The 134752-nt window shown below is 33.2% G+C and overlaps 12 protein-coding genes and 3 pseudogenes across 14 annotated transcripts; 6 read left to right on the forward strand and 9 right to left on the reverse strand.

Moving 5' to 3' along the window:
• Positions 1-7455: 7455 nt before the first annotated feature.
• On the reverse strand, positions 7456-8428 carry LOC118035166 (subtilisin-like protease SBT2.5). The gene is made up of 3 exons (XM_035040683.2): positions 8265-8428; positions 8001-8148; positions 7456-7903 (listed from the first exon to the last, which is right to left on the reverse strand). Exons 1-3 carry the CDS (start codon positions 8339-8341, stop codon positions 7838-7840), a joined length of 291 nt encoding a protein of 96 aa, XP_034896574.1. The 5' UTR covers positions 8342-8428; the 3' UTR covers positions 7456-7837.
• Positions 8429-17378: 8950 nt separating this feature from the next.
• On the forward strand, positions 17379-18932 carry LOC118034034 (uncharacterized). The gene has a single exon (XM_035039193.2). The coding sequence runs from the start codon at positions 17642-17644 to the stop codon at positions 18698-18700; it is 1059 nt and encodes a 352-aa protein (XP_034895084.1). The 5' UTR covers positions 17379-17641; the 3' UTR covers positions 18701-18932.
• A 271-nt stretch (positions 18933-19203) lies between these two features.
• On the reverse strand, positions 19204-23932 carry LOC118034024 (probable polygalacturonase). The gene is made up of 5 exons (XM_035039182.2): positions 23033-23932; positions 21530-21650; positions 20906-21080; positions 20243-20313; positions 19204-19942 (listed from the first exon to the last, which is right to left on the reverse strand). The coding sequence occupies exons 1-5, from the start codon at positions 23366-23368 to the stop codon at positions 19302-19304; spliced, it is 1344 nt and encodes a 447-aa protein (XP_034895073.1). The 5' UTR covers positions 23369-23932; the 3' UTR covers positions 19204-19301.
• Positions 23933-25416: 1484 nt separating this feature from the next.
• Positions 25417-27867, reverse strand: LOC118034045 (abscisic acid receptor PYL8-like). Its single transcript, XM_035039203.2, has 3 exons — positions 27519-27867; positions 26698-26913; positions 25417-25953 (listed from the first exon to the last, which is right to left on the reverse strand). The coding sequence occupies exons 1-3, from the start codon at positions 27654-27656 to the stop codon at positions 25735-25737; spliced, it is 573 nt and encodes a 190-aa protein (XP_034895094.1). The 5' UTR covers positions 27657-27867; the 3' UTR covers positions 25417-25734.
• Positions 27868-32361: 4494 nt separating this feature from the next.
• Positions 32362-34298, reverse strand: LOC118034055 (ethylene-responsive transcription factor ERF061). Its single transcript, XM_035039211.2, has 2 exons — positions 32821-34298; positions 32362-32710 (listed from the first exon to the last, which is right to left on the reverse strand). The coding sequence occupies exon 1, from the start codon at positions 33935-33937 to the stop codon at positions 33002-33004; it is 936 nt and encodes a 311-aa protein (XP_034895102.1). The 5' UTR covers positions 33938-34298; the 3' UTR covers positions 32362-32710; positions 32821-33001.
• A 9697-nt stretch (positions 34299-43995) lies between these two features.
• LOC118034064 (uncharacterized) lies at positions 43996-47292 on the forward strand. Of its 2 annotated transcripts, none has more exons than XM_035039226.2 (5): positions 43996-44155; positions 44276-44396; positions 44481-44925; positions 45498-45637; positions 46620-47292. In XM_035039226.2, exons 2-5 carry the CDS (start codon positions 44316-44318, stop codon positions 47085-47087), a joined length of 1134 nt encoding a protein of 377 aa, XP_034895117.1. In that variant the 5' UTR covers positions 43996-44155; positions 44276-44315; the 3' UTR covers positions 47088-47292. The 2 variants fall into 2 exon arrangements, with proteins under 2 accessions (XP_034895117.1, XP_034895128.1); XM_035039237.2 differs by having other exon boundaries at positions 45510-45637.
• Positions 47293-68838: 21546 nt separating this feature from the next.
• On the forward strand, positions 68839-73750 carry LOC118034077 (endoglucanase 6). Of its 2 annotated transcripts, none has more exons than XM_035039270.2 (9): positions 68839-69284; positions 69400-69612; positions 70113-70313; positions 71417-71506; positions 71670-71834; positions 71924-72208; positions 72324-72672; positions 72768-72827; positions 72985-73750. In XM_035039270.2, exons 1-9 carry the CDS (start codon positions 69081-69083, stop codon positions 73284-73286), a joined length of 1869 nt encoding a protein of 622 aa, XP_034895161.1. In that variant the 5' UTR covers positions 68839-69080; the 3' UTR covers positions 73287-73750. The 2 variants fall into 2 exon arrangements, with proteins under 2 accessions (XP_034895161.1, XP_034895153.1); XM_035039262.2 differs by having other exon boundaries at positions 68840-69284; positions 72768-72836; positions 72988-73750.
• A 527-nt stretch (positions 73751-74277) lies between these two features.
• On the reverse strand, positions 74278-76068 carry LOC118035191 (probable protein phosphatase 2C 8; annotated as a pseudogene).
• Positions 76069-76626: 558 nt separating this feature from the next.
• Positions 76627-83070, reverse strand: LOC118034070 (long chain acyl-CoA synthetase 4). The gene is made up of 19 exons (XM_035039249.2): positions 82602-83070; positions 82282-82345; positions 82106-82195; positions 81944-82000; positions 81254-81302; positions 81056-81132; positions 80847-80886; positions 80670-80764; positions 80005-80172; positions 79759-79869; positions 79495-79582; positions 79052-79118; positions 78768-78843; positions 78550-78667; positions 78171-78416; positions 77945-78084; positions 77422-77604; positions 77186-77305; positions 76627-76867 (listed from the first exon to the last, which is right to left on the reverse strand). The coding sequence occupies exons 1-19, from the start codon at positions 82751-82753 to the stop codon at positions 76820-76822; spliced, it is 1989 nt and encodes a 662-aa protein (XP_034895140.1). The 5' UTR covers positions 82754-83070; the 3' UTR covers positions 76627-76819.
• A 10221-nt stretch (positions 83071-93291) lies between these two features.
• Positions 93292-95517, reverse strand: LOC118034088 (RING-H2 finger protein ATL20). Its single transcript, XM_035039280.2, has 2 exons — positions 94744-95517; positions 93292-94062 (listed from the first exon to the last, which is right to left on the reverse strand). The coding sequence occupies exons 1-2, from the start codon at positions 95414-95416 to the stop codon at positions 93587-93589; spliced, it is 1149 nt and encodes a 382-aa protein (XP_034895171.1). The 5' UTR covers positions 95417-95517; the 3' UTR covers positions 93292-93586.
• Positions 95518-100241: 4724 nt separating this feature from the next.
• LOC118034099 (uncharacterized) lies at positions 100242-104295 on the forward strand. The gene is made up of 6 exons (XM_035039300.2): positions 100242-100401; positions 100534-100657; positions 101301-101459; positions 102217-102477; positions 103223-103879; positions 103973-104295. The coding sequence occupies exons 2-6, from the start codon at positions 100577-100579 to the stop codon at positions 104060-104062; spliced, it is 1248 nt and encodes a 415-aa protein (XP_034895191.1). The 5' UTR covers positions 100242-100401; positions 100534-100576; the 3' UTR covers positions 104063-104295.
• A 16358-nt stretch (positions 104296-120653) lies between these two features.
• LOC118034123 (uncharacterized) lies at positions 120654-122065 on the forward strand. The gene is made up of 3 exons (XM_035039323.2): positions 120654-120841; positions 121168-121319; positions 121886-122065. The coding sequence occupies exons 1-3, from the start codon at positions 120769-120771 to the stop codon at positions 121901-121903; spliced, it is 243 nt and encodes an 80-aa protein (XP_034895214.1). The 5' UTR covers positions 120654-120768; the 3' UTR covers positions 121904-122065.
• A 101-nt stretch (positions 122066-122166) lies between these two features.
• LOC118034114 (NAD(P)H-quinone oxidoreductase subunit S, chloroplastic-like) lies at positions 122167-123061 on the reverse strand. The gene has a single exon (XM_035039311.2). It carries the CDS (start codon positions 122963-122965, stop codon positions 122261-122263), a length of 705 nt encoding a protein of 234 aa, XP_034895202.1. The 5' UTR covers positions 122966-123061; the 3' UTR covers positions 122167-122260.
• Positions 123062-123195: 134 nt separating this feature from the next.
• On the reverse strand, positions 123196-124349 carry LOC118035218 (cyclin-dependent kinase F-4-like; annotated as a pseudogene).
• Positions 124350-126880: 2531 nt separating this feature from the next.
• LOC118034131 (uncharacterized) lies at positions 126881-130259 on the forward strand (annotated as a pseudogene).
• The last annotated feature ends 4493 nt before the right edge of the window (positions 130260-134752 follow it).

Genomic DNA, 134752 nt, shown 5'->3' on the forward strand with positions numbered 1-134752 from the left:
ACACTCACACGTGTTTTTGAACAACAAACCAATAGAATGGTAAGTCAACCTAATGAAAAAAAAATAAAATAAAAGTTAATAGTAAATTAGTACCATATATTTTTTTAAAATGAATTATTTAGTCCCTTTATTATGAAAAATAATTAAATATCTTTTTGTTGATTCGTCAATAATACAGTCCCTTGTCAATTCTTTGTTAACAAAATGAGAATCACGGGAGGCTTGTCCCAGACAGGCTTTTTTTCGAATGGGTGATGGCAGAACGATAGATATGACTTATGAGTAGCTCTCCCTTTTTTCTTTTTTTTTAAGCACCAGTCTTTATATATATTTACTGGAGTGGTGATTAATGTTTTGTCGTGGACTGAGTTATTTAAAAAAAAAATTGAATAAAAACGTTTAGATGATGAGAAAGTTAATTCAAGTTAATTGATTAACACTTAATTCAGAATATATAATTGAAATAATTATATAAAAAAAAATCATAAAATTTAAGGTTTAATAATTAAATGTTAAAAGATAAAAGTAAAAATAATCAATTTCAAAAAAAATATATTAAAAAAAAAAACTTCAAAATCAACCCAAGTTAATTTTACTAACCAACCAAACAGATATGAGATTGGAATTAACAAAATAAATTTTAAGAAAAATCGAAAAAAAAAACAAAGTTAAATTAATAAAAACAATGAAATGACCTTGAGCCAACATGTATTAACTTCAATAATGAACACAAGATAACCTCACATAAAAAAAGTGAAAAAAATCACAAAGTTTAAAAATTAATAATTTAATGTTAAAGGATAAAATTATAAAAAAAACCAAGTAAATCCCAAATTAACTCAATTAACTCGTGATCAAAGATATGAGATATGGACAACTCCACAAAAAAAAAAAAAAAAAATGAAGCTCATGGATCACAATAACTCAATATTAAATAATAAAAATAATAAAAATAATAATTTTTAAAAAAGTACTTTAAAAAATACTGAACTTAAACTAAGTAAATCTTTAAAATCGTGAACTAGGTTATGAAACTGAAATTATTTTATAAAAGATAAATATGAAAAAACTAAGTAAATAAAAAAATTTAAAATCAAAAACAAATAAAAATAAAAATAAAAAGAACTAAAACTTATAAAAAATTAATTAAAAATTAAATTGAAAAAAAAATAAATCAAAATAAAAAAAAAATCAAAATAAAAAACAAAATCTTTTAGGATGTGCGTGCAGAGTTAACTAGGAGGGAGAGAGTACAGGGGGGGAAAAGAGATTTTGTTTTCCCAAGATAGAACAATTCTTTTACCTCTAAATTCTAATAACTCATCAGATGATTTGGTTGTTCATGGCATCGAAACTAGCTGTGTGATGACAATGCAGCGGTTGGTCCACGTCGACTGGATATTTCTTGAACTTTTTACGGTTTCAAATTCTGCGCTAATTTTAATGGATTTTTTACTTTTAATTTTAATTATATAATAAAAAAAAATAATACTAACTCAAAATCAATTTAATATTAAAAAATAAATAATAAAAAATTGATCAAAAACCTAATGTTATTTAAAAAAAAATAAAAGCTAGACAAGTTAGAGCCCATTTGGAGCTGTGTTTTGGTAAATTTTGAATTTTTTTTTTTGCTAAAATTTAAGTGTGGTTTGTACTTTTTGGATCTTTTTGATGTGTTGATATCAAAAAATAATTTTTAAAAAAATAAAAAAATATTATTTGCATGTATTTCAAAATGAAAAATTATTTAAAAAACATCTATTACCACACTATCAAACACGCTCGAATGAATCAGCGTGTCAAGGATTTAAAGAAATCATTCAGACATATGGATTTAGGTTAGGCTTGTGCTCCTAAGTTATTTTTTATATACAAAAGATAGACAACATGCTGTTAATTATTTTTAAAAAAAATTGTTGACTTGTCACGTGCTATTACCTAACTTAGAATCTAACCACTTCAATAGTGTTTGAAAAATTACTAGGTAGTGTTTATGAGGTTGAAAATTTATTTTTTTAATATATTTTCATCAAAAAAATATAATAAACACAGTAAAAAACCTTTCTTAATAACCCCCCCTCCCCAAATCACTCAACAAATCAAAATTCAACTAAACCTAAAATTTAAAACGAAACTTGATCTTATTTTTTATGTATGTTGACAAAAAAAGCCTATTATTATCAAACTTTTTTTATTGAATGAAGTCTATTAACATCAAACTAGATTATTTTTGTTGTTGGTATCACGATAATCAACTAATTTTTTTTTTCCCAACAACTTTTTTTTTAGCTCATGGAACAAAAAAATAAAATAAATAAATTTTTGAATCAAAATAAAAAACTTTTTGTAAATTGGGGTGAGCCATGTATTTTTTCCGCTATTTACACCTCAATCCTCTATAATTAATTTTATATTTCTACTATAATTTAGAATCTAATTTCATATAATTAGATTATAAAAAGATAGAATTAAAGGGAAATTAAAAAAAAAAAACAAAAAAACTATGCAAGAAGTTCACTTTTCATATAAACAGCGACACCTCTCCAAATTTTTTTTTTAGTTTTTGTTAATAATCATAAGCCGGTTATGAAAAACCTCTGCTTCAACTTAGGATCAAAACGAAACACAATGACATGTGCGTTTTGGAGAGGATGTTTTTCATGGCTTGATTTTATTTTATTTTAACTCCAATGATTCAAAAGTCGAATAAAATCGTGATAGGTAATATCTAAATTGAAAAAAAAAATTCAACTAAAATAATTGGTATATTTATATTAGATCAAGGCTACAATAGATTTTAATTTTACAATTAATTGGTATGATGACAGCTCCACTGAGCAAATCGAGTAATAAAAAAGCCTAGACTAGTCTAGAGTTTCTCAAATGGGATGCCAACAGGGCTTCATGCTAAGTATGTTATATCTCTGAAAAGATTATTATTATTATTTATAAATATTAATATTTGAATCAGCTTACATATATATTTTGAAATTTTTTAAAAAAATTATATAAGTTTCAGTAATTCTAAAATTTATAATTTCTAAAAAAATAAATTTAAAATCTAGATAAGCTGCGATCGGATTACTTCCTTTTCTTCTGATGTGACTATACAATTAGTGGACATTCAAGGGCAGAGCTTTCTAGCTATGGTTGAGCTTAGATTCCAAATATCCGTCCTCGATGCAATACATTTGTCTGATTGGGAACAATACTGTCATATGGACGTGACATTAACCAAAAAATAGATATGGAATTTATTCATCAAGAAATGGGCTAAAAAGAGGCAATGCTCTGCATTTTTTTCCCACAGAAAGAATATGTGCTGTCTATACTCCATAATGCAAAAGCAGATTCAAAGCAGCATAAAGTGAAAGAATCCCACTCACTCCATGACTATATATACGTGCTTCAGAATTGCCTTCTACCACCAAGCAAACAGAAAGAGAGCCTCAAGAGAAGTCTTACACTACTCTAACCAGCAAGCCCTCTTTTTGCCCAACTTGCAATGGCCTCGTGTCAGTGCTCCAAACCCGTTGAGCCTCCATGCAACCAAGACCAGAAAAACCACTCATCGGGCCAAAAGGTAGAGAAACAGGCTAAAGGTGGAGTCGTCAAGACCGGGACTCACAGCTCAAGCCAAACCCTTTCCCCTGGAAGCACTAATGTCATGACCCCTGCCCCTGCCTGCAATGCAAGGACTAACAAGAGAGGTGAGCGCAAGAGGAGTCTGCTCCAGAGGATCAAGGATGGCATCTCAGGCCATAGTGATGGAGGCGGCGGCGGCGGCGGCAGCAGCAGCGACAGCGAGAGCGACGATGAGAAATGTGGTCAACGAAAGGCCAGTACTGTTCCTTTTCTTTGTTAACGAATATATATATTGGCACTCACCCATGAGACCGCACGGGGATGCATACTAACATGTACAAGTTTCTTTGATACTCTGCAGAATTGATGGGCAGCTACGGGAGATCAAATCAGATATTGATGGTTTCCCCATATCTACAAGGAAATAAAGAGATGCCATATGGGATATGGTGATTACTTTAGAAAAGAATAGAGTGGCTTCACGTACGATAATCATGATGTAATCTTATACTATTATTATTGTATGAATAAAAGGACAAGAGTCACGATTAAATACGTGGGCTTGCTTCTAATAATCAATCTGAGCACAGTATTGCTTGATCTATGACCAGAAGAATAATCTGTCCGTACCAAGATAGCATAATCATAGAATAAAATGAAGCGTTGAGTTTTTTTAAAATGGTCGCAAACAAGAGATTTTGCAACAAATGCACCACAACACTTAGCTAGCTAGCTAGCTAGAAGTTCTAATGACCGAACAACGTGGTTCTTACAACAATTTATGTGTATTCAGCGACCCCTCTGAGCAAGCCCATGTTTTCTCATCCAACGGCAGAGAAACAAGCATTGGCACCATTTTGGCCTTCATTAATGTTAATAAAATCTAGACCAGCCCTGTTTCCACCAATCCTAAGCCCAAGTCTGTATGAGAAATAGCCGACGCCATGACCAAGCCCATGGAATGGTCTAAATCGGTAGAAAGGCATCTAACCATTTTTGTTCTTTGATTGGGAGCTAGAGAGGAATAAATATTGCTCCAGAAGGTCGAGTATATTAGTGTTCCTAGCTATGGCAGCAGCAATTGAGAGAGAGATTTATTATAATAATAAAAATAAATAAAAAATCACTTCTTTTCATCCCAGTTGAATTTCAAGCGGTCTTGTTGAGGCGGTAATGATTACTTAGTTTCAAGTTAGAAATAGGTCCAAAAGTATGTTGAAGTGGGTGAGAGTTATAAGTACAGATTACAAATCTATAATTTGGCAGCAATTATTTTGTTTCTTAAATTAGTTATATCTGGGATTTACATTTAGGTCAAATCTTGAATGAAAAATGCTTTTTACATGATAGATGCGATAAATGATCACTGGTTGAACATAAAAATAATAATTGCTGTATGCTTGTATGATTTATTTGTAAATATAGCATTGCTATTTTTGAATTTATCTTGGTATTTATGTTCGATTGCAACGGCCCTTTGCCAAGAAATTAGAAGATTTGATGAAAACTCATTAATGATACAAACTGGATCTTAACTATTACCATGTCCGATCCAACAATCAAATACCCAGGGTTAAAACCTAAAGCAACGAGGATGAAGACACCACACCATTGCCAGTGAGAGAGAATTCAGGAGCTTTTCTTCATCCTATCAGCCCGTCACAGAATACTGGGCCAGACCTAGAAATTGTAGACATGCAGCTCAAGTCACAATCTGTTCTCAACTTCATTATATTTAACCAAACAAGGCATCAACAGCTTCTGTAAAGGAAGACGCCCTAGCTAGGTTAGAAGTGAATTTAGACAACTAACCATACAAGACAAAACCAAACAACTGCATCGAATTTAAACTATCTTTATATCATTTAGGTTATGTTCGGATTCTCTAAAGGACACAGAAATATTAGTTTGCACGGCACACAATTTGGTTCCCGTCAACATTTTCTGTGCAACTTGGATATGGGAGCATCTATTCCCTTCTCAGGTCCAATAAAAGGCTGAAACTGTATTCTCTCTCTGTAATGGAGATGTTAATTATCGATTCATCGTGCAAAAAGCATACTCGAAGGGTGATAAATAATCACAAGGAATCCCACTTGCCCCATGCCTATTTATTTATACGTTTCTGCAATATATATATATATATATATATATATATATATATATATATATATATATATATATATATACACCTTGGTGACAAAACTCTCAACAATATTATAATCTGGGTCCGAGGCATGTGTGCCTCTAATGTCTTCGTTTCCCCCCTTCTTATTTCTTTCTTTTTTACTTGGAAAAGCTATTAAATATATATAATTACCAATGAATAACGATGAAGTTGTGAAAAAACTTCACATAAAAAATATCGGGCTTTCCATAGTCTACTATGAAATTGGATCTATGAGCTGGAAGTTTCTAAAAAATTAAGTCCCTCACAGAACGAAAGACTATTCGATGCTAAAGTTAGTACTTGTAGAGAAAAAGATGATGCATGGAAAAAGAAAAGATGGCACAATACTGCCATATGGACGTGAAATTAACCAAAACATAGAAATGGAATTTATTCATCAAGAAATGAGCTAAAGAAAAGATGGCACTATCCTCATAATTTAATATTAGATTGATTGAGAATTAGACTTCATGAGTAGTTTTAATTTTCTTTTTATTAGATTATCTTAGCCTCATGCCCTGAGAATAGTATTTAACGGGTTAATTCAAGTTGACTCATATTATTTTTTGTGTTTTTTTTAATTGATTTTTTTTAATTCAACATTAAATTGATTGGAAATTGAGTTTTATAATTTATTTTGATTTATTTTTCATGAATTTATCTTGGTTTCATGGAATAAGCAACAAAATAATCCATAAAAAATTAAGGTGCATTTCCTATAAAATAGGTGATGGAATATTCTGTCGGCAATCCGACGAAGTTTTTGATGGAAAATGGATAGTAAAATCTAATTTGTTCTGTGCAAATATACTGATGGAAATACCATAAAAAAAAATAAATAAAGTTCCGAAGGAATCAACGACGAAAAAAAATTCTCGACAAGCATCTTGATGACGACATGTTTCTATCAGCAATTCTATTGGTATCGTAATTGCCGACAAAAGTTTTTTATGGAAAATTCAATCTTTTTTCAATTTTCTGGTGGTATATATGATACGGTGAATATATAGTAGGAGTTCAAAAAAGCACATCAATTAAACTCCACGTTTCTACTGTTATCCTTGTAATTCTACATTAAACGAATCAATTTTTAAAGGCTAGTTGGGTAGGTGCCGGGGAGGAAAGATTCCACCCTTGGAGAGCTAAAATAGGTCAACGGAAAACACACATTTGCTACCGGCAGGGTGATTCAAGAACAAGATAGAATTTGAAGCGTAAATGACTGGACGGCACTGGCCATTAACAAGTACTGGAGTAGAAAATTGAATCCGAGTGGAGAGACTCGTGCTGAAGCCAATTACCAAACATGTGATAGCAGTACCATATATATGACTGTTGTGTCAGCTTGCTTTTCATTAAACTTAGTTGAAAGTTGGAGCCATTTTCAAGTATGTTTGCCTTTTCCTTTACAGACAAAGGGAGAGGGAGAGGAGAGAGGAGAGGGAGAGGGAGACCCAACCTCCCCTAGCTACTCTACATATGAATATATATTGAATTGTATAACCTGTCCTATCCCATCCAACGTGCATTATAGGAGCCTGTCTACCTTTTTGTCACTCACATTTGTTTGTATGTTGCAGGGAGGCAAAGATAATTTTGAGGGGCTTGCGGTAGGGCAACTTCAAGTCTTCAATGCAAATACATGAATCCCCAGTATCAGTAAAATCAAGATTAAATTGAAGCAGTTTTGAAGCACATAAAATGAAGTTTTTCCAGCATTCATTTTTATATCACTGATCTTCCAAAACTTAACACATTATATATGGATCCCAATACTTGCAGTACCACTGCTTGGTCATCATTAATGAAGATGTCCCATCTAGCTAACGAGAAAACAGGATTCCTGAGATAACATCCAGCTGCTATCACTTAACACATATCTCTCTGGTATTCACCAGTATTATTATTATATATATATGATTATAATCATTTTTTTTTAGTTTTTTGAGATCATAAGTAATCCCAGAGAAAATATCTCAACCTCCATGTACACGAATGAGTTCATAAACTCATGTGACACCAAATCTACCACAGCTCTTTCCTGGGTAGCGGATACCCTAGCTTCTAGCTTCTTAATAATCAATTAGGAAATTCTTGATTCTTCTCCACAACTCTCACCCCATTAGTAGATCTAAGCGCATTTGCCTGTTTTGAGTAGAGAAAAACAAACAAGAGCGAAAATGAGAAGCGAGTGTTTTGGACAAATACTCGTTAAACAAAGTACATGTTGCATAAAAGTCACCTGGTCTTCAGTGATTTCTACTGCAAAACCATCAACAATGATCAAAGATATTGTCTTCTTGTAGCTGCCATGCTCGAGGGTGTTTGCCAATAACTCATCATGCTTCCTGCTCAGATACATGTCGAGCTCATATGCTCCTCTCTTTGTCCTGTGATACACCAACAAGAAAAAGTTTAATGTTAGATAGCTAGCTAGAGATCGAAAGAATGATACAATGCATCTTATAATTAACATTCTCTAACTAATAATGTAACGATGACTGACCGATCATTTCGAATGCGCTCATATTCAGGATCATAGTCCATGAAAACAAAATATCTCTCCCTTTCTTTACTCCCCATTTCCTCTGCTTTCTTTGATCATATGATGCCTTTCAGCGATCCATACCTGGTAGCTATTTATAAAGAGTTTCCGGCTTGCTTTGGAGTCAAAAGAGAGGTTCACCTTTTTTTCTTATTGTTAAGAAAAAATATTCACCAGAGGATAAAATAACAGTAGTGAGTTCTTAGTCCTTGTAGCCTTAAATATTTTTTTATCTAGCAGTAACTTTCATCTTTTTTGTTTTAAACTCGAATGATTCAACAGGATTTGAAGATCTGAATTTATAACGTGACCCTACCTGCTCTAGTGCTAGATAATGCTTAATTAACATCTTGACTAAGGAAGCACCGTCATTTGATTCGCATTTGAAGTTTCCATCTAGGGTTGGTGGCAGCAGTCAAAAAAAAAAAAAAAACTTGTGGAAGACAAGTGACCAATTCATGCTACTTTAATTAACTACTCTACTAATTTAATCAATTATATATACTCTAATGAGCAACTCTAGAGGGGCTCAAACATAAATTATATGCTCTCCGCCTCGTCAAATGGGATTTAACTCCAAAAGCCAGGTCATGAGGACGTCTTTTCTCATGAGTTTTTTTGACTTGTTTTACTATATAAAGGGCTTGTCTTCATCAAATTGAGAAGGTTGAATTCAATCTTGATAAACACAGTCGCGTCTGTGAACTGATATCTCTTGGTATACATGGGAGAGATATATAATATATGGTGAACGCAGGAAAAGAGAAAGGGCGTGGCACATTGTGTTCCATCCGAGCTCTTGTTTCATGGAAATAGTAGCAATTTGGCTGATACTCACGACAAGTGTGACCTTTTAATTAATTATTTGGTTGACAGACAAGAGCTACTGTTTGACAAGAGGCACTAAGGATACATGCATGCACCAAAAATTCAAAAGAACAGGTGATATGAGACTGATACCTATAAAGAGAAGCATACGGCCATTTAATCTTCTCCTTCATTTACCAATCATTTTTTACAAGGGAGCGGAGATCGATCCAGCAGTCAAGACCCAATCATCGAGTCAAATAAATATTTTCCACCACATGGTGCCCATTATCTCCAGATACATCATGCCACTGCTCAAGCCTCAAGCCTAGATGGATCATGTTTTACTAATCAATCCTACTTTTGTTATAAATGACACTAGGATGCCCTATTTCGAAGCTACAATGATGGCCCCCACTTTGAATATTGATTTTTTTTGGTTTGTGAATAGTTTTTGAGGGGAATTATCACACACGTATATACGTACCGTATAAGAGTTTAAGAGAAAAGACGAGGAAAAATAAGAAAGAAAGAAGGGTAGAGAAGATGAGGTTTCTTTTAGTTTCAGATACTATTTGATGATCATGGATGATGGATGCATCGGGACTTCTGAGAAATTTAGGGTTAGAGTTGAAGGGAAACATTTCTACATTTAGAGGGATTAAACTAATTTATAGGATCCTCAGCCCTCTTCAAACCCATCTTATTTGGAAAAAAAAAAAAAAAACAACAACAGGAAAAGAAAAAAACAAAAACCAAAGGGTCGTGTTCCCTTTGGAGAAAATATTTACAAGGATGTGGTACGTACATCAACTTCAGTTTGTAATTGTATGCTACATACTCTTGGGATTAAAAGAAAATCCATCCTTAATACCTGACTATATATGAATTGAGTTTGCTTAAACACCTCCATTTTCAAGAAGTCAAAAAAAAAAAAAAACACCCAACCTAGACCATGTAATAAGCTAGCTAAGAAGTAAAAAAAACGGAAAGGATATTTTAGAATTACCGAAACTCTTTTTACAGTTTTAATTTTGTAGTTTCAATTGTATTCAATTGTATCTTGTAAAAAAGAAAAAAAATTACTCATCATGATAAATATTAATTTAGATAAAAACTAAACTCGCACTTTGCTAAGGTTGAATAATTTTTTTAGCCTAAAAATTAATAAATAAGCTTTTTCAATGCATTTTCTTACACAAGAAATTCAAATCAAAAATAAAAAATTTATACATGTATTTAATTAAATAAATCAAGAACTATTCATACTAATAAATGCAAAAAAAAAAATATTAACGAGTATATTTGGCTCGCCTTGTTGAGGGTCAAGTAATTTTTTTCTATCACAAAATAATAAATATTATCAACATGTTTTTTTTCATCAATTAAAAAAATATAAACGTAAATCAAAGAATCGATGTTTATATATAATAAAATAAAATAAATATTGTATACATTAATAAAAATATATTAAATCTCAATTTAATTTTTAACATGATAGAAAAAATTAAAAAATATTTGCAATTGCTAAAATGAAATATCATTAATTTTTAGTTTTTATATAATAAATTTTCTTAAAAAAAGTTTAAAGAAAAAATACAAAAAAAAAATTATAAAAAAAATAAAGATGATAATATAAAGAGTGGTATAAATAGGTTAAGTGTATAGTGATAAATATTTTAAAAAAAAGTAATAATTTTTAAAATATATATATATATATATATATATATATATAAAAGTTATTTATAAAAAAAACCATTTTTTCTATGTATAATATAATAATAATTTCATTTAACAATCGTTTGCATTGATGGCGTTGTGTATACTTTGAAATATAACTCTCTGTATATCATTTTGTTTTTCTTTCCCTCAAGGAAAGCCACTGTGATCCCTACGAGTAGGTACAGATTCCATGTTAAGTCTGCAAAGATATGTGGTGGGCCACCACCATCCGAGCCTCCATGTGTCAAAGAGAGATGGTTGGAAGGTAGGGGACGACCGCTGGAGACACAGAGGATGCTGGCTATGAAAAACTGTGGGAGTACGTGTGCAGTTTTGGTTGGTAAATAAAATAAAGGCGCTGAGACAAGAGGAGACAGTTTTGTACGCTCGGGTGTTTCGTATTTGACAGCTGTCAGTCACATGGGGTCCGCTGACTTTAAAGAGGCTCTGGTCAGTGGAAGAATCCACACGAGAAAAGCTGCAGCGCAGAGACCTAGCAACACTGAACCAATGGGAGTGTGATTCTCTGCCTGCTACTCCTGCTATTCTGCTTGCAACTTGCCACCTCTCAGGGCCCACAATGCTGTCAATGTCATTGCCCCCCCGACCTCATTTCATCACTAAATATTGTTTTTGGTAAGCTATCTTTAGGTTTTTTTTTATATATATATATTGAAAGGTTAAGAATGTTAAAAAACTATTAAAAGATGAAATATTAAGGATTTTTGAAGGGTCACAATAAAAATCAAATCAAGTCTAAATTAAATTAAATATAATTATAAGAAATTAAATAATTTATATTTGTGGTCTAAAACAAAATGGAAGAGGATGAAAAAAAAAGAATATAATAGTGTTAAATTGTAAAAAAAGGAGGTAAGGCAACAAAACTAAAAGAAAATCCCCCCACCCTCCCTCCCCAAAGTTGAAACTTAACTCAAAAATTAAAATTTAACCTCCATTAAAAATTCTCCCAAACATAAGTAAAGGTGAGAAAAATTACAAGGGTGAGTTTTCACCCCTTCACTCTCCTACCAAGCATGTCCTTAAAAGAATTAAAATAGCAATGCTCCACTCCAAACTTTATACACCCGATATAGTTTTTTAAAAATTTCAATATGAGTCTTAGTCGTTGAAGGAAAATGATAAATAGCAAGAACAAATTGAAAAGATTGAGTCGACATTGGATAACATAATCTTAACATGGGATTCAATGATAGATTTCACAGATAGATTATGTAAATCTTAATTAATGCTCAAGATCACTCATAGTTGAATCATTTTTCATCTTTTAAAGAGCTTTGTGAGATGCCATCTCGTACATGGAAATTTGGAAAAAGAAATAGGAGAAAAACAAGAAAAAATGAAAGAAAAAGAAAAAAGGGAATTCCTTTAATTCAGTATCTATATATTTAATGACTACGGATGACATGGCAATTTTTTTCAATATTTGAACATTTTAGACTAAGTTTAGACGAATGAGAATTCCAACTAGTAGAGAGACAAAATTATGTCTAAGCAAACTATGCAGATTTTGTCGTCTTTAACAGTTGATGATCGATCTGATTTAGAATATAGAACTATTGAATGTACCGACCAGAGAGCAAGTTGATTAACTTTTATCAAGGATTCTGTCTTCTCGAGCTAATTAGCTTTTCAATACATGTGTGTGTATATATATTGATTGTATTATGTTGTATTGTATTCTCGTATTTGATGTATTCCTTTATCTTTGGTTTTTTTTTTTATTATTATTATTAACATGAATATCCGGATCAATTTGATATATTTTTTTATTTTTATTTTTTATTTTGTTTTAGCGCTAACTTGCAAAATCTCTTTTTATTATATTATGTGTCTTATCTTCTATCCAACAAAATATGTTTGTTATTTTAGCTTAGACAGTGATTTTTTTTTATTATTTTTTTTGTAATTTTATTATGAGCATGTATACATGTAAAATGCAATTTTATTTTATTTTATTTTCTTACATATTCATCAAACATATTTAGAAGTAAAGTAGACATATATAAAGATTACAAATATACTTCAGAAATTAGAATTACAAGTAAACTACATTAATAACATAAACTTGTCACTTGTTGCAGTAAGAACAATGCCTAAAAAAAGGAAACAAATATGTGAGTAATTAAAATCTACAAATAATATTTAGTCAATCTTTTTCTTATATATATAATATCGATTTTAGGAACAATAGAGAGTATCTTTAATCATAATAGCCGGCAGAGTCGTAGCAATAACAGACAGTGATGCATGAAAAAAACATAAAGTTAGGGTTTTTATTTCGGCTTCTCGCAAATGAAACCTTTATTTTTTATTTTTTAAGGTTACAAGCCTCTTCTTTTTTTTTCTCCTTTTCCTTTGTGAATTGCATGTATAACGTGTAGTCTTCTTGTTCTAGGCATTGAACAAGAGACAAGGTGGTCAGTTTCCTAAATCCATAAGCAAAGAAATTAAAATGTGAGCGCATTTGCAAGAGATTTGATTTGAATAAAATACAGTAAATATCTATTTCAATTTAATAATTTAAATTATTATATTAAATTTTAAAATATAATTTATATTATTTTCTAAACTATTTTTTTAAGTAAAAATTCTTTAAATTTGAAATTTATAAAAGTTTATATTATCTTTATTTATTATTAAATAAATAAGAATAATAAAATTTAAATTTGATTGTTTAATAATTATATTAAAAATTATTACAACTTAATAATTTAAATTATTAAATAAAATTTTAAATATAATTTATATTATTTTTTAAATGGATGAAACATCCTCGGCCACCGTATGTCATAATAATCAACAAGTCTGCTTGCATTAATCCAACCTCATAGACACGCATGTAAATTTATTTGTTCTATTTTTATAATAATAATAATAATAAAAACATTTGTTTCCTTTAAAACATTACACGTATAGCAAGTAATTATTCGATCTATTTAATCAAAAGTACATCTCCAAGACGCCTCAAGGTCTGTTCTATTGGAGGCCTAGCTTCCGGCACCTTGTATGCACATTGCAATGCAATATCCAAAACAAGCAAAGCTTGCTTCCTTTCTTTGCCCTCCACAATATATAAATTCCAAAAACTCGATGTCACCTTAATTTCTTTATCTCTTCCATTAATTCTTTCCATTACGCAATTGCTGAAATCTCTAACTCTTGGACCTGCTAGCATGTCCAGCAATAATATACCAAAGTTCACAGATAAAAACATTTCCTTCCACCTCAATTAATCAACAAATAGGGCATAAAAACAGATTCAGTTCACAGATATTTCTCTCTTCAAAGCATCAAGTCCAATATTTTCAGAAGGAATTTTATCCTAAGCAATTCAAAAATAGCCCGAGTCTTTTGAAGTTTGAACCGAAGTAATTATCTCTTTCGAATTAATAAACAAAATTTTATATAAAATCTCAGTATTATACAAGAACTAATGTGGCAAGTGCTGTATACATGATCGTAAGTCTTCGTATGAGTGGGACAATATCATTTTGCATCAAATTAAATGCTATCTTCTAGCAGTAAAATTTTTCTTCATGATTTTTTTTTTCCTTTTGTATAGTCTTAATTATCGTGTTTCATAATGTTCTGTTGATGTTGTATAAAAAAAAATCCCATTTCTATCAAATTAAGATAAATGAAGATTATTCTAAAAAAAAAAAAAAAGGAATAAATATATGTATAAAGTATTGCGCTATATATTGTAAAGGTGTTTGTAAACTCACCAGCGAGCAAGTCAGCAAGGCTTCCCATGGGGAAATAATCAGAGACAACAAACTTGATCCTCTTTGTGTATAGGTAAGCAATGACAGGGACAAGATATTCACACCTCTTGCTCACCTGAGCTTACCTCTCGATTCTCTTACCAAACTCACGCCTCCTAACACGCAATGCCCTAAACCTCCTCAGTGCATAAACTTTGCCTCGTAACAAAACCACCTTTTCAGTCATCCCTAAAGGGCTCTCTCCCATGACACCAACAGAAGCCCTTAAGGTCTCCCTTAAGCTCAGGCGGGACACACTCTCTCCACAAAAAAACAAAGGCCGATCACCCATGAACCCTCCTAGGCAATCTTCAGAATCTAGCATCGACGTCCCTGATTTGCTTTCATTATCTCCGTGTTTCGGGTTCTTTTGAGACTTCGAGGGGTTTGTGAAGAAAATGTGTGGTTTTCTTTGGTTTAAGCTGGTTTCTCTTCCGACTAGCTTGACAATATTGGTTATTTTTATAGAAAATATCGAGTCTAGGGTGCTGGCACTTTGTTTTCTTTTCATGTTCCAAAAATTGAATCTTCAGGAAAATTCTTCAATAAGTTTTGATTCGTGAAACCGGCTTTGGGGAGAACATTATATAATCTTGACACAAATATATATTTTGACTGGCTATGATGGCTTTGGGGACATCTTTATAATTTGTTTGGTGTGGACTTGTATCGAGTGCAGCTAGATCCATGGAGTCTTTTCCTATCACTGAGTTCATCACGGGCTGGAAATTAAAAAAATATTGGCACGACCTTCCGATCTGAGAGTGGAAGGGCCAAGGAGCAGCTAGGATTCGAGGAGGATTGGATCAACTGAAAAGCTAGACATGTAAATGAACCACGGGCAAAACAGGACATGCAGATCCCAGTAATTGGGCTTCCCAAAACTTTTTTAGAAGGCCCAAGCCTGGTCATACACTTTTTTTAATTGGAAAATAAACCAACTTTCCTTCTTTTTTTTTTTTCGCCAGTTAATTCATTAGGATTTACGGCCCAGCTAAATCTTGGGATTTAAAATAAAATGATGTTGATTATAATGATTCTAACTCTTAAAAATTTGTTTGAAAATGAAATTATATTGTTTTTTAAAATATTTTTTATGTTAAAATATATTAAAATAATATTTTTTTTTATTTTTTAAAAAATTATTTTTAAAATTAGTATATTAAAACGATTCAAAATATATAAAAAAATTGATTTTTATTAAAAAATATACTTTTTTTAAAATACGGTTTACTCAATTTTTAAACATTCTCATCTAGTAATTAGAGATGCCTACTCCACTTCTAAAATTATATAATTTAAATTCTAGGGTCAATAAGTGAATGAATCTTTTAAAATTATTTTTAAACGCGTAGGTTAACAAGGAAGCATCCTCTTAAGATCGTTTGAGAAAGGAAATTGATTTTAATTGATATATAAATTGATCTGAAAATAAGGGGGACATGTTATATATTTTAACGAAACTACGATCTTGACCACGAAGTATGAACAATATAATTTAATGAAAGATAGTTGCCAACTTTACACGCAACCCATTATGCCAGGTGGACTTTATTGAAAACAGGACTCCCCTAACGCGTTGAATGACGTCAGTTGGCACGCCTTTATAAGCCCCACGTTCTGCTTGGACTCTTGTGGGATGATTATCCTATTTCTCCTTTTCAGGTACAGTGCTAGTTTGATTTTATGCATTTTAAAAGTATTTTTTTAATTATTTTTAATTTTTAATTTTTTAATATGCTAATATTAAAATAATTTTTTTAAAAATAAAAAATATATCATTTTAATTTATTTAAAAAATAATACACTATAAAAAATATTCAATACCACAATATCAAACTAGCTCAAAATGTTACACATTCAAGAATTATTGAAAATTGAATTTGCTAATCATAATCATGATTTAAAAAAAAAAAATTGTTTAGTATAAAAAGTTTAGAAAAATAATTTATGTTAAAAAATGTTTGGGAGATAGATATAGCTTGAACACAACCGTGTTTTTTAGTATTATTTTTAAACAAGATCGTTATTCACAATAAAGGTTATTTAGTTATATTTTAAAATGTATTAAGATTTAAAATCCGATGATTGAGAAAAAAAAAAGATAAAATTATATGACATCAAAGAAAAATTAGAAAAGAAGATAAAGAACGAGTCATCATGAACACACCAAGACCTTGTTTGTACAGATACAATATTGTTAAAAAGTTCTTGATAAAATAAGTCTAAATACACATTGAAATATCACCAAATGAGATCATAAATAACCATAAATTAACTTTGAACAAAACTCCTAACTAATTATAACCTCGTTTAGTGGTTTTTCAAAGTTTAGCTAGAATTGTTTCGTTAAGATATTTGTAATGGTAATAAGAGTGTTAAAAATAAAGCATTGATTTTTTTCTAGTGACGCATTTTTTATTATTATTATTTTAAATTCTTTATCTTTATAAGTTTATCTTATTTTTCTTTTTGGTCTGAATTTTGAGTTTCATTTTTTAACCATTAAAATTTTAATTTGATTTTTTTCATTTTAATTAATTTGAATAAAGCATGAATTTTAAAACAACCAATACTATGATATTTTGCTAATACTTTTTTAGAACTACATAGAATGGTAAAAATACGCTGCCCATTGGTTGTAAGGTAACGGTAGATATACGGGACAGCGCCTCTCACAATCAATGGCATGAATGTAATTAACAGACCAAACCCACCCTGGATGAGAGCACACCCTGGTCAACGCACGACAAATTTCTCGTACACGCAAACTGTATCCGAATCATTCAACTCTCACCATTCTCTACAAAATAAAGAAGTAATACTCTTCTACCCTTAGCACCAGGCCACCAGCCCCTTGAGATTAATCAAATCCGATCGACAAGCGAATCCTTTCTTTCTCCACCCCACTGGTCGACATACCGTCCTGCCCGCTGCCCGCCTTTTTCCATCCTTTCCCACTAGCCCCCCCCCCTCTCTATATAAACCTCCACACATTGACCATAACCTTTTAATCTCAAAATGTTCGTCAAACTCACCGTCACCGTTCTTTTTTTTCTATGCGCCGTCGCTTATTCTCGTACGCCGTCAGATCTACTAGATGGGGACTTCACTCTACCCGAATTACCAAGATCCGATCCGAAAGCCACGCCTGTTCTCTTCCTCCCAAGCCAGAAACCCGAGACTAGCGATCCCGCAACTGAAATAAAGTATCCAGCTGATGTAGAAATCGAGGAGCAAAAGGAACTAGGATCGTCATCAACGGACGAGAAGGAATCGATTGAGACAGCGGTGCCGCTAACAGTCGTGACTTTCCGTCCAACAAACCTTCACTTCTTGCCTCTACGCCCGTTACTCCCGGTACGCCATCGTCACGGATGCCGTCACGGGCACAATATGATGAAGCCGCGTTTCTACGGTAATGATATGGTTGTATCCGGTGAGAAGGATGGTGGTTTGGAACTTGGTGATCATCAGGTGAAAAGTGGCGATGTTAGGGCGATTCCTGCTAGGTGGACCAGGTTTCACCATGGGGGTCAGAGGTTTTCTTTCTATGATGACGTGGCAAGTGGAGAGGTGAGGGAGTGGGGCCACAGGAAGCACCACCATGTCGAAGGAGAAGAGGAACATGATCACGAGGAGAATGAGCTTGTGATCGAGCACGGGCTTGTGCACGAGCACGAGGAGCACGAGCACGAGGAGCATGGGCACGAGCACGAAGAGCATGGGCATGGGCATGGGCACGAGCACGAGGAGCATGAGCACGAGCATGGGCACGAGGAGCATGAGCATGGATCACATGGGCATGGGCATGGGCACGGGCACGAGGAGCATGAGCATGGGCATGGGCACGCGCATGAGGAGCAGGGGCATGGGCATGATCATGGGGATGAGCATGAGCATGAGCATGAGCATGAGCATGAGCATGGGCACGAGCACGAGGAGCACGGGCACGGGCACGATGAGGAGCATGAGCATGAGCATGGGCATGAGGGGCATAGGCATGGACATGAGCACGGGCACGGGCATGAATGGGGATTGTTTAAGGGGATTCGTAAGTTTTTGAATCATAATTTTTGAGGAGATTTGGAAGGTATTAATGTTATTATAAATATATTACGGGGGTGTTTAAGTACGTGTTGTGCTTTGTTTTGTGTTGTGGTTAAGTAATGTAAATAACATCGGCATCCTATGAGATGTATTGTGGAATACATGTTTTAGTTTTAGTAGAAACTTTTAAATAATGCTGCTGCTGCTACGGCGGCGATGTTGCAGCAAGTGATATATGAATTTTACTATATTTTGTGCTCTACCCACCGCATATTTTTTTAGCCAATTAGACTCTACCCTTCTAATTGATCATAGCGCAAACGTTGAGAGAGATGTTCTTGTGCTGAAAATATGTGTGCCCGTAAATTTTCTGATAGCTTTCTGGATTTTATGGGTTTCGTGTGCTGGAACTGATAAATACCGAAACTTGATAGAAGATGATGTATGTATAGCACGATGAGAATATCTTAGCCATTGATGAAGCCTAAGGACCCATTAAGATAAAGAGATAGTGGTGTTTTAGAAATACCCTGTAAGAGCAATATCAACGTAGAAATAAAGGCATTTTGAATAACAACTTGTGAGTTTTATGGCATCACATTAAGAAAAACGAAAGAAATACGCGAGGATCTCAAAAATGATCGGAACAGGAACCAGTTTGATGAGGGCTGGTCAGTTCAGAACAAGGCCATGGGCTCACCAGGAGGGCAGATCCGCTTACATCGGAGCATTTCCAAGGAGAGGATCGGGGCCCTGGAACACCATGAAGGTTGATGTTAGAGAGACAAATCCCCGTGAAAGGGGAGTTCTTCAAGCCCTGTATTGAACCCGGCTGCTGAACCTTCTCACCCCATATGCTTTTAAGGGTGATGCCATAAACAACTGGCAGAGCATTTGGGTTGAAACTTTCATCTGGGTGGTCACCAACATCTCCTGCTATCTTTATACCCTTTCGAACATTTTCCATGTACACATCAGTGACTGTGATGTTTTTAATGAATCCTCCCCTTCCAATGTTTGTTTTGATATGAATGCCAACTCCCATATTGCAGAGGTTTATGTTTTCAACCAGGACATTCTTCACTCCGCCTGAGGTTTCACTTCCCACTGCTATTCCAGCGAATGGGGATGATCCTGTTATCCTCCGGATAGTGATGTCGGAGCTTGGGCGACCATAAGCGATTCCGTATTCATCCCATCCGCTTTTTACAGCTACAAGATCATCTCCAGTGGAAATGTATGAATCTTCTATGCAGACGTTAGAGCTTGAATCTGCGTTGAATTATTTATGAATTGTAAGAATAAAGTTCAAGAGATACGTTCATCATTCCATTCCTTAGGCTCCACAGTTTTCCCTCCAAAATTCCTTAGGCTCCGTAGTTTTCCCTCCAAACCAAGGCATGCTACACTAACCAATTTGTGTAACTTGTAGCTCAATTTTAAAACAGGTACATGTACATATCTCCCCGAAGCAAAAGTGATGGTAAACTTGGATGCTACGTGCGTCAAACATCAACCAACAGCATGACAAATTACAAAGTAGTAATAATAATTATAGATCGTAGTATGTACCTGGATCAATTCCATCGGTATTGGGAGAATCCAGGGGAGCCAAGATGGTAACATATCGAATAACAACGTTACTGCAAAGAACAAAGAAATATCATATAAATTAACTTGTGAACCCCAAAAAATCAGCTGCATCAGGTTAACAGCAGTCAGTACTAAAATTATCTATTCAATTCATCATTCAAGTTTATTGACAAAATGGCATGTATGAGAGTGCTCCCACCAATTACTTCTCTACAGCCACATGCTAATTTCCAACCACCAAAACAGTTGCTCGTCTAGAGAAACTTGGATACCACAGAAAAGAAGAAAATCTGCTTCGGTAATGATCAAATTGAATGTGGACTTAGAAGCCAAAAACCAAAAGTTTTACATCAAATACATGGATAGAGCTTCAGCTACTGAAGATGATTAGTGGGACCATCTGGATATGTACTTGTAAAAGTAATTATTAAATGTCCTGGATGATCAAAGATCCAGAATGTCATGCGCATCAGTTGTACATGGTTGTATCTTTTGTCTTTAAAATTCTAAGATATACTTTGGAACTGATTAAAGAGTTAAAAGCGGATGTCAATCTACAATGAGGGCATTGCCAGCACAGTCAACTCCTTCAACATTAAAGAGAGAGAACTATAAATGTAAAAAGCTATCTTCGATTATTACCGGGAATAAACAGGGTGAATGTTCCAAAAGGGAGAATTGCGGAAAATCACGTTGGAAATGATTATGCCTCTTGAATTTACAAATTCAACGAGATTAGGTCTTGTAAAAAGAAGAGTTCTCTGCCTCCACATGTTCCACCAGACATCTCCTTGGCCATCAATTGTCCCATTCTCACCTAAAATACAGCAGCTTTTTGAGCATCACACATAATACAAAACACAATGTCATCGGTAATTAAGACATGAAAATCTAAGTAAGCCCCGTGCATTATTCTCATCTCAAAACCAAGCGATTTGAGGTCATCATGCCGATTACATACATAGAAGTTTAGAATTGTAAAGAAGAGAGCAGCACCAAAAACAATTGAAGCTGATATGCCAACCAAATCCCTCAAAGTGTAATACATCTTCTACTTAAGCTTTTCAACTTCAAACTTAAACAAGATTGCAAAATATCCATGAATTTGAAACAACAATAGAATACCTAGATTATTTAAACCTCACTGGAGCAATTTAAACTAAAACTGAACCCAAATATCTCACCGAAAATCCATGAATCAAAATGCAATCTACGATGCTTAAATTACAAAGGAGGCATCTACTAGACGCTACGGTTGAAACCAACCTGTGATGATGACATCTTGAAGTCCATCTCCATGAATAAAGCTCATATACCTTCCGCCGGGGCGCTCTCTCCCTCTTCCATAAGATGGCAGAGGAGCAATTAAGGGCCAGTTCCAAGTATCCTGAAGCAACAGGCAAGACCAAAAAAAAAGACCAGATTCTCATCCCAAATCCCATAAGCACAAGCTATCGAATAACATAATCATTTTTATTTTTAATCAAAACCACTGGTTACAAACCGAAAGGAAAAGACTAGCAGCGGTAAAGTTTTCTCCCATAAGTTCATAAGGAATGCATTCAAGTTCTACAGTTCATTATAACTTTCTAGTATAAGAATTGAGTTCCATTTATATGATTAGTTCCCGTGCATCAAACAAATACACTACTAAAAAGCCATTACTAAATATTTGGGATCGGACAGCATAGAGTCACCATTGCTGTCGGCAGGAAAAAATGTGATGCAGTCATAGTTTATGGCGGTTAATGACCTTCGAACACCTATCAATTCTTTGCAATCCTTTATCTTAAAAGAAGAAGAAGAAGGAAAAACGTCACCTTGTTGTTAACTATAAATTACTGGACATCACTTTGGATTAGTCGTGACATTATTTACCAAGATGAGGACTCGAGGGTGACTTTATTGTTTGCTACAAACAGCGTCACTATCATTTTTAACAATTAACTCCATCCACAACCATTCTATGGTTATGGAGCTAACAACATCTAAGCATAGAAAAAGCCATGACATGACTTGCCAGCTATTTGGCTGCCCCAACGATTCCATCCATCGTAGTTGTTTAACACATGTAAAGGTAAGCACATGCAACCCATACACAAAACTAGACCCACCATTTTCTTTTCTCTATCCACAGCTGGACGCGCAACAGCTTATGTTAATCCCTTCACTTAGCTCTTTAAAATATAATGGCTCATTCAGAATCAACCCCGCCCCCGCACTCAAGTAATAACGACGATCATGATGATAATAATAGTAATAAAGCCATCATTAACCGACAGCTTAATCATGTAGTAATTAGTTCATGAGAAATAATTGTGGCACGAATTTCGTGCAACGAATTCATGACTACCCTTTGATCTGGATGGTCTCGCTAGATCAATGGTGGCCATGAATTCGTGTCACAATCATGGCATGCACGATTCTTACTCCCATATCTAATTGACCAATACTAATTAATAATCACATCCCTTCAATAATCACTCATTGTATGTTAACGACATTCATATATTGTGAGTGGTCACACAAAGTAAGACACATATTAACCTGATCCATGTGAATTAAACTAATGACATTAAACCAGAGTCAAATTGAAAATGATGGTATTTTTTTTTTAATTTGGAAAAAAACATGATAACTACCATCAAATATCAACTGCATGAAAGACAAGACTCCTAGAGTAACTATGCCTAATTACCATCAATTATGAGAAACAGGTAAAGACCAATTAAACAAGAATTAAACGCGATCTAATCAAAGATTAATTACCTGGGTTGCTTTAATAACAGCATCTCTAGCCAAGTAAAGAGTCATATGGCTAGTAAGATTAAAGCTTTCTGTTAAATACACCCCGGGAGGAATATAAAGCAAGGTGCCGCCTCTTCTTCTCAAATGCTGAATCCTATAAACTGCCTCTCTAAATGCCTTTGTATTGAGTGTCTTGCCATCACCGACACCACCAAAATCAGCTATGGATATCTTATCATTCCGGAGCCTCATCGGTACTATTCCCGAGCAGGTTACCACTTCCCCAACTGCAATAAAACTTAAAAAAGATACCGAAATGGTAAAAACAAGAAGAAAAGAAACCAAGAAGCGTGGCATTTTCGTGAAGTTCAGTGAGAACGCAAAGAGAGAGTACAAAGGGAAAGATACAAAGATGGATTTTTTGGGATTTTTGTTTACTGGGTTTGGTTGACAGATCTGGAAATGAAACAAAGAGAAAGGAACAGAGAAGGGATGTTAATGGAGATTAAAGAAATAAAGGGGGGGCACTATCAAGTAAAGTACTTAGTAGAGCACGAGAGAGAGGGTGTTATTTAATGAGGAAAAAGTGGCATGAAAGGAGGAGTTTGTCTAGGAGTGATTGTCTTCTTCTTCAACAGGAAAACGGAGAGAGAGTCCGGGTGGAGGAGAGGCAGCAGGTGGGTTAATAAAGGAGACGCAGGTGGGTTCATAAAGGAGACGCATCACTGGACATGGCGAGCCGTTTAGGAAGAGACAGGAATCGTAACATTTATTATTCTATTTACCGTTATTTATGGAATATCTAAGACTTTGGACATTATTTTGTGTTCTTGTCTATTGTTATACACTCTTATTTTCTGAATTTAATTCGCCCTTCCAGCGAGTCTCTCTGGAAATCAGCTAGACTAGCAAAAAAAAAAAAAAAGATATTGGATAGTTCATCTTACTTAGCCTTGTCCTAACCCAGGCATGCCTCACTTGGTTCCAGTGGTTCGAGGCCTGGGCCTAGTTCTTTTCCTTCTTTATTTTTCTACCTTTTCCAATGTAAATATAGTTTTCCTTTCTTATATATTTTTATTATAAAATGTTATTCATCATTCAATCAGATTAGAATTGAATAAAAATTAAATAATTAAAAATTTGTTTATTATTGTGGTAGCGATTGCTTTTTAAAATACTTTTAATTTGAAAATAAATCAAAATATTTTTTTAAAAAAAATATATATATTTTACATCAACACATTAAAATAATCTAAAATCACAAAAAATAATAATTTAAAACAAGAAAAAAAATAATTTTTTTTTCAAAAATATTTTTGAAACGCAAAAACAAATCAACTCTAAAAGTAAATTATAAACTTTTCCTAATATATGCAATAAAAAATGAGTTAATCTAGGTAGAATAAATAGTATTTTATATAAGTTACATTAAAAATAAAAATAACTAATAAATAAACAACCTACTGAATGAATAATGTTTTTTCAAAATTCAAATAATAAAATTAAAATAATTAGGAAAATAGTAATTTCTTCTCAATGAAGAATGAATATCACTACTCGAAATTATTAAATAAGTAAAATACACATAATAATGAAATGAGAAAAAAAAAAATCTAGCGTGCTGTATAATGACAAAATAATACAGATAAAAGAAACTTCTTAATATTTTATATTCGTGATACTCTAATTTTATTTTATTTGAATTAAAAACTACCATAAAAATGTTATATTGTTAACTTGAAGGATAAAAAAGAAATCTTCACATTAAGTTTATGATAAAATTGTAATTTATAACACCAAAAAAAAAACCTTTAATATTGCTAAATAATACTTGTAATAAACATAAAAGGGGGCTTCACATCACCTTGGCTTGATAGTTACAGTCGTCAAGCTTCACTTCCTGTGCTTTTGTAGTTTTGCGGTCACCTAACTTTTCTTTTACTGACTTTTTTCCGTTTCCTAAATTTCTTTATCCAGTTTTGCACCTTTATAGCTTTATATAAAGCTCGGGTGAGTGGGGAGCCAAGGTTTATGCTCTGAGAAAAGACCAGAGGCCCGTAGGCTCACCAGTCACACAGATTTCTATCCTTGTTGAGCCTTGCTCAGCAACGCTCGTGCCATATGGCTCTGGACTCTGGTCCTACAAGCCAATATCCTAAAGCTTAAACCTTATCAACTTATCTCATTTGACACTAGAAGCAACTTGTGTAAAAAGCAGACCAGAACCTGCAACTCCTGCGAGCCTAGTCTTAAAATCATGCACTTGCACTAAGGACTAGAACAGGATATGAACTTTATCACTCTGGGAATTGTGGGCTGTCCATGGTCAGTAACTGCAACAGGTTGAGTGGAGATCCACATTTGAGTGTGAGACAAAGATGCATTAAGCAATCAAGCCAGAAACGGGGCTAAAAGGAAGTTATATCAAAAGCAAAACAAATATTCTAATGTTCAATTGTCATAATGCATGCATATTTACAATCAGATATGAATACGTACCACATTATTAAAGCATTGAACAACAAAGGACGACAATCTATCGTGTTGGTTCGTTTACGAATCCTATAAAGGCAGTAGATGAGCAATGGGATTGAACATAAGCGTGAAGAAAAGAACAGTGACTTTGCCTCTTGGATGCCAAGCTCTCCATTCTTCAGACAATGAAAACCTTCATTTCCACCCACGTTATCAGAACCTCTACACTCGGAACCTGCACTGCATACTTACATTCTGTCAATGGGTTCTGTCCGGTCTTGCACCGCCAAACGCTCTGACACATCAGCCAGTGACTTCAGGTTGCACTTGATCAGGGCCTCAACAAAGTAACATGTTTCATCCTTGGTATTTCCATCAGGCACATCCACAACAAATGACTCGATCACCAATGTACCAGGTCTCCCATCAATGACCTCTGGATGAACAGTAACAGTGGACGAATAGTTCTGTAAAATAGCATATTATATAGTTAGTTATTAAGCAAAACTCAACATAGCAGTTGTGCTCCATTGTTGCCTCCTAAGAATAAAATCTTCTGTGATGAGAAGCCAGCATACAAACTATGTATCATACAAATTGAACAAACTAGTATCTAACAAAAATCAATGACTGTCAATCAATCGAATTGTATATAAATCTTGTTTACAATGACATCAGATTTTAGAAGCTTTTGAATTCTCATATAGTAACATCTTAACCTCAAAAATTCGAGCAGAGAGCTCCAATGGCACAATAAAATCAGATTCTAACATAAAGTCAATTAACCCAAATTACTCGAAGAAATATATCCAGCCAGATTGTGATGCAAGTTTTAAATTTTAATTTGTCATTTGGCAAACTACGCTATAGAAAATAGCTCTACATTTCAGAGCAAAAACTGCATCAGCATATACAAAGACCGTATTAGGACATTTTAGGCAAAATTGCATTAACATCAAGGTAGACCAATCACATCAGCATAAAAAATGTTTCTGTCATGCTACCCAAATTCTAACATTGCAGACAAGCTTAGATGCCCAAAGTTCACATCCTAACAACCAGTCTAATCTCATCAGATTCATCTGGGATTTAGACAGCCACCAAAACACATGTGATTACCTCAATAACCAAACCTTTCATGACTAAAAATTTCTTAAAACAATCCAACTCATGATTATGCAAAACAGTTAAATGAACATAGAAAAATGTACCTTAAGTCTATGATCTCCACCAACAATCTTCATACTAAAAATGTGCTCCTCATCATCTAATAGCTCCAATCGTTCAGTACTAGTCGTAGCTGGAAGTCCGGACTTAACATTCACCTCTCTAACACTTCCAATCTGAAGGTCTCCCTGCACAACACACCTGCTTACAAATGGCTTATACTTCTGTGGTTGATCAAATCTCCTCACCAGAGACCACACCTGATCATGCAAACACCACTAATCATTGACACAAGCATAAAAGAGCATCAAAATCAAATCATTTCCATATTCTTCACAACAATCAAAAATTTGAAACTATATATAAAAGGCAGTAATGCCGTTTCTACCCACCATTACACACGATTTAACTTTTTAAACAATCACAGCAAAAAGTGTAAATATTCTTTCTAGCTTCGGAAGAAATACATTAAACGCCCAATTCTGCATATTTTAGCACAAATCTTGAGCCTTTAAAGTAAATAAAAATGCAGACAAGTAATGACCCCATTCTTATGGATCCATAAACTCAACCAATTTCAATCGTAGCTGCAAATTTTGACAATATATCACTTCAAAATACTTGCTACAGTTTTTTTGTTTTTTGTTTTTTAAGAAAAAACAAAACCATTTATCTTCAACCAAAAATTCTTCGAAATATGCCCAAAAACTAAAACCACAGATAAACCCAACGAACAATAAAATCAACCTTAAATGCTCTCGGATCTAAAAAAAATATGCATCTCTCTTGTAACTAAACATTAACTTTAATCTAAGAGAAAAAAAACAAAGAGAGAGAGAGAAACGAGAGAGGAATTGGTGTTTACAAGAGGAACAGGAGCCTTGATGTGCTTGACAAGAGAAGAACTACACTGATGTTCTTTAACATCATGTTTATGGTGTCGTTTTATGAACTCATCTTCCATCTTTCCACTCGCAATCGTCACATAATCATTTGTCACCATCTTTAAAGGTCAAGAGATCGCTACAGCCGCAACCGGTGGTGGGGGTGGGGGTGGGGGTTTCAGTAGACGTAAGGGAGGACTAAACGCACCGCCATTGGCAGCTCCACCAATAGCGAAAGGTTCCGAGCTTCTTCTCATCTCATCGTTTGCTACTACTTGATTATTATTATTATTAATTATTTTTGAAGAAATTAAATAAATAATAAATAGGCAAGTTGCCTATTTTTTTTGTGTTGTTTTGTTCTTTATTCATACTTTCCATGGTATTGGTCGTGATGGAGACAAATAACGGGTGAATACGTTTTACTCTCTTCGTTTTGAATATGTTACAATTTAGTCCTTATAAAGCCTACTGCTCTGCAATCAAGTGATTTTCCCAATCAATTTCATACATTCAGAATGACTGTGTTGGCCATTCATGTCGAGAGCTTAAGAATTAAAAAAATTGATAAAATATTATTTATTCACGGTTACAATAATTTATTCCTTTCTTCAATATCCCATCCACTTCCTATATTTATTGAAATATGGATCCTTTTTATTCATATTTTCGAGACCAGGAAAGGATTAAAACAAATATCATTATTCTAAGAGGATCTAAGAGTCTGGAGAGTCAAGAATAGAGGACTGGATAAAATCAAGAGTTTCAGATCTCAGATGTCGCAACTTGCAGCCTTTTATCCTCGAAGAATATTCCTTCGGTGGCTTTGCTAAAGAGCAAATAATTTTAATTTGTTTCTCAACATGCTCTTAAGCGCTCAAATAGTTGTTGGGGAAGGAAAGAGCTTTCTCGCATGCGGAAACAAAGAGGGGAAAAGAAGCAAAAATCCGTGTCAATCAGTTCTTACAGCTTGGTAGAGTAGAGATCGTCGTCGTCGTCGTCGTCGTCTTCTTTGGCTAGAAAACACTGTCTTATTTGACTTTATTCTTTCCATTAAAAGACATGCAAAGAATATGATCTCTGCTACTAGTATTATGCTAGTTACATGATATGTGCTTCTCTTTAGGCTGGATGGTTTTCTTCGTTACAAAAACTCTATTTAATTGAATAAATTGATAGTCATTTGCTATAATAAATATATATAAAAAGTTATTAACTATAGTTAAATATTTAATTGAAAAACTGAAGAGATAAATATGCGCAATGAATCTGAATGTGTTTAATAATTGAGACAACAAGATATTTAATCGATTTAGATAAACCCGAGTTAATCATCTAAATTTATAACTCAGAGTTATAAAATCATAATAACTCTATAAAAATAAATAAAAATAAATTATGATATTCAATTCTCAATCAACTTAATATTGAAGGATGAAATTGAAAATAATAATATTCAATTAAAAAAATAAAAAAAATTCAAGTGAACGAGATTAACATGTCAAACCCTTCGATCCAAGTTATGCATCTCTGATGGATTTAACAACTTTTTATTTTCAAAATTACTTTCCATTTAATTATATGCCAAACCAATTGCATGGGACTTTTTTTTATATCAAACAATATTTTTTCAAATAAAAAGAATAAAATAAGGGTGGCACATGGGAATGAAATGAAAAAAAAAGCCCTAGTTTTTTTAAGCTTGATAAAAAAAATAAAAAAAAAGAGGCTTTATATATATATACACACACGCATTAAATAGATGAATAAATAAAAATACGCCAAGTGCTCGGCCAGTTGGCCCTATATATACATCCAGCTCATAAAAAAAGCCTGGCTTGTGCTGCAACCCTTGAAAACAAACATGGCTTGCATGCCAGATCTTTTTTTTTTTCTTTTTTTTTTTTTTCAGTATTAGAGAGCAGGCCTTCTTTTTTTTTTTTCAATATTTGATATCTTTTATTAAAAAAATATATGTATACACACATCATTTGTTAGCCTAATTTTTAATGATCAAATGTCACCAAAAAATCAAGCCTTCTTGTAATTTTGATTTTCAACCTATTTATTTTTATTCAAAATACAAAAAAAACATATAAAGAACCTTGTTAAACTATTTATAGTCTCAAATAACCTGAAAAAATAAACCAAAAATTCAAAATCAACTTGAATCTAAAAATCTTTCTGAGCTCAAATCTATCATCTCAGACAAATAGAAGGACAAACAAGACATATACAAAACTTTCATCATCATATAAAACCTATTAACACCGAAATTGATCTTTTTCATAGCCTGGATAGTTATTAACCGAGACTTTTTCTCTCTTTCATCGGAATTCAAAAACTATTTTTCTCCTCTCTCAAACTAAGGATCTAAAAAAATAAAGTTTTGGATCAAAATTTGATTTGAGAAAATCTAAGGGAAAGAACATCTATCATTTGAAAAGTAAGCGGATCAAAGTGAATTTTTTAGTTTAAATTTTGAAACTGCCACCTATTTTCTCTACTCTTCTCACTTTGGTCCCCTAAAAATGACTGTTAAAGTCTACAATGAATCACACTTTTTTGCACTCTGTAAAAAGCTGATCTCCTTCAGTTTTTTTTACGTAATAGTATTACCAAGAGAAAAACAAGATAATAGTGTCAAAGCTCAAGCTTATCTGCTGAGAGCTTTCCTTTTTGGTCAAGACTATTGTGTAGGCATCAAGTTTTTCAAATGGGCTATAAAACAACGACTTAAAGTTGAAGCCAGGATTGGTTGTGGGCATGCAAGAGCTTTTTATGAATTAGGAGAAGAAAACAATGAAGAAGTAAGCATTACTTGAATAGAGGGGTTGAAGGAAGATTTTCTCCTTATAATATTAAAGGAGGATAAATATTTCTTATATAATATTAATGAAAGATAAATATTCCTTACATAACATTAATATTAATAAAAATATGATAATCTATCCAGAAATTTTTATCTGCCTGTAAATATAGAAAGATAATTATTCTTTGACTTTTAACATTTTATATTAAAAGATATGAGAATAAATAAACAAATCAACGTGATCCAATATAGGTCTAATATACACCTAAGTCTAGACAAATTCTAAATCCAATGGTGATGGATCAGCACCTTACTAGACCTACACACACTTGGGTTCAGCTCGTAGTTATACTTTTAGATTTTTTATTTTCAATAATAATTTGTTTTTGATCCTTAAAATAAAATCATAATTTTTAAGCTTCAATAATTAATTTTCTCTAATGGTTCTTTTTTAATATTATCAACTGTTGTAACAGCTACTTGCTACAAAACAACTCTTTAGCTTCCTCATTCTTTTTTTTACTAGCTGTTATATGGTATTAGTCTATACATACTAACCACTCTTGCAAACATACAGCACCGAGCCAAGAAAATATATATCCTCGTAGACCCTGGTGGGTTTTGTTTTGTTTTGTTTTATTGTTTTGCTTCTTGTTTCTACGTACATTCCTTGTTTTGAGCAAGAACATGTTGAATTCTGGAAATATCCTTAAGAAAAATGTCTGTACATGCCTTTCAATTCATTGTTAGCAATTTATCTAGTTCATTTTCCAGCCAGCTCAATCCAATTTAATTAATACCCTGCAGCATATGGAACACCACCGATGATGATCCATGAACAACGACTGGACTAACATAAATATAATTCATGTCTCTCCATACCTGTCAACTAGGCAGAGGGGATAAAGTCGCTACTTCACAAACGACTCTGGGAGATGAACGACAAGATGTGGCCATGCCCATTGTCGGCCCAACAACACAGGCCGGGGACCGGTGTTATTTATAACCTCACATCATTGCAGAGGACACGTCGTCGCCCTATCCTTCTTCGTCGTGCAATTTTATTATTTAAAATTTTAAATCTCTTGCGCCTCAGTGATGCAACCAGGTGTTCCCATGTGGAATCAAACTTGCCTCTTCTTCGAGGCTATCAGTTCACAACATTAATGCATCCTGCTGATGATCATTGCGATTTTTAGCTCTTGAACTTTTTGTGCCTGTAAGATGCAGCCAGGTGTGCCCATCTGAATCAAACCTGGGTGCCTGATTTATTTGTTTATTGATTTCTTATTGTTGCTGTCCCACAACCAGTTCACTGCATTATTGAAGCATGAAGGGTCTTATTGGCCCAGACTGGATCATGGGAATCAAGAACGAAGCACCGTAAGGTAATTAATTGCCATTGGGCAGTTCCTTTTAGGTGCATAAAGATAGCACAATTGAAGTGTAATTTTAAGAGGCTGGCCTATGTTTAAACTTTAAGGAGGTTTTTTTATTTATCTGTTTGTTTATATCTTGTGTTAATTAACACTCGAAAAATCTTATAAAATTCGTTTGAATATAGTAAAATATGTTATCAAATAAAAGTTTATAAAATAAGTGATTATCCACACTATTGGAAAAATGATGATATGCGGATTAGCATAGTAGTCATACTTTGATATGTAGATTTGTATTGAAACAAATTAATTTATTATTTTAAAAAAAATTATTGAAATTGTTTTGATGAGGTTTAAACTTGATTTGATTTTTTCAATTGTCAATTGGGTTAAACTGATTAAATTAACTAGATTTTTTTCAATTCAAGTTAAAATACAGTTTGATTTACATTATTGACTCGTAATTTTATGGATGAATCTATTAAATTAAAACAGGTTTAACCTCTAAAGCTACTAGAATGTGAATTTTAGTAATAAAATGACGTACTTTAATTAAGATAATATATATATATATATATTCTCGAGTATTTCATTACTCAAAGGTTCTTGTAATTAGAAAGCATGCAAATTAACTGTAGCAACCGGCGGCTGGACCATAATTAATTATTATTTGAAAATCATACCTAGCAGGCTAGCACCCATACAAGTCTCAAGGGAAAGCTGTAAAAAACCTAAAAGCTGTAAAAAAAACCCTAAAAATACAACCTGTACAGCATGTAGGTTGTTGCTAGGAACTAATGGTAACCAAACTCTCCAATGCCGCATGACCACTTGTGGAGAACGGGAATCTGCCACAAGAAATCTTTGATTGCCCATTAAAAACAAAGGCCAGACAATAACCACAAGAAGCATCTTTCACCGTGTTTTACTCTGTTTATGGATAGGTTGCCGCCGATCACAATAATTCAGTAAGAAGATGTAGCTGCAAAATCCATTCAAAAATCAAAATATAATTATAAGATAGCCTTAAAATTGCCTTCATACGGAAAACAAAAGCCAAATCACTACAAGCGTGATAAGAACTCCTTTTACCTAAGCTACAACAAGCTCTAAAAATCCTTCCAAGACATACAGTAAATGAAGATGGCATACTTGGAAAGCAGCCACTATTTACATCTTGCACTGAAAGATACATGTAGAGAAACAAGAACAAATGTTTCTCCAAATTAATAATCACCAGTCCCCCACTTCAGATTGGTCGGAGAAACGGTACTTAATTAGCAAGAACCTCCCAGATTAACTCGGGATCATAAGATGGCATTCTTGCAAGGGAACAGTCTTCAAATTCCATAGCTTGTGGCACCATTACTGGACAATCTGTAGACACAGAAGGAGAAGGAGAACTCTGACACTTCCTAAACCCATCTTCAGAAACAGCTGGTGACACCAATTCACTACCACCCCAATTATCACCAGAAAACAAAGGTGAAAATGATGATGATGATGCTGGAGATGGTGTTGATGCATTCGAATCCACTTTCACTGGCTTTTTACTTCCTGTGCTTTTACCATCAACATTACTCTTCTTTGCTGCTTTCTTTTTGGCCCTCTCCTTTCTAACCTTCTGACAAATTGCTTGAATCTTGGCATCCACAGTATTCTTCAAAGCATTCAGTTTACTACAATCTGTGAATCCCAACCTAGCAGGATCCTTTAGATTTGGAAAATTCAACCTAGCATATTCGCTTCTAAGTTTATAAGCAGCACGATCATAAGCATAAGCTGCAGCTTCTGCTGTGTCATAAGTACCTAACCAGACTCTCATTCTGTTTTGAGGAAGTCTAATTTCAGCAACCCATTTGCCCCAATGCCTCTGCCTGACTCCCCTGTATAGTTTCTTATTGGTTGGAGCCAAATAGTTGCTGGAGTGCACAGGCTTTTGAAGAGGGTCTGTTGGCAAATTGTGAGATAAGGATGTGTTTATTCTGTTCTCTTCACTGAATTTTTGCAAGAGATCTCTCTGGCGGAGATAGACTGAAGAGCCTAAAGGCTCAAAAGCAGGACTGGTAAGAGAACGCGCTGGTTGGCAATGAGAGAAAATAGAATCCAAAGTGTTGGTCCCTCCTGCCAATATAAGTTGTGACAGAGAGGAACCAATATCAGCTGTGTTGGATGCAAACGAAGAGTTGTTTTCTTGCATTCTTTCCATGATTTCTTGAACTTCTTGGGGAAGAGGAAACAGATGATAATGAGAAATCTAAAAGGAAATTAGAGTGAAGGAAAACGGGCACTAAAAATTGTCCCTTTTCCGATGATTTTGAAACTGAGAAGAGAGTCAAAAGGAAATGATCTTACTAGAAAACGATGGAGGGATTTTGAGAGTTCAAAAGAAAGCTTAAGCTTGAGCTTAATGGGCGAAAAGATTCATCAAGTGTTCGCGGGAGACCAGAGTGACGAAGGTGAAACAAAAGCAGTTTGGGCCGTGGTTTTAGAGAGAGGAAGAGAGGGTCAGATTTTCTTGGGGAAGGATTTCAAAGAAGGTTTTTGGGTTACTGTGGTTTATGGTTGGGTCCTAGTTGGTATATTTATAGCCGCAGAGTAAAACAGGGGACTTTCCATGGATCCCTAGCTTCACTGTATTTGACAGCTATGAAATTCCATGTGGTTTGAATTTTAGTCCAGTTTGTCCCTGGATATGTAATGACCGTAATGTCCTCATGGAATAAGAGCCTTGGATATAGATTTTTTTTTGGGAAAATGTTAAATCGGTATGGGGTATTCTAGCGTGTAATAGAAGTTGTTTTTTAAATTGTTTATTGTTTAAAAATATATTTATATAATATATATTTTTAATTTTTAATATTATTTTAGATATTAACATATAAAAATAATTCAAAAGCATTTAAAAAATTAATTTTAAATAAAAAAAAATAAAATTCTTAAAAATACAATTTAAAACACAATTCTAAACATCCCTTGACCCAATTTTTATCGGTGTATTCCCAGTACAGGGAGCTGTATTTAGGCTTTACGGGAGCTTAACTATTACATGTTACTGAAGGCTAATTAATAACATGATGATGATAATAAAAATGATGATAATGGGACGGGGGTGGTGGTTGTGGTTATGGGTTTTTGTTGTCACAGTGAAAAAAAAAAAAAAATCAATAGAGCTATTAAAAAAATAAAAAAAAATAGTAATTTAAAATGGATTTACTAAAAGTGTGTTTATTGAAAAAGATAGTTACAAACTTCAAACGAAATTAATTTTATTTTTTAAAATAATGTGATGATACTCAGGTAAAAATAATTTTTTCAACGTTTTCTCTCAAAGAAGGCCAAAAAGAATTTAATTATACCTTTATTTCAAAAAATATTTTAAGAAAATACAATTATAGATAGCAAATGCAGCATTTAGCATACACATGTTTGACGGTTCACGATTTTCATTTTTGTTGTTTTACCATTTATATAAACAATGGAAGTACAATTTCTTCTAGAAAGAAAAAAACAGGGTTGCTCAGGATAAAAAGAAAAAGGGAATTAACTCATGGGATAAAAACAAAAACAGTAACTAAATGGGGAGTTAATTCTGTGTCAGAGCACATAAATTTTGCAAATACAGATTATATTACATCAAGTATTTTTTTGTTTAAATATATTAAAATAATATTTTTTTAATTTTTTAAGATTTATTCTTACCATCAATATATTAAAATAATTTAAAAAATTAAAAAATAAAACATAACAAATTAATTTTTATATATATAAAAACACCTTCTAAAGGAGAAAACAACCGGGTACCCAGTCATACCTCTCAATAATAATATCTGACGCGTTCATTTAAAGCCTCCTTCGCCACGCGTCTTGGCTTGTTGCGGGTAAGGGCGTTTTGCTTTTCTGTTCGTGCTGGATATTAATTTCCCTTTTCTTTTCCATCACCACCCCTGTCTCAAGCAGCTGCCATTCAAGCTCTGGCTCAATCCCGCTATCTAGCCGGCTAATCTCATAATGCATTTTTTTATTTTATTTTTTTTATACAAAAAACCTCTAGAAGTAAATAAATAAGATGAATACCACGTCGTTTCAAGAAGCATAGTCGTTACCACTGGTTTAACATATTTACTCGTAGATTTAATTAATCGAAACGTAACTAGTCAAGATATCATTTTTTTATGATCTGGTCGTAGAAAGAAGTTAAAAACCAGCTATAAGATATCAAACCACAAAATGAAAGAAAAGGCAGACAGTCGTCTAGTTCTATACATCATTCTCAGTTTAAACATGAAGGATCGAAAACTTATTTCAAACTGCTCGGCGTAATGTCAGATGACTTTACTAATTAAAAAGGACTGGCATAAGTTTGCTTGATCTTGTTATTCTTTTTTGAAAGTGCTTTGAAATGTTGTAGCGGTTATTTTTTAAAGTTTTTTTTTTTAATATATTAAAAATAATATTTTTTTATTTATTTTAAAAAAATATTATTGATATCAACACATTAAAATGATCTGAAAATATTAAAAATATATTAATTTAAAAAAAAATGAACTTGTGTAACAAAATTTATTTTAAAAAATTTAAAGTTTCCTAAGTTTAGTACACATTACGTTATTTTTAAATATCGACGACCTAAGTATATTTTTCATACAATCTTTGGCACATCATTTATATTTAGATTCTTTTTATTTTTAGTTCATTTTCTTTTAATTTCACCACTAACTAAGAATTTATGCAAAAATAGCTTTTAATTAGAATCAAATTACACAAAATAAAAATTTAAGAATCAAAATGAGTTGTTAAAATAAAAATACACAATGTGTCCATAGTGTTTTATAAATACAGGAACAATGTCGGCTCAACAATAAACATCAGAAGACATTTTAGTTTTTGATCTAACCGGAAATTTGCCGAAATTTGACCATGAAAACCTTTTGAACCACATCCTTACCTTGGTGGTTTCACATCTATATGATGCATTTTCCCACCTATCACATGTCTTGAGCACATGAAAGTTTTCGAGGACGATTTGACTGTTTTGTTGTAGAAAAGAAATGATGCATGTGTAATGTTTGTTTTGATGACAAGATTTTTTGGACACCTTACATGAGATGATCCGATCTAAGTATCTAATGGGTTTGACTCCTCGGACAATATGCAAGAGGGGATCGCACCAACTGTTTAATTCAACCTTAACTATATATTCTTATATGTGAAATATGAAACTAATGGTTATATTTAATATAATTTTTGTAAATTGATTTAAGTTTTTTATTTAAGTTTTAACTCATAAAAAAATTATATATATGTTTGATAAAAAAACTTTTGCTTCGAATCAAAAGTTTATTATAAAATCAAGGCAAGTATTTTATTTAGTATTTTTTTTTTTACTTTTAACCTATGAATTTTGTTTATACTACATCTATTCTTGAAATAAAATATTTTAAGTCATTTTTATCATACTTTTAACTTATAGTTATTTTATCTTATTTTAATTATAAGTTATTTCTAAAAAAATAATTTTTAACTCATGACACGAAGTCAAAAGTCATTTTTATAAATAATGCCAAACTTACTCTAAATCTCTATTTAATCTCTCTTAAAGTTTGAACCAAATCTTTTGATGAAAATCTAAAATCTTTATCGTTGGATATTTTTTAAAATGTTTTTTTTTACGTGCTATTTATTATTTAATTACAGTACATCCGAGGAGACCGCAAAAAGCAAGATTTCGAAGCCTTCAATGAAACCCAGGAATTGAAATTTGAATGCACATCTGAGAACACAGTGAATCAAATTTCTCATAAACAAGCCCAAATTAACCAAGATAGCGTTTTTTTCTCGTATATATGTGCTATTTGTTATTCTATTACAATACATCCGAAGAAACCACAGGAAGCAACATTTTGAGGCTTTTAGCGAAAAATCGAGAGTTTAAATTCTAATGCACAGCCGAAATTACAGAAAACAATGAATCGAGATTTCTCGTAAACAAGCCAAGATCGAGACATCAGCCATTTTAGTCTTGGTGGCTAGCAAGGGAGACGTTAGAGACCCAAAGAAACCAAGCCAGGTAACTGCACAGTACACCACCGCACCACCACTGATTGATTGAACGAAGCTGGCAAGAACTTTTATTCAGAAGGGTCATCAGCTCAGAAAACTACCGAGTCCACATCCGAACGGGACCCAACTCAGTGTGGTGCATTAAATACGTAAAGGTAGGCAATGACACAGAGCTATGAAAGACAAAGTTCGAGAAAGACACGTTTCTTCGAGGGCCGAAAAACAATGTGTTTGCATGTGAACAGACCTAACCATTTGCACCTAATCAGTCAATCCTCTATAGTATTCTCCTAATCTCCACGGTATCTTTCTGCCCTTGCTTGCGCAACAATGCAGAACTCCAACTACTGGAACAATATACAATGCTTGCTTAGTACGTATGCATATTAAAAGATTTAAGTTCTTGTTAATATTTCATGAAAATAAAATATTTTACACATAGAATTGAATAAAATTGAGACATGAAAGCTTCGATATATAATATTGTTTAATATGCATATTAAACATAATAAAAGGTCAATTTTGTCATGTCTTCATTACTTGGTTTCTATTCTACGTTTTAATATCATCTGATGGTTATTCTTTGAGTTTAATTTTTAATTTTTGTGTTTAAAAAGTTTTTTTTGAAAGATTTTAGAATTTGTTTTTATTTCAAATTATTTTTTAAAATTTTTAGATTATTTTAATTTTTTAATATTAAAAAATAAATTTTTAATATTTTAATACATTTCTAAACAAAAAAAAATATATTTGTATACGCTACCCTGTGTGACCGTGTCCTTCCGTTAAATCCAAATTCCAAGGGTTAAATGTTTTTTCTCACGCGGACACAACATAGATCCGCAGGGGCATAGAAGTAATTGTACGCTTTCAACTTGAGACTAGATTTTAGAGTGGGTCAAAAGGTAATTTACCTCCACAACTTTATTGCATTGACTTTCCAAAAAGTTGTGTTTTGTCATTATGTAGATTTTTAGACTCGGTCACAGGAGCACAGCCAGCTGCCCACGCCGACTATCCAAGTGGACCAGTGTCATGATCCAGACACGTCGCCGTACTGGGCCACTTGTCGGTTTATCTTTATTCGTCGTCCCAGGAGAGGCCATTGTCTCTCTCAATCTCTCGTTTTTTTTTTTTCAAGTTCTATACTGCGTCGTTTGACTCGTTTAGCTTTTCGAAGCGTGATCTCACGCTGACCTCAGTGATATCAAGAAGTGGGCCAAAGTTGTGCAGTAACGGGCCCCACGTTTCGTGGCAGTATCCCCATGATGTCCATGGAGTATTGGCATGTGATCGGGATGCCTCCAGTGAGTCCACACGTACGACGGGAAGAAGGTATATATATGTGGTTATTAAGTTTCCACACAGGATCACACAATCATTTGAATCATCTGATTTTGCTCCCTTTCATCAATCTCTTACTTACCTACAAATATTTAGAAATATAGTAGTAATTATTTTTAATAGTATTTGTATTAAATATATTAAAATAATATTTTTTAAAAAATTTAAAATGTTATTGTTAATATCAGCACCTTATATAAAAATAAAAAATATAATTTAAAGTAAAAAAAAATTTTCATTTTTTTCAAAAATATTTTAAAACAAAACAAATGGACTCTAGAACTTTTTACACGTCACCTTCTCTTTTACTTGATGACCCCGAAGTCATGGGAGGCAATTAATTATTCAGAAATATTAATTTCTCCTCCTAAAATTATAAAAAATATCATGTAGCTTGAACTTGTGAATATTTTATATATTAGCTATTTCCTAAATTATATTTTACATCGTTTATATAATTAATTTCAATTCATATCATATATTTCAATCTTGTTCATTAACATTAATTACCATGAAAAAACGTTAAAAGTTTATTATGATTTTTACTCCCTTCTTAGGAACTAATGCTTTAATGAAACGAGTAGGGAAAACATAATAATTTGGAAGCAGTGTTAATTATAATTATAATTGAAACTTGAAAGGCTATTTGATTTTAAGATAAAATAAAATAAAATCTTACTATTAGTTTTAAATTCAATAATTAGAATTTTATAAATATATACAATATATCACGTTATCAACTATCAAAAACATAAAATAATCTCAATCATTTAAAATAATTATATCTATTTGGATAAATCCGCCAGTGCATTCCCAAACACGCTCCTCTCATGCGTATATTTTGCTTCTGTCTTGCAAAAACATCGACATCCATGGGCTAATTAATGCACCCTTAAAGGTCAAACATAGCGGTAGAAGGAAACAGGAGAAGTCTCATCATTCATTCCGACGAGTAGTCTTGGTCATCAGGAAAATTTTTTAGATCTTTTGTTGTCTTTGTGAGGTATTTTGTAGCGTTGATGTTACTTGGTTTGTGAGAATTTATTATGAAGAGATGAAGCTATTTCAACAAATATATTTCAAAACGTGCATGTCAAGGTAGTTGAAGATGATTCAGATCAAGGGTCAAGTTTATTTTGAAAAATAGCTGCATGAATACAATTTTCTGGAAGATAATTGATGTCTTGCATTGTTTATCGAGCAATATAGTGTTAAAAAAACTTTAAAGAGTATAATTTAATTGAGTTAGATTTTAAATTTATTTTATAGAAATTACCAGTTCGAGTTTTAAAAATCAAAGCTAATAGAAGCTAACATGGTTGTTAATTCAAAACCGTGGATTAATCGAGGCGCACATAAGCTGGATCGGACACCCATGTTAATAATAATAATAATAAATTATAGTGCTAAAAAAAAAAAAAAAAATTCATTTAATACGATTAAAATGATCGGAATATTCCTCTGATATTATTCTACCATATTTAAATCCAAGCATTTAAATTTAAATTGAATATTGTTGGATATATTTTTAATACATATTAAAAACATAATCACTAAATACAATTTCTTTCAAATATTTTAAATTCTTGGATCTTAAATAAATGATGGGACTTAGGAACAACCAACCAAAAAAACCGTAAGTTGAAAACTACAAAATCTTCTTACCATCCAACTGACTAGCTCTTTTCATTTAGTAATGATAACAGCTACCTAAACTTGTACGGTTATGGAATTAAACTCTTTCTCAAACACAAACGATTAAGATTGATCCGTTTGATGTTGTGTTTCAACTTGTGTTTTTTTACAGCATTTTAAAAGTATAATTGGTATGGGAAAAAAAGTTAAATTAATGTTTTTTTTTTAATTTTTTTCAATAATTTTAATATTCTGATATTAAAATTTAAAAAATACTTTATACCACGATATTAAACACTTGTTTTATATAACTTTATACCAGGTCTTACCTTTAAAAAATTTCAGACTGCGCCACCCAACTATCTATATGCTCTTCTGTTTGTCCATGATAACAACGTTTCCTTGGCAGGCTTGATCCCTGAAATTAACTTCTTCCTTGTTTATTAAAAGCTAAGACTTTGATTGATACTTGCTGTGCTCGCATTAAATCCTCAAATTAGGTTAAGTTGACTTAAGTGCCATGCGACCGATCGACGTGCATGCCGACGCCACATGGATATTAATGCCATGTAGCTCATAGATTGAGATAAGGTGCTAGGATTATAATTAGCTCATGATTCTGTCAATTTTTAGGTGGATGTATTGACGTTATTTCCACTGCTAGCTAGCTCTCTAGTCAACCCTCCATCATTTCTAGCGAAGACCAGCAATCCTTTCAAGAAAAAAAAAAAAAAAAAAACACACGTTAAGGTATAATTGTAAAGTTCAGGGAAAACCTGGAAAAACGTTGGACAAAACACTGAAATCGGTTGAATCATCGATATCTTAGAGATATTTTCTGCAGAAAAGTAGCAGAAGTTTTCTTAGAGAAGAGGTTTGCATTTCCTCATGGAATTTGACAGCAGCGGGAGCACCAAACATCATCACGGAATGACAATGAGACAGCTGATCTTGAGTTTTAGATGCAATCCTTCCAAGAGCCTCATCCATCTATAAATCGATCATAGCCAAAGATTCCAGAAATTACTGCAACAAACAACTTAATTTTTATCTAATTCAAAATTCACTTTAATCAAGAAATAAACATGGTATTCCAATTTATCATAAGGTCAAGGAATTTTTTTTAAATAACAAAGATGAAGGAATGACCCAAATGTTTAGTGCAAAGAACAAAAAAACACAGCAAATAGAATTTAGAAAGAAAAAAAAACACAAATAAGAGAAAGAAAAAGGTAACCAAAAGGCAACAAAGAGCACAGGAGACCCTAAAAAGCTTTTAAAGACCCAGCTAAGACATACACTAATAGATAATAAATAATAATAACAACAGGAAAAAAAGCAGAAAGCAAAGAAGCCAGAGGTGAAGAAAATTGTTAAACCTAAACCAACTAACAAATCCAAATCAACAAATAAACAACAGCAACAGGTCTATTGAATGCAAAGTTCCCTGTAATCACCCGACAAATAATTGAGAAAAAACATTAAGGTGCAATAAAAAAAGAAATAAAGCTTAGAGAAATAACTCAAAGAACTTTACCTAAAAAAAACTAGGATACTTGATTAGTTTTAAAAATAAAAATAAAAAACGAATGAACTAAAGGTTTTATAATTAAAAAAAAAAACCCAATATCATGAATGCTGCGAAATTAAGCCTATAATTATATGATTGAAGTTAAAAAAAAAAAAAGTATAAAGATCATAGCTTACAAAACCCACTCCAATGGTACCAATGTAACTCTCCAAATACGAATCATCCTGTTAAGAAAGTAAACAAAAATTTAATTAAATAAGCGTCATTACTATTACATATGGAGGAAACAATATGCTCTAAGATGAATGAAGAAAAAAAGGGCATAAAAACATGATGGTCACAAGCCAAGTAGTTTAGGATTCAAAAATATTGGATCTGGTATTTTACCAAACTTATATCTATTTGGACTTAGTATATAGATGAATGTTGAGTATGACGAGCACTTAATCTCATTATATAACTGAATTTCTAGAAAACAAGCTAGACCCGTGTTATTTAAACTTTGAATATTTTTTTCAAGTACATGTATGTTGGGTTATTACTATATCTTTTACTTTTTTAAAACATGAACTTTATACCCACACCAATTCATCAAGTTAGAAGCTATTTGTATTTGAGATGATGAATGAACTGCATTTGCTTTTAAGTTTTTATCTTTTGTAAGAGTCAATATATGATGATAGACTTCATTTTCGATTAGAAAATCTAGACGTGTATATGAGTTATGGATGTATTGACAAACAGATCTCTTTTTTTACTTGCAACCGACATGATTTCCTTAACATTTAAATGCACATTTAATATTACAAAAGAAAACCTGGTCTAGTCATATTCTCACCGCTGAAAGAAAGGATAAAAAATAAAAATAAAAAACAGGAATACGAAGAAGCAGCAATAATCGACCTAAATACGATAGGTGGCCTCGAAAGTGGACAAGTCTTCAGACCTCGTCAATCCAAGCCCAGCAACAAGGCCATTATATGTCCTGATTTCATATTTAATCGGCCCTCCTTGTTGCCGTGAGTTATGGGCTCGTTGCAGAAAGACAGAGGATCATGACTTGCATGAAGCATTTCTGAATTCCTAACTATCCAAACGGATCTCAAGATCAATGATAACAAGATCTTAACCTCGATGGAAACTCTAACATCGGCCCATTTCTGGGAAGAACTTGTCTGCTTTATTCGATATCGCTGAGCAAGGGTAAGTATATTCTGTGCTTGGGTTTTGAAGTTGCCGTTTAGCTTTCACTTTGTGATCTCAGAGCTGCTCTAGGTTATAAATCTCTACAATAGAATAGCCAATTATGTGATTGTTTTGAAATAATTTGAAGAAAAAATTTAATTTTAATTTACTTATAAACTCTTGTGATTGAAATAAAAACCTAGAAAAAAAGGTACTTGTTGACATGCATGTTTAAAACTACATACAAAAACTAATTATATAAGGAAGGGAATGGGAATGTAAAAAAATTATCTTAGTTAAATGAAGTTTAAAAATATAATTTATATATATTTTTTAATTTTAACTTTTCAAATAAAAAAAATTTGTGCTTGGAATTTACAAAATTTATTTTATATTAATTAAAAAAAAAAAAAAGAATGTTGAGATCTCAACATGTAATTGTTTTGACTTTCTTGTTATGTTAAAAATATATATTAATTAAAAAACCGAAGAAATTAAGGTCATGTATATGTACCTCGTATCTATTTCAACTGCCAAACCCTACATAAAAAGAAATCTCTTCTTTACTTAGTAGCTCAGCTCCATGAGAATCATAGCTTGTGTCCTGAAAGATTCAAGCAGCAAAATCATCCAAAATAGATGCAAACAACCGGTACTGTCACATCATAGGTTAGCATATACTTCATCCTCGATTAAGCTCTTTGCTTTTCTTCTTCTGTTTCTTCAAGACTCTGATGTAAAAATCTGAACTCTCTTTTTTCCTGTTTTGCTTGGATTTTATGTGAACAGTATCAATTTTTAGTATAACAAACTGGGTTTATCTCAAAACATGAAAACAAATCAAGTTCGCTTTCTGGGTCTGATTCTTGTACTACTTGCAGTTGTTATCTGCTCTCTTGCTGATTCAAAGGTAACTTATAAAGAATTAGACTTTGCTTGGTAGTCCTGTTATCTCTTTATTTAGATTAATTGATTATGGATTTGATTGAACTAGGAAAGTGCAAGCACTGGTTTAAATCCGAAAGTGGATGTTACTACTAATAGTTCAAAAGGAGCAGGAGGGTCAAACCTAGAAACCAATTCTACTGAGGATGATAAAGGAAAGGAAAAGGGAGGTCAAGATGATAAATCTAAGGAGAGCATTGCTGATGACGTGAATAAGAATAAGATGGGTAGCCAATCTGGGTCCAAAGATAATGATAATGCGAAGGAGGGTAAGGATAATTCAAGTGAGGAATCTCAAGCAAAGAAGGGTGATCATAGTAAAAAGGAGGATTCGGGTAGCGGGGTAGAATCCAAGGATTTGTCTAAACAGAAGAACGATAAAGGGGATACTCAGTCGAGGAAGGAGGGTCCTCGTGTTGAAGAATGTGATCAATCTAATAAGTGCACGGATGAGGAGAACAAGTTGGTTGCTTGTTTAAGAGTCCCAGGAAATGGTAAGTATTTGGTTTAGTTGGTACATGTTTAATCTTTGTTTTGATAATGTTACCTGTTCCGGTGTTTACTTGGATAACTATTCTGATGTCTGCTTTTATACGTGAATGAAGCAGACTTCATAAACTGGCCGTTTTCCTGTTAACGTATTTTGTGGTTCTTGCTTGTAATCTCTTTGTCTATCAAGAGGCTGTTCAAGTTTCTTGCAACTAAAATCATGAGAACGGTTGAGAAAATCCATTTCAAAACTTCAAAAGTTTAATTTGAGGATAAAGGTAGTGAAATTCGCATGTTCTTGATTCTTAGAATCTCGAACCCTGAAGTAAATTGGTATCAATGGCAATCTTTTTTGAAGTTTTTCATCAAATTGAGGTTCTGATTACAATTTGAATCAGCTAACTTAAATTACCTTTGGAATGTTGAGTCGATACAAGTTCTGGTAACACTTGTTGTTGTGCTTTTAGAAAATTTCAGTATACAGCATGGGAATTATCATTATTATGAACAGTTTTTTGTCATGAAACTGAAAAAGCTTTTGTTTATTGTTTGTTTGAAATATCTGGATTGACTTCAGTTCTATTTCTAGAATCTCCAGATCTTTCACTGTTAATTCAGAACAAGGGGAAAGGCCCGCTTAGTGTTACAATTTCTGCTCCAGATTTTGTTCAACTAGAGAAAACAAAAATCCAACTCAAAGAAAAAGAAGACAGAAAGGTATTTATGACTGATGTGAAATAGTAATTGAAAAGGTTATGGAGGAGCATCGATTTCTGCTCCACTTTTAAAGCTGCACTAATAATATGGATTATTTTTCCCTTATGTATTATGATCCTTTGTTATTTGCTGGTTCTTTTAGTTCATTTTTGACAGTACTATCGTGGATTAAGACTGGCTTTTCTAGATATTGAGGTGGGAGGAACTGATCTCTTATATAAGAATGTAAAGAAGGGAACGATGATAAGAATCTAAAACAATGAAAAATTATGAAGCAGAACTTTAAATTTTTTTCTAAAAAACCAGCAGCTCAATTGTAACTGATAGTAGGGGACTTCTATTCATGCTGGTAGACTGGAATCGATGTGTCAACTTCATTGATTGTTGATAGAACAGGTAGTGCAATGCCAGGGGAAAACTATGATTGTCGGTTTACAAGTATATTTAACCTTCAAACCATAGAACCGCAATTTGGGGTTTAAGATAAGAGAAAGAATTTAGCAATGCATTACGTACCTGTCCTGTTGCCATGTCAAGTAAGGTTTAAAGAACTTGAGTTGACTCGAGAAGAAATTTTGCAAACTGTATGAACTTTTTGCTTTGATATTGTAATTTATCCAGAATGGAATACCTGCCTTCTAGAGCTTTTATGACTGACCAGCAAAAATTAAGGGCCTCTAATTTTCTTGATATGCGTTGGCCTATCACCCAAATAGATTCTTACAGATTCAGACATCAAGGATTTCTGTGCTTGAAGCATGCCTAATAATTTGGCAATGGCCTGTTTTTCCGGCACAGAGACTTTTCATGTAATATTTGATGCTTTTCAGTCAATTAGGTGTCTAACAATTTGTGTATGCTCTTAAAATGATTGACATTTCTGCCTTGTTCCTCCGTGATATGAAAAAAAAAAATCTTATGAATTCCCCACTGAAAGATTTTGAATTTATCTATTGTCTTCTGGTTTGTTGCAAATGTTCAGGTGAAGGTTTCTATCACTAGTGGAGGAAGTGAAAATTTGATTGTTTTGAGAGCGGGTAATGGTCAGTGCAAACTTGATATAAAGGATACAATTGCCCACTATTTTGGAAAGGAGTTCGACAAGTCTCACAAGTCTACAGATATAATAAACTTCATGTCACGAACGTCCACCATTGTTGTTTTATCCTTCGCTGCACTGCTGATCCTGGCATCAGGTTGGATGTGCATCAGCTTCCGAAGGAAGCACCCATCCAACAATACCTCTAAATATCAAAGGCTGGAGATGGAGTTGCCGGTGTCAGGAGAGGGAAAGACAGAGTCTGAAACCAATGATGGATGGGATAATAGTTGGGGAGATGATTGGGACGACGAAGAGGCACCAAAGGCACCCTCCTTACCTGTTACTCCCAGCCTTTCATCCAAAGGCCTTGCTTCGCGACGTTTGAGCAAGGAAGGGTGGAAAGATTAGTTGTCTAGGTTGATGTAAACTTTCAAACAGGGAAAGGAAGACAGATTCCTATAGTTTGTTTTCATCAAAAGAAATTTCCCCTCATTTGTTCGCAGGCAGCAATTTTCTCTCGCCGCTGATGTACAAACTCAAAAAATGTCTTGCGTTCGTCTGGTCTTTTCTTCGAGCTCCAATTTTATGCTTTGTTTCTGTTCCCGTTAGGGCACATGGATTTTTGTCTTTCTTTTATTGACCGGAATATTAAAATAAAATAAAATAAATAGGCATCAATAAAAATACGCTGATCAAGAGTTATTGTAGATTGCTACAGTACAATGACATTATTGCTCTCCATATTGCTAGCAAAGGAAGTGCAAAATGGGAGAATTGAGATGGATAAAATAGTCTTATTCATTTAACATTATCTAAATTGATCTTTTTACCCTTTTCAACATGGTAAAAACACTTAATTATCTTTGAAAAATTTAAAAAAAAAAAATTATTTTATTATTAGGAGGAGCTTCTTGCTCTTTCACTTTTTTTTAAAAAAAATCAATTAATTGATTAAATTATTTTTAAAAACAAAAAAAATATGAAACTTACTGTCAATGCCTTTTCATCTTTTCATTATAAATTTTTTAAAAGCAAAAAATAATTGGCACATGTAATGCCGAGTCAGCGCATAAATTGAGCTTGCCGGTTTTGGGTGGCGCGTGTGGCATTGTTTTATTGGCCAAAATCAAATCCTGGGCAGCAATGGAAATTTCCTGGCTTTCCTAGTATGTTTGGACACCACGCGTGGTCAATGGACAACTGGTTTGTCATTAACAATGTTTTTTTTTTCTACTTCTTTATTCTCATGTCAAACCTTTTAATTTTTCAAACCATATCTTCAATTTGATTTTTCTTTGAATTTTAATCATTATTTTTTATTACTATTTATTTTATTTAAAATAATTTATAAAATTAAAAAAAAAATTCATCATTCTTCATTTTTGTTCATCAATCAAACTTGGTCATAATTCTTTTAATTTTTTTTTCATTTTATCTTTTAGTATTTGATTTGCTAGTAATTAATCTTGGTATTTTTTTTATATTTTTCTCTTTATAAGGTTGTTTTATTCTTATTTATTTTTTTAATTTGTTATCAAATAAGATTATTAAGATATTTTAAAAATATTTACAAATATCTTTTCATAATATTGATGAATAAATATTTTTTAATAGCAATTGTTTTTTTTTTTTTTATTATTACTGACTTTTATATATATAATTATATTATTAAATTAACTTTATTTATCAGCTGGATGAATCAATAAGCCGGTGCGTAGACCCTGACACCTAACTGGTATGCAGACTAAGATGTGAGTGCATTTCTGAGGACTGCTTGTTTGCAATCTGGGAATATACTTCAAATAAGATTTTCTCCTTCCGAGTCGTTGAAGTATTGAAGTTACTGCGCAGACGTCAAATCAGCAAACCAACATTCCATGTGGGGTGAGCTCCGCCTTCAAATAGTCTAGCCGACCACCGTCAGCTTTCCGTCAGCTGTCACCTCACAATGATGTTGCCCCTTGGAGAGATTCCTGAAAAGAAATATGTCCGGCCATTGTCAGAGTCTGCATGTTTCATTGCATCTTGAATTTAATTTTGTGAAGAGTGGCATGTGAGAAGTCCCTTTTTTTCCTCTTTGTTTCATAGACCGATTTTGTGAACTGGTTCCCTTGTTGGCTTCTAATAAATTATGACATGGATCCTGTCTATGTGGGCTAAAATCAATTACAGTTTCATTGTAACATTTAGTCATATGATATTAAGGTTTTCATTTATAAAATTCAGTCCGTAAGATTATCTATTCAGGTTTTGTTCACTTGAATCTAGTCCGTGTCGTGATTTCTTACAGAAATCACAGACATGTTTTGATAATCTGATTTCCGAAACGCCTCACCTTGGGCCTCATGAAAGTTATGAAACTCCTGTGAGCATTTTGGATTGAAGCCTCCATTTAATCGGTCAAGGAAAAATGATTAGCCCAGAGAATGTTACCACGCTGCTCTTCCTCTGCCTCGAGAAATCCCAAAGTTTTCTAAATAGATAGAAGAAGTGTTGGGCCCTAATCCCCTGAACCCAGAACAGAAACGTCCAAGATTAAATACCGGGTCGTAGCCAGTTCCCATTAGACAGGACAGGAGCATGGACGTCATAATATTGCTCTCTTTTTTTTAAAGAAAATAAATTCCATTCATGAAAAGTTTAAATATGAAAAGAAAATGTTGCCTTTTGTTTTTCCTTGTAAGGTGTACGAACTACGAAGTGATAAGTATTTGGATAATGTTATGCACTATGAATTTAGTTCATGTGTCTCTTCGTGTAGAATTCATGTGGCTCCCATAAATAAAATAATGGGTTTTTTAATGGTTTAATAGAATATTATTATTGAAACTCTGTTTGGTTAACTTTTAAGAAATGGTTTTTTATTTTAATAACCGCAACTCAATGTATACATGAAATAAAAAGTCTCTAAAAAAAAACTGATCTTCATTCGTAACAATACATTCTATTCCAAGAAAAATTACATAAATAATTTAAAGAGATTTAGAAGAAAAAACATGATTTTCTTCATCAATTCAAATCCTAAATTTCAATTTTTAAAAGGGTTTACTATGCATTCAGGTAATTAGCTTTTTTTAAAGATTTCTTTAGATATTTATTTGAATGTAAAAATTATAAGTTTTAAGATCATGGGTATTATAATTTTATTTGACTGTTTATGTTTACAATAAGAGAATTGCTAACATGTGGTATTAGAGCTTTAATTTGAAACTCGTGTTTTTCCATTAAAAAAATTATTATTTCTCCCAATTTCTTATAAACCCTAGATTTTAATGAGGGATTTATTCTATTTTTTCACTACCTATTAAATTTTAATGATGGATTAAAAAAATTCAGAAAGGAGAGTTTTTCTTGATTCAAAAGAATTGAGGAAATATACATATGCATGCAGACTGTGAACCTTTTAACAATTGCATGTTTATGTGGCTGCAACACATGTGGCTTTATTGATTTGAACGCGCAGCATTGAAGATGGTTCGACAAGGTTTTTGTTTGTGGTCTCATCCTCCATGTAAGGCTAGTCAGTCAGCCATTGCCAGCTTCCTTACTGCCCGCGAAAGTGTGCTTGAAGAAAAGAAGAGAGGTGTATCCTTGTCAAATCCTTGTTTTAGTAACCTCTTTTAAGGTTTAATTACGAAGTTTATATTAAATCATGGATCCTTTGATATTAAGTAACATGAGTTGATTACGTTCTTTGTGAATTCGGAGTGTTGTAACAATTTATGCTACTTTTATTCTACCTCTATTAAGATACATTACTAGAGGAAACACCCAAGATTCCTTGCCTCTTATGATTAACTATATGTTAAGAGTATTTATGTTTTGGTATTATATTTATAATATGGGATTTACATTATGAATTGTTTATTAATCACCAAAGTGGTCAAACCTTTAAGACAAATATGTTCTGGATTGTATGATGTTTTTCTTTCCAATTATCCATGAATTTTGATGCTTATAAATGTCATGATAATTGTATATTTATGAGTAAACTAAAGTTAATTATTATAAGATATTTTAGGATCACTCAAATATTGATTAGTTGTTCTTTAAAATTAAAAAAACATAATTATTGGTAATCAATACGTGTTGTTAGTTACATTTATATATTTAAATATAATAAGTGCATCTAATTAGTACATATAAATAATTATCAAATCATGTTAAATTTTATTAGCATCATTATTGTTATACTACCCAAAGGAGATCATAGACATATATATTTATTGTTTATGTGAATAATTTTTCTGAATCTATATAATATATTTAAGTTTTGGTTCAAAGCACTAATGTTTGAGTATTTTTTGAATCTTTTAAGTATCTATAATTATTTCCCTTTATTCACATGCTTTGTCTATTTCAATATTCAATGGACTCAAATTCTCTAATTCTCTAATTGGTGTGAACAAGTCCAATTTCAGCTAGGTGTTTTGGATCTTGATTTAACTCATCAAGTAGAGAAACTCACTGATATTATTGACATTAGCATTGTCAAAGAAAAATCTTTCCATAAAGCTTTAGAAAGATTAAACAGACTGGGCCTAATATTTATGTAAATGAGTATAGCTAATAACATCAAGTATGTTCTTCCTAAAATTAAAAGGGTTGAGGAATTTATGGTATTTATAGAAAAGCATTCACAAATTGCTTATAAGTCATTTGTTGTGACATTAATGGGTACTTTAACTGTCATGAAGTTTGATGGTTCTCCTATCATGCATGAGCATGTCATTGGAATGAAAAATATTGCAGAAAGACTTAAGTTATTGGGAATGAACGTGGAGGAGAATTTTCTGGTGCAATTTATTATCAACTCGTTACCTCCTAAGTATGGTCCTTTGCAAATGAACTATAATACTATGAATGACAAACAAAATGTGTATAAGTTGCGCAATATGCTTGTTCAAGAAAAAATGTGGCTTAAGAATTAAAGAACTCATTTCATTCATTTTGTAAGTAATCAAGGAGCTGGAAAGAATACTGGTAAGTAATATGGAAAAGGGTAAACATAGATCACTTAAGATCAATACTCTTTTTTCCAAGTTTGTGAGAAGGAACAAAAGAGGGATAAGTATCACTTTTGTGGAAAACTTGGACACTTTCAGAAACACCGCATGAAATATAAGGCATGGTTTGAAAAGAAATGTAAACTTAGTGCTTTTGTATGTTTTGAATCAAATTTAACTGAAGTTATAATACTTGGTGGATTGATTCAGGATGTACTACTTGTATTTCTAATACAATGTATGGATTTTTTTTCAATCCAAACCACAACCCCAAATGAAAAGTTTGTATTCATAAGGAAAAAGAGTTAGAATTACATTTGTAGTTATTGAAAAAGATCATTTGATTTTAGACACAAGATATCATTTGGACTTGTTTTCAAACTCTTTATGTACCCTTAGCTTCTTGAAAATAAGTTTCTTTATCCAAACTTGATAAAGTTAGATATTTTTTTGATATGAAAGTGGATGTTTTAGTTTGTTTAAACATGATCGCCTAATTGGTTCTGGTATTATTTCTTATAATTTATATAAGTTGAACCTTGATAACCTTTTTTGTTGAAACTCTTTAGACCTTGCATCATAATACTTGTACTAAACATGGTTTAGTAAATAAACATTCTTCTTACTTGTGGCATAAATATTTAGGTCATATTTTAAAAAAAGATTGGAAAGATTAGTAAAGAATAAAATCCTTTCAGATTTGGAGTGACCTGCATATTATTTTGAGTGAATACAACTCAAAATATCACAAGAATAAAATTACACTTCATCCTTTCATCTTCATAAAATAACAAGATTTATATGCTATAAATATATCATGAATCCTTTAAGTGAAGGTTCACAGTCTCTTCATTCTCAATATTTTTAGCATACATATATTCATAATTTATTTCTCTAAAATATCATTGCACTTTCTCTCCTTACAAAGTTACCGCATTTTTCATTAGAGAATCCCCACATACTTAGACCATTTGCAGGTACTAGTTATTGGTCACCTGGCTTACCAAACACTACTTACTACCACCACAACTATTGGTCACTTGGTTTACCGGACATTATCCGCTATCAATTACCAATATTTTGGGTTTTTCATATCAAGTCACTAGACATCTTGACTATGAGGATAGATCAGATTGTTTAAACTAAAAGATTAACCAATTATCCAACACATCTTGGGTTTTAGAACTTATCAAAAATTAAGTTTGTTTCAATCAACTCTCATAACCTTGATTATAGTCTATATTATTCCTCTCCATCTATTATATTCTCGGTAACATAAGAAAGAGAAAGATGGATATTTTATGAGAGATTTAAATCAAGTAATAATAAAAAATTATGTATCAAATATATAATTATTTTAATAAAAATATGTGTATGATTGTGCCCACAAATCACACCATACAACCTTATATGTTGGTATAGTTTGTAAGTCAATAAAAAAAGGAAAAGTCTTTTTGAGTTTTTATTGTGTAGTAAGTTGTGTAAAAACTATGATGGATGGGCTCTTCTAGTGGGTTTTCTAATGCTATTATATGAATATTTATAATATGAAAAAAAGTGGTATCTGACAATTAATATATCAGTGATATTAATTTTTTTTAGTTTATTTCTTTTAATTTTTATAATTAATTTTGACACTTATTACCATTAGGATAAAATGAATAACAACTATCCAGTTTAATTTAAAATATAATTGTTTCATTAACAATCATATAGTTTTATCAACGATCATAATATTTAATTATAATATTTCAAGTCTATATAAATATTTTACAATACATAAAAAAAGACATATAAAACAAACATTTTTTTTATGTCTCTCTTCTTATTCTTTCATAGGTTTAGATGGTTTATCTGTAATGTAATATAGAGATATTATCTCTATATAAAATAAATAAATACTTTAAAAATAGTATTTTTATATATCTAAAATAACTCTTTATTTGTGTACAATACATTCACAAAGAGTTTAAATAACAGCATGAAGGTCCACAAGGGTTCTATTGACTAAAATACCCTGCCCATCAATGGGGATGGCTTCAATGTTGGTGCTGTTGCTTAGACGAAAATTAAAAAATAAAATAAAATAAAGAAAATACCATTTAACGTAAAAGTTTTCTTTCCCAGTAAAAACTTTAATAACGTTTTATTTTAAAGTGATGTTATTAAAGAGTATTTGACAGCCTTTGGAGTGTAGAGATACGGGTGACTGTTACACCCTCTTTTTTTTCCCTCCAACGTCAAAAATCTTCTAAATTAAGTTAGCATAACTTTTATAGGGCTAAATGCATTATTTTTCATTTCAAATCCCTCTTTTTTCATCCAAGCTTTTCTCCAAGAGAGAAATAACTCGGCTGCTTTTTTTCTGTCTCTCTGTTTTTTTTAACTTTTGTACGCAGCCAGTACAACGGTGGCTTCGTGAAGTTAGTCAAGAAACCACGTGGCGATGTTTTATCGGACCACGAAGATGAAGCACGTGCAGTCGCATTTCATGTGAGGTCTGCGGAGAAGCAGCGGGTGGTGGGTCCTAACATGGCAGGTTGTCATATTGGAACGTGCAGTCACATGAGCTAGAGTTAATACTTCCTCTTACGTGTTCTGTTTCCCGGATTTATAGGGCCAGGAAATTACCGTTGATTGCGATTAAAGAGCGTGGATTTGGGCCCCGCGAATCAACGGAAGTTACGGAAGCAAATTGGCGGCTGGGATCCGCTTCTACTTGATGGACATTCTTATCCTCTTCTCTTGTTTTTGTCAATTCATCGGCCGACGAATCTTGATTTGACATTTTTTTTTTATATATATATATATATCCTTTCTATACTCCCCTCAATCCCTACAGTAAAATATTATTAAACTACTATTTTATATACACATTTTAAATTCTTTGGAATTTACATTTTATGTACAAGATTTTTTTTAAAAGGGCTCTCCATTCTAGCTTCATCAATAATAAGCATTACATACAGCGAGCGTTGTTCAAATCATTAGATTTTAATCTGTTTTGGAATTTTGATTGCATGGGTGGCCATGGTGGTTTCTCGTACTGGTGACTTTCTGACATGGCATGCATCAAATTCTTTTCAAAGTAATTATGTTTAAAATATGTAAACAACTATTTATAATTCAACTTCATATATATATATATATATATGTATATATATAAAGTAATTAAGTTAAATACTACATCAATTAATATTATTTCCAAATAAAAATAAATTTATAAAAATATCAAAAGTATCTCTAATAAACTTTTATATTTAAATTCAATTTAAAAAAATTAAATTCTATAATTATCCACTATACCGAGTATTTATCTCATTAACTATAAAGTTAATGCTCTTAATTTGTCTATTCATCGTGACACTATTTTTTTTAATCATAAAATCATCATCTTTGTGCATTCATTTATTAAGATATTATTTTTATTAATCTGAAAATATTTTTTTAAATTCGTTCATTCAACAATGCATTACTTTTATTAATCAGTAAATAATTTTTTGACTTGTCTATTTAACAAGTTTTTTTTACATCTTAGAATGAGTTTATTAAAATTTTAATGATGTTTTTGGGTTGTAAAAATAAATTAAAAATAAGTTGGACCCCAGCTTTTCAGCCACACTTTGATGGTTGAAATTTCAACATGAAGACAACGACATTGTTTGCTATATTAAAAAAAATTAAGGCAAATGAAGTGTCGTACACAAGTGTAAAACAAATGCCAAATGTGTGCGCTTTACCTAGACTTTCTCTATGTGGCGAGGTCTAGGTCTAGACGCCCTTTTTGTTAAATATCATAAATTTTTATATAAAAGTTTCTCTTAATTAATTTATTAAAATGATATTTAAGGGATCATCCAATTATACTATTATTTAAAAGAAGATTAGAGTTTTTGTAATAATATTATCAATTATTTTATGAATAATTATGTATTGATTTAATAAATATTTTAAAATAATTTATTCATTAAAATCGAATGAGAATAAAATATTTATTTTTATTGTAATTTTTTATATATTTTTCTTAAATTTTGTATTCTTATATTTTTCATATAAATGCATAAAAATAATCGATTAATATTTTTTTTGTTTAATTGGAATTTGCTTTCAATGTTTTCATCAAAAAAAAATACATGAATAAAATACTTAAATTTTTTAAATTTAAATCATCATGGTTTTTGTGAATATTTTTATGTGATTGATATATTGTTTTTTATTCAATAAACCATGTTGCTAACAAAAAGATATTTTATTGTCAAAATAAAAAATAAAATTACATGAATAAAAAAGATAATTTTAACTGAAAACATATATTTTTATAATTTTATTCGTTTTCTTTTTTTTATAAATTATTATTTTATAATTAAACAAAAAATAAATTATAGAAATGACTTCGTGGTAGCCCATGGCAATGTCACTAATAAGTTTCTATTTATTTATAGTTGTAAACGTGTTCCAATGGCACTTGCTGTCTGTTGGTGGCTAAGGGGCCAACTTTCTACTACTCGATCCGAATCAGTAATCGATAGAAAAGTATTCTTTGATTTTGAAGTGAATCATCAAATTGAATTTTGAATTGCAAATATTCACCTGTGGAAGAGACCAGGATTGCATATAATACGGCCACCATGCACAAGATCACAAAAATATTCGGACCCAAAAATCGATTGCAGTCCGTGGGGACTTACAGAAGCTCGGATTTTAGTTCCCGTCTTTTGGAAAATGAATTCTGGAGAAAGTGAATAAAGTTTCATTTTTCAATGACTACAACTCAATTTTCATTTATATTTTAAAATCTTAAAGCTTGAAGATATATATATATATCTTTTTTTAAAAAAAAATGAAAAATCTTCTGCAATCTGCCTTTAGTTCCCAGTCTTCAACAAGCGCGCTTGAAATCCCGCATGGAAGAGTCCGAAATAAAGAAAATCTGGGAAACTGTGTGTGTTCGTGGGGCTCCAAGACCTTCCTTAACGAATCTCTTTTGAGTGAAGTTTCTCACTTGAATTTCTTTAATTACTTTATAGAACAACCATGCCTTGCATTTATCCAAATTAATCTATCAAATTCATGATAAAAATCATGAAATTATAATAAATACTTAGAAAATAAAATATAAAATTTAATTTATAATAAATCTAGCTGTTATACAGCTTGAATCATCGAGAGTGCAGTGACATTAAAAACAAATCTAGCTGTTAAACAAAAAATGAAATGAAAAGGTAGAAATTGATCAACAAATTTACATGCTATCAGTTGTTGCATAAACTTTGCAGAAAAGTTCTTGACCAGCACAAAAACGGAGTTGATAATGAAAATGGCCGGGGGGCCGTAGAGAGAGGAGGCGCCTTGTCTCTTTCGATGGTTCTCTTTTCCCATGTCACTTCCATATTTTTTCTTGCAAACTATAAGAAGTGGGGATCTTTTAACCTAGCTTAACAAAAAAAGGGATCTTTTAACCTAATTAAAGACTGCATGCGTGTAAAAGTAAAGTACAAAATCAAACCCATGAGGCAATGGAGATTTTTCATACATGTGAAGATCAGGTGGTCCATTAATGGTGTTTTACATATAATATTGATTTTTCACGTAATGAGGAGACCACAAGGGACCATGAAAACGACACAAAGAACAACAAGAATCGCTCCTTGACTTTCATGAAATTGAAGCTAAAATTTTAAAATGTGCGTTCTTACTAGAAAAAAGTTAACTGTCAGTCGGCATTTTGTCGGAATTATTAGCAAAACCTTAATCATTGAGAACAGCTAATCATATGACGGGGAATTGTAATTGCTTCATTAGCTCTTGACACCATGAAAAGGACGCAAAATGATCTGCAAAGTCATTCTGAGTAACACTCTTTGTGTTTTCTTTACGAAAAAAAATGTCTTGCCTGAGATTTTATGATTCACTTGTTGGGTTACAGACAGAGATTTATATTGTTTAATCTTAAAGTTGGCCGGATAAATACTAGGTACTCATGAAAGGTGGTCAAGCCAGAGAGGGGCCGGGCATGCATTTTATGTTCTATAATTACCTAAAGAACATTTTCATATATTATAAATAAAATGGCAACTGCAAATCTGCAATAATGGCTATGATTGTGACTGCCACCATGTAAATGATCATCGGAGATAAAAAGACTTCAAGCGTTAAACAAGGCACGGAAGACCCAGAGATTAAAGCATGTTGTCAAATTTCATCAAGTGCTCTACTTCCAGTAATTTACTCTAATTATTTTATTGGAAAAAGGTAATTTTGTTAAGTATCATAATTAGTGCTGGTAGTCCTGTAAAAGCTGTTTTTTTCTATTATTGTTTTGAGAAAAATGTGGATTTTTACTGGTAGTTATTGATATAAAAAAAATTTTCCAGGTCTCAAGCTAAACATAATTGTATTTTAGAGTAGGTTATTTTTTAAAATATTTTTTATTTTAAAATATATTAAAATAATATTTTTTTTTATTTTTATAAAATTATTTTAACACCAGTAAATCAAAATAATCTGAAAATACTAAAAACATAATAATTTAAAGTGAAAAAAATATTTTTTAAAAAAAACTTTTAAAACACAAAAACAAACAAAGATAATTTTTTTTTAAACTGTTTTATCTAGACTTGAAATGTAGGAAGTAGTCATACACTCTCGAGTTCTAGAATTTAGAAGAAAAAAAATAGACGGAAAAAAAAATTTTTTTTTTTTGAAATCACTTAAAATTTAGATTTTTTTCATTTACATGTTTTTGAATGACCATAGCCTGGTAATTAGAAAAGTCAATTGTGTGTTTATTTTTATATTATAAAAATATTTTTTAAAAAATATTAATTTAATATATTTTTAAATAAATAACACTTTAAGAAACATCCATCACAATCCACGCTGCCAAACCGGCTCCCATTGAGTTGAGATTAATTCGCCACTATACTTTGTCAAGGATGGCTCTACAATCAAATCAGAATTATAAAAAGCAAAAGCACCCTCCAACTAATTAGACATATCTAATTGCAGAACAAACAAGAAGCAAGCAGGCACTCGGGCAAATGCATGCACTGACAGAACCAAAAAGGCGTTACAGTGGAGGCACAAAAGGAGGATAAAAGGTTCCCCTGCCCCGGATAATGGTTGACTGATCCTTGCATGAAATAAGAAACTTAAAGTCGTCCTCCATCAATGGAGCTAATCCACTGCCGTATTTCTCCGTGATTGACTCTACTCAGGTGGTCCGGCGTGTTTCTACTTTGAATATTCTTGCCTTGATTTTCGCCCATAACTACAATGCTGCTTTTATGTGCCCGTCTCCATCTAGTCTACCATGGATTTAATTAATTTGTGGATAACCAAACTTTTTTATCCAACTGGAAATGTAATGTGAATGCGTTGATGCACGTACATTTACTCTGGGCTAAAAGCCGAGAAAATGCATATTTATAAAAAAAAATTAAAAAACGTTTTCTTTTATCCTTCTGTGTTCTTTAAAGAAGGTGGGGGGGGGGTAATTAACGATTTCACCTGTAAAATATCCCATGGAGATGGGAAAAAAAAAACAATTTAAATAATGTATTTACAGTTTTAAATCTGGGTTCCCCATGGTGTCCTTGGAAAGGAACCCGCTTGTAGGGATGGTGGTGGAAGGGACGGGGGTCCTTCCTGTGGCCCTTGCCATAAAAGCTTTCACCTTCTATCATTGTCAAAAGAAGACATGGACGTATCATTTGAGAACAACATAGGGCCGTGCGTCTCTACCAAGGGTTCCCTTTGCAAGTGTGCAGTGGACACCAAAGTTCCGCCCATCTTACGCCTCTCTTGCCTTTTCCCACCTTTTATGCCACAGTATCACGCGTCAAAGGTGAAGTTTTTTGCTTTTGTTTTAAAAGTGTTTTTTTTTTTAATAATTTTATTTTTTATTTTTAAAATTATTTTGATATATTAATATTAAAAATAAAAAATATTATTATAATATATTTACAAATAAAAAATACTTTAAAAAATAACTCCTATTATATTTCCAATAACCTCATCCAGCGTCCATTGCAAGAGATCTATAGTTGTTATTTTCAAATCACAATTACTATTCTTTTTATGTTTTTGGTGTCCAATATTACATTGATAATTAATACAATTCCTAACCAATTAATCTAAAATTCAGTCGGAATTCAAGATTTCCTTCATTCAATCATTCTTGTTTTATGAATCTCTCCCTTGCAACCACACAAAATGCAACGCTATAGGCTAAAAGCATCAATTCATATAAACGGGGGGTCTGATCCATCAAGAAATATTGCTGATGAATTTGACTGGTCTTCCTTGTAATTATCTAGTTAATTAGTTCTTAAAGTATTCAAATACTTGAGCTGGATTTCGACATCATGACGGGGACGTTCTACAAATTGCGTTGTGAAATCCTAGGAGTTAAAATCCTTAAAGTCAAACAGCATAAATTGATGCGATTAGGGCACTACAATTGGCTGCAGCTAGTTAATTCACTAACATGTCTTGTCGGTATTTTCTTTTGCTAAAGTAAACTTTCACGATTGCATTAAATTCTTTCGAGAAGAGCAAAATCACAAATCTTTACGTATTCGTTTCACATTTTATGGCCAAGGGTCAGCATCTTTCAAGATTTTACAAGTCATGCGTATTGCTGGCCCTTCTAAAGCTACAAGAAAGAGACCGCAGCCTAAGCATACGAAACACAAATACCCCACACTCCACAGTCACGTGTTGCCAATCCTCGATCCTTACATATCAACAGCTTACTCTGATACCTTCGTTGCATGAGTTGTAGAGTTTTTTAGAGCCCCTCAACTCCCTGCCACAGAAAACCAATCTAACAATAATAATCACAATTCAGAAATATAATTTACAATTCATCTCCCCAACACAATTAAAAAACCAACACCCTTTACATCATAATTCATCGATTTTAACAATTCACAATTCATAATCAAACCCAATGAAAATCCATATAAGATTTTATTAAGTTTAAATTACATTCATAATTATTAGAATATTAAGCATATAATATAACTACATCTCAAAATAAACTCGGCTCGTGGATAGATATGAAACACTCTTGGATGGACTTACATCACCCCAACTCAAAGATGATCTTATAACGCTCATGTAGGGGTCAACACCAAAATTTTCTCAACTCGTAAATGAGCTTGACCTGAAAGAGTATAACCCTAATTTACAACAAACAACAACCCAAAATCTTCGATTTTTTTCAAAAATAATAAAACCAACAACTCAAATCAATTTATTTTATGGTTAGATAACATGATTCAAACCAAATTAATAAAAACCTTAATTTTTCTAGAAATTTCTAATTTTAAACCCTAATATTTTCAAAATTAAAAATTAACACAAATTAGCAAAAAAAAAAAAAATTAAACTGATAAAGGGAAAATGTCCAATATACCTCTAATTGTTGAATATGGATGGTGGTGGTTATGAATGGTTGCGGTGGCGGCCAAAACTTTGATGAGAGACTCGGGGGTGGGTAGAGAAAATCCTACGTCGCATTGAAGAGAGAGAAAAAGGGTGGTCTCGTAAAATTATGTTATTTTTTAAAATATTTGTTGTGCTATGCTATTCTACTTATTATTATTTTTTTTTTATTTGTGCTGGAAGTTTAAAAAACTAATGAGCTGTAGTTTTATTGCCTTTGTATTGTCGGTGATGCATCCTGTCATTTCCATGCCAGTCTGAGATTATCAATCTCACACACTTTCTAAAATGCATATTTCCACTAGATCCAACTTGATAACATATAGATGTCCATTGCCAACTTCGTAGTAATTCACAACAGTTGACCAGACAAGTTTTTCCTCTAAAGTCGATTCACACACACACAACAGCAATACTGGTTAGTTTGCACTAAAGACTGGTATATAAATATAATTTTGGTATAAAAAAGGTATAAAAACACTTACTTTACAAGACAAGAACAAAAACAACGTGGCTTTGTGCATTTGAATTTTGATTCATTGACTAGATAAAATAGTAGCGTATTTCTAACCAAGTTTCAAACTTTGAATTTGATGCTAGTGGGAACCTATCGGCATTTCAAAAGAGACTACAGCCCATTGAAAGCCAAGGCATGGTTCCTTATTCTTGGCAGAATTTAGGGTCCCAACAAACAGTAAGATTTACACTTAGACAAGATTATTAGAGATTTATATAATTATTAATTTTAAAATTTATAAATTAATTGAGTTACGTATGTACAAGCTGAACTAATACTCATATTAATAATAAAAAAAAAAGAAGAAGAAGAAGGACTCCGGTTCCCAACTATTTTTTTTCTCCAGTATTTAATGACCATCTTTAACAAACACCTTACCTTTGGCCGTGGGAGCATTCATATCTCACTTGTATACCTTTTTATTATGCCTTGAACTACCTACCAGCATCAAGTCTCATCTGCAGTATCTTCTCCATTCATATCCGTGTCCTAACCTACATCTAAATGGGACCCTTTTTCCAGTAATTAGTACTTTTAGGCTACTGGGTTTTTCAAGTGCTAGCTCATCTCGGGATGGCCAAATGAAAAGCTGAAAATAAAATTACTATTTTTTTTAGTTTTTTATTTCCCTAATTCTGTAGCTTTAAGGTAATAGTCAAATAAAAAGCAAAAATAATTTTCCTATATATAAAAAATATCCCTACATGTATATCAAAAGAATAAAAAAAACATTAAAATATTTTTTTTTAATATTCCTTCTTTCATCCATAACTTTTTTCAAAGTTTTTCTCAATAAAATCTAAACGTATTAGTATTAAATATATTAAAGTACAAATGAGTTGTTAAAATAGTTTTTTCATTGAAATGCACATAAAAATTCATTATACATATACTAAGAAAAAATAGTGTTTTCATGTTGAAATGATATCATTGTAAATTTTGACAAATGTTATAGTGATACTGTAGCAGAAAAATTATATATTTTTTATTTTTTTAATAAAATAAAATTTTCTTATATTGTTTTTTCTTTATACTTGAAATTTTTATCATTTTATGACTTGACTTGTTTATCACCATTTTTTTATAATATTTTTTTTAGTTTTTTTTTTCCTCTACATTTTTTTTGTTGAAAAAAAAATATCATGTTTTATTTTTTACACTTTAAATATTTATCACTCTGCACTTAATATATTTATATCATTTTTTTTTAAACTTTATTTTTTTGTAATTTTTTTTTTCTTCACACTTTTTTTTTTGAAAAATTATCATTCAAGGACTAAGAAAATAGTGTTTCATTGTATAAATTGTAACATTGTTTCATTCGTCTACTAAGAAGAAAATTAGCTTGAGATCTTACATATTTTTATTAATATATATGATCTCTAGTATTAATTTTTTAATTCACGATTATATTTTGTATTTAATGTTGAAAAACAATTAATAAAATCTACACATTAATTTTTTTATATTATAAAATAAATTATTTGACCTGCAACGAGGTAAGTTGAATAAGCGCATTAACATTGTATTTTTTATATTTATTGGTACATATGTTTCTCAATATATTTAATTAAATATATATATATAGACTTTTTAATTTATAATAATCAAAAAATGCATTTAAAAAACTTATGTTTTATAAAAAAAATTATTCCACCCACGTTATCCAACCCAAGTGTCAAATAACTAATTTTACACTATTTAAAAAGTTATATCAGCAATTTAATTTTTCTAATTTTTTTTTTTTCATTTTTTTCATTTGAGATGCTCTTACCGGCTTGGCAGTTTTTAACAGATAAAGGGTGCCATTTGAGGACCACCGACAGCAGGTTAGGACGCGCGTCTGGGAACTGGACAGTGCTGCCGTAGCCGTGACAGAACCGGAGCCAACGGGTCATTGCGGAGGCCTGTTTCTTTGACTTCAAGATACGTGTTAAGTTTTTTTTATCTTGCAATTAAAATTTTCACTTTCATAACCAAAAAAAAAAGTGAAAAGGCAATAATAAATTAAGATTTGATCTCTTTTTCGGCGGAACCGTTGATTGCGGTTGGAATAAAGCACATCGGGAGGCTCCTTTTTGACCGCATCTCCTTTTGTCATTTTCTTTCGTTTCTCTTACCTTCCTTTTCGTTTTCGAGTGTTTTTGCCATTGCATTTTAGAACTATTTAAAAAAAAAAATGTAATTTTTTTTAAAATTAATATATTTTTATGTTTTCAGATATTTTGATATGATAATATAAAAATAATTTTTAAAAAATAAAAATTATTATTTTAATATATTTTAAAATAAAAAATACTTTAAAAACAAACCATTATTACATTTTCAAACTCTTTTATAAAAAAACACCCATTATTACGAACAGTAAGATAGTGTATTAATAACCTTTTATATTTACAATAATGTTCCTGTCCATGTTAAAATGTTGAGAGTCATGTGGGAAATATCATGCATTTTCATAAATGATGAGTTCAACAAGAGAAACAATTTAGGATACTCCATATATTCTTATCATGTTTTCTGAGCTATTCTTTCATGTTTACAGTTTTGAATAGATATATAGGTTTAAACAATTTAGGATATTCCACGGAGTATTATTTTTTTTTAATCAAGCAATAAGGGATATATTCGAAATTTTGAAATTCACAGAAACGTCATGTAATTGACCTCTGCTCTGCACAAGGCCCGAAGGAGTCAAAGGACCACTAACAAGTGTTTTTAACTGGAAACTGTCGGCGACTCAAGGTATTAATTCCAGGGAAGGGGGGGAATAATAAATAAGGGGGTTAGTGTTGCCTGTCGAGCTGTCGGGTTTTCAAATCCTGGTTAGGGTGGTTACAGGTCAATCCTCTTCAAAACTGTGTTGTAAGTGCAAGAGCATTGCCACGTTTTCATTACGCCTCACCAAATTTACTCTGAGGTTAATATTGGGGCAATAAACCACGTTTCCGGTTGTTGGGTTGCTACGATTTTGGTTGTTGGTCATGTTTTAATTAGTTACTGGGGTAGTTGTTCTAACCGAGAATTTTTTGACAGAGAGTTTTTGTTTTTATTTTTATTTTTCCTAGGCTATAAAATCAGGTTAATAGCGTTTAAATCTAACCAGTTCTTCTTCTTTTGTTGTGAGTTGTAAGGCGCAGGGACTCGAGCCAGCTTGTGCTGGACCGAGGCTAAGAGGAAATAGCTTTTCGTGCCAAAAAGCATGCCAATAATGTTTTTTTTTTTTTAAAAATCACAGCACATCAAAACGATCCAAAAGTACAAACCATACTCAATTTTAACAAAAAAAAAAAAATTTCAAAATTTGTGGTGGAGTTTTTGTAACAAAAGTCAAAAACTGATATAAAAACATTTAATAGTTAAGAGTAATAAGTCACCAAATAAAAAATGGGTTAGGCGTTGAAGGCGAGAAACATGAATGCGATTGTTTCTTCTGGAAATTAGCAAAAACAAATTAAAAATTTGATAAACCAGCACATGCAAAAAAAAATATTTTGAAAACCGTAGGTGAGAACTGCGACTTTTAAAAAATAGCATGACTATTTTTCAGTGTAAAAATGTTTTATTTTAAATACCGCAGTTCTCATTTGCAGTTTGTTTTGATACTGTAATTTCCAACTATGTTTTTCATTAATTATGCTATTTTTCAAAAAACAAATTATTCACTAATACCGTTTTCTCGAAACTTTTTAACAACAGTATGGAAAGGAAAAATATCCCATGAATGTTATTCCATGCACAAGTATCTAATTATAATGAACTATATTGTTGTTATGATATACTAGAGAACTTAGGCCTTGTGCTGAATTCCAGGAATTCAGTTTCCTCATTTTAAACCATCCGAAAAGTGTCCCCCCGTTTTAATTCTCGAAAACACTTTCCTGAGCCAGCTAACTGTTCATGGTAATTGCACTGTTCATTAACACAATTTACAATGAACATGTATTGCATACACTGTTCACTAAAAAAGAGTGAACAGTGCAGTTTTAGTGCACTGTTCCTTTTGCGGCGTTTCTTATTTCTTTGATAGCTAATGATTGATTTTATGTAATATTCATATGCAACTGGGTCCTTTCTAGTAATTTTCATTTTTTAACATTAATAAATTAATTAAAGAGATTGGCACGTGTTATTCACACGTCAGCGTGTCAACGACCAGCAAAATCTTTGAACTACCGTCACATCCAATGAGTTAGGTGGTGGCGCAGCTTCTAGGTTGGCGTGTGTAGTCATTACGACATCGGTTCGGTGGCTATAAAGTTTTTTCCTCCTAATCTTCTTTTCCTGTACTTGGCTTTGGTATTTATGCAGAGCTTTTAAAAATTCAATTGCATGTCATCTAGCTTGTATTTATTTTGAATTTAGGTTTTTATTCTTTTTATTTTGTCCCTCGTTGTTTAATCTTATTATATTTTTGTATTAAATTGGTCTTCGTTCATTTTATTGCCATTTTTTAAATTATTTTCATTAAATTATTTTTCAATTTTATCCTATTGAGCCTAATATAAATTTATTTGGTTTCCAATTTTAGTAATTTTTTATTGCTCTTTTTAAAATTATTTTCTTCATTTATTTTGTTTTTCAATTTAATCCATTGTTAGTTTCTTTCAATTATTTTTTATGCATGGTTTAGTCCTTGTTGTTTTAATTTTAATTTTTTTTTTCTTTTAATGTTTTTAATAATTTATAATTTTTCTTTGTAATTTTTTCATGTTTACCTTTTATAAAAATAATCTCAATTCATGAACCCAATCCACCAATTTTAATGATGACACTAGTTTAAGTTTGATATTTTTTTCAAAAAAATTATATATTTTTTTTATTATTTTTATTGTTTGACATTAACTTTTGAGCCTTGAGTTTCATGACCTGTTCTGCTTTTTTTTTTTTGTCGGGCTATTCATATCTCATATCTCGGGTCGTAAGTTAGTTGGGTTGGATTGACTTGGTTTTTTTTTATAAAGTTTTTTGATTTTATTATTTGTCATTGAATTATTGATCCTTTAGCATGTTTGTTAAATATTATTTTGAAAAAAAGTGGTTGATGCATACCAAGTAAAAGTCAACGCTTAATGAGTTATCCCGAGAACACGAGCTGGTCAAATTAACCCTGGGTAGCTTGCATTTTCTTACTAAGTTTTTTATTTATTTAAACTTGATATTTTTTGCTAGGTGTTTCTTTTATAAGTCTAATTTTTTGTTCTCCTTGATTTTTTATGAGTTTTGTTTTTTTTAATTTTATCATTCTACATGAAATAATTTACTTTTAAGCTTTATCATTTTTTTTTTTATGTTTGGTTATTCTGAATAACATGTTGATAAAGTTAACCTGAGTTACCTCGGGTTTTATGTTTTTTTTTGTTGAACTTTTTTTTTTTTTTGCTAGGTCTTTTTAAATTTTTTTTTATCTCTCTCTCATATTGTGAGTCATGAATTCATCGAACTTAGTCCGAACTTACTTGAGTTTTTTTATTATATTTTTTAAATTTCTTTTTTGTTTTCATCTTTGATATTAAATTAGTAAGTCTTGAACTTCATGAATTTTTTTTGCTTTCTTTTTTATGAATTTTTTTTTGTGGGTTATTTTAGTTTTATATTTTAGGTTACATTTTAATAAATTTAACTTGATTTATCTTAAATTATCACAACATCACCCCCGAATATTATTTTTTTATATTGAAAAAATTGAGGCCCGGCGTGCCGTATGGATGAATATAAATAGCACAACGCAGCACTGGTGTCCTCTAGTTTCCTGTATAAAATAATAATTGTCGATGGTCCATTTATTTGCAAACGCATCATCTTCTCTACAACTCACGATGCACGCCCCGTAAGAGTTTCATCAATGTTTTATAGTTATATATGGGCCAATAATTACTTGCTGGCTAGAAATAATTTGGTGTTTTAGGTTAATTTTCTTGTATATCGATTATCGAATCGCATATTACAGAAGCCACGAAATTAAGGATGGGATGAGAAGAGGAGAGTCTTTTGAAGATGATAAGATTGAGATTTTGTTTTATTTTATTTTGCAAGAAAGAAGAGTAATAAAAGAAGAGATGAGTATTTTTTAAAAAATATAAATTTTAATAATAATCTAAACTTTTTATTATAACAAATTAGATGAGTGTCTTCGAGCTTATTTTTACTTGATTTTTATCTGAGTCTCAATTTTGATTGTTATTATTAATAGTGTTATTTTAAGAAAAATAAAAGAGTTGAAAGGAAAAATAAAACGAAATAACATGCAATAAAAGCTTTTAAGGATAGTCACTTCATCTATAAAATTAACAATTAAATGTAAAAAATCGTGTCAATAAATTATAGCTTAATTCATATAATTGTTCAAACTATTTTTTAGAAAGTCAAAACTTTTCTTAAAAAAAAATTTAATGCATCGATTCCTACATTGTATTGTATTATAGGAATATCACATAATGCTTTTTAAATACTTTATATGTGTTTAAATTAATTCAAATTAACATAAAAATTATGAACATAAAAAAATTTAAATTTTTATTGATCTGTTTATTTTAAAGTGTATATTTTGATCTAAATATAAAAAAATTATATATAAGATAAACTAAAAATAATATTTAATTCTTAATAAACAATACAAGATAAATGTTTTCTTAATAATATTTATATGTTAGTCTACGACTAAAGTAAAATTAATTATAGCTAATAAATATTCGACGAAACCCCAGTCAAGCATGCAAAAGGCAAATAATATGGACAATTAGGGCATTGTAGAAAATTCAAATCAGGGGACACCGCAGGGACAATCTCGTCCTGAGCCTTTTTGGACTCCTCTGTACTGCAATCACTTTCCCTATTTCTTCTTTTAGTAATTTTTAACCTGTGTTTTTTTTTTAATCACCAAGCTCGAAATTAAATAATTAATCACTGTCTGTCTTATTTTTTTCCTTACCTTTTCAGCGTAAATCTTAATTCCAAAAACTCGATTAAATCCACACCGACCCTTCCAGGGAAGACCCGAAGGGCACCCACATGACTTCTCGTTGTTTTCTCAACTGTTTCGGTGTCTTTCCAAAAGATAAATAATTCTTAAAATAAAAACAAGTTAAATTAAACGAATAATAAAATAAATTTCATTAATGGAGCCCTGCCAATTTTTAGGCTCTTGGCACCTTCCCCCCCCTCCTCAATATATACATGCTCTAGCACCTACACATCCTCCTATCCCCTCCTCTCTCTGCACTTTCTCTTTTCATGGTCTTGTTGGTTTATCAGAAGTTTTAGCTGATAAATTACACCAACATTGCCATTGCCTTTCTTTAATTCCCCCATAACTAATATACTCCTTGGTGGGATTAGTGGCAAGAAAAAGATCCCCATTTTGTGATTATCGCAAAAGAGATCTGTTTCTCTCTGTGTTTTTGTTCATACATTCACCAGACAGTTAATATGGTGAAGTTTGTGAGGCTCATTTCAATGGCTCCTTTGCTATTGCTTCTCTGTTTTCCTCTTGCTCTTGCCGGTCATGACTATGGTCAAGCTTTAAGTAAGAGTCTTCTCTTCTTTGAAGCTCAAAGATCTGGTTACCTCCCCCATAACCAGAGAGTGACATGGAGAGCTAATTCCGGTTTGAATGACGGCAAGGCTAGCGGGGTAAGCTTGACATCCTAATGGGTTTTCTCTGCTTACATTGGCCAGTCGGGGTTTCTCTGTCAACGCAAAAAATATAATGTGTTTGATGGTTTAAATTGGATTTTTGTAATTGCAGGTGGATCTGGTAGGAGGGTACTATGATGCAGGGGACAATGTGAAATTCGGCTTGCCAATGGCATTCACAATTACCATGATGTCATGGAGCATAATTGAATATGGGAAGCAATTGGGTTCAAGTGGTGAACTGGGCAATACCATGGATGCTGTTAAGTGGGGAACTGACTACCTTATCAAAGCTCACCCTCAACCCTATGTTCTTTACGGAGAGGTAGCTTTCATTTCTTTTCCCCTTTCCCAAAATTTATTTGATTACTATTCTCTTGGCATCTCTTTTTCTAGCCCAACTTGCAAAGTTGCCAGTGTAAAAATATGCTAAAGAACTTGTTCTCCTACATATCAAGGATTTTTCTTGGTTTTAGTCATTTCCTTGTTCTTGACTAAAACCAAGAAAACTTGGATCTCAAATCTGAACTCGTTTGCAGCTCGAGCTATGAAGTGTAACCCAGAATGGAGAGAGTGCTGATTATCAAATTAAACCATTTCTTAATGACCACCACCTATTTCCGGGAAACAATTTATTTCTTTATTAATTTCTCAAATTCCTTTTGGGTGGCCTTTTTCATTTTGTCCTTTTCAAAGAGATTATATCTTGCTTTAACTGAAATTGATACTCCATTAGACCGTAAACAAAAGCACAAATTAAATAATTGACACCACTAATAATTTAATGTCATGTCTTGTAACGATTCTTGTTGTTTTCTTGATAAGGTTGGGGATGGCAACACTGACCACTACTGCTGGCAAAGACCAGAGGATATGACCACTGATCGCAGGGCGTACAAGATTGACCCAAGCAATCCTGGGTCGGATCTTGCTGGTGAAACAGCCGCCGCAATGGCTGCCGCTTCCATCGTTTTCCGCCACTCTAACCCAACCTATGCCAATGAGCTCCTCACGCATGCACATCAGGTAAAGTTTTTCTCTTGGCGTATTTTAGCAAAACTGTTTTTAACAAATTAAAGAGGTCATTGTTAGTAACAATAGTGTTGGAGGATCCCATTTTGTTTTTTTTATTTTCAATTTCCTTTTCACTCCTTCAAATTTGTGCGAATACATTTTGACAACCTGCTTAAAATAACTAGGTTTTCAAGTACAGTTTTTTAAAATACCACCCGTGAGAACTGCCTTATTTTCCAAGGTGTTATTTAAAAAAAAAAACATTTGGCACGTGTCATTTCCTTAAATTGGAAGGAGACTGGCGAGAGTTTGGGATTTTTTAAAGAGATAGATCGTAACCAGTATAAAAATGAAGTTCATTTTTCATTTTATGTAAGCAGAAAACTCTAGTGTGAACCAAAGAGTCTTGTGGTAAAGAACTTTATAAAAGAAAAGGGTGCCTTTCTTTGTCACTCTCCATCAATGGAAGAGGTAGGGGAGCCAAAAAAAAATTGCTTGACGTTATCTTATCTCTTGTGTAGTCTAATAATAATCGTTACCCTTTAACTGTTAAAAAACAGTGCTCGGGATTGTGTTAGTAGGGTAAAAACGTTTTTTTTTAATATATTAAAATATATATTTTTATTTTTTAAAAATATTTTTAATATTAACACGTTAAAATTATCTAAAAACATATGAAATTTTATAGGAAAAATTAAAATCAAAATTCCCACGGAACACTTGTTTGCGTAGAAAAAAAATGCGGCAGTTAATGTTAGCAAAACTTGAAGAAGTGAAGAACGTAGGAAATTAATTAAATATAAGATCACTTTTCCCCCAATCAGGATCTTGGGGTCATGCTTCCCCGCCTATCACGGGCACTGTCGTCTGACCGTACATATTAACCGTACTCGAAGATCTAAACCGTCCACGTGTTACGATCCATTTAAAGTATAGATAGCTGTGTCCTTGTGTCACGAGATAACTTTGTCGGTGGTTTCCTCTCCCTTGACCCACAACCACACAGTATTATCATCCCATTCTCTTCTAGCATTTTCGATAATTCCCTAAGTACCCTTCATTGTATATTAAATTATATTAACTACCACTGATTTTTTTTTTCTTTTGCTTTTCAGCTATTTGATTTTGCAGACAAGTACAGGGGTAAATATGACAGCAGCATTTCCGTGGCCCAGAAATATTACCGCTCTGTTAGTGGCTACAACGTAAGTAGAATTTTGAAGTTGATCGAGAGTAGATCACGTGTTAAAACAAGACTGCTAAAATATTAATCCATGATGAAATCATTCGTGATAGTTTTTTTTCCCCCCCCCCCCCTTAATTGCTGGTACATGTTCTCATGTCTTATTTTGATATTTTGGTTTCCAGGATGAGTTGCTTTGGGCAGCTGCTTGGTTGTATCAAGCAACTAACAATCAGTATTACTTGGACTACCTCGGAAACAATGGTGACTCAATGGGTGGAACTGGGTGGGGCATGACTGAATTTAGTTGGGACGTCAAGTATGCTGGAGTCCAAACTCTCGTTGCCAAGGTTTTTTTCTCTAGAGCTGACTTCAATTTTGATGACCCATCAACGAACATTTTTGTTGTCTAACTAATCGGAATATTTTCCGGCTGCAGTTCTTGATGCAAGGGAAAGCTGGCCACCATGCACCAGTGTTTGAGAAGTACCAGCAGAAGGCTGAGGACTTCATGTGTTCATGCCTGGGAAAGGGTACCCGCAATGTTCAGAAAACTCCTGGTGGTCTAATTTACCTCCAGAGATGGAACAATATGCAGTTTGTGACCAGCGCTTCATTCTTGGCTGCTGTCTACTCTGACTATCTTGTTTCTGCTGGTAGAAACTTGAATTGCGCTGCTGGCAATGTGGCACCATCCCAGCTTCTCACTCTCGCGAAATCTCAGGTAATCTAATCGCTTGACATCAAGTAATTTAATGAATTTCATTTTTGTTAAAGAATTACTTACATAAGTATACATTTGAAGCACTGCTTATGAGACGTTTATTCAAAACTCGCAGGTGGATTACATTCTTGGAGACAACCCGAGAGCTACTAGTTACATGGTTGGTTACGGAAACAACTATCCACGACAGGTTCATCACAGGGGTTCTTCAATTGTTTCCTATAAGGTTGACCCTACATTTATTAGCTGCCGTGGAGGTTATGCCACTTGGTTTAGCAGGAAAGGAAGTGATCCAAATCTCCTCACCGGTGCCATTGTTGGTGGCCCTGATGCCTATGACAATTTTGCTGATGAAAGAGACAATTATGAGCAAACAGAACCTGCTACCTACAACAACGCTCCTGTTCTTGGTTTATTGGCTCGGTTAAGTGGTGGTCATGGAGGGTATAACCAGCTCCTTCCAGGTATATATATATGCCGCGCTATATGGCCATTGGTTTCATTTTCTTGTCAATGTAGAGGAGCTCAATATAATGTTTTTCTATGGCTTATCTTGCAGTGGTGGTTCCAGGTCCTATTGAAAAGAAACCAGCACCACAACCTAAAGTAACACCAGCACCAGCACCAGGTATAATTCTCTGTTCATTCTAATTATGGAGAAGAGTTATCCCTCTTAGTGTATCTGCGTGGAACGTGATTTCCTCTGATTGGTCAAGGGATGACTGAGTGTGTCCATTTTATAGCGTTACAAAGCTCTAACTATAGAGTTCGTCTTGCAGCTTCAACTTCTGCTCCTATTTCCATTGCGCAAAAGATGACAACAACATGGATAGCCAAGGGAAAAACTTACTATAGGTATTCTATTACCGTGACCAACAAATCTGCCAAGGAACTAAAGGATATCAAGCTTTCAATATCTAAGCTTTATGGTCCTCTCTGGGGTCTGACAAAATCTGGAAATTCTTATGCGTTTCCATCATGGATGAGCTCTTTACCTGCCGGAAAAAGTCTAGAGTTTGTCTACATTCATTCTGCATCTGCTGCCGATATCTCTGTTTCAAGCTACACTCTGGCCTGAAAAGGGAAGGAATTCAATCACGGAAGAGAAAGGTTTCCATGGTTTCTGGGTTTGTAATGCAAGAATTGTGCAGTTATACAAAATATGCAATCCAGAAAGGTCGGGTTTTTTTTTTTTTTTTACCTTTTGGGGATTTTCAACATGTTGATTCGGTATCAGATTAGGGTTTTAGTCATATAAAGGTTAAATAAGGTCGAAGGTTGGAGGATGAAAGGAGTGAAGAGACAAAATATAAAGGGTGCTCATCCTCTTTCTCCTCCACTTCATTAGTTATATAGATAGGTCTGAGAGACAATTACAGAGTGAGAGTCGGGAAGTCAAAAAGGTGACTTCTCAATTCATTGCTACGAGTGCTTTCTTTCCTTGCACTTCAAGCAGCTTTGAATCTTTTTTCTTTTGGATTGTGATGTATCTGCAACATTTGTTTAAATTTCATATGAATATAATTTCTGGGTTTGACATTATGGACACTCTTGCCTTCTACTTGAAGACCACACACTAAGAGCAAACCTTTTCACTTTATTACCTCTGGGCATGCATATTTGATTTTGGACTTCATATCAGATTTGGCAATGGATCGGATGAGATGAGGATTTTGCTATGTCCTATGTCGACTTGAATTTCCATTTTCATCGCTCCTACACGATCAGATCCGGTCGCTTGAAATTTTGTTCTACAAGACATTTCATCCCTCCAAAAACTCTTAAAACAGTAAAACTCTGAAAAAACATAAAGAAAATGGCACAACTAAAAAGGGTCAATCGACGCAGCTAGCTCTTTTCCAGCTGAACTACTATGACACTGATATTGTCTCTGCTCCCCCGAGCCATTGCCAATTCAGCTGGCATTGCTGCTGCCTCTGCAGAACAACTTTCATCATTATTTGACCATCAAAGAGCTTTCTGACAACCTCGCAGGCTGCCTCGTTTGTAAAAACATCCCATAAGCCATCAGTTGCCATGACAATAAATTCTATGAATCCGTTCGCTCGCTTACTGTAACCTCCGGTTCAAAGATCACAAATGGCTTCAAATATTGATCTCCGGAATAAGAACAAAATAACAACACCAGCAGCAACAACAACAACACACATTACTATCCATTTCCCAGTTATTCAGCTAAACTACATTCCATTTTTACTTAATGAGGCCCAGTGAAAGAAAATATACTGTAAAAACTTTAATGATTTTTTTTCAAGTAGAATTACAGTTACAGGATCATCCAGCAATCAGTTGGTGAAAATAATGAAACAAGCCTTGTAATTGTAAACCACGAGTCTTGCAGGATGGACCAAAATGGCACAAGTTCCTATATATCCCACAAATTAACTTGTAAGATAACTAATACTGCAAATTAAGGATTAATTAATTCCAACATCCCTATTGACTTTAAAGTGGAAGGACTCCTACGACGCGGCTACCATTCCAGTTTATGACACGTCCGCCTGCTGCTTCCACCCTCTCTCGTTCATCTGGCCTGTCAGGCTGAGCAAAGCAATCAAGCACTCGTGTAAAATTCATGCAATCAAATCATATTGCCACACATGTAGGAGTCGCCAAACTGTGGCAAAATTAAGTCTGCATTCTGGGCGACCTACAGATTTTCGTAAGCTTGGTCCCATGTATTCTCCATGAAACTGCCACCAACGGGTTCGAGCTTAAAATTTGCGTAGACGCGTACGCATATTACCATTTCGTTTAAATGAGAAGACAAATGCAATTAAAGCCAGCAATGTTACCTATTGTTTAAATTATATGGAAAAAAATGCAATAAAGTACATATGCATATAATAACTTCATTTGTTTTGACATTGCAAAAGCAAAAAAGAAACGGCATTCTAAAGTCAAATCTTTTTTAAAGCAGCAGACATAACCATTAATCACACATAATGTGAGTTAGTATACTTAATAACTTTTTTATAATGGTAATAACAGGCGCCTTATGATCATGAGACAAAGGCACAGCCACGCCGCTGCGACACATAACCGCCCTTGAATCCCCCATAATTCCCCGCCGCCACCATCACCACCACTGCTGTGGAACCCATATTCTTTACTGACAACACTCCCTTCCCTGTATCCACGTCTCCGCCACTCTCGTTGTCGAGCATCAGCTCCCCATCCATTTTCTCAAAACACGCCCCCATCAACTTCTCCCAGTACTCCAATCCCTTGCCCAGCCAATCCTCTCCCCTTTCGCCACGTCCTTCGCCACCAGCTGGTGCATCCTATCGCTACACGCATTCGCCACCCTAGCGCCACCGTGCCCATCATAAACCGCAAAAAAGCCATACCTACCAAATTCACCAATAGCAACACTGGGGACCATTGTGACCGCATCCTCCATCACTCTAAACCATCCGATAACCGACATCATCCCATGCGATTTGCACGTTACAGTCTTATCTTCATCTTCCTCTCCATCGCTGCCAGCCTCTAAAATTCCAAGTGGTTTAATTACCACCTACTTTCCTTTATCTGAACAAGAAGATATTGATGACGGTGATAATGAGGAGTACTTCTCTAAATTCTGCTGCTTAAAGTCTCGATCAATCTTGGATTCTTTTACTGGAGTTTGCAGGTTTTGTTGCTTCACAAGATGTTACTTCTTTGATGCCTCTGATCTTCTTGGTTGTTGCTTCATCAAGAAAAAAACCTATTGATTGAACAAGTAGCAGCAGAGCCATCGTTTGTTTCGCGTCCAATCTTCTCCTACGGCAGTTTCTTGATATCATGACTTGGATTTTGCTGCTAATGTTGCTAGAAGTAGTAGAATCTGCCATCATTATAGCAGAAACCCACTCATAATTACCACAATATTTCTTAATTTTCTTTCACTTTATAGAAGTGTTTTTTTTTTCATGAGACAGACACTAGGATGAGGGTTCAGCATTCAGTTTCCTTAAAAAGGGATAGAGGATCGGTGCGTAAGAGAAATCTGTACTGTCTTGAAAAGGTAGGACTTTAACAGGTGAGTTGGGTTTTCCAGAAAAGGACGCGGACGGTTGAGATACAGCGGACATATGTAAATACGGCATCGATCCATTAAAGCTAGCCGTTGGGTTTTTGGCGGGAGTGTTTTATTTGGAAAGAGTATAAAAATTAGGAGGTGGGGCTAAGCAGCTAGAAGTTAAAGATTGATCATGGATTGGGGCCTCAACAATATTACGTCTTTAAGAAAAACAGTAAGGAAACGGCTGTTTATATATATATATATACTGGTGATATGTACGTAATAGTTCCTTCCAGGATGTGACTGGGATGGACGTTACCCAATCATTCCCAGTTAGGTCAAAGAAAGACGATCATGAAGTTCATATAACATTCATTCACCGAGGACATAAGAAAAATATCTGTCATTTTCCATTGTCATCCAAAGCAAAGATGCCACTTTCGATACAAATTGCAAGGTCTATAAATACAAATAACTTTATGTACAGTCACTAAAACATAAAAAAATATGAAAACAAAAATGTAAATAGCATCATCGATCCTGCTGAACAGCGAAGTTACCAAGATCCATAAAGTCATTTCTTAGGCACTGGGCTTGCTTGCACTCTTGTACATGCTGTCGATAACATTCTGTGCAAAGAATTTTGAGTTGGTAACTTTCCACCAAATAAATTTGCCATTGACAAATAAAAGATTACGAGTGTTCTTTAAAGAATCGATGCATGGCCTAAACTAAACACGATGGTGAGAACCAACATCTATGACTATACACTATGACCATCAAGATAGTTAACCGTGTTGCTTATATTGCACAAGGAGGGAAAAAACATGGTGATTTATGACATTGCCAGTCCAAATTTCAGTCGATAAACTAAAATGAAGAAAGTCCATATTAGAAGGAATACAAACAAGTCTAATTGATTCCCCCAAAATATAAAAAAGGGATACCTGGTAGTATTTGAGAAGCTGGGGCCTCTTTTTCTTGTATGTTGGAGTGATGAGATCACGCTCCATGTCAAATGGCTCAGGATCGAGGTGAATAGCTTTTATAAATTCAAAGCCCTTCAACTGCCAAAAGTAGTATTGAGGAACACAAAAAATGTTCAGTTAGCTCTAGAAGATGAAAACTATCTCGTTCGATAGGTTAAAAGGAAAGAAACACTAAAAGCAAACTCAGCAGGAACCTTCTTTTCTTTCCCAATCTTGGTGAGCTCTCCGAGCATGTACTCTTTTGCCTTTGGATTTTCACAAAGGGATTTAAAGTCCCCACTCATACCATGCTCTTGGGCCCAATGTTCAAGTGCTTGCTGATTGGGGTTGGCAACAGCAACAAGGAATGATTCAAAGCTGTTCCCATAAACCCATATCTGAAATTAAAACACGGAATGATTGCATAAGCAAGCAATGGAAACCTGTAAATTCACAACTGAAGAAAATAGAAATCTCTCTCGCCAGTAATAGACTAAACCTTTCACATGATATATGAATATTTAGAAAAATTAGAATTAATTAGTGCCATATTTATGAAAGGGACTAGTCATCAAGAAATTAAGATATTTCCTAGTCAACAGGAAAAAAAAATCATTTTCAGTATAAAAGTTTCAATCAAATAGAAAGCTAAGACTGTAATGGTAGGATTGGGAAAGAAAATATCATATTCGTGGACATGCTCAGAAAATAAAAATCCCAAGCATCAGAAAGGCGTACCGAATCAATATCAGATACAAGACTATAAATGTTCTCCAAGTTTTCGACAGCAACATATTCTCCTTGCGAGAGTTTGAATATATTCTTCTTGCGATCAATAATTTTCATACTTCCATCAGGTTGCCATTCACCAATATCCCCTGATGAAAAGATCATCATGAAAATGGTAAGACTAAGAAAAAAATTATAAGCATCCAAAATCAACAAAGGAAGGATATAGGAAAACCTGTATGGAACCACCCATCCTTCAGGACCTCTTCAGTGAGGTCTTCACGTTTATAGTAACCTGCAAACAGGGTCTTCCCCCTAATACAAATTTCTCCACGTGGGGTGCTTGAAAGAGCATCATATCCCATCTCAGGAACAGATTCTAGGCAGACATCCACATTTGGTACAGGAGGGCCCACTGTGCCAAGCATTGGCAATTCATTTGGTAGCGAGACAAAAGTCCCAGCACAGGTTTCAGTCAGACCTGCATCCATTCAATTGCAAATATTTCAAGTCCTGGCATCAGTAAATTATAACCACAAATAATCTAACAGCAAAAGAAAAATGAAGAATTGGAAGACTAGTATAGCTTGCATCAAACAATATGGACAACGTACCATATCCTTGCAGAACGTGAGCACATGACACCACTCGCAGGAAAGCTTCTACATGATTAGAAAGAGGTGCTGCTCCAGATAAAATAAGCCGCACTTTTCCTCCCAACCCTTGCCTCACCTAAAATACAGAGCCAATGAGAGTTGAGTACGCATAATTTTATTACAAATACTATTATGAGGTTTGGATCTTGAGTTAATCAGGATAGAAGAATCATCACCTTATTAAAGACAATTTTGTCACAGATTGGAGATGCTTGGTGGTGTGCAAGCCCCTTCTTCATAGAACTGAATTTGCTGCAGTAAGTTGTAAAAACAAAAATTAAAAACTTCGGTAGTCCTGTGATCCCACCAAGACAGTTTGCCAAATGTACCAACAACGAGCATAAAGGGACAAATCTCTATCTCTTTCTCTGAGATTAAAAGATGACTATGAAATTCAAAAAGAAAACCACATCATGGATTGTTGTCCAAAAGAAGTACTGGAGTGTGGAATAGAACTTACTGTGAGTATGCTACATTAAACAATGTCTTTTTCAAAAAACCACCAGTTGAAACTTTCTGCTGCAAGCCTGAAAATGTGCACAGCAGTTATGATAGTGCTATTGTGGGAGACAGAATAAATATGCTTTTAATTTGTGATATAATGACACCAAAGAAGAAAACATTCAAAGAATTAACTCGGTCCATTCCTCAATTGAACAAGTTGAAGATATGTAACAATTCTGGGGCTGTATTTTATCTATTCATTTGAGCATGCAAATGAAACATTGTAGTGATAGCATTCCAAATAAACCCAATCTCAGTTCTTATGGTGCCTGGAGCACCATCCAAGCGCAGAGCAAATGTTAATTTAATCCACGCTCAGATGCCACTATAATTAAATTTTGCTACTATATGAAAGGTGGCAGAAATTTCAAGAATGGATGGTTAGAAGAGAAAATCTACCGGAATAAACTCTCTCTAAAACACGGGGCACAGCACAGAAAATAGTTGGTTTCAGCTCCCCAATGTCCTCAATCAATAATTTTACATCCTGTAAATTTGTGACAATAAACATTTCATCATATTGAATGCTTATTTAGTGAAGCTGATAGTCTTACCATCCCAATCACCACCAAAATTGGGGACACCCATTGCATACTTGGCAATGGCATCATTCTAATTTTAAAGGAAAAATGGAAAAAATAAATAAATAGCAAAAGGGTTTACCCCTCGCCAGAACCCTATAGAGGCACCATGTTGAATAAATAACTCCTCAATCACCCGGTCAAATATATGAGCAAGGGGAAGGTATGAAAGATAAACATCCTCTGAAGTCAACTGCAAATTGTAAAAGAGTCAAGTGTATCTATTGGGTAGAAAAAGGACCAAACAAATTAAGCTTTACACAGCATGCAACTAATGTCATATCTTCATCTATGACATCCCGAGAATATAAGAGAAAAGGAAAATTACCGATTCTTTCACACTTTCTAATAGCCTTTTCACTCCAGCTATAAGAGTAACAATGCTGTCATTTGAAATGAGCACTCCCTTGGGATCACCAGTTGTTCCACTAGTATACATTATTGTACAGATATCCTCTTTCTTCTTCACTGGGAGTTCATATTGTTTATTCTCCCCCTGCAAGGAACATATAGAAAGATCATTACTCATTGGTCTCATTTAAGTATAAATCAGAATCAATAGCTATGAACAAATATTAAAAGCTAAGAAGAAAAGGCATTGTATAGTGATTAATGAATGTCGATGCACATTAGATAAATAAATAGTCATGGTATCAGATTGATCTAAAACTCGATCCATGCTTTATTACTGGTGTTTTATGAAACAATCAGCGAGATACTAAAATTATTTCTTGCAAATTGCAAATCAAGGAGATGACACCCATCCATGAAAAGTACGAACAGATTTAAAGCTCAAGTCTGCTAGGTAACAGTTGAGATACGATACAGTACTGGTCATGAAGCATGCTTACTACCACAAAATTCCACATAAACATTTCGGATACAATACCATTCACAGAAAAACTTATCTTAAAATGCATTTTCTAGCTCAAATTTTACTACTATTAATACAATAAATAAATGGAACAAGGTTATTATGAAAGACAAGGTTACCAGTTTTAAAAACTCATCCCAAGAATATACTGCCAAGCCAGATCTTTCAATCTCTTCTTGCTCTTTGAGAGCAACCTTGCCAAAGCTCACAATTGCTGCATGAGGAAATATATCATATAATCATTTCTTAATAACATCGGTAAACAAAAAAAAATTGTGAAGAAGATTATAACTTACTTTTCAAGTACTGCGTAGAATTAGGAAATGTTTTCAACAGCTGAGAGGACAGGGGAAACCACAGATCCATAAGAACAATATCACCATGTAAGATTAAGATTCATAAAGAAACAGTACACCGACAAAAAGCATAACAATTTCAAGAAGACATTATGAGAAGCAGCGTCATCAATTGATGGAGTTTGGATGCAAGGCTGCAAAACACATACCTCACAAATTTTGTTCTCTTCTACAAAGGCAATTGAGACCTCTGAATGGCATATAATAAATTCCACTGCACTAGCACCTAGAACATGGTTTGAGAGAGGTAAGCACTAATTGGCCTTGATGTTGAAGGGGTGCATGAAATTGCAGGTTAGCCAATGATTGTTGCATGCCAAATACATCTATGCAGAAGAAGACCGTACCTAATGTGTCGTACAAAGGAACACAGTAGAGCCCATGAGCATTGCAGGCCTGCATCAGTTTTAGCAGGCATTAATCAGGAACTACAGGAAGAAGGCAAACCATGATAATACAGAAACAATAAATCAGAAAAAAAACCAGCAAGGGATGAGAAGCCCACCGGACTTATCAAACAAAACTTTTTATCCAAAAACCATTAAATAAACAAACAAATAGATTGATAATCAAGAGAACTTAAAAATAACTAGATCACGATTAGAAGGCTTTTAGTCTATTTTTGCATCAAGTATTGAAAACCAATGACTAGTTCCCTAACTCAGCAATTAAAAAAGAGTCTCTCGAACCACTTTTTTCATAATGAATATTTTTGAGAAGTAATCCAACATTATAACTAATCCAAATCCCATAGACAGGGAAAAAAAAAAAAAAAAACCGCCTATAAATTAAATGGTGCAGAAACATAGAACAAAAATCAAAATGGCATGTGATTGGTAGAGGGTGGAAACTGGAGAAGAGGATATCCTATAAAAACCACTATTTGACCAGGAAAACTACCATAAGCAAAGAATAAGTATACTCTAAACACAATGGCAAAACTCATTATTCCTTCTCCAAGCTTTGTCCTTTATGAATTAAACAGGTTGTGATGTGTTTTTTTTTTTCAGGGAATCAAACAGAAGAGAAGAAACTACCTCCATGCTCATAATCCACTCTGCACAATTAGCACCATAAATACCACATTTCGCACCCTACAAATAACCAACACAAATCTAAACATAAGTAGAAACCCAATTTTGATTACAGAGATGACAGCTTTTTTCCTTAAAAAAAAAAATCCAGTTCTAATGCTTCACCGGTTCAACACCGCAGCTTCGAATTGAATTTCCAACTTTGATCACCACGTCATAAACTTGTTTATAAGTTTGCCACACATATTTACCAGCCTGCAAAGACAACAAATTGAGAGTTAATAAAACGAAAAAACAAATCCACAAAAAGACATGGCAAGAAACAACAAGACTATAACTACCTTGCCATTCACAATCTCACGACGACCAAGCATTGGATTATTTGGATATTTCTCTACGCTCATCCTGCAAAAACCACCACAAAATATTAATCACATAATTAACTAATAACAAAGGGTTAAATATCAACCAAAAGAAGGAAAAGAAAAAAGAATCCACTTTCTGCAACGAATCACTGAATATACTCTGGACAAATCACAAACAAGCTTTAAGAAATAATCCCTTTTTACTAAATACCAAAAAGTAAAACAGCTAGAGTTGGAAATTTTCAATCCTTTTTCTACAGAATTTTCTCAGGAAGCAAACAGAAAGATTTTCTCACCGAAAAACATCCCAGCAACTTTCAAGTCCAGGAACCGGAGGAGGAAACCCATCTTTAGCAAAAAGACTACGATACACAGGACCAATCGATGGCTTTCCATCCTTAGCTTCCTTTGCTTTCTCTACTTCAATCAAGTACTTCCTCGGCGCCATTCGGTCGATCACCGTCTCTTCTCTCTATACGTAAGTATTTTCTGCGTGTTCGTAGAAGTACGAGTGAAAAGAAGGAATGTTGATGTGGATTTTGAGAAAGATATTAAACTGAGATTTCGTACGGTGGGTGGGTGGCTATTGGTGACCAATGAAGCAAAAGGAACAAGAATTTAAAGGAAATAATTAAGCGATTAAATAATTTTGTTGCTTTTCTTTCTTTTTCGAAATAATTTAGAAGATAAAAAAACGACAGAGAGAAGCGACGAGGACTGGGTCTGTAGTTGCTGAATATTGTTATACACTGGGGAGAGAGTTCAGACTTAGTCCATTCTCAGCTTAGCTAAGTTTTTTGGGAGACTTTTATTCGGTAATTTATTTGATATTATTATCTCCTTTTTTATTTTACAAAAAAAAAAAGTCTCAATCACAAAACTTTTTCTTCTTAAATTTTATTTTTCGACAAATTTGTAAGCTTGACTTTTCAAAATGATTAATTGCTTTTAAACATATACAAAATCATTTATTTTGGTAAAAAAACATAGCTGATTAACATAAATCCATGACCCGAAATATGATACCAGAATAGTTTTATAAAAAAAAATAAAAAAAATATTAATTTTTAACAAATATAATAATAATGAATGAAATAAAAAAATATTAATTGAAACCAACTTAATCCAACTTTCAAGACTTGTGATATAAATCATGAGGATGAATTATAGTATAAAAGGTAAATTCAAAAAAATAACAACATAAAATTTTCAATTAATTAAAATAATTAGGGATAAATTTGAAAAAAAATAGATAATAAAAACAAAAAATATAGATTTAAAAATAATAAAAATCACTGTTGACACAATTAGAAAAAAAATCAAATAATAAGGATGATAATTAAAAAATAATTTTAATTACAAAAAAATAAAAATAACAGTTAAAAGAATGAATACCAAGTTTGATATAAAAATTAAAAATTGATAAAAAAAAAAAAATAAGTCAATAAAAGATTTAAAATTATATATATTGCAATTAAAAAAATTAATATAAAAATTAAATATTACAAAAAATTAAAAAATAAAATTAACTCAATAAATAATTCAACAACAAATATATTACAAACTTAATTCGACTTATACACCATGCTAAACCCCCAAAGATTCGTTAACATCTTATGCTGGTTGAAGCACTGCCGAGGTTGAAAAATGATCCTTTAATTACTATTTTTATCTGATAACAGAATTAAAGTGCAATTTTGGTTTAATACCATATTTTTTTTATTAAAAAAAAACTAAGAGTTGTCATGAAAATACTATAAGCATAGAATCATTGCATTGTGTATTGAAATAGCATAATAATTTATTTACCCTCCAAAAAAAAAAACTCATATGAACTCACTTTTAAGGTAAAAAGATTTTTTTTACAAAATAAATTTATCTTTCCGATGAAGTGACAAAGAATCTCTAACAGACTTTTTTTTTTATCCATTCCTGAGTATGGTATTAATATTTTATTTTTTATGGTTAATTATTGTTAGGTTTTTTTTTTCTACTATCAGTGTATTTTTATTAATCAAGTTGTTAAATTAATTAGGCTCTTTGAAACCAATCAAGTCAATAACTTAAGTCTTATATTTTTTTTATTTTTAAAAAAACTAGCATCATTTGAGCATTTTTTTATGTTAAAAAATAACCTAGCTTGCAAGGTAGCATGGATAATCTATCTAGTCAATTTTTATTTATTGAAACTGGGGTACTATGAAGCAAGTTTTGTTATACATTTCTAGTAGTTTGCTACCTTTAATTTTTAAAATTGCCATTGTCCCTGCAATTTCTCATTTTCTTGTGCGTGAGGCATACAATGCTTGCAAATTTCCTATTTTCCATGTCCATTTAATAAAAATGCTTACAATTTGCTAGAGTCTTGCTCGGAAAAATACAAGGTACAAACCTTGTTTAATGGGAAGTTATACATAAAATCTTGCTTTTACAGTCCAGCTCTATTTTTTATTTAGCTAGTAGTTTAGTGTATTTGAGTATTATAATAGTGCAAGATATCTCTAAAAAATATATATTTTACTTGAAAATATATTAAAATAAATTTATTTAATTTGTAATATCAATATATGAAAATTATCAAAAACAATACTAAAAAAATATCAATTTAATACCTGCACAGGTTGAAACATAAAAACAAATAAAAACTTATGTTTTGCTAGCTGGCCATCAATGGATTCATGCAGTTCACATTCTCTGGTTGCCTGGCTTGTGTCCAGAGTCATTGTTTCATGCCAAACCGATGATTGCAAGTAACCTAGAATAGGGGCACTCCTTTGCAGGACAGCAAGGGCAATGCTGAATTGCTGGTACAGTTTTTGGCAGAGATTACACTATATATATATATATATATATATATATCAGCAATTCAGAATGACAGATACCAGGGAGCCTTTATTCCACCACATGTGGAGCTCAAGTTATGATGTTCTTGCTGGTTTGTTTTTCTTTTAATCTTTAGTTTTACCAATAAATATTCAGATTATATACTATAAACTATAAACATAAGAGAGTAATATACAAATCTATAGATAAGTTAGATTAGAGATATGTATAAAGTATTTATTTGCGGAATTTCAAACCAAAACGAAGTAGGGGGGGGGGGGAACGTTAATGTCCAGACTGTACCCTATCTTAGAGCTAAATCCACTCCAACACTTTGAAAAGACGCGTAAGAACTAGAAAACTTTCTCAAGCTTTCTTAATTATTACAAGGACAAAACTTCATAGCTAAGAGAAAACAAGGAATTTTCCACCGTTTGGAATGTAATGTAAATTATGTTTTATAAAAATTAAATTTTTTTAATTAAAAATTAATTTTTTTTTATATGTTTTGAATTGTTTTGATGCATTGATTTTAAAAATAATTTTTTAAAAATAAAAAAATATTATTTTAATATATTTCAACATAAAAAAATACTTTAAAAATAACATTAAATTGATTTTTTGTTTAAAAGCACAAGAACTCGCTCTTACAGGAGACTAGGTATACAAACAGTTGCATGATTAATTTGAATTAATCAAATTTAATTCCTAATTATTAAATAAATTTTCTAGTTTTAAAAAAATTAAAGATAAAATTTAATTTTAAAGAATAAAATTGTAAGATTAGATTAGACAAGACATTAATTCTTAAAGGTAAATAATCACGGGCTGATAAAACTAATTTTTCTTTATTATGCATGCATGTTATTTTTTGAAGTCAGATATATATAATGATGATAAATATATAATAAAGATGAATATTAATTAATTTTTAATGAATAAAGATGTTGTATAATGTAATTAATATATATTATTATTGAATGATACTAAAAATTAACACAAGTAATTATCATTTCATTAATAATAGTGATTTTCTTTTCAAGTAATAATAAGGAATTCCAAGATCAAGTCACACGCATGGAAAGGAACAAATGTGCATATCACGACTGCTATATAATAATGAAACCAAATCAATAATCTTGTAATGTCAGATATATATAAATTAACAAGATCGGATCTTAGCTTTCCATTAATATTATTATCCACTCCCTGGAAAACTAAAGAGTTGTGCGTAGGAAACAGTATTACCTGTCTGTTAGGTCAGCAAGTTTTTATTTTTATTTTTTATTTTTTAGATCTAATCTACACCAGCTCATTTCCTTCACATCATGCACATTCGAGAATCCATGCTTGTAACGATCCCTGACAAAAGTCAATTGCTCGTGGGATTGACGAAAGGGGCAGGGATGACTTATATTTCTTGCAGCAATCTCTAAGCGAATAGGAGGCACATCACATGGATAGAAGACTTGAAGGGAATATTTGAATTAAAAAAAAAACTTCTTTTGCGTTAACACAACTTGAACGTCTTGGAGAATTAAGGACAAGAAAGGATCGATGGAGTTGACTTAATTAGATGTTTAATCCACTACCATGGAGTTTTCCAATCAGAAAAGATCCTGCTGTATGATCGTGTTAGCTGTACTGCGACTTCTCCATTTTTGTTTTTTTTTTTTTTTGTTAATTTTGATGATATTCTTAATTAAGCCTTCCAATGTAAGTCTAGATCCATTTATTGTAGGTTTTGAGCAGGCTATTCATGCATGGAAAATTAAAACCCGAGATGATACGAGGAACAAGTTTGATTACGAGTTACAGGATGAACCCATATCTCAAGGCTTGTGAATTTACGTCCAAGATCTTAAACTCAATCAAATAGAACTGAAAGTAAACAAGGAGAAGAAAAGTCAAGCTCCTGGGAGCTCCATTGATGTTTTGACCGCCATTCGGATTGAGAATCGGTGTTTGTAGGGATCCCTGACTGAGTCTAAATCTCTCTGAAGGGCTGTTTGAATTCAAAGAAAATACTTTTCAACAGCTGATCGATCTTTCGTTCATCAATGGAAATGATAGAGACAAGCAACTAATTAAACTTCAATCAGGGGATTATCGATCAAGGAGTTCCTTTCCCTGTTGCCTGTTCAACCATTAGTGATGGATGATTTCTGACTTCTTACCATCCACCCTCCAGCATGCCATCTGAAATGTCCAGGTTTTAATACCCTTTTCTCTTCTTATTTTCTTTATTCTATTCCGGATTGCGGCATAAACACAGGTCGGCAAATATTTTTTATTTTCTTATAATTATTTTTTTTTATATTTTTAAATTGTTTTAATGTGTATATTAAAAATGAATCTTAAATAAATAAAAAATGTATATATTATTTTAATATATTTCTAAAATAAAATATTTTAAAAAAATATTATTAAATCCAGACCTCCATCACCCATGGATTCGTCGTGTCCGGAGCCATCCATTTTGTCTACTTTTATAAATGACTGGTACTCAAATATTAAATGATGAATACTCAACCATCATAGTTGGGCCTGTAAAACAACATTAAAGCATGCTTTTACTACAACATGGCCCACGCGTCATCTTCTTTTCTCAACCAGCCACGGGACCGCTTGTCACCTTCTTTTCTCAATTAACAGTGTAACCGCCAGGGTTTGGGATTGTGGTGTCAAAAACAGCTAAAATATTTTTTTTTATTTAAAAATATATTAAAATAAAATTTTTTATTTTTTTAAAATTTATTTTTAACATTAGTGTATTAAAATGGTCTTTTGAAAACGCATGGTATTTCCAAACACAACATAAAAACTTGTTTAAATAACAAAAAGCATCATTTAAATAACAGAGAATATTTTTTAAAAAAAGTTTAAATAACTAAAAATACGTAAAAAAAATTAAGCATGCCAGACCAAAATAACAAAAAACAAACTAATTTTTTGTAAGTTAAATAATAAAAATATTTTTTAAAAAAAAAACAAGTTCTAAAGAAAAAGGGCCTTTAAATAAAAAAGAAGAAAATCTTTAAAAAAAAAAAAAGTCTTAGAACTTAAAAAGACATTAAATAAAATTGATAACAAACAAGTCACACTCTGGCCAAAGCCCAACATGCTTGAGCCTAATAAAAAAAAAGCCTATGCAAGTGAGTCATTTAGGCTCTTGCGCTTGAGTTTTTTTTTAGTAAACTAGACAAATCATCTAGTATTTTTTTTTTAATAAAAAACTGCAGATGACTCCTATATACAACCTGGATTTTGTTGACCCGGGAATTGTTGAAAAATCAAGGAAAGAGTGTTTCACACCCAAAAATTTATTTCTCAGTTATTTTTTACCCAAAAACTCATTAAGAAAAACCAAATACTTATGTGAAACCCTTTTACGCCTTTAAATAACTAAAAAGTGGGTCTAAAAACAAAATATCAACTTAAAGCTTCTTGATGTTAGATCTACTTTCTCAAATAATTTTAAGGTGAAAGAACATCTTAATGAAAGTTATATTGTTTAATAGAACTCGTCACTACTAATATCGATTATCTTGGTGGTCAAAATCGATATCAACTAAGAACTTTTTTCTTTATAACTTGAATCCAAAGACTCACTTTCTTCTCTCTCAATATCATTTTTTTATTATTATTATTATTTGGTCTCCTAACTTTCAACTTGCCCTTCATCAACAAATTGGAGGCTAGTAACCTTTAATTTGGGAATAAAAAGGTGAAATCATCAAAAATAAAAGTTTTATAACCAAGATTCTAAAAATAACAGTGTGAATCCAAGCTGAAATATAAGAGGGGCTAAAACGCATTTAGCTCAACAAAACCCCTTCACAGCTAAGTGTTTTTAATTTTATATGTTGTCTGTGTTTAATTATTGTTGTTGTTTTAGTTACCCTCGGCGACAAAATTCAGGGAAAAACCAAAATAGTAAATATTATCGTATTGACACAACTAGTTAATTGGCTTCGAAGTACCAAAGCAACTTTCAACTGAAAAAAATTTGGAACCACATAAAATTAAAATAAAATTAGCTAAAACAATTTGCAAGTAATTGCGCAGTAATTATTACCAGTCGCATGACCAATTACCATCTGATTTTTTTCAGGTGAAAACCGGCCCAGGAAGTTTTACCAGTTCTTTTATATATATATATATGGTAAAGTCTTTCCAATTAAACAATACAGCTTAATTCTAGTTTAATAATATCAGAAGGCAAGCAAAAAAAATCTAGAACAAAGACAAAATCACAAGAATCTAACTCTATCTTCTCGTCAAGAGTTTGACTTGAAATTGTTGTATCCTATAAACACGTAATTTTTCTTGAAAAAGACCCAAATCTTTGTTCTGATTAGATTATCCTTGCAAGTTGCAACCTTACTTGACCCGCAAGGTTATCAAACCATTATAAAGAAACTAGAAGGTCCTCGACCAATGTACAGTTATAATCCCTTAACTCTTTCTTCTTATCAATTTCATTCCTAGAAATTATTTTGACCCGATTTTAAACCCAATAATTTATTTTAATTACCGTGCAGTGATGTATTCGCGATGTTAAAGAATGTTCTAGCATTAATTGATACCTATTTTTACAAAATATAATTTAGTTTCATCAATTAAAAAATCAAAACAAATGGGACCAAGTTTATCAAAGAAAACTTTTTATTGTCTTACTATTCACGGGCGTAGAGAACTACAATCTAGTCCCTGAAGTTTTTTTATTTTTTATTATGGACCTGTGTTTTGAGAGTTTCGCATTCCAGTCCTAAACTTATTTTGTTTTACACTTTAACACCTAGAATTTGAGAAGAGAATCATAAAAAAAAAAAAAAAGCGAGAATAGATAAAGTGACTAGTCAACTACTTTTTTATAATTAAAATAGTTAATTTTGATGTAAACGAGTTTGTGTCAGAGAAAGAGGTTTGATAAATGTTTTGTATTTCTCTAATAATGTTGTAATAAGTAAATCATGACTTGTGAAGTGGTTTTTTACTTGATCTAATTGTAATTTTTTAGAGTGATTATAGGCTTTTAAAAGCTTTTAAATGGGTTTATTGAGATTTTTAAGATGTTTTTAGGGTATTTTCAAGTAAAAACAAATTGAAGATTAAGATTTTGAGGTTCAAAAACTTAGACGCTTAGTGGATAGAAAATCAACCAAAAGATAATGGGCTATCTACTACGTATAAAAAAAATAAAGAGAAGCGTGTAAGACCTGACCTTCCAAACTTGTGCATGTTTAAACTTCTTTCTTAAGCCATAAATACATGAATAATTTTCTCGAATATCCTTACTTTAAAAAAAATAAAAATTGACAAGGAATCTCTTTAAATTAATTTATTAAAATAATATTAAAATAATTATTCAATTATGTTATTTTTTAAAGAAAATTAAAACTTTCTATGATGATATTTTTAATTGTTCAAAGAATAATTTGCTCGTGAATATTGTTTAATCATGTATTAGGCTATTAGCTTAATATGTATAATTTTTAAAATAATCTGCTTTTTAATATTGAATATGAATAAAATATGTATTTATTTATTACAAAATTTCATATAATTCTCTCAAATTTATTATTCTTGCTGTGTAAGGATATTGATTCATAATTTCAAACTATTATATTTTATTAAAAAAATGATATGAATCAAAAGAACGTTTTAACAAAAAAAAAAAACATTTTTTCTTCCTAATTTACTAGCTTGGTCTGCCATCGCGTGCAGCAAGTACATCAAGACATTTAATTTTAAAGACAACGTGGCAGATTTCTCCTTTTCTTTCTCCGACTCTTCTTTTTTCTGGGGGGCAAATCTCATTTATTTTGAATTATTAATGGTTGCAACTTGTATTTCGCAATATAGAGCTGTCATTTTCCATTGCATGACAATTAAATAAAATATAGTTATTGCGCCAAACTTGTTGGGCTGCATTAAATCAACATTTATAACATGAAATCAGATGGAAAAGGACAACATCAAGAATATTAATATTTGATACATTCATAAATACTGTGACTAACTCAATTAGTCAAATCTAAAATTTGATTTTCAATAATCATGAATTCAAGTATTTTCAAGTATATTAAAAATTTATATGATCATTAATTTTAGGACTCATTAAATTAATCGAAGTACACACAAATTAACCCGAACATCCATCTTAATAATAAAAAAAAATATTTGATACATACATGAGATGAGACGAGACGTTATAGGCAACAAAAACAATATTTTGTTTGACATACTGGAATCATATATGAACCCAAGTTATAAACGTCGAGCGACATGTTACGAGGTGCTCTTGTTGATCATTGCATCAACCATATACTCCGTAGGATGTCACATTAAATTACAACTAGTTTGTGTCTTGTTTGTTTTTGTATTTTAAAAGTATTTTTAAAAAAAAATTTATTTTTTTTGTTTTAAATTAATATTTTTTGGTATTTTTAAATCATTTTGATGTGTTGATATTTAAAATAAAATTTTAAAAATAAAAAAATATTATTTTTATATATTTTTAAATAAAAAATACTTTAAAAAACAACCACAATAAAAAACACACGTAATTGGGCCAAAGCTTCCGTTCACTTCGTTAACTGTCCATGTTACTAAATCACTGTTTTAACATTTTTAATGAACCAAATAGCCCAGTACCAAATATACATTAGCAAGCAGAACCAAATAGCCCAGTACAAGTTGAAACCGGTGAAAGATTGCACTGCATCAACAACATGCTGGAGAGCAGCAACAGGAAAGTAAGAATCAGCAGCAGCAACAGCAACTTCATCCATTGCAGGTGCCTGAGCAGCAACAGCCTCAACAGTCGTGTCTGTGATAACATCAGCAACATCATTTATGAACTCAGTTTTTTCTGACACTGCACCAATCGTTGTTGACATATGTCGACAAAAAGACACCCCGCTATCTGAACATCTTCTACTGTGAAAGAAACCAAACACAGCTGAATCGTTATTATTGTTAAACCTGTTGCTGCTGCTTCCAAATGACTTCTGCTGAAACAAATTACCCGTTCCTTCCAAAGGAGGACCCTCGTCAATGGAATTATGTTTGCGATCATCATTGAGAACGTAACTAAACGATGCATTATATCCTCGTCTAACAATGCTTGCTCTTGTCGACAGACTAAACAGACAAGCAATTGATACAAAGAACAGAATTCCTCCATCAGAAATCAGTAAACAACAAAATTATAATACAAATTATAATCACCAACATATTATACACTCATCATAATTATTTTTTTTTAATTTTTTTTGGAGCAATCAAAAAGAAAATTAAATAACACAATTATCATAAAAAATAGTGTTATCTTAGCAATTAAATCATGACTCCACAACATTTCGATTCCAATTAAGAAAAAGGGGGTCTTGGAGCTCTTAAAAGCTTAGAAGATAAGAAGTTTCAGCCAAGTAAGGCCCCAGATTAGATACCAAATCAAAGATAGGGAATTTGAAAGGGTATATGCCATCTAAATTAACAGAGAGTAATTTTCCTTTACTATCTGTTAAAACAATCAAAGATGGAAAAATTAACTAGAAATATTGGATTTATGAAGAGAGATTACCGTTTTCACTGCTTGCGAGAAAGGATTTCACTTCATGGAGACAGTTCCATAATTTTGTAGTTATTCGCGTTGGGCTATATGGTCTGTGACTGGACCTAGATGGGCTCCGAGTGTTAAAGCTGGGCCAAACTCTAGTACGAAGCTCGTCCATTTCTGGTTTTGCTCCTCTGATTCATAATTGCTGCGGCCTCAAGGCACTATCTCTCTATTTTTCTTTTTGTTTGAATACTTGGATAGACGCTTAATGCCATCACAACATACCTTGGGTGGCTCAGCCATGGTTTTCATTAGGTAAGAAATACACGGGTTCAATTGGTACTTCACCTCGCCGCAAGAACATGGTGCTCTACTTGTCTCCGGCTGGCACAAAAACCAGCAAGAGAGTGGCTAAAACCATGGTTAAGCAACTCACGATGCCCAAAATTTGTAACATTGAAAGCAATGTGCTTTAATTGTTAATTTATGTTGTGAAAGGATGATAGTCAAGGCACCGGGGCCAGAAGCTTGGTTTTCCATGTATTTTGCTGAACATTGCCGACACATAATTCTTATGGCCAAAATTGAAAGTTGAATTAAATAATATACATAATTTAGCATTATAATTAAATCCATAATCAATTAAACATGGATGTGTAGGATCGTCTTAGAGATCATCACATACAAAACTACTAATTAATAGAGTGTGATGATATATCCTCTACCTTTTGTCTTTGTTATTTCATATAAAACTTACTAAAATCAAATGAAGTACATCCATGGTTGGCCACCACTAGTGAATACATATACACACACATCAAGCAATACACATGTACGATTGACAATCAAAACCTAGCAAAAAATACCCTGTATAATATAACCAGTCATCATCTATGGCAATGGTGTTGATAACGAGGATGATGAAGAGGACAAGGGAGAGGAAGGTGTCATTAAAGATGACCCATCTGGCGAATTCCGACACAATGGACATGTTGCATTCATTTTAAGCCATTCATCTATGCAATTAGCGTGGAAGTAATGGCTGCAGTCAGGGATAGTCCTCAGTGTATCCTTGGGCTGATATTCAGATAAGCATATAGGGCAAGTGTTGTCGTTAGGCTTAGGCAGTCTTCCACTGTCGCCAAGTTGGGTTTTGGGGTAAGATTCTATTGTTGGTGCATCAAGACCAGTAATTACTACGCTTGGTTGTGGAGCAATTGCGGTGGAGAGTGCGGTGGTGGGTTGATTGCCACCGCTATATTCCTTGAGTCGGCCAAAGAGGTAAGAACCAATCCCAACGATGCATAGCAGCCCTGGTATTCCAGCACCCAGTACGATGCCATATTTTGCACTTCTTGGGAGAGGACCTAGCAAAGCCAAATCGTGAATGAAGGCCATTTAATGCTAAAAGAAAAACAGGGGCAACGGATGTTCAAGTGATATTCTTTCTCAACAAGAAAAAAAAAAATAAAATCAAAGCAACTCCAAGACAAAGGGGAATCACACTTTCTAAGTTGTTCCTCATTTCTCTAAATCTCCTTCCATTGACATTGATGCAGTTTTAGCACCAGCGTCAAACAATTTTTCTTGTGACTCATTCTTTCCAGATTGGAAATCTATCATCCCTAATCAATTTTAGCCTGAAATCAATCCATGGCTTCTACACGATTTGGTCAAACACCACATCTCCATTGTTTTTTCATTTAAGTTTTGGTGAAAAAATCCTACACATTCACAATAATGTGAAACAACATAACAACCAAAGATAATGACAGTACCTGACACTAGAATTTTTTTTTTTTTTTAAAAAAGACTTTTGGGAAATTCACCATACTTGCCCTATACTTAATTAATTGCTCGTACACCTAATATACTCATGGTATTATATATAATTTATAAGATTTAAATAAATTTTTTAATTAGAAGAAACTTCTACAGACAAATACTGACTGTCGCATTTCAGGGTAACGTGTCCATCATGGACAACTTAGATGGGATAGCTGCAATCGACTATTGGATCAACCGTTAAAATTGCTCAAAAAACATACCGTCGCTACGTCGACCTTTGCATTCAATGGCCAGACCAGTATCCCCCTTGAATCCACAAGTCCCGCCGTCGTCTTCACACCGTCGACAATAGGATCCTTTCCATTTTAATTTCGTTTCACTCTCTGACCAGCGAACCGGAAGGAACACTCTTTTCTTCAGTTCTTTACAAGATGGTGGTGGCATGTAAGGTAACGACTCATAATTAGTTGTTAGCATGGCCACAACAGTAAAGTTCTCGTTGCTAAGGCAATCAATACGCCTTAGCCCAGATACAGTGGTGGTAGAATTTGATGAGCAGTTTAGGAAGGTGAAGGAATTATTATAGTGTTCAGGAATGAAAGGAGATCCTGAAAGGTCAAATGAAGAGTTCATGAATTTCTTCGGAAGGCAGTTTTGTGGGTCCGTTACAGTTACTGTTTGGCTTCGGTAGTTGATGTTTTGGACAGTGAAGTTGCCTGTGTTTGGGAGGTTGAGGATAATCTGGTTCTGGAGATCGTTGCATGAGAGATTGAAGCCTGGATAGCTGCATCTATTGTTATCAAATCCGAAAGGGAATCGAACCTTTAGTTTGTTTCTAAGGCATGGATTATGGCAAGTAATTTTATTGCTGTTTGCTTTTTGAAGGAAGATCAGTACAGAGAGCATTAAGAGGGAGAGAGTTGAAGGAGCCATTTTTTGGGAACTAAAAATACAAAGCTTTTATGGGCAGGGTTTTATTATTGATTTATTTCTGGTTGACGGGCTTGCACTGGCGGGGATTCCGTACAGTCAAGGAGATTGTCAGAACTTCTGAAATCAGCATGCTATTTCCAAGATTATACTTTCTCTATATTTTGAATTCAATCATAATCCGATCCTTCGTTTTTTGAAATTATACATCTTAGTCCCTTGACTGCTGACGATTTATATGTCTGATTATAACATTTTTTAGTTTATTCTCCATACCCGAAATGTACCATTTTCTAGTTTAAATTCTCAGAAAAAATAAAGTGTTTTTATAAGACAGTGGGCCATAAGAGTTAAGGGACTAAATTATAGGTTTTTAAATATAAAGGACTCATTTATAAATGCATTCAAAACCAGGTGCTAGAGAATAATTTACTCTATTTCGAACGAGGAAATGTTGTTGACAATTTCTGGATGGAGTACTGTTTTTCTTATATTTGATTATCGAGTCTTGACATGGAAATTCCTTGATTACTTTTCTTCAGCTGAAATACCCTGCAGGATTCATACGTATCACTTGATAACATAAAAACGAGGGAGTCGGAGTCTCAATGGTCCAGTCACCCTTTGAATTTTTGGTGAGAGAAATTAATGCAACCATTTGTTTGATTATTTGTTAAAGAGTGCTCGAAGAGATCAACTGGTTTTACGCGCATGGCGGCCAGTGGGTTTAAGAAATAATTTACAGAACACGGTTGATGTTAAGAGATTAATTATAAAATCTGAAACAGAAAAATTCTAACAGCACACTTGTTACCCGTCCTTAATTATTATTGTGTGCCAAAAAATTCTACTATAACGCGATTTATATGCCTAGTTTTTTTTTTTTTTTTTAGTTTAATATAGGTGTCTGGGCTAACTTGCGCACACCTCGACTAATCCCTCAAGCCCTGAAGTTAACGATAATGTAAACCTCCAGTGGTTATCATATGAGCAACCTAGAGCTCGAACCTGAATTTTTTTTTTTTTTTTAAGATATAAAACACAGTATTCTCAGTGAATTTGTATGTGAACTGCTATTATATAAAATGATTCGTGTTTATCGTGCTGTAATTAATTGTCTTTGCTTGTTGATTATATGAACAGATTGATCCACATTAAAGGGTTTAAAAATCCGATAAATCTGAGAGCAATCGGTTTAAAATGATACCAGAATCGTATTCAAGCATATCATTGGGGGGGTGTTGTTTGAGCACAGCTTAGTGAATAATTTTTTCTTTAATTTTTACTTTCTCTCTCACGAAAGGGTTAGCTTTGCTTGTAAAACACTGATAAGACTAGTTCAAACGTTGTTAAATCACTTCAAAGCACTGTTGCTGTTAAACAGTTGACATGTTCAATTCTTCCAGAAGTCAAGTTTATATATATATATATATATAATAAAAGGAAATAGCCAAGCTGGGAACAAAAAGGATGAGGCAATGGCTGATGGAAGCAACTTCACAGTAGCATCAAGTCATGAAAGCTAAACAGCTGTGATGATATAGACGGTAGATTATAGACTGGTTCTATCTTGACTGCAATCTGGAGTTTACCTGGACTTTGAATTTGATGGTTTTAAGGAAAAAAAAATTAATGAACATCTTGTTTTGACTGGGAAGTGAAGCAGATTTGCTTGAAGATTTTCTGGGTTTATGAACCTAATTAATTATAAATAAACACAAGTGAATTGGTGAGTAAAATGACTGAATCTACAGGACTAAACTATCACATAAAAACTGGAAATTTTGATGAGAAAATAAAACTTGTGACGATATCATATATGTTGATTTTCTCGATTCATTAATAGAACTTGTTGGATTGGTTAATTAATAAAATTAAAGGCTTGAGTCCAAGGCTTACAGGTTGTTCTTTATGATTGACCTTGTAATTGTGGCTAAACTCAGTTTAAAGAGGGGGGGGGGGGAAGAAAATTAATTTCTCAAGCACGCATGCCTTAATTTGCAGCTGTTCGTAACAAAATATTCAAGAAAGACGGAAATACAGAGACGAGACAAGAGCTTGTTATGAAGAACTCGTTACCCCGTTTGCAATTAGGCACGTGACATTGATATACAACACTTGTAGTCTCTAAAGTATGATCGATTCAATCCACAAGAACATAATAAATTCTTGTAATATGATTGATTTATTTGCATAGAATATAATCACATTATAATTTTCCAAATTGGAATTACTCGTGGGCTTTTAGATAATTGGATAATTATTAAAAGAAATTAAAAGGTGCGGGAGATTTACTATGGAGTAGTGCTATTTTTTTTTTATTTTGATTCTCAAACTCCTTTTCTCTTCAATTGGATCCTTTTGTAGCACAATTATTGGCCAATTGTTTCTGATTTATTAAAGAGAGGCAAAATTCAAAGAAAAAAAGACCAGAGTAAGAAAATATGGAGAAACTAAGTGACTATTTGCAAATTTGCGTGATAAGTTTTCTTTATGGCTATTTGCAGTGATTCTTAGCATATGGAAGCTTTTTGGTGCAAGAATTTCAGCATCCAGGACATACTAGGCCATAGAGGTTATTGTCTGGATTGTCTAGCTTGTTTCCTGGACAGACCAAGATCCCATAAAATAAGAGAGTTGCGAAGATTTAGTTTAACTGTTAAAGTTATAGATTTATTTTTTAAAAATTATTAATGAGTTTTATAAATTTTTAAATCTATTAAGACTTATATGGTCGTTAATTTCAGGACTTATGATATAACACCTTACTTTACTAGTAAGATATTGTCCGTTTTGACCCATAAACTTCATGAATTTGTTCTTGTCAATCATACATGGTCCTAAAACTTGTCTTCCTAGTTAAAGTAAGCATGCTCATATAAGCCTGACGACTCCGTTAGCATCATTAGACAACCAGTGCACTAGGCTTTGATATCAAATGTAACACCCACCCGACTAGCAAGATATTGTCCGTTTTTGTCCAAAGACTTCACGGATTTATTCTTAACAGTTACACATGACTTCAAAACATGTCTTACTAGTCAAAGTAAGTATTTACTAGTTAAGGTAAGTATGTTTATATAAGGTCTCTCTAAATCTTCGTCCGTCCGCTGATATGAGATATTAAACATGAAATTAATTAAGTTGCATATAATCTAACTCGAAAATTTATATTAATTTAAATACATTAAAAAAAAAAAAAAGTCCAGGCTCGTCATCCCTCGTAGTTTTCTCTATCAGATATATTAAAGGAGGAGAGCAAGTATGATGGCTCCATGTCCAGTCTAGTGATTGGGAGTGAGAGCTGTCAACCTATTCCATTGGATCCATTAGCCTGTCCCATCTCTCTTACTGGATTGGTATGATATCCCATCTCTTAACTCACTTTCCTGGCATTTACCAATGGAATAGGTTGACAGCTCTCACTCCCAGTGCCAGGAAAACTCCATATGAAAACTCCCCATCATAGACTGAATCCCTAGCTTGTAATACCTGGTGTTTTAAAATAGAAAGAGCATCTTATGTAGTCTTGAATTTGATGACGAGAAAACATATAACAATTGGGGTTTTTTGCCACTTTGTTGATCGGACAATTAGTCTAGTTATTCAATCTTTAAGTCCAGATTAGTTGTTAAGCCACCATGCAATAATGTAGTTTCCATATCCTTTTATTCAATCTTTAAGTCCAAATTAGTTGTTAAGCCAAGAACCACGTACGTGAATGGAAGATATTTTCACAACCACAGAGAAAATCTCATCGAAATCAATACTATTTAAAAAAAAAAAACTAAATCCCTTAACAACAATTCTGGATTTGTACAATGAAGTGTTTACACATTTCATTTTATTAATGATAATATTTAGATTATCTTGCACGCACTTCGATTAATTTTATAGATTTTAAAGTTAATGATCATATAAACTTCTAGTAACCTTGAAGCTTGCAAGACTCAAAATGATAGTTTCTAGAAAAAAAATTTAAAATCTAATCAGTTAAGCTATATTTTTTAATATTAATATTTACACATCTTGCTTCACCATTAAATACACTTATTATTCAAAGCTTTTTTGGCCTTTATGCAATTTTATAAACTCAAAATGTGATGGACATGCACTACATGACATGAAAGATGAACACAAATCTCTTAATTTTAGCTTCACACTATTTAAATATTGTCTATCAAACTTTAAGACTTTAACTTGAAAATTTTAAAAATAAAGAGCAATTTTTCCTTAATTAGTAAACTTATCCCTTAGATAGAGTTCGATTACTTACTGTTCAGAACAATAAAAAGAGATATAGGTGAAACAAGAAAAAAAAAATCAAAATAAAATTATATTTGATAACAATGTATAAAATAAAGTGATTATTTTTGTATCTTGTTTAGTTAATATAGATAAAACAAAATAATATATAAATTTGTTTTTAATATGTATTGTTACCAAACTTATATATTTAAAAAATAATAATTAAATATTATTTTTATTTTAGTTTATATTAATTGTTAGAATTAATAATATTATAACAATCCTGATTATAAAACAAAAACTAATTTCACTTGAGATTAGATTGGTCTAAGTTTTTTTTTAATAAGAAAATAATTGATTTTAAAATAAAAAATATTATTTTAAATATTTTAAAAAATAATCACCAAAATACTTTTAAATAATTTTAAAAAAGCAAACAAAGAAAGAGAAATTTCAAAATTTCAAACATGGAGTGGAAGCTGCAAAACACACGAAACCAAAGCCCATCCTTGAATTGGAGGGAAAGTTGCATGAAATTTTTTGACTTGTTAAAATGATGCACCCCCACCACCACATAACATTCATCATGGCGGGAAAATGTCCGTTCAGTCCTCAACACTCCCATTTATCTTTAACGCGCTCTCTCTCTATACATCCTTAGACGACATACATCTCTCCCTCGCTCTCGTAATCATATTAACAAACCCTAGAATTATTTGAAATCAACGAAATCCAATCAGGTCGGTGCCCCTTGCTCCAATACCTGCTTTACTTATTTTTTAGGTCAAGCCCATAGATTTTCCCGTATCAAAATCAATCCATTTCAAAGCAGACATATAACCAATATCTCTCTTTGTTTGCTTCAATTTCAGGTAGAAAGCATAAAGTTTCAATCCTTTCCACTATACTGAGAAAATGGATGGTGTATTTGATGATGAGGTCGAGCAAACTGTTACCATTGATGAATATCTCAAAAACGTTGAAGCTGAGGAACTGGTAAATTTTCAATTCAGGGCTTGTTTTGCTGAGTGAAAGTATTGCTTTTTTCTTACCCTCTTGGTTGTTGGTGTGATTGTGTACATTTGTTTGGTTTCTAGGAAGAAAAGATTTCAGCTTAGGGTCTCGAGTCACTGGCTTTATTTTGTTTAGGGTTTTGTAAATATGAAAAGAGGGTCATTTTGTCGAGATGAATGCTTTGTATTTGGTAAAGTGGGATTGGATATTGGAAACTGTTGGACGCAAATTGGTCTCGTGATTGATTCTTAATTACACAACACGAGAATATTTTAATCTTTTTTTCCAGCATTTAGGGAAATTGATAGATTCCATAACACCACAAGTCCAAGTGCACGACCAGACTTGTGAATAAAAGGGAAAAAATTGTTTTGGATTATGACAACTGCTGCAATATTTTTTTGTGAAATTCTGTATCACGAAACTTGTGACCTCAAGCCGTAATGTCAAAGAAAATGCATTATGTTTTCAATGGATTGCTTTGGTATTGATCTGGAAGATGATTTAATCTTTGATGGTGTGGATAGATTACATATGTATAATGTAACTCTTCTGCTTATTAGATTTATTGAGTTTACTCTTAAATTTTCTCCTGCGATTTTTGTCTTGGTTGTTGGTTGCAAAGAACGCGGATTTGGTTTTGGGAGGAGATGAGGGAAACGAGTGCACTTATAACATGGGATATATGAAGAGACAGGCTATTTTCTCATGTCTGTCATGCACTCCAGATGGAAATGCTGGAGTTTGCACTGCTTGTAGTTTGTCTTGCCATGATGGCCATGAGGTATTTTTTTCCCTTTTTAGTTTAGTGGTTTGATTGTTGATTGAGTTAGTTCCCAGTGGGTTTGTTTTTGTGGTTTAATGTCCCAACTTTCAATTTGATTGAAAACCATTTTGTAAATTAATGTACACTGGTGACCAAAAAGATGCTATGTACATCAGCAAGAACATTGGTGAAAATGAGGCAATGTTCAAGCACATTTTGAGATGAAAAAAAGACTATAAATTTAGCTACTGAAGCCTTTTTTAACCTTGCGAATGTTAAAAGCTGTGGCATATGCTGTTTGTTAATGAAAAGTTTAACAAATTTACAGGGCTAGAAGCCTAGAACTAAAATTGTACTATGGAGGCATGATGAGAAGTAAAACGTTTCTTTGCAAAACACAATGCACTGTCAAGCCTACTTTCATGCCCTTAAAGGTGTTCTATAGAAATTGCAATATAAATTGAAAACCACGATTGTAGCTGGTGTTTACAATAACCAATGTACAAAAACATTGCAACATAATTTTATTTATGCAACACCTTACACTAGAAAATATAAATCTTCATTTCATGGTAGCACTTTTTAAAGGAGGTTGAAAACTTTAGTTCAAAACCAAACTAATAATCTGAAGGTGCAAGTTCAGAAATAAATATTTATCCACACCTGTGGCAGTTAATCAGTGTTCTATTCTTCCATGCCTTCTCTTAAATAAATTTCGTTTGGTTAAAATTTATCTTACATTTAACGTGCCTTTTGCTGTTGCCACATACAAAAGATTGTGGAGTTATGGACCAAGAGAAATTTTCGTTGTGATTGTGGCAATTCAAAATTTGGGGAGTTCGTCTGCAAGCTTTTCCCAAAGAAAGATGTGGAAAATGCTGAAAATTCATATAATCACAACTTCAAAGGTTTATACTGCTCTTGTGATCGGCCCTATCCTGATCCAGATGTCGAGGCACAAGAAGAGATGATACAGTGCATTATGTGTGAAGACTGGTTTCATGACGAGCATCTTGGCCTAGAGTCTTCCAATGAGGTTGGTAGCCTGGTTGTTCCATCTCCGTTCTCATCATCTTTGCCTCTTTCTTTCCCACAGTTACCTCTTTGTGTCTTCAGCCTAAAAAAAAGTGTTGTTTGAGTTGGGAAATTTATAATCCTTAGATGTACAATAAAGAGGGTTGACAAGTTGACATTTACTTCTGTAGACAGTAAATTTTGTATGAGTTATCTATGGCAGGGTTGTTTTGTCGAACAACCATGCTTTCAGTTTGGCTCTTTCCTAAACCTTGCCTTTGTTAGTTGGGATCACAAACACCCCTTAGTCCCTACCCTTGCTACAGCCTACTGTTGGTAGAAAAATTGGTTGATATATCAACTTTCATGTGATATTGTGATATATGGTCATCATGGTTAATAGGTTTGATGATATCATACTTGGCATTATTTTGGAGACATGATCAAGTTAATTCAGATCCCAATGCATGATATTAATCATAAGTGACATCCAACTATTTTACATGGATCATGTTTTAAGAATTTTCTCCTCCTATGCTCTTATTTCAAGTGCATGGTTGTAGTGTAGAGTCCACAACCAAGAGGTTTGCATACTTTAGGCTTCAGGTCTCACTTCTTGCAAACACAATTCAATAAATGTCTTCTTAGTTTGGACTTCCCTCCCCAGGACATGTAAGTCTTCTATAGTTCTGGCTTTCTTTGAGCCATAATGGTTCTGATTAGGTAGCACGATTATTAGCTACCAAAATTATCTCCTTGTTTTACAGATTCCAAGAGATGAGGAAGGAGAGCCGCTCTATGAAGATTTTATATGCAAGACATGCTCAACAGTTTGTTCTTTTCTGACACTATATCCCAAGACAATTCGGGCAGCAGGGGGGAAAGGTGATGCTACTTATAGTAATGCTAAGGATAAGGATGTGCTGGAAGATGTTCCCACAGCTTGTGGTTCTGGGAAGCTTGAGAATGATATATGTGCTAACAATTCTTCTGAAAAGGATAATGCAACAGCTGGAAAAGCTTCTGCTGTTGGTGAAAGTTCTTGGAAGAATAGTGGGTCAAACGACTCAAACCAATGCACAGAAGACACCAATCTTCATACTACTTGTGTTCTTGGAGTTGATGTGGAAGTCACTTCACCTGTTTCAGAAGGAAAACCATTGTTTCTTTCCAAAAACTGGAGGGACATCCTGTGTAGATGTGAAAAATGCTTGGATATGTACAACCAGAAGCATATAAGTTATCTTCTTGACAGGGAGGACACAATTGTTGAGTATGAGAAAATGGCAAAGCAGAAGAGGGAAGAAAAGTTGCAGCAACAGGAGGGCGCTGAGTTGAGCTTTTTCAACAAGCTTGGTCATATAGAGAAGGTGGAGATTCTGAATGGTATTGCAGACTTCAAGGATGAATTTCGTTCCTTTTTGGTATGCCCTTGATAACACGCCTTAGAGCTCACTCTTGTGATATGCAATCTTGCAAAAACTTAGCTGTAAAAAGTTACCCATGTTTTTCTGCAGGAGTCATTCGATAAATCAAAGACAATCACATCCTCTGATGTCCACCAAATTTTTGAAAATCTTGCAAAGAAGCGCCGGCGAATGCAGTGAATCGTACTTGGATCTCTATTTTGGTCATGTATGTTAATTTAACCTGCTTTAGTTGGTTTTGGAGCTGAACCTATTCTAAAAGATACGGAAAGCCTGTGAAGAACTTGATGTTTTCAAGTCAGCATGCTCTACTGGCATAAACCTTCTGTTGTGTAGGCTAATGTGGTCTCTAACATTAGATTTAACTTGGGTTTTTTTAGTGTGGGATTGCAATATCCCTAACGGTTAGTGAATTCTCTTGTCTGGTCGTTTTGGTTGTAATATATTTTTGGAGAAATGCTGTTTTCAAAAAAATTATTTTTTTTTTGCTTTTTTATTATTTTGATCTGGTCAAAAATAAATTTTTTAAAATAAAAAAATTATTTTGATATATTTTTAAATAAAAATTATTTTAAAAAACAACTGTTTGAGGGACCCTCTAAGAGCGTGTTTGACAGTGTGGTAGCGGTTGCTTTTCAAATAGCTTTTCGTGTTGAAATATATGCCAATGATGTTTTTTTATTTTTTAAAAATTATTTTTGATATCAGCACATTAAAACGATCTAAAAAGTACAAACTGAACTTAATTTTAGTAAAAAAAAAAAAAATTTGAATTTAGACAAAACATCATTTGAAACGCAATACCAAACGATGTCCAAGTCTAGTGTTTTTTTCACAACGGTTCCTCTTTGCGCCAGTTGTGCTCTGTTGGTTGCTGGCAATGGCTTTCACTCTATTCCACGAATTTGTTAGCAATCTGTCGAGTGGGCACCGCATGGGGTTCATCAATCAGGCCAAGAGTGCAAGTGAATCCATCTAGTGATCTTAACTATATTCTGAGCTTGAGGGATTTTGGCTTTGTCTTTTCCCATGCATAGTTGACGTGAAAGATTGAAAGAATCCGATTTGCTCGTTGACAAACACTCCCCTTCACGGGGAGTGTGGTGTTTTGTCAAAACAAGCTGGCCCAAAGCAGGTAGTTGTCGTCCCCCTTCAAGATTGAGTCCTCAAATGCTTCTACAGTTACCAGTCTTGCAAAAAACATTAAACTACTGGCTTCCTCACCTAAACCTGAGACTGTCGACTGAGCATTGTTGCTTCCACCGATTTCTTGAAAGCGAAGTTCTCTTGATCTTTAATAAAAAATAGACAATTTCACGTATATTAAAACATTGATAAATCTGCTTAGTTTTATTTGTTTTTTTGGGAAAGATGATGCCTTAGACAGCTACTGCTGTGGTAATTTCTAAGCCAGATGACTTGGAAGCATTGGCTATACTTTCCATTTATTTCTGTTCTTCTGGAGTCTGAAACGTCATTGAACGTCACGATTGCGTCAAATAAAATGCTCTGGCTCCCTTAAATCCTGTCTTAATCATTTTGGGACCAGAATTTACAACTGCGTGTGAAGAGACTAATAAACAAAGTTCGTAATAACAAAAAGGGTGCATTTTTCTCAGCAGTGCCGTGAAGGGGTGAAGGAATCCAAGAGTCACGAGTGGAGTTTATTATTATGTTGTTTTTCTTTTTCGAGTTGCAAGCGTAGTGGCAACTTGCAAAAGGTGTACTTGAGATTTAACTTGACAAGTATAATCTAGCTCTAAGCAGCAAGCTTATTTGTTTCCCGAGAAATGTTCTTCGACAAAGGGAACGTTGTACTTCAGCTTAGCTTTACTTTCGATTCAAGGAAGCATGAGCCAAACAAGAAACTTTGAAAAAAAAGGGATGTTTTACATCAAATGTTTCAACCTTCAAACAAAATGCTTTTGACCTCTGCAGATGACCGAAGACAGCATGAAAGACGACCCACTAATCACACTTGACAATCGGAAATTCAACAGGAATAACTAGTGAGTTTTATTCTCCATTGAAGAAAATTGAGAAATAGAGTCCCTATGGTCATTACGATGAGCAAAAGTACAGAAACTTGGCCAAGGCAGTCTACTTTGATTATCATATCAAGCCTTCCAAGTACTTGGTCAAGTTACACCATGTGAACAGGTTATGAAGGCAAGATCTAAAGTAATGGCAGAAAATTGGTTTTGCAATTCAAACCCAGGTAACATCAGGGAAAAAAGAAGTCCAAGATTTTGAATCTTTCCATGATGTACGAGAAAAGAAATCTGATACCGTGAGGCTTGAGAAATAGATCTGTTTTCTATATTATTATTTAGGATGAAAAATTACAAGAACATATTTTCAACTTGTCAAATATTTGGAGCTTCGAGTGATGAACTTGTCTAGGTACCCTGCACCAACTCTCCAGCAAAATGACAACCACAATAAACTATGAAAAATCTCCTCCATGCATTGTGGTGATGAACGTCGCCGAAGGTGTTTTCGTCCAATAAATGAAGGGCCACGTTCTCAGGTTCACGGACAGTATTGCTGTTGTTGTTCAACGTTTGGCACCGTATTGCTCAAGTTTAATAATCTAGAGTTGGTATAATCTCGACAATGGAAAAGATTTTATATTTTCTATGTAAATTATGCCTCTTTCCCGTAAGAAACCATGTTTGCTACTCTATTAAACATGGCGTGTCAATGATGTTCATATAGATTTAATAGTAAATGTCACTGTCATCTATATTATATCTTCAATAATTCAAGGTCTCTAAACAATTTTTCTATCTCATTTTTCGTCTTCTTGTCTAGTTTTTCTACAAGGAGATATCATGAATCCGGATATTATAATATAAACATTTTCGAATCAAAATTAATGCGTTTGATTGTGTTTGGATATATATATATATATAGCCGTGCCTGAAGAATCAATCTTTCATTGTCGATTAAGAAGTAATTAAATCCTACCAATGGAATCATGAATTCTTTAGAGGTGGTGGAAATTAAAATTATATAGTTTCGATTAATAAATTGAAAATTTTGACATATAAATATTACAGTCACTAAACTTGTCGGTGTATTCAAATCTGGTCAGTTTTGTTGTTGTTGTTATTATTATTATTTTTTAATTTTTTTTGTGGGTATGAAAACTCTTTTATCTTGCAAACATAGGTAGCTGGTGACAGAAAAAAAAAAACTCTATTATAATTAATCTGTTTATTATTTTCTACGGCATTTATTAAATTCAGGTAGGAAGTTAACACAAGCTCCACCGTGCTCGTGACATTGTCGGGGAATCAATTAGGTTTTCTTAAGATTGACACAACCCTAAGCCTCCATTTTCCATGAGCCTTCGGTGCAGTCTACTGATCTCCATAGTTGCTAGCTTACTCCTTCAAACAGCACAAATCAACTACCAATAGAAAAATAAACCAGGACCACTAACAAAATTAGATTTCAAACCAAATCCTTAATTGCTATCCTCTTGTTTTTTTTTTTTTTTCAACATTAAGTACGTCGACTATTTTAATCCTTTGCAGATCTCATTACAAATTTTTGAATATCTTGATTACATGTGTGGCCTATACTTGAGCTTACAAACTTGTAACTAGAATATTGAACTTCTATTGGTGCTTTTTGAAAACACGTTTAAAGCGATGTTTTTTTAAATTTTTAATTTTTTTTTATGTTTTTAAATTATTTCAATATTAAAAATAAATTATTAAAATAATAAAAATGTATTTAAAAAAACAACTGTTAACATGTTTACAGAGACTCTCTTTGTCACTCTGCAGCAGGTTTTGTTGGTGATATTTATTAGTGATTAAATCTCTATCTCGTGTATTTGACTCAATTGAGCTAGAGAAAGAAAATTGCCATAATCAAGCACAATATCGCCTACGTAACGAAATCTCCATTTCCTGATTTCATGCATTTAAGCCTTTAGTTGTTCGAGCAACAAAAAAAAATGTATAAAGGAGCCGATAAGATATTAGGCATGCAGCTTTTTTTAATTATTTTGTGGTGCTGGCACTAAACTAGTCACAAAGAAATTAAAAAGAAATGTACTTAACTTATTTAATACAGGGGCGGACCAGTAGTTGCGTCATTTTCATGGAAATTTAGTTTGTGTATTAGCAAAGATAGAAAAATTATTATTCTCGAGTAAGAAATTCCACGTAAATTTTGGGCACCGAATTCCTATAAATATCAGGTCCTCCCCTCCACCTAATTTTCAAAAGCTGAAGCCCTTGGAACCACTTTTCCATTGATGTACTTTCCCCTCCTATTTCTCTATCTGTTTTTCAGTTCCCAATAACATTTTAAATACTGTTTATCCATTGAAATCGTGTTGTTTTTTGCACTTCAAAATATGGGAAATTGCATAAGGTCAAGCAAGATAAGGCAACATGAAGAGGAAGATAACATGGAGGAGCTGCATCAAGAAAAGAAAGAAACAAGGATTGTGAAGGAAAGTGGCGGTTTCGAGAAAGGTGCAAGCCTTAAGGTTAAGATAGTGCTTACGAAGGAGGAGCTAGAGTGGTTAACGTTTCAGCTAAAGGTCAATGGAGGAAGGAAGCTAGAAGATGTCTTGAAAGAGATAGAGAGAGGGAGAATGAGAGTTAAAACATGGAAACCCTCTTTGGAGAGTATCATGGAAACTCCTGAAGGGCTTGAAACAGAGAGACGAGCCCTTTGAAGAGGAAACCACCATTCTCTTTCCTTTTTCAGTCCTCTCATGTGAGGTTTTTCCTTGGGATCGTGACCCGATTCCCAAATATACATGTCATTACGCGTTTGCTTACCAAGAGTAATTAGATGTTAATGATATTCTTGTACCTTTTAGATTCCATTGTATCATTTTTTGCAAAATTAATCTGAGCTACCCGACTTAAGAAGTTTTTTTTGATAAACGTGCCATTTGGGTGTGTTTGATTACAAGTTTTACGAGCTTGACCGATCAATCATGGTAGAAAACACTCCCCAATTCTTAAGAACACATACTGTGATCTGCACTTTCTTCTTTCAAACCTTTTCTCTGTATCGCAAGAAGACATGTCTGGTATAGGCGTGCGTCTTTGGCATTACTAGTGCTCACAATATTAATATATTAACACCTAATTGAAAGATTAATTAGCAAAATTACTTACTTTTGTTTTCGGCTCCAATGAGCATTTCAAACAAAAAGCATTCTTACACGCACGCACACACATGATTTCACTGGTTAAGTTTCTGGGCTTATGGTCTCTGGAGAAGAATCGAAATTTGAAGTTTTCTGATTAAAAATAGGCCTCTGCATACCAATCATGGAGCCATCACAAATGAAATATAACTGGTTACTGAAAGTGGAAGACTAAATCAAATCATACTTCTAGACCTAGTCATCAGGGTTCCGACAAAAATAAGCACCTAATTCTGACCTCTGTTGCTGCTTGGTGTCACAAGTTTCTTTCCAGCCTTTGTACAAGTGATGAATAGGATGTTTTGGAAGTATTTTTATTAAAATAATATATTTTTTTTATTTTCTATCTATTATTTATTTCAAGACATCTAAACAATATAAAAAAATAAAAAATCAATTTTTTTTTCATTCACGGTCTTACCAGTTACCATTCACTGCAGTTTTTTAGAATTAATAATTTGGACAGCACATCGAGGTTCTGTAGGCATTTCTATATACCTTTTATTTGATTTATTATAATTTCCTAGAATAAAGGACTAATAGTGAGGTGGTTTTTGTCATCCACAAAATCATCAACAAAAAGAACTCCCGGATTGAATTGGTCAAATATCATCTTTCAAGCAGGACACGCAGTTCAAACTTCGAAGTCCTTGTTCCAAGAAACTCTATGATCATACATTTAGACAATAACAAACATATTTGTTTGCTTTATATGCACCGCATACGTTAGTAAAATCAATGATTTTTAATTTTTCACGGGAATAATTACAAAATTCAAAAGTATTCTTAGCTCTTAAGGCTTCATGCTGCAAACTAACTAATCCTACGATCCACCATCGTGGGCGACAATTTCTGCGCTACCCTATTGTGGATCCACCGTTAAGGAGTTTATACGTGTGTGATAGCAGCAATCACTAGTTCTTCCTTTTGTGGCTTTTGATTCCATTAAGGAAACTGGTACATGTAGTTCAAAGTTCAAACTACTCTTCTTCAGGGATGCTATGAAGCACACCACCATATCCACCATTAGAGGACACAACAGCACTAACACGATTAACAGGAAGTTGGACAAGTTCATGTGCGACATCTTTGAATTCAAGAAGCCCCCCTTCTTTGCACTTGGCCATTAATCGAGCTGCTTCTTGTTTTGTCATCCTAACTTTCACTCTTATCACATCTTTTTCTTGCACAGTACTGCTGGCACACCCTCTTTTCTCAAAATTCTTCCTCGCATCTTCTTCTTTATTTGCCAAGCGATTACCATCTTTCTTTAACTTCTTTGGTGATATCTTCTTGCTCAACTCATCTCTATATATCAAATTTGTTCCCTTGCTTCCCCTAGTGCCCTTTTTAGTGTCATACAGCATGCTATTGAAATAAGAGATTGAAGAGGTAAACATTTTGAGACAGAAAAAAGTAGCTAGCACAAGAGGAAAAGAGAGATGTTTTGTGGCAGTTGAAACTAAGGGTGGAGTAGTGTATTTATACTGAGGGGTGATGGGCTAGTCAAATAGAGGATGGAGTGTTTCATGGGGCACAAGTGTGATTTGATGCAAAAGAAGTAATGTACACAGGAAGACTGGAAACGTAGGGAAGGTAAGTGGATGACTGGACCGTCAAGCATACGATATGGAAAAGTATTTGCAATGTCCCTCAGTCAAAGCATTGAAGTGATGATCTATCAAATTAACTAGTACACGGTGGAGCCCTTAAGAGAAGAAAATTTTGAAGCATCTTTGAAAAGGTCAATACCTTTTATTTAACTGGAGATCATAAGGTCATGACAATTAACATTGTGATGAGGTAATTAAAATACAGCTTTACAAGACAGTCGATACGAGAAAACTCAAGAATGTCTCTTTTGAGTTCGAGTTCGAGTTCAAGTTTGTTAATTTCAAGCAGGCGTTTTCTCGTGCAATGGCATAGCCAGGGTTCTTGCTTCTGTTAGCATTATGGAGACAAACAAACCCCACCATGTGCAAGTGGAATTATAGTCTCCCACTTAGCACATGGTGGAGGACACCCCCCACTCCCACCTTGTATAATTATGTGTGTTCTGTGTAGTGTAGTGTGTGAACTGAAGCTGCGAGAGAAACACAGAGAGAGTTGTGTGAAACACAGAGAGAAGAGAGAGCTTGAGTGTAGAGTTGAGTTGAGAACATTCTCCTCCTCTTGTTGTTGTATTATTTCTTTGTAAGCTTGATTAATACAACTAGTAGCTCCGTGGAGTAGGCAAGTTGCCGAACCACGTAAATTGTGCGTGTTTGAGTTCTGGAAATATCCCAACAACTGGTATCAGAGCTTGTTCTTGACAAAGAGGGTGTTTGATCCAAACTCAAAAATCAATGTTCTCAAAACGTGTTTTTGACCATACCACCGTGTAGAGGACAACCGGACGAATCCACTGGTGAAACTCCGGCGAAGAACCGACGTCGTTCATGCCTACACGCTCCCACACGCGCCACCGCACAGACTGTCCACGCGCATCAACGCGCCTCACGCGCGACACGCTCCTTCTTCACCCGTTTCTCTGCAAAACGGGTCGGGTCTGACCCGCCACGTCAGCAAAGTCAGCCGGTCAGCGTCCACGTCACCTGCCACGACATCCATCTGGGTTTTGATCCGGTGCATCTCAGAAGCTAATCGTCTGACACGTGGATACATCATCACCGTTGAAGATTTTTGATCAAGTGCTACTCAGGCCCTAATCTGTTGACACGTGGCTTAATCGGGACCGCTACTGAGTTCTGATCCAGTGCTCCTCAGGTCCTATCTTCGGACACGTGGCTTAATCTGCACCGTTACTGAGTTTTGATCCGGTGCGACGCAGACTGTAATCGGCTGACACGTGTCTTCATCAGAACCGCTGCTGAGTTTTTATCTGGTGTGACGCAGGCGGTACTCTGGCTGACACGCGGTTGCATCTGAACCGTCCGTTAATCCAAAACTTTGATTGCTAAAATCTGAGCCATCCGAAGTCCGATTGGGGTGATCTCAGTGTCATTTCCAAGGTTTTTGGCCGTTCCGGACACATCGGTAAGGTCAGATTTGGGAAATTCGAATCGAAGAATTCGTAAAAATGGCAGATGAAATAAAGGCTGCTGGAATTGAAAAATTTGACGGAACAGATTTTGGATACTGGAAAATGCAAATTGAGGATTATTTATATGGGAAGAAACTTCATCTTCCCTTATTGGGAAGCAAACCAGAAAAGATGGAAGCAGAAGAATGGCAACTTCTTGATAGACAAGTTCTGGGCATTATCCGGCTATCGTTATCAAGAAGAGTTGCTCACAATGTTACGAAAGAAAAATCCACTGCAAAATTGATGGAAGCCTTATCTGGGATGTATGAGAAGCCATCAGCAAATAATAAAGTGCACCTGATGAAAAAGTTGTTCAACTTGAAGATGGTTGAAAACACTTCTGTGACACAACACCTCAACAACTTTAATACCATCACAAATCAATTGTCATCTGTTGAAATTGAGTTTGATGATGAGATTCGTGCACTCATCTTGCTAGCTTCACTTCCAAGCAGTTGGGAGGGCATGAGGACAGCCGTGAGCAATTCAGCTGGAAAATCCAAACTGAAGTATGATGACATTCGAGACTTGATTTTGGCTGAAGAAGTGCGAAGGAAAGACTCGGGTGAAAGTTCAAGCTCAGGATCAGCTCTCAACATCAACACTCGAGGGAGGAGACACGATAGAGGCTCATCCAGAGGCAGATCAAAATCCAGATACAGAAGTAAGAGCAAGTTTGGATCCAGAAAGCAGGTTGAATGTTGGAATTGTGGCAAACCTGGTCATTTCAGTAGGAATTGCACAAAACCGAAAGAAACCTGAAGCTGACTCTGCAAACGCTTACCACAGATGAGGTGCAAGATGCTTTAATTCTTGCTGTGCAAAGTCAAATTGATGAGTGGATTCTTGATTCTGGTGCTTCATTCCACTGTACGCCACACAATGAAATGCTGCAAAAATTATGTTGGAGGAGATCATGGTGTAGTCTACCTGGCCGATGGAACACCACTGAAGATTGTGGGTATAGGAGATGTGCAAATCAAGACTATGAATGGATCTATATGGACCTTGCAGAATGTAAAGGCATGTTCCTGAATTGAAGAAAAAGTTGATCTCTGTCGGACAACTTGATGATAGTGGTCATTCAATACTTTTTGCTGGAGGAATGTGGAAAGTATCAAAGGGAGCAATGGTTTTAGCTCGTGGAAAGAAAACCGGCACCCTGTATATGACCACAAGATTTGCAGACATCATTGCCTCAACTGAAGCAGAAAATCAAGCACATCTATGGCATTGTAGACTTGGCCATATGAGTCAAAAGGGGATGAAGATACTTCAGTCGAATGGAAAGCTGCCAGAGTTAAAAAATGTCGATCTAGACATTTGTGAAAGCTGTGTTCTTGGAAAACAGAAGAAGGTCAGTTTCTTGAAGGTTGGCAGAACTTTACGACCAAGAAAGCTAGAACTGGTACACACAGATTTATGGGGACCGTCTCCAGTAGCATCTCTTGGAGGTTCTTCGGTATTATTGTGACTTTCATTGATGACTTCAGCAGAAAAGGTATGGGTTTACTTTCTGAAAAATAAATCTGATGTGTTTGAAACATTCAAGAAATTGGAAGGCTATGGTTGAGACTGAATCAGGTCTAAAGTTGAAATGCTTGAGATCTGATAATGGAGGAGAATACATTGATGGAGGTTTCAAGGAGTATTGTGCTGTCAATGGTATCAGAATGGAGAAGACCGTTCCAGGCACACCGCAACAGAATGGCGTTGCTGAACGGATGAACAGGACCATCAATGAACGAGCTAGAAGCATGAGGTTGCATTCTGGGTTACCTCAAACATTCTGGGCTGATGCAGTTCATACCGCAGTTTACTTGATCAACCGTGGACCATCAGTTCCTTTGGAATTCAGACTGCCCGAGGAAGTATGGAGAGGAAAAGAGGTACAACTCTCTCATTTGAAGGTCTTTGGGTGTGTTTCCTATGTTCACATAGATTCTGATGCTCGCAACAAGTTAGATGCCAAATCCAAGAAATGTTTCTTCATTGGCTATGGAGATGAAGAATTTGGATTTCGGTTCTGGGATGATCAGAACAGAAAGATTATTAGAAGCAGGAATGTGATCTTCAATGAGAAAGTTATGTACAAAGACAGATCAAGTGGAGAAAACAGAGATGGCTGATTCAGATACAAGTCCACCAAGATCTGAATTCATAAGATTAGAAGGACTTCCCGATGTTACTAAGGAGAACAACAATCAAGAGTCTTTACAAGAAGATTCAAGCACATCTGTGCCCACTTCCACACAAGAAGATGCTGAGCAACTTGAACCAGCTGTTCGCAGGTCTTCAAGGACGATAAAGCCCCCGCAACGGTTCACACTTTTACTGAATTATATTTTGCTGACAGATGGTGGTGAACCGTTATCTTATGAAGAATCCTTAGAAGATGGAAACTCAAGCAAGTGGGAGTTTAGCCATGAAGGAGGAGATGAGTTCGTTGCTGAAGAACAAGACTTGGGAGCTAACAACATTACCTGAAGGAAAGAAGGCCTTGCAAAATAAGTGGGTCTACAGAGTGAAGACTGAGCATGATGGAAGCAAACGGTTCAAGGCAAGACTTGTTGTCAAAGGGTTTCAACAGAAGAAAGGCATTGACTACTCTGAGATTTTTTCTCCAGTTGTGAAGCTCACAACAATCAGAGTTGTTCTGGGGATAGTAGCTGCAGAAAATTTACATCTGGAACAGTTAGATGTAAAAACAGCATTCCTTCATGGTGACTTGGAGGAAGATATTTACATGCAACAGCCAGAGGGGTTTGCAATGCAAGGAAAGGAGAATCAAGTCTGCAAGCTACAGAAAAGCCTATACGGTTTGAAGCAAGCTCCAAGACAGTGGTACAAGAAGTTTGACAACTTCATGTGCAGTTCCGGGTATACAAGATGCCAAGCTGATCATTGTTGCTATGTCAAACATTTTGACAACTCCTACATCATTCTACTATTATATGTAGATGATATGTTGATTGCAGGATCCAGCATTGAGGAGATTGATAAGCTGAAGCAGCAGTTGTCGAAACAGTTTGAAATGAAGGATCTGGGAGCTGCTAAACAAATACTTGGCATGAGAATCATCAGAGATAAAGACAAAGGCATACTAAAGCTCTCACAAACAGAGTATGTCAAGAAGGTTCTCAGCAGGTTTAGTATGGATAATGCTAAACCAGTAAGTACACCACTTGGGAATCATTTCAAGCTCAGCAAAGATCAGTCACCAAAAACTGAGCTAGAAAGTGGATACATGGATAAGATTCCATACGCCTCAGCTATCGGCTCTTTGATGTATGCTATGGTCTGTACCAGACCAGACATTGCCCATGCAGTGGGAGTTGTAAGCCGATATATGAGCAATCCTGGAAAGCAGCATTGGGAGGCGGTGAAATGGATCATGAGGTACTTAAAAGGTTCATCGGAAACCTGTCTTAGTTTCACAGCTGGTGGTTTAAAAACTTGAAGGTTTTTGTAGATGCTGATCTAGCAGGAGATATTGATAGCAGAAAGAGCACTACAGGATATGTATACACTCTAGGAGGCACTGCTGTTTCCTGGAGTTCTACCTTGCAAAAGATCGTCGCTCTTTCAACAACAGAAGCTGAATATGTTGCAGTCTCGGAATCTGCAAAAGAGATAGTATGGTTGCAGAGTTTCTTGAAAGAATTGGGCAAGTTGAATGGAAAAGGTACTTTGTATAGCGACAGTCAGAGTGCAATCTTCCTTGCCAAGAATCCAGCATTTCACTCCGAGGACGAAGCATATTCAGATCAAATATCACTTCATCCGACAACTGCTGGACGACGAGCAACTAATGCTAGAAAAGATCTGTGGAAGCAAGAATCCAGCTGACATGTTAACCAAAGGAGTTACACTTGAGAAACTGAAGTTGTGCAAAAACTTCAGTTGGTCTTCAAGGATAAAAAAGGATTTCATTGTTTGTCTCCAAGTGGGAGATTGTTAGCATTATGGAGACAAACAAACCCCACCATGTGCAAGTGGAATTATAGTCTCCCACTTAGCACATGGTGGAGGACACCCCCCACTCCCACCTTGTATAATTATGTGTGTTCTGTGTAGTGTAGTGTGTGAACTGAAGCTGCGAGAGAAACACAGAGAGAGTTGTGTGAAACACAGAGAGAAGAGAGAGCTTGAGTGTAGAGTTGAGTTGAGAACATTCTCCTCCTCTTGTTGTTGTATTATTTCTTTGTAAGCTTGATTAATACAACTAGTAGCTCCGTGGAGTAGGCAAGTTGCCGAACCACGTAAATTGTGCGTGTTTGAGTTCTGGAAATATCCCAACAGCTTCCTTTGTTGCAGAAATGGCAGGTGCACGCTGCTTTTCTATGGGATAAATTATTTGTCTTGGCTGTGGAAACTAGTAACCTCATACTATATAGGTATGGGGATTCATCGATAAGCATTCGATCAAGTGGCCAGGATAGAGATTGGAACTAACTGAAGTGATGGGATTTTTTTCCCATTCAGTATTTCGATCTGATGAATCTTACAATAGATGAGGGTTCGTGTTAGTTAAACCCTTAATTAATGTGATCCAACGTAATGATGAGAGACTCTACGCTATATACTGTTTAGGAGCAAGGCAGTTGTAAATAGCTAGCCTTTTCACAGCATTAGTTTTTTTAGAACAAAGGGAAAAATCAATTCAAATATCGTGCCCCAAACTACAAGTTAACTTCTTACTTTTTTTATAAAAAAAAAAAATCTTCCTTCTGACCTTTTTAGCTATTCTTTTGACGGGAAACATTACATGTCACCTGTTATACTGCTCAAAACATCCAACCACAGCAAAACAAAAGAACAATCAGTTGAAGTTACCACGTTCCTCGCCAAGATGAAAATAAGACTCGGACTTGCTCTTGAAATTGACGTTGTTCGACGAAGTCATAAAACGCGTTTTGGCTAATTAAGGACTAATACTTGAGGGCAACTAGGTGAAATCAAGCAGCATCCTAATTGAAAGGTCCCTTTCTTTGAATCGGTTTACAGACAGTGACGGGTTTCATTGTTGTGGTTATTCTAGAATTGTTTGACCACAACACTCGTTGCCATGTTATACGCTACGATTTTCCAAACTTTTACGTGAATTGCATTGCGAAAGAACAGAGTTTCTGGTATACTTGATGCTGCTGAAAGTGAAACCAATCCCAAAATTTCAAACCACAAAAGTCGTGAAATACCCATTTTCACAAAGAAAACATATCATAAAACCCCAAAATACGCCTTAAGTTAGACGGCAGGCTTTTCAAAGCACAAAAGCCACGAAAAAAACCATTTCCACATATCAACTTTAGGCTTTTTTTTGGGTCTCATGATATTTTGGACATATCGATATGAAAACTATAGGTTTTATGAAAATGGATCTTATGCTTTTAAAAGTCTACTAGCCAGCTTCATGTATTTTTTGCTCATTTCTTTTCTAAAAAGATTTTACTTTTCTCTTCGGTGTTCAAGTTTTGGTAGTAACAACATAAAATCTTTCTGCTACATAAACTGGAAATGCTTTAATGACTACTAGTAGCTTTGATAATTAAGAATCTTTCATTTTCTAAGTTATTTTGGCATATTTATTGTTTATATATAAAAATATACAATTTTCTTTTCTTTTTAGGAGTTTTTTTTTTTTTTTTACTTTAATTTTGTAATATCGTTGTTAGATAATAAGTTGGCCTGGTTATTTATATAACATACAACAACAATATTGTTTTTTGATTGATAAGGTAGCTTGAATGAAATTTAGAATACGTTCATACATAGTAGATGAGAATTGTAAAACCAAATTAAAACAAATCATATTCACCTTAATTTGTTCTTTATATGAAAAAAAATATCATTAAATTTTTTAAGTTTTTCAAATGTTTTTTAATTTTTTTTTTCAACTCGATGATGACATATAATGATTATTTATCATGTTATATAAATTATTGATTATATACATTAATTTGTTCTGAAATGTTTTAGGTTCATTTGAGCATTTGTTGGAAGGATAAAGTTTTGTTATTGTCTTGGTAAAAAACAATGGCTCCATGCAGAACTTGTCAGATATCAATTTATATCAGATATTTTGATATCATTGGCTTACTTCTCTATTCCAATCAAGCTTATGTATTTTATGTGAAAATTATTGGAAATTTATTTCAAGAACATAGTTAATGAGAACATATGAGGTAAAATTAAAAATAGAATCTACTTGCTATTAGGTTTAAAACTTTATTAGAATTTAATATCTAGAATGTACTTTTTAACATAGAACATTAATATAATTTGAAAAAATTATGGATGAATGAGAATTAATTTTAAAGAACTTTTGGTTGACATCTTTTAGTAAAACACAAACCCTTTAAAGAACTTTATCTTACACTGAAAAGAAACAAAACTTTCATAATATTTATAAAGTTGACAATTGATAAGTTAAAATTGGGCTCAAATGTAACCCAAGCTTTTAGAAGGGAGAAGTCTCAGATAAAATGGGTTTTTGGGCTTAAACCCACATACACGCGTTGGCTCGACTTGTGCTCAGGCTTTGGGCTTGGGTTTAGGTTTATTGTAATAATATTTTGGGTTGGAAATATATTTTTTTTCAACTAGAATTTGGACTTAAACTTGGTCTATGAAGAACTAACCCATTGTTTGTCCAGTCCAACCTATTAATATTAGCAGTCTCTTCCATAATCTTTTATCGTAAATTTAAATATATTTTTCAGCTTAAAAAATTTAAATTTATGGACACTATGTTCCAATTTAATTCTTGATTTATAGTGACTAATCAAATGTTGATAATGTGAGAATTAATTTTTAAACTTTTTAGCTTTTAAAATCCACTATAAAAAAAGGGGTTGAAGGAAAAGTTTCTGACAATGTTTTTTTAGATTTGTATGCACTCTTTCTTACCTTATATTTTTTTATTTTCTTCTTTTTTAATGCTTCAATTTTCCTCTCAAATCTAGAGCTCATATTCATCTTGTTGAGAGATATTTGGTTTATCTTCCTCCTGGAAATAAACTATATAGGCCATAAGTGGATCTTCAAAGGAAAGATGAAAGTTGATGGCATTATTGACAAATATAAAGTTCAACTCATGATTAAAAGTTTTAGACAACAAAAAGTGCGGAATACTGTGACATATATTCATATATATATGAAGAATAACTTTTATACGATTGTTAATGGTCATTGCATTTATTATCAAGCTTGAAATACATCAAATGAATGTAAAATAACTTTCTTAAATGGTGACCTTGATGAAGAGGCTTACATGGAACAAACACAGGGGTTTATTATCCATGGATAAGAAAAGAATTGTAAGCTTGTCAAATCACTTTATGATTTGAAACAATCACCTAAATAATCACATGAAAAATTTGATAATATTACATTGTTAAATGAGTTCAAAATCAACAAAATTGATAAATGTGTTTATGTGAAAAAATATAGATAAAATTTATGTATTTATGTGGATGATATGCTTATTTTGAGCAGTAATGATCACATTATCAAGTCTACTATAAAAATATTAACTAAACAAGTTTGACATAAAAGACTTAGATCTTATAGATGCTATACTAGGAATAAAAACTTTTAGGACATCTAATGGATTTGTATTATTCCAATCTCATTATGTTGAGAAAGCTCTCAATAAATTTTTTAAATGAGACAATAGCATTGTGAAAACACCAAAGGATACAAGTGTCTATTTGTTCAAAAAAGAGAAAAGGGGAATAGGCAAATTAGACTATTCTTAGAAAATTAGGAGCTTGATATATTTTATAAACTGTACAAGACCTAATATTGCTTACTTGGTTAACAAAATGAGTAGATTTATAGGTAATTCAAGTAAAGATCAATGAAAAACAATGCGAAGGGTGCTCAAATATTAAAGGTACATCTTAGACCATGGGTTACATTATACTGGTTACTCGGTTGTACTTGAAGGGTATAATAATGCCAATTAAATATCTAACATTAAGGATTTAAAATTTACTAGTGGATATGTATTCACATTTGATGGAACAACTGTGTTATGAAAAATCTCTAAACAAACATTTATTGTAAGATCCATGATTAAATTAAAGTTTATTACTCTTAATGAAACTAAAGAAAAAGCTAAAGGACTTTGAGAAATAAATGAATCAATGATAATATGATTAGTGCTTTTTATAGCTACAAACAATACCTTAGTTTTTTTTTTTTTTTTTTTCAATTGTGAACATAGAAATTTTAAATATGCACAATATTTTTTTATACAATTAAACATACACTATATAATAGCATATAAATATTAGCTCCAAAAAGATATATTTACAGTATATTGTTATAAATATTAAGGGGGAAGAAAACAGAAAAGTGGACCGCACCAACCCAGTTGGGGAGACCCGAACACAACCCGGTCCCAAAGAGCTAACCGATTCCTACGCAAGTGGGACCAATATTAGAAAGATCAATGGCACAGATTGCACATGAAAACATTCAAATGTACAAGAAGAAACACGTAAGCGAAGCTATTCTTTGACAAAAATCGCTAATAACGCCGTCAATTGCACCAGAAGAAGACTCTCCTTCGCTTCGTTTCAATTCACATAGAGAAAAAAGAAGAGAGAGATGGGAGGAGCACAAGCTTTGAAGAGAATCCCTCGCATCAAATTCCCTCAAAGACACTCCACCAAATCCTCTGGTTCCCACGTCTTTTATTAATCTTTGATTTCACCTTATTGCTTCTTTTTTTATTGCTTGATGTGATCTGTTGTTAAAAATTGTTTTGGAAGTAGCAACACATACCATTACACCATCCATTGAACTGTAGGTCCCTTAAATCGAATGATTGTGATTGTTTTCGCTATAAGTAGTATTAGTCGAGATCCATTGCTGCATGTTTTATTTGCGATCATGAAGTATAAAATATGCATTTTTTGTTAACTTGTAATATATGCTTTAGGAAATATGAACTGAACTGTCTCCGAAGGCTGGTACATACTGAGTGTTGAGGAAATTGATTGTTAGGTAATGGGTCGCAGCCGGAAGAAGCATTGAGATCTGGGAGTGCTTATCAAGCTTTTTTTTCTAGCATGAAGGCTTCAACTGCTGTTGGAGGGAAAGCTTCTCTTCAGCCCAAGCGAACTCCGGTTTCGAATGAGGAGATTGAGGCGATCTTGGTATGTTAAAATATTTTTTTACGTGTTGTTTACGTGATAAGCTCACCTGCATTCTCAATATGGTCATCTGATTACTAATGAAACACTGAATTATGCTACTGCTGGTTGCTAATTATTTAGCCTTGGTGGTAAATAGGTTGCTAGTTTGGTGCAAGTGCAAGAAGAGGCATTGAAATTGAAATTTGTTGTTATGCGTCAAGTTGTAAACAAATTGTCATAGATTTTGCTTCTGATATCTCGAGCATTTTGATTTTGATTTTTTTTTTTAATCTTCTAAGCTTGGTTATGAAGCCTAATATATTGCAAGGGTAACGTTAGAATTTGTTTGTATTCTGATTTCACGTTTTCTCCTTGCATTTGACGCAATAAAACAGATTGTTTTGTGTGTCTCTTCTGGGTTGTTAAACAAATGAATTGTTAGGTAATCCAACAGCTAGTAAGTCATGCATAGCATGCATTGAACAAGACACACACAATTCACTTCACAAGCATGATATATTTTTCTTGCTTCTCATTCTTTCAGTTTCTGGCTACTAATTTACCTCTTTATGCAATCCTTATGGCAGTTGGGTGGATGTATCTGAGCTTCTCTCGGAGCTCTGAAAAGGGAGCTTCAACATTCGTTTTTATTCTTTTAGTTTTCAAATACAAGAGTTCATTTCAACCAATACCATTGCTTTGTATGGAGTTCACTGAAACACAATCACTAATTGAATTTTCAATGTAATTGAGGTTTTCTTGGCTCACACATGGTTTGTTGATTATTGATACTTTGATGGTGTGATATTTTTACAAATAATTGAGGTTTTCCTGGTTTGTTGATTATTGATACTTTGATGGTGTGAGATTGTTACAAAATGGAGTTTATTGCTCTGTCTAAACTGGAATTGATACATATTCAAAGGATTTGAGCAAACACTATTTGCTACAGGAAAATGTAACTAGGAAGATGATTGTGATTCAGTTTCATAGAATGCTTCAATTATTGCGGACCTGGGATTTTTTCCTGGAGGACCCTTCTCCCTACGTTCCAGCTCTTCCAGGCGGAAAGTAACTAGCTTATCCCAGTTTCCTCCTTCAAAGATAACTCCAGCCTTTCCGTCAGTGATTCGTTGCACAATGCCAGTGTACATGTAAAATGGGTTATTCGGGTTCTTCACAATGGCAATCATACCAGGCAACAGCAGTGGCAGTTCTGGTGGTTTTGGCCTGCTTGTGATTGTAAGCTTCGGAACTGATTGTTTCTTTGGAGGTGGGTTCTCCTCAACGAATCTTTTCAATCCCTTCTCTCCACCAGGAAAACCCCCTGTTAATCCCATCAGCTCCTTTTCAAAAGCATCATCCGGCACACTTGATTTTTCCAAGCTACCTGAATTTTCTTCTCTGCCAGCAGTTGATGATGCTTGTTCTTCAATGTTTCTCTCTAGTTCTTGTTGCACACCTTTTTCTCCATTACAGAGTCCTCTGCCTCCCAGGATCTCGAAAAGGTCAAGTTTGGCACATGGTTTAAGTTTCAGCCTATGATCTTTGGGGATCAAAGAGTATGGTTTATGAGGATGATTGAAGCAGTTGTTTTGACCAAGAAAGTTGGACCTAAGTAGAGTACTTTGAAGAGTGATAGAAGAAGCCATAGTTTGGCATTCCATAAGCCGCCAGCCCTGCAGAAAGAAAGGAGAGAGCCTTCACTTCTTATCTTGGCCACAAATGCTATTTTGATGGATAGTCTTATCACTGAATGTTTGCCACTAATATATTTCTGTCCCTATTGTGTTCTCTGACTGACCCATCATGCATTGACATTATGGACCCAATTGATAATAGCTACATTACTCGTGCTCTACTGCGACCAGAAAAAAAATTAATATTTGGTCAACATAGCAGCGTTTTGAAAAAAATCAATATCTAATGAGAAAAATTGATGCTGAGTTAGTTCTGCCAGAGTTAACATACTGCGGTTCAAATCCCAATTGTTTAGCACAACTCGGAACATCCTGGCTGGTCCTATCAAAGTTACGATGCACCACTGTACTCAACATCATGCCACTTATAATTGATGGGAGGAAAATAGTAATTGAGCGTTGAATTAGACGAAGCTCCATGACGTCTCTTATCACGTTTATGCTCTAATTCTTCCCTTCTTCCAGCAGATAGAATTGCTCCCGTAGCAGCGGCATTGAAGGAAGAGAAGACGGAGTATAAAAGCAACTTCTGAAGAAAGGATGTTTTAAGGCCTCCTCAGCAGAGGACCTATTGAAGGATTCCAAGAACAAAGCTTCCTGATCAGGTTGATTGCATCCTCACTAGCAGATGGTATAAACGCAGAAAGCTGGACAACTTCAAACTTTGGAAATTAGTAGCTATTAGTCCTTGCAAGATGAATTCCATCAGCCCAGGAACCCGTTGTCGGACTGCCTAGTACACTACATATTTTAGACACCTGGTTTGCTTCAGTAGTACCAGGAAAAAGCGGACGGAGAGTGAATAACTCGGCCATGATAGCACCCATAGCCCACATTAACCTTAGAACTATAAAAATCTGATTGTAGCATCACTTCAGGCGCCCGATACCAGCGTGTGGAGACATATTGTGTATATGGTGGCAACGAATTGATTTCTCTTGCAAGACCGAAATCAGGAATCTTACGATGTCATTAGTAACTACAAATTCTCTGGCTTCATGTCGCGATGAAAATATACTCTTTGATGCATATAAGCAAGACCCTGAAACACCTGACAGCTCAAGTTCCTAACTTCAGCTTCTGAGAACATGGTTTTCCTGTGTCCAGGGACTTGATAAAGGTTCTGTTCCATGTACTCGAAAACGAAATACAAAATGCTGTTTTCGTGAATAAGTTCTGTAAGCATCACAATGTTTGAATGATTTAACTTCTTCTGTAAGGATTTCACTTCTCTTAAATTCAGACATTCTTCCCAGAGTCATACCTTTTCTTCATCTGCTTTGGCAACAGCTTCACCAGACTCTATTAATTCCCTGTTTAACACTCCAAAGTCCTCCTCCCCAAGTTCTTTTAATCAACTTGCACCTCTCCACTGTGCACTAAAATATCATAGTAAACTGACCTCCAAGTGGATATAAAATCAAAAGACCTAAAAGAACTCCAAAAAAACAAAATCCCAGTTGGATACTTCTTGAATTGAGTAAACAACTTTGGTAACAATATTTTAGGTTTTAGATCTAAGCTAGTGCACAAGACTCTGAAAGCAAACTGAACAGTTTCTAATCAATTAGTACTTGTTCGTTCTCTCGATCACTTCCTCTGCTGTAAAAAAAACAGAGACTATTAAACTAAATAGGAAACCTTTATATTTATATTATTGTAGCTGTTTGAATCATGTATTATCCATTGGGCTATCTGATTTGAGATTCTTGTATAACAAGGACAGAAAACAGGAGGGCGTTTTCTTTTTTAAAAAGGGAGGACACAGGAACCTGCCAAATTCCTATGCCATAGGAACCATGGCCTATAATGCCAGTGGGCAGTGGCCATAGCAAGAAGAGCCAACGAAGCGAAAGGCCCAAAAGGATAAGTATGAAATTTTACCCTTTACTAAATAACCAATAAAAAGCCCACTTTTGTTCATATTCTTCTTTTAGGCCTTGTTTTGTTTCCCGGAAAGTAGTTTTCCGGGAAACCATTTTCCAAACTTTTCCTGTGTTTGTTTGTCATTAGGAAAGTTGGTCAGCGGAAAACACTTTCCGGTCAACGGAAAACACTTTCTAGTCAACGGAAAATACTTTCCGGTCAACGGAAAATACTTTCCGGTCAACGGAAAACACTTTCCAGTCAATTTTAGTCAAAAAAAATTTGACTTGGTTTTCAGGAAAGTGTTTTCCTTTTAGCTGTGTTTGTTTTCCGGAAAGTGGTTTCCGAGAAATCACTTTCCAAACTTTCTTGTGTTTGTTTTCCAGAAAGTGGTTTCCGGGAAATCACTTTCTAAACTTTCTTGTGTTTGTTTGCTAGTAGGAAAGTTGGTCAATGGAAAACACTTTCCAGTGAAAGGAAAATTTGGCTTGGTTTTCTGGAAAGTGTTTTCCTGAAAAATTTGAGGGGAAAACACTTTCCGGAAGTTGTGAAAAATTTAAAAATATCATTATTTGCTGATTATATCAAATTTGATCCTCAAACTTTTGATTGCTACATATATTTTGTTTTGAATATTTATTTTTCAATTTCATCTCTTAAAATTTTATTTTTATATTAACTTTGGTCCTTATTTTTATAATTGCTATTTGCTTTTTCCTTATCATTTTTTCCTTATCATTTTTTTATTTATCAAATTTGATCCTCATTTTTTTTATTGTTACTTATTTTTATTTGAAATAATTTATGAAATGTTGATTATTATTATTTTAATTTCTTTATTTTTTTATTTTTTTTTAATTTTTTAGATTTGATCCCTATTATTTGATTAATTATTTGTTTTATTTGAGATAATTTATGAAAATTATATATTTTTTTTCAATTTCATTCTCATATAACTTTTTAAATTTGTAAAAAATTTGTTCCTCATTATATTTAATAAACTTTGAGAAAAATAAAAATATTAATAAGTTATTTTCCAGCTCATTTTCCATGACATAACCAAACACTGGGAAAGTGTTTTTCCAGTTCATTTTCCATAACACTACCAAACATCGGGAAAATACTTTCCCGGAATTCACTTTCCAGGAATTCACTTTCCCCGGAATTCACTTTCCAAAAGGAATTCACTTTCCTGCAAACAAACGGAGCCTTATTTTTCGATCATTTTCTCTCTCTCGCATGTTATAATATCTCATAAAAATTTTAAAAAAGTAATTGAAAGGCTTATTTTAATGATTTTTGCCTAACATTATACTTTTTTTGAAAAAGTAGAAAAGATAATATTGATGGATGAGTTTCGAAAATATATGGGCAGAAGTAAGAGGATTGATGAATATATAAAGAGCAAAAATGAAGTTTAAACAACCAAAAAAACTTACTATACCTAACAGTCACGATGTTGTTTATATACTTCGATGGTGGGTCAAACCACTTTCCGTGTGCTCAACAAGAAGAAGCAAAACACAACGTAACGATATCCATTGATCTTTCTTTCTCTGTAATAAAGAAAAACCAAAAAAAGTTATCTTTCTACGATAGACAAAAAAAGGCATGCATACGGTAAGTAAGCACTCCATTTTTGTCTTTTAAGCATCTATTTCTTAAATTATTATCTTATCTGTTTGATGATCAAGGAAATTCTTTTTTCTTTTTATCTGAGCTGCAGCAAGGCTATGTAATTAAGTTCGTTTTTTGTTTCAAAAGAATTTTGTTGTTATGAGATTTGATTAGATTCCTTGAGTATGACTTGATGGGTTGGTTGCCTTTTCTTTTTGATCCTCTGCTGTCGTGTGGTTGTTGATTTAGTGTAAGAAACTGGTTGTGATTTTGGTGGAGCTTTGTGCTATCTGGGAAATCTCAAGCACTTCTTTTATTGGTGATTTGAGGTTGATGAGGCTTCTTTCTAAGGGCTTAATGGAGAAGAACTTATGGGGTTGGCGATTTTATGTGTTTGTTTATTTTGGGTAGCTTTTTTTTTTAGATTTCCATCGGAATGCATCCTTTGCAAGAATGCTCCGATTAATTTTTATGATTTGCTGGAAATTTAGTTTGATCGAGTCCTCTGAGTTTTTTGGTGGTTTTTTGTTTCCCGTGTGATTATATATATGTACTGCCCCTAGGCAATATATTCCAAGCTTTTAAAGCATATTCCAAATATCCATTGATTGGAGGGATTTATTTTTATGTGCTGAACTTTATAAAGTTAATCGTTTGTTCAAGTTGAATTATCTAGTGCATATCTCTCATTCTGATCTGTTTTTCTTTTCTTGTCATGGGTTTTGTATCATCTTCTTCAAGTAAACACGTAGCTTCATGGATGATAGTCCTGGGAGGTTAAACATTATCCCCGATCACTTTCAAGTCTCAACCACTGGTGAGGACACTCAAACCATAACTTCATCTACTCAACAGCCAAAATTGACAATTCATCCAGGTACTTATTTTTTCCTTGAAGAAAAGGAAACGAAGGAGAGAGTGATCCGCGAGCTTTGTATCGATTTTGTTTCTTCCTCTGATTTAGAATAGATCAAGTAGCCATTTCTGGTCTGGGAGAAAACTACAAAGTGCTGCATTCATGCTGAATTTGTTTAGTTTGCGAAGGCTGTCATGGGGTTCTAGCACCAATGGTCAGGAAAAGGTTTATCAAACAACCCTATAAGACATGCTTATGGATTATTTTAAAGTTATAGTGTCTAATCAGGAAATTGTATTTTGATTTGCAGGTTGAGTTAAGTGTTGTAGAGTTAGAAGCGCTTCGATCAGAACTTGCTTACTTAGAAGAGAGGGAAGCTCATTTGAAAGCTCAGTAAGGACTACTTTATCCTAGGCTAGAAAACTATAGTGGTCGATTTCTCTTTTGGTAGTGTGGTTGTGGTTGCTTTTTCAAATAACTTTTTGTGTCAAAATACATGCCAATGATTTTTTTAAAAAAAAAAAATTATTTTGATATTAGCATATCAAAATAATTTGAAAACACTAAAAACATATTAATTTGAAGTTAATAAAAATATAAAAAATTTTTAAATTTTTTTTCAAAACGTTTTTGAAACACAGAAACAAACATGATCACAGCAGATAATAAATCTATTGATTAGATCTTTGGCAAAGATCAGCAGAAGTGAACACAAACCAATGATGCAGTTAGGGAAAAGTATCATTAAAATTTAATTTTGGACCTAAATATTGTCAAGAGATTGTTCTCAATTTTCCATTTTGTATGAAAGTTTCAGTTTCAAGAATCAGTAATAAAATGAACTTAGACCTTCCTTTCAAAATTGGTTGCGTATTTATAATGTTTATTTACAATAATTCATATTCAACTCTTGAATATCTCAACGTGACAAAACATGAAATTCAGCATACTTGGTTTCTAATAAGTTGGAATAATGCTCTTGGTTAATGCAAATCAACAGCAAATTCTTTTCTGTACAGGTTGCAACATGTTGATGAAATTCTGCGCTCTGCTCGGTTCTCTGGTTATTTGTACATCCGAACTGTAATAAATTTCTCCTACTTGCTTACGCCACTCTCTTTTCAGATTTTTACTGCAATTTTTTATGGACCTAGCAGTTAACAGTTCTTTTTTCCACCTCTTTTCTCCCTCCTTTACAGAGATGGACAGCTCTACCTGGGGAGCCTCCACCACTTGATGATACTGATGTAGATGATTGGCTTCCTCGCTTTGTTGTCCTTAATGGACCGTGCATCTTTTTCTATTTGTTGTCTACAGGTAACTGGTTTCCTTTTTCCCTCCCTAATGTCACCCATGCTTTTAGCAATGTGTGGGTTTTTAGAGCACCTGTGATGATTTATGTCTCAAAATCAGCGAGTATGATCAGGAAGGAAAACCATCACATTAGTACTCATCCTCCACATCCACCTTTCTCTTCCCTTCCCTATAGCTTATAGTATGTTGTAATTTTCCATCTTGTTGTGTTTTCTTTTTCTGCCAATAAATGGTGATGCATTAGCATGGGAGACCTCCTATATCCAGGAAAAATATGTTCAACAGAAAATTTGAAGCTCTCAGCTTTTACCTGCTCCACTTGTGTTGGTGATGCTACTGCTACTTTTTTTTTTTTGGGTTTTCAAATATTACTTAAGTTGCAATCTGATTTTGTTATTTGAATCTGCATTCAAATTTCTTGCTGATTGAAAAGAAATTTATGCAGATTTGAGCCCTCAAGATTCCACTCTATTATCAGATATTGTTGAAGTAGGTTCTCTCCCAAGCCTTACACGAGAATCTGATCAGACATGGCATTCCTTTTATATCTTAACTCGTCAAGGGCTGCAATATGAATGCTCAAGCATTTCTGAAGTACAGGTAATTCCATTATTGTTCATACACTTCACAGTATTCAATGCAGTTGATAGGTGCCAATGTATTCTATTTTCTAATCAAATTAAACGAAAACTTCTGTAAACATATGCAAATGGGGGCATGCATATGCACACGCATCCACACCCACATAAATATGTCATCGTTGCTTGGTCTACTGCATCCTTTTCAAGGATAAGGTGACTTTCCTTTTGTACAATTTCTTGGTATGGCCCTATGGTTTTTCCCTTGATTGATAGGGGGTTATTAAGGTGAACTTGAATCTTTGTCTGCATAAGAACCTTCTATCAATACAAGCACGTTAGTGTTTCATTTGATGCCATGTAATTTCTAATTTGTTTGATAATTGAGTGATAAACAATTTTAGGGAGGCATGATAAAATAATAATGGCCTACAACTGAGCTTCCTGCTTGTGTTTGTTGCATCCTGTTGTGTGCCTTCATGTGCTCATACTTATCATTGAAAATATCGCTCACTTGAAAGTGCTTTGAAATTCCCCTTGCAAACAATTTATTCAGAGAAGACACCAAATAGATTCAGATGATAAACACAGCACCGGTTAATGTTTTTGAAAACCATTCTTTTCCATTTTAACGCCAGAGTTTTCCATATTAAGAGAGCTCTCTTGTTATTTTCACAAGTATCAATATATTACGCCAGAGTTTATGTCCTCCCCTCCTTCCTCAGGTTGATTCATGGCTGAAGGTACTGCAGACTGACATCAAGTCGGGTTCTGAGACAAAAGCTCCGAATGGCTCCAGGGATGTGTAAAATATGCTTGTTTTTAACAGTAAGCTCTGTACATTGGAAAAATATACTGTTACGCTTTAGATTCATGAACTTTAGACTGGATTATGAAATCACTAACTCATTCGTTGTTTTCGTGTACAGAACAATTGACAATTTAATCGAATACTAGTTAATGTTTGGTACCAACCTGTTCCTGTCAGAGTTATATTAACTTCTACTAGCATGAAGTTGCTATTCTTGCATTTTGAGCATGGTAAATGGTCCTTGTTTCATAAATGTCAACATTTTGAAGCGCAAAGATTCCAAGCTTGGAAAACTCTCGAATTCTCTGGCACCAACCAAGCACGAATATCCAGCTACAGACACGATGTAAAGCTTGTCTGAGAATGTAAAGCTTGTTTGCGAATGTCATAAATGTTATTTTTTTAAAAAAAATTATTTAATTTTTTTTTATTTCTTATATTATCACATTAAAACAATAAAAATTACTTAAAAAAATATTAATTTAAATTTTAAAAAAAAAAACTTAAAAAATATGATTGAACTGTAGTGCCAATCAGTGCTGTAATATGCCAACGGGCAACATGTTCTCTGAGAAAAAAAAAAAAAAATTTAAAACAATTTGAGATTTTGAGCTAAACACTAGTAGTGAATGCCTGCTGGTCACTTGCGCTGTGTCTTTAAGAGGTACTGTGCTCCTTGTTTAAGGAATCAATCTGTCATTAAGATGAAATTTGAAAGAGATCTTCACTCTTTGATGAGAGAAAAAAAAACAGGTTTTCTAGTGAATTAGTAGAATGAAGTTTTTCTTTCTATTCCAAAGTATCATAAATGAAAACTTTGAACCCAGTTCTTTCAGGCATTGGAGCCCCTGCCAGGACCACAAGGCAAAACTACTAGAACTTACAAACGAATCACCAAAAAAAAAAAAAAAAAATCATCAGTAAAAGGAAAATATGATTTCTGAACCCGTAAGAACATTTTGAATTGAATTCAAAACTTAGTAGTAAAGTGTTTCTTTAACTCTTCTTTTTTTTTTTTTTTTTGAAAGTTTTATTATGAACAATTATAAAGAACCCCAGATTTCTTATTCTAGGGTTCACACTCAAATTGAGGAAAATGGATGCATTGTAAGGATACATGTAGGAGATATGGTCTAAACGATGACTGGTGTAAAAACATGAAAAAAAATTAAAACAAACCGAGGAGAAAACTAGTCTCCTTGGTTTCGGCCACTAAACGAGCAAAAAAGGAGGGGGTGATAATTTTAGGTTAAATTTTTTGAAATGTGTGTTTACCTACTAAATAAATGTAAATAATTTGCTTAAAAAAGATTTTAGGATTTATTTATGTGAATGATTTGCCTTGTGTGCTTAGAGGAAAGAAAATGAAAATGAAAATGAAATTGTATAGTTGGGTTGAGATGTTGAAAGTGTATGCGCTAAAGTGGAAACTTGTACTTTGAAAACTTAGAATGAATTTTGAAATAAATTGGATGTGGTGTGTGGTGCCATGTCTTCATGGTGAGAAATTAGGAGTTGGCAGTACCAATTAGGAATTTTGAAATAAATATTCTTGGTAATGGTAATATTGTTGGAACTAAGAAAATATATTTTAGAGGTAAAAGATATTAGTTTTGTGTTTGATATTGTCTAGTTTTATATCTAGGTATTTTGTTTTTTGTTTTAAAGCAATGTTTTTTATGTTCTTGAAAAAAATATTGTCTTGGCCTCATGATTTGAATCAATTTTGATGTAATTCTTTGCACAAAATTCTTCGTGTGATTTTATTAATCAATAATCTAAGATTTATTTGCATCTATACTATATTTTTAATAGGTTTGAATTCTAAAATTTTGATTTTGAACTAAAATTTATTATGATAAAATCATGGTTTATAAGTAATAATCGAAATGCATAAATGCTATATTAATAATCCTTACATGATTTTTTACATGTTTATGTTCCTAATTTGCTCATATGGACTGATTTGAAATTTATGTTATTGAATTCATGTTGAATATTCATGAATGTTCTTCATGTTTTTGGTTTTTCTAAGTTTTGATTTGCTTTGATAAAAAAAATAAGTTTTCATGTTTTTTTAAGTTCGATCTTGTTTAGAATTTTGGTTTAGATTTTGGTTTGTTTTTTTTAATTATAGGTAAATCATAAATTAGAAATTTATCAACACTTTTAAATTATATATAAACCACATAATATAACTTACCTCAAATAAAATACTCTAAAAGTATTAATATCTTTCCTGCTGGCAACCAATTATTTACCCTCAAATTTTAAATAAAATTAGTCAATCTAAATCTTCTAATAACCCTAAATCATATAGCTAACTGGTGATTTCTTGACGTCGCACGCGCTGGCAACAATTCTAATAATGTTATGAAAGCACCACTGCCATCACTAACGGAGTCGTTGCTTATAAGTTGGCCTCTATACAGGAATCGTCATTGTTTAACCAGAAAGTTCGAAAACAGAAGTTGAACTGCAGAGCATATACAAAATCCTCATTGCTCGTAGAACTTGTCAAAACTTAAAAGAGTTAAATTAAATAAATAAAAAATGTTATTTTCTATATCTAGTGCAGGGAATTTCCAAATTCTCTTGCCGGTAGCCAGACATCTCTGACAAGCTGGCGAAGAGGATCAATTATATATCATGCGCAGGAAATTATAAAAGAAAAGGAAAAAAAGTTTTGGCATTCTAAGCTAGAAAAACATAAAACGACGAGGACAATATTTAGGGACTCCAGTTTCATGTAACTATTACGTTTTGTGTGGTTTGTTTAAAAGCATCAAACTACTTTTTAAGGTACGAACTTGATGGCCAAAATCATAAAGCAAAAATTTGTTCTCTCTTTTTTCTTTTTCCTTTTTTTTTTTAAAAAAAAGGTTTCTGGTTAAAGGGAGGGAATAGGTACCATTTGTCTCCATCGACAAGCTTGCACGCCAAGCATTGCCCAAAAAGAAGTTCATTTCTTATTAACTAAAGCCTAGCTAGAGGTCAAAAAAAAAAAAGAAAAAAAAAAGAGCTTCCTCTCTTTTTCTACAAATATCTTCGCAATTTCAAGTACTGAATTATAGGGGTAAAGGACGAATCAATCTTTTATTTTTTTTTCAATTTAATCCTTTCACATCAATTTTTTTTATTATATTATTATTATATTAGATAGATTGTTTTTTGTTGGCTATATAGGGAACCCACGATATGATGGGAATTTTTTGCATATGTTTGATGATTAATTTTGTAAAATAAAATTAATATTATTGATATAAAAAATTGAGGTTTGAAGGATATAATTTTACACCAAAATAATTACAGGACTAGAATGGACGGGCAAGACAATTGTATTGGAGCGTACATTGAAGTCATCACAGTTTAGTGATACATGCGACTTTATCTGATAGCGTAACGTTATTGCCTGCAATTGAATTCAAAGTGGTGCACACGAGTTCTTTTTTGATAGTCTGGTGTGTGTCAATGACATATCAACAACAATACTCCAATAACATTTAGTTTTATTTAATTTTTATATCAGATTTAATCATCATTCTCTTAGTTGTCTTTTTTATTTTGTTTTGGATCCTTTTTTAATTGATTTTTTTAAAATTTTAACTCTCAACATTTAGTTTTTATTTTTTTATATCAAATTTGATTTTCATTCTTTAAATTGTTATTTGTTTTATTTTTATTCCTTTTCAATTGATTTTTTTTTTCAATTCCTTCCCTTGTCATTTGTTGATTGAAAAAAAAAAATTTCATGATTTTTTTTTTGGATTTGTCTTTTATAAGGTAATCTCGACCTCATGACTTGATTAAAGATATGGAAGATAGCCTGAGTTGACTTTGGTCTTTTTTAGTTTTTTTTTTAATTGATTTTTTTTTCAATTTTATTCTTCAATTGGTTAGGGATTGAACTTTGTTAATTTCTCACCCTTTTTTTTTTAATAAAGTTATCTCGATTTTATGTCGTGGGTTACACATCTGACAGGTTAAGTCAAGTTGACTCAAGTCTTTTTTTATATGTATATATATATTTTTATTTTCACCCTTTAACATTTGGTTGGTTTTCGAATCAAGATTTATATATATTTTTTATTTTTTTTATATGAAATTATCACAGTTTCATGACCAGGTTGTGGATTTGCTTGGCTGACTCGAGTGGGTCGTTTTTTTTCCTTTTTGTAAATTGTTTTTCTCAACTTCATCATTTGATTTGCTAGGAATTGAGTTTTAGATTATTTTTTTCCACGAAATTATCTCGTTTTTATTTAATTTTTGCTTTGTTATTGAATAAGATAATGAAGACCTTCTAAGAACATTGAAATATATATATATTGTCAAGTGTTTATTTTTTGCAGTTACTTATTGTTAATTTTTTTGTTTAGTTCAAATTATTTACAATCATTATCTTTTTTTTAATTATATTATTAAATTAATTTATTGATTCTAGTGGAGAGAATGACCAAAATTTCAATTTTTTCTTACTTTTTAAAATATACTAGCCTTGCTTAAGCATTTTTGCCACCAATCCAATCATTATCTAAATGTTATAACAAAAATAATTATAAAATCATATATATATATATATATATATATATATATATATATATATGCATTGCAAATCCGTCATAGATTCCCCAAAAAAAAATTTTGAACTTAACAAAACCAATTCGATAATATTCTAATCATTTAGAAAAAATAGTAAAGAAGAACATTGC

This window comes from Populus alba, chromosome 3 (assembly GCF_005239225.2).
Source record: "Populus alba chromosome 3, ASM523922v2, whole genome shotgun sequence".
NCBI classification, from domain to species: domain Eukaryota; kingdom Viridiplantae; phylum Streptophyta; class Magnoliopsida; order Malpighiales; family Salicaceae; genus Populus; species Populus alba.

Coding starts and splice junctions, on each gene's coding strand:
- LOC118034088 (XM_035039280.2), bottom strand. CDS start 95,416: ATGGCTCCTTCAACTCTCTCCCTCTTAATGCTCTCTGTACTGATCTTC. Junction 94,063..94,743: donor CAAAGGTCGACGTAGCGACG/GTATGTTTTTTG, acceptor TGGCTTTGCTAG/GTCCTCTCCCAAGAAGTGCA.
- LOC118034064 (XM_035039226.2), top strand. CDS start 44,316: ATGAAAACAAATCAAGTTCGCTTTCTGGGTCTGATTCTTGTACTACTT. Junction 44,397..44,480: donor GCTCTCTTGCTGATTCAAAG/GTAACTTATAAA, acceptor TGATTGAACTAG/GAAAGTGCAAGCACTGGTTT. Junction 44,926..45,497: donor TTTAAGAGTCCCAGGAAATG/GTAAGTATTTGG, acceptor GATTGACTTCAG/TTCTATTTCTAGAATCTCCA.
- LOC118034024 (XM_035039182.2), bottom strand. CDS start 23,368: ATGCCACGCTTCTTGGTTTCTTTTCTTCTTGTTTTTACCATTTCGGTA. Junction 21,651..23,032: donor CTGTTATTAAAGCAACCCAG/GTAATTAATCTT, acceptor CTGTTGCTTCAG/GATACTTGGAACTGGCCCTT. Junction 20,314..20,905: donor ATTCACCCTGTTTATTCCCG/GTAATAATCGAA, acceptor TGTTCTTTGCAG/TAACGTTGTTATTCGATATG.
- LOC118035166 (XM_035040683.2), bottom strand. CDS start 8,341: ATGGGGAGTAAAGAAAGGGAGAGATATTTTGTTTTCATGGACTATGAT. Junction 8,149..8,264: donor GAGCGCATTCGAAATGATCG/GTCAGTCATCGT, acceptor GGTGTATCACAG/GACAAAGAGAGGAGCATATG. Junction 7,904..8,000: donor TAGAAATCACTGAAGACCAG/GTGACTTTTATG, acceptor TACTCAAAACAG/GCAAATGCGCTTAGATCTAC.
- LOC118034070 (XM_035039249.2), bottom strand. CDS start 82,753: ATGGCGCCGAGGAAGTACTTGATTGAAGTAGAGAAAGCAAAGGAAGCT. Junction 81,133..81,253: donor TCCTTTGTACGACACATTAG/GTACGGTCTTCT, acceptor ACCATGTTCTAG/GTGCTAGTGCAGTGGAATTT. Junction 80,887..81,055: donor AAGAGAACAAAATTTGTGAG/GTATGTGTTTTG, acceptor CTGTCCTCTCAG/CTGTTGAAAACATTTCCTAA.
- LOC118034045 (XM_035039203.2), bottom strand. CDS start 27,656: ATGGTGACAAATGATTATGTGACGATTGCGAGTGGAAAGATGGAAGAT. Junction 26,914..27,518: donor TCAAGGCTCCTGTTCCTCTT/GTAAACACCAAT, acceptor TTGCATGATCAG/GTGTGGTCTCTGGTGAGGAG. Junction 25,954..26,697: donor GTGGAGATCATAGACTTAAG/GTACATTTTTCT, acceptor GCTATTTTACAG/AACTATTCGTCCACTGTTAC.
- LOC118034123 (XM_035039323.2), top strand. CDS start 120,769: ATGGGAGGAGCACAAGCTTTGAAGAGAATCCCTCGCATCAAATTCCCT. Junction 120,842..121,167: donor ACACTCCACCAAATCCTCTG/GTTCCCACGTCT, acceptor ATTGATTGTTAG/GTAATGGGTCGCAGCCGGAA.
- LOC118034034 (XM_035039193.2), top strand. CDS start 17,642: ATGTTCGTCAAACTCACCGTCACCGTTCTTTTTTTTCTATGCGCCGTC.
- LOC118034077 (XM_035039262.2), top strand. CDS start 69,081: ATGGTGAAGTTTGTGAGGCTCATTTCAATGGCTCCTTTGCTATTGCTT. Junction 72,209..72,323: donor TCACTCTCGCGAAATCTCAG/GTAATCTAATCG, acceptor CAAAACTCGCAG/GTGGATTACATTCTTGGAGA. Junction 72,837..72,987: donor AACACCAGCACCAGCACCAG/GTATAATTCTCT, acceptor TTCGTCTTGCAG/CTTCAACTTCTGCTCCTATT.
- LOC118034055 (XM_035039211.2), bottom strand. CDS start 33,937: ATGGAAAGAATGCAAGAAAACAACTCTTCGTTTGCATCCAACACAGCT.
- LOC118034099 (XM_035039300.2), top strand. CDS start 100,577: ATGGATGGTGTATTTGATGATGAGGTCGAGCAAACTGTTACCATTGAT. Junction 102,478..103,222: donor GCCTAGAGTCTTCCAATGAG/GTTGGTAGCCTG, acceptor CTTGTTTTACAG/ATTCCAAGAGATGAGGAAGG. Junction 103,880..103,972: donor ATGAATTTCGTTCCTTTTTG/GTATGCCCTTGA, acceptor GTTTTTCTGCAG/GAGTCATTCGATAAATCAAA.
- LOC118034114 (XM_035039311.2), bottom strand. CDS start 122,965: ATGGAATGCCAAACTATGGCTTCTTCTATCACTCTTCAAAGTACTCTA.